The sequence below is a fragment of the Poecilia reticulata genome, linkage group LG19 (genome assembly GCF_000633615.1).
Source record: "Poecilia reticulata strain Guanapo linkage group LG19, Guppy_female_1.0+MT, whole genome shotgun sequence".
In the NCBI taxonomy this organism is placed as follows: Eukaryota; Metazoa; Chordata; class Actinopteri; order Cyprinodontiformes; family Poeciliidae; genus Poecilia; species Poecilia reticulata.
Window position 1 is genome coordinate 14,754,813 of NC_024349.1, and position 132,766 is coordinate 14,887,578.

The 132,766-nt window shown below is 38.1% G+C and overlaps 5 protein-coding genes across 6 annotated transcripts; all 5 read right to left on the reverse strand.

Moving 5' to 3' along the window:
• Positions 1-9,420: 9,420 nt before the first annotated feature.
• LOC103481638 (rap1 GTPase-GDP dissociation stimulator 1) lies at positions 9,421-14,425 on the reverse strand. Its single transcript, XM_008437259.2, has 5 exons — positions 13,960-14,425; positions 11,507-11,614; positions 10,750-10,872; positions 10,508-10,633; positions 9,421-10,148 (listed from the first exon to the last, which is right to left on the reverse strand). The coding sequence occupies exons 1-5, from the start codon at positions 14,051-14,053 to the stop codon at positions 9,676-9,678; spliced, it is 924 nt and encodes a 307-aa protein (XP_008435481.1). The 5' UTR covers positions 14,054-14,425; the 3' UTR covers positions 9,421-9,675.
• Positions 14,426-14,839: 414 nt separating this feature from the next.
• LOC103481639 (uncharacterized) lies at positions 14,840-19,945 on the reverse strand. Its single transcript, XM_008437260.2, has 5 exons — positions 19,772-19,945; positions 18,078-18,715; positions 17,730-17,930; positions 17,214-17,343; positions 14,840-17,132 (listed from the first exon to the last, which is right to left on the reverse strand). Exons 2-5 carry the CDS (start codon positions 18,472-18,474, stop codon positions 16,661-16,663), a joined length of 1,200 nt encoding a protein of 399 aa, XP_008435482.1. The 5' UTR covers positions 18,475-18,715; positions 19,772-19,945; the 3' UTR covers positions 14,840-16,660.
• Positions 19,946-20,528: 583 nt separating this feature from the next.
• Positions 20,529-57,175, reverse strand: kif19 (kinesin family member 19). The gene is made up of 21 exons (XM_008437262.2): positions 56,893-57,175; positions 56,643-56,778; positions 53,739-53,819; positions 35,098-35,208; positions 34,889-34,976; positions 33,976-34,112; positions 29,455-29,580; positions 29,179-29,373; positions 27,442-27,588; positions 26,941-27,063; positions 26,691-26,847; positions 26,394-26,568; positions 25,823-26,021; positions 25,473-25,743; positions 24,648-24,772; positions 24,386-24,549; positions 24,193-24,292; positions 23,539-23,662; positions 22,169-22,557; positions 21,629-21,800; positions 20,529-21,546 (listed from the first exon to the last, which is right to left on the reverse strand). Exons 2-21 carry the CDS (start codon positions 56,679-56,681, stop codon positions 21,419-21,421), a joined length of 3,051 nt encoding a protein of 1,016 aa, XP_008435484.1. The 5' UTR covers positions 56,682-56,778; positions 56,893-57,175; the 3' UTR covers positions 20,529-21,418.
• A 1,363-nt stretch (positions 57,176-58,538) lies between these two features.
• On the reverse strand, positions 58,539-115,150 carry ttyh2 (tweety family member 2). Of its 2 annotated transcripts, XM_008437264.2 has the most exons (15): positions 114,603-115,150; positions 94,933-95,105; positions 88,677-88,788; positions 81,553-81,773; positions 77,039-77,134; positions 70,725-70,797; positions 67,439-67,508; positions 67,281-67,336; positions 64,325-64,417; positions 64,115-64,207; positions 63,572-63,714; positions 63,192-63,377; positions 63,017-63,095; positions 61,927-61,953; positions 58,539-60,437 (listed from the first exon to the last, which is right to left on the reverse strand). In XM_008437264.2, the coding sequence occupies exons 1-15, from the start codon at positions 114,729-114,731 to the stop codon at positions 60,357-60,359; spliced, it is 1,632 nt and encodes a 543-aa protein (XP_008435486.1). In that variant the 5' UTR covers positions 114,732-115,150; the 3' UTR covers positions 58,539-60,356. The 2 variants fall into 2 exon arrangements, with proteins under 2 accessions (XP_008435486.1, XP_008435487.1); XM_008437265.2 differs by lacking the exon at positions 61,927-61,953 and having other exon boundaries at positions 114,603-115,149.
• A 1,513-nt stretch (positions 115,151-116,663) lies between these two features.
• On the reverse strand, positions 116,664-119,901 carry rpl38 (ribosomal protein L38). The gene is made up of 5 exons (XM_008437266.1): positions 119,854-119,901; positions 119,632-119,658; positions 119,045-119,105; positions 118,087-118,209; positions 116,664-116,733 (listed from the first exon to the last, which is right to left on the reverse strand). Exons 2-5 carry the CDS (start codon positions 119,632-119,634, stop codon positions 116,708-116,710), a joined length of 213 nt encoding a protein of 70 aa, XP_008435488.1. The 5' UTR covers positions 119,635-119,658; positions 119,854-119,901; the 3' UTR covers positions 116,664-116,707.
• Between the last annotated feature and the right edge of the window lie 12,865 nt (positions 119,902-132,766).

Sequence of the window (132,766 nt, forward strand, 5' to 3'; positions counted from 1 at the left end):
TACTGCAGTGTTCCAAAACTAAAGTGCCTTGGCTACAAGGTTGAGCCTTATCCCCAGCTAAGTTTGCACCTTGCTTTGTGGAAATCTGAATTCATTTACATATCCTCAGTAACAGAGCAGTCAATCATCCCAGTGCCAAGCAAAGTGCTCCTCTAGGGGGTCAAACGTGGTTTACGCTCTGAGGGTTTGCCTCTTCTCGGCAATCCAGGACAAGGAGCAGAAATGAGACGCATTAGGTTAAACCTATTACGGGTTCCTTTTTTTGCTTCCTCCTTGTGTTAAAATGAATTGGCTCATTTTAACACAAATGAGCTAAACTTGATTGTTTAAAATGTTGGTATTTATGTTTTCTTATTTTATACAAAGCACAAAGTTTAGGGGTTTTTTTCCATTAAAAAGTACTCCCATATTCTTTTACTGTGTTCATATGTTTCTTTTTCCAGGTGGAGAAATTGCAACCATTAAATTTGTGTACTCAGTTTTTTCTTCCTTTTCCATAACATGTAGTACTTGGTGTTTCTGTGCTGGCAGTGTCTCATACCTCTATTGGGGTCACTAACAGTGCCATTAATGCCAATAACCATCTGACGTAGTTGTTTACCTTTTCCATAGAAAATACTGCCTCTATTAGCAATGTGTACTTTCCCATTTTTTGTTTCCATAGAAAGTACCTCTGGTCCAGTGTGTCTTTGTTCATTTCTCTTTCCTGTAAGAAATCATGGAGTTATAATAAATTGGTGAACTTTTTGCAAACTACTTTTGCATTGTTTTGAGTGTCTCCTTCCTGCCATTTCAACTTTCAATAAGTCATAAAGATGACCAACCAAGAATGTGGCACCTTCCACTGGTGCCACATTCTTGCTCATGATAAGAGTGAAGCAAAGTCATTGCTGACATTTTCTGCCATTAGCATTTATTTCTTTTTTTTTTAGAACTAGCAAGGTTGTCTTAAATGCGTCTCGTATATTTTATGTTGCATACCATGGTATAATGAAAATTTCATTCTGGACAGCTCTGGTTTATTAAATATAATTTCCTAGGGAACCGAGTCACACTTACCTCTCCAAGCGGCTTATAAAGTCTGCATCTTGTTGCTGTCTGAAAGCATTAGCTCAACAGGTTGGGAAACTTACAAAAATGTTTAGGCATGAGAAAAGTTCCTGTCACAATTAATGGGCTTTGTGACCCAAAACTTCTCAATGGAAACTTTCAAAACCTGATAATATGGGTGTGTGTTGTCTCTTGCTTTCAAACTCCATCTCTTTCACATTTAAAACTGAGAGATGAGGTAAGAAGAGTTTTGATTGGTGCTCTGACCATCTGCGTACCGCTGTCCCCTCCTCTAATTGACTTCCTGGTGTTTCCTCCCACAGTGATAATCTCCAATCAGCCATCTGCTGTGTCATCTCAGCGCACCACTACTCTGCCCTTCCCTCCACCCCCTCTCCATCTCGCCCCTCCCAGAAATGCCAATATGCTTCATTTTCTCAAAACAGCCATTTAACAAAGTTTAAAAAAAGAAAAAAAAAATTACCCTGACCTGTCCTGCCTTAGTTTTTATGTCACAACATTAATGGGGAGGTGTGCTTTGTGGAAGGTCCTCCTGTGATGGACGTAATACACCAGGACAGATGGCGTCCCCTCCCTCCGACCCCACCACTGCACACACAAGCATAAGCATGCACAGACGCATGCCTGAAGCACAGCCTGAGCATTTGGTCCTGATTGTTATTGCCTGTTCCAGTACTAGCCTTATTCTGTCGCTCAGAGCAACAAGAGCGAGCTACATCTGTGCTGCGTTCACTTGTGATCTGGCTCTGAAAATAGAATTGTATTTTAAAAAGGACATTCTGCTCAACCTTTGAATGATAAAAAAAATAATAAAAAAAAGTCTTTTGTGTCTGGCTTTCATTTGTTTGCACTGGCATTTTGTGTCATAAGTAGGTGTGTCTTCATGTCACAATAGGGCAACAAGTGTGAATTCTTGCATGTCACTGTTCTACAAGACACAAGCCAGTCAAATCTTTTCTTTAAGTTCTAAACTTTTAATTTGAAATCCTAAGCATGTAATCAAAATACTTTCAAAAACTGTACGCCAGAATAAACAGCAGAAACTACATTTTAAAAGTGTTGGAAAACGTATGCTAATGTTGGTTTGTACATTATTAACAAAAACAAAGAACACTGTCACAACACCATGAAGAGCAGGATCAAAATGCACAGAGGAAAAAAAAGTGACAGAAAATGTAAACCACTTCATCAACAAAAATAATTAAGAAAACAAACAAAATTGAAGTTCAGGGGTATATTCACAAGGACCAAGAAGAGACATGCTGGAGTGTAACAGTCTAACAGAGTCAGACAGAGTTATATAATCTGGAGGATTCATTAAAGAATAATTAACTGGTGGCTGATTAGAAACTGGGTGCAGCTGTGAGGGAAGGCAATGATCTGAAGTTGAGGAAATTCAAGAAATGGCTAAACAGGCAATGTGGGAAACAAGAAACCGTAATGTAAATGGACCAGCCACACAATCCACCATAAGAAAAATGAAGATTCAAACCAAAATTGTGATGAGAGCACAGAAGCAACTGTGAAACAAGTAAATAGAAAATAGACACAATCTGATGTTTTGCTTGTATGGAACATGAGAGAAAGTAGTTTTTAAATTTTGTTCATCATTACCTTTGCAAATTACCAAGCTAACCCTAATCCTTGTCTGCATCGTTGGCTCCGTATCTTTTGTCTTCTTCTTGAGAAAACTTCACAGGGCTTTACTCYGTGAAGAGCCAGCTTCGTTAGCAAAGGGCTTCGGTGCTTGTCACTGAAATGAAATGTTTACATTGTACAATTTTGTGTAGAATGGATTTATTGAATATGCCAGTTTCACTTTTTTTTCTTTTTCCATCTTCCATGATGTTCCGATTTCTTGAGTTGAACGTGGATTTGAATTTTGTTTGAAATTGTTTTCCATGCCAAAGTTCTTGCAAGCCCATATTCATTTTGCATCTTAAAGACAAGTCAAAGACAGCACATGTCCATGTCAAGCCATCAACAACTCTAGCCTTTATCTAAATATCTGCAAATATCCTGCAGATATTTACGTTTGTACGAAGAAAAAACATTAATAAAAATGTGTTCATTAGTGAAAGTTATTTTGAAAACTCTGTGATCAAAATCTATCTTTTGCAAAGAGTTCATTGTGTATTATAAACATCATACCAGTGAAAATAAATTACGCCAAGTAAACATCAGCACAAGCTCGAGACATGTTAATTAAATCACAGATATTCATTTACATTTGGCTCCATGAACATCGAGCGCATCCCAGGCTAATGATGTGTAAATTGTAATTGTTGAGGATCTGACTTTGAAACTAATTCTTCACCTCCTTTTATGACTTTTTATTAAATGCCCAGAAGGCCTTCCTTTTAAAATCAGTGCTCATCTCTTTATAGTGACCTAATATTGGTTTTGTCATGTTGCAGTGCAGACAAAACTGGAGGAAGATTGTGAAATGCAGATTCTTTAACAGTAAAGAAAAAAAACTTACACTGGGAGTCACAGGATGGCAGGAATGTTTGCAGGAATGCAGGAACATTTATGGACATGGAAACTGGGATGTTGATGAGAGGAGCGAGTCAAGACCAATAAGAACCAATGACCTTACACAGCAGAAGGGACAACAGAAGAACACAAACAAAAATGACACCCAAAACTCAAAAACCAATGGATCATAACAGATTGAATAAAAATTAAAAGAAAAAGTTCATGTATTCTGTCTGTAGTGTGGTAACAAAAAAATGACTTATGGGTTCCATCGATGACATGTGTTGGATAAAAATGCTTGYTCAGTGGCTAACTGTTGACATCACGGTTCCCTCAAAGGTTAGGACTCAAAGATTAGTGCTTCAGAAGCTCTCTGGGGCACAACTGTCCTCGATACGTTACAAAACACGAGCAGTTGTGGATCTGTCTAAAATTTCACTTGTACTCGATAGAGAAATTGATTTGTTTACTCTAATTCTGAACCTCTAAGATGCCAATGACCTGTCACAGAGGCCCATAAGTGACACTTAGGCTTGCTASGAGGTTTGACAATGAACTGTTATTTTAAAAACAAGCCTTGAGCTAGAATCCATCACAGTGATGGCCTCATTTAGTTAAAMATGTAGGCCTCTGCTACATGTTCTGTAATGATTTACTTTGATACATGTCTGCAAAGGCCTTGTGGTGGTACTACTATTTCAACTACCTTTACATTTTGGGGGGGGGKTTGTATTAATTTTCAGTAGAACTGATATATTTTCCTTAAGAGTCCTGCAAATTAGGAGTAGCTAAGGCTACGGTATCAAAGTGACAAAAGCTGTAATTAGAGGCTAAATGAGATTATAATGCAATAATGCGGAGTTGCTCAAAACAAAGGGATTAAAGTTTAAATGACTCATTTGCAAAGACAAGCAATAAAACACTCTCCAGCCATGTTTTGTGGGTTTGAGGGCATAGACTACAAACTATGTCATGCATTATTAATAGGTTTAATATTAAACATAATATATGCATGCTTCCTGCATTTCCTCTCTTTAGATTACATGTGGAGCCGCTGATTAAACACTCAGAGTGTCTGGCAGGTCATATGTCTGTGCCAGGTTTAGGGGAACAAAAATCTGTTTAATCTATGCATCAAGGAGTCCGACTCATTTGGATAGAAATACAAAACCTTCATACTCCTCATCCTGCCTCACATATTTTCACTTGAGTATATATATATAAACAAACCGGATTCCAAAAAGTTGGGACACTAAACAAATTGTGATTTAATTCAATGATGTGGAGATGGCAAATGTCAATATTTTATTCGTAATAGAACATAGATGACAGATCAAAAGTTTAATCTGAGTAAATGTAATATTTTAAAGGAAAAATRTGTTGATTMAAAATTTCACAGTGTCTACAAATCCCAGAAAAGTTGGGAMAAGTAGCAATACGTGGCTGGAAAAAAGAAATTGARCATTTAATGAACAGCTGGAAGACCAATTAACACTAATTAGGTCAATYGACAACATGGTTGGGTATAAAAAGAGCTTCTCAGAGTGTCAGTGTCTCTGTGAAGCTAAGATGGTAARAGGATCACCAACTCCACTATTGTTGCGTAGAAAGATGGTGCAGCAATACCAGAATGGTGTTACCCAGTGAAAAATAGCAAAGACTTTTAAGTTATCATCATTAACCATGCATAACATCATCAAAAGATTCAGAAAATTTGGGACAATTGCTGTTGGAAAACCTCCATTTAAATCAGTGTTTCTCAACCTTTTTTGGGCCAGCGCCCCCCTAGCCTTTAACCAGGTCCCTCACCGCCCCCCACCAAAGAATTTGCAGGCTACTTTGCACTGACCAATATTTTATCATTAATATTACTATCACTATTGCAGATGTTTTGATTTTAATACTTGTTTCTGTATTATCAAAAATAATTTCCCAGAGAACAAAAAAGTAATGTGAATAGAAATTATTTTCACAAGCGTCTACAAAAAATGCAATGAACATTCAAGTTAAAATTGGGAAGGCCTAACAGCAGCCAATCAGAGTGGAAAAAATATTATTATTCTTTGCCATTTTCTAGTTGTTAAATATTCCACAAAATGACCAGATAAAAGATGAACAACATGCCAGTTTAAACTTTGAACTATTTGCAAAACGACTGAGCTCTGCAACATTAAAACATGGATAGAACTGTAACTACATTAATCATAGCTCTTCTTCTCTTCAGTGTTTGTCAGTTTCTGGTGGTGCAGCTCTGTGCTGCCTTCAGGAGAATGGGACATCAGGGTATCATCCATAAAACTTCACCCACATGGCATTTACTGTGCAAACCAGAGCTTTCAGTGGAAAAACAAGTTCCAGATCATTTTAATGCCATACAAACATGAGACAGAAACATGGATTATATCTTTATGTAGACCTGTCTATTGATTATAGATTAATAGTTTTACTGGACAGAAATTACAAAGAACAAATCTGGTTCTTAATCAAATCCTAATGAGTCAAATTGAAAGTGTCATGGAGTCATCAGCCTCATGACATTAACACTGACATGAAAAATATTGAAGAAATAAATATATCAATTCTAATTAAAAACATAAATAAGTGATCAGTTCTTTACTGTTATGGTCTGTAAGATATATTTATTCTCAGTATTAGATATGGTCTCAACAAACCCATGACACTTCAACAATATTATTTTACCTTTTATCTTGAAATAGTGTGTTTATTCTTGCCATACTGTCCTCTGTATTAATTATTGCTCGAAAGGTCTTGCCATACCAGTTTTTTCCTCTGTATTTACTTTAGTTTCTTAGTTTATTCTTGCATTTTGTTCTTCATTCATTTCCATTTAGTTTCCTTTTGATTAGTTTTATCCTTTCTTGGTTTATTGCTATGTTCACTTTAGTTTCTTTCCTGTTGCTAGATTTATTTTATCGTTTATTGACCATCAGTAATCTTCACTCATCACCTGCTGCGCCTCCTAATCGTCATGTTTCACATCATGTGTTGATTTTTTTCCACTGTTCAGCATCGGATTCTCTGTTTTTATGCCATAATTCACATCTAGTTCGTCGCTCCGTTTTATGTCCCGCTTCTCCTGTTTCAGAGTCTTGCGCAATGTGCGCGTCTTTTTTTTTTTTTTGTAAGCCCCTAAGGTGCAGGGCGGTCGGGAAGCGTATCTATGGGGAAAAGGCAGACTGACATAAACCTTTTAAAAAAACGGAAACAATTTCTGCATTCTGATTACTGAAATTTATAAGTGCTGTGTTGTTTTATCACCCCGTTTCATACCGGACCACTTACAGCACCGGTGTTAATGCTATAAAATGAACGCTCTCTATCGTGGTATCACCCATGGAGGGATTTCTTTATTTCTTTATTTAAATGGGCTCATTTTTCAGAGGGATACACAGTGAGGGTATTTTGATTTAAGCTACCAGTAGCAGGAGAACGGAGCTGCGCCAAGAAGCTACAAACACTCAAGAGAAGAAGAGCTCCCCTGTATACAGTTGCAGCCAAGCATGATTTAATGTTACACAATACAGTTTTACCAAGTTGCTCCAAGTCTAAACTGGCATTGTTGTGCATTTAAGGTGTAAAGTTTACCTTCGACCAAACGCCCCCCAAAGGCATCCCAGCGCCCCCCATTTTGTAAAAATGTCCGCCAGCGCCCCCTGCCGTCCTCTGAACGCCCCCTGGGGGGGCGGTACCGCCCATGTTGAGAACCGCTAATTTAAATCAAGAACTCACAATGAAGCCTACCGTAAGATTTCAAAGGTGGAGTACAGTTACCCTCCAGAAGCTTCCATTAGTGCCGGAGCTAAAGACTTATGTAGATAACCAAGAAGCCCACGACTCTGAACACTGGAAAGTCCAGTCAGTGACTGCACTCCCAACAGCTGGCTGTACCTACGCAGTTCTGCAGAATATCAACATGCAGCTGATTTTTCACAATCTGCTTCTTCTGCTTTGACTTTAAAGAAATTTTTAGAATCTCTTTAGAGATTTTTAGAAGAAGAGTCACTGGTCAGTGAAGAAGAGTCACTGGTCAGTGACTCTTCTTCACTGACCAGTGAATYGTTCTGCTKTTAGATATTTCTTGCAAAAATCTCTTGGTCAACAGGGACGTGTTCCTCCGACCAGGTTTTAAATGGTACCTGGTTCTTCTTATGGGACTCACTCTCAGGTGGTTGTCTGTCCCCTTTTTTATCCACAACAAGGACCAGCTGTATTGAAACGACACATACACCTCTCTACCTGTAAATAATTCCACATTCTCATTTTATCTGACATCAAATATTTAACTGGTTCCCAGAGTAATAAAGTTGGGATTGATTATAGGACGCATCCCTGTGTTTGGACGCCTGAGGCGGGATGAAACCAATAAGGGAAGTAATTAGATGAAGGCAAGTGGGAGAGACTTGAAAAGCTAAAGCTTGAAATTTGTACTTGAGACATTTATTTTGTAAAGGAATTTACTATTTATCACAAGATTTCTTTATGTTTGAATGGAAACAGTTAAGTGTTGGATGTTGTATTAGACTGGGTCAGACATCAAAACATGCTATCAGTGGTAAATCAAAGYTATATGCACAGATGCGGATAGACTTTCTATCACGTCAATTTCCGGTTCATGTGTGCCATCTAGTGGTCAATTTTAATACACAACTTGGTCCCAAGAAACCTGACAGGGCCCTGACAAATCCCTATACAGCTCTGRAAAAATTAAGAGACCACTTAAAATGATCAGTTTCTCTGATTTAACTTTTTATAGGTATATGATTGAGTAAAATGATTTTTTTCTTTTATTCTATGAACTACTGACAACATGTCTCAGAAATTCCAAGCAAAAATTTAGTATTTATTTTCAGAAAATGAGAAATTGTTMAAATAACGAAAAATAAGCAGTGCTTTCAGACCTCAAATAATGCAAAGAAAACAAGTTAATATTTATTTAGCAACAACAATACTAATGTTTTAACTTAGGAAGGGTTCATAAATCAATATTTGGTGGAATAACTATGAGGTTTTCAAATGCAGTGGTCTCTAAATAGATCATAAAAAAGCAGAACATTGCCATGCAGAAATATTACATATTTTGAGCACTTGTGAATAAATTGGTGACATGGACATAATCTTAGCACTATTTTTAAAAATGCTGTTACTGTACCATCCTCAGTTATTCAGACCTGTGGAAAATGCACAAAATAGTTAATTGAACAATGCAAAAATGCCATTGCTTAAGTTAAATGCATTTGTTCAGTTGAAGAAACAAAAATTGCATATAAAAAATTACTCTATAAAAAAAACCCATTTTTTTTGCCACAGTTACGGGCACTCTTAACATTTCCAAATACAAAAACTGAGGCATTTTCTTTGCTTATATGACTTTAAAGCTTTGAATTAGTAATCCAGGACTTCCTGTTTCTTTTCAAAAATATGAACTACATAGGAAACATGTCATTTCATTAATCCAGATGTACGTGGACATTGATAAGTCAGAATATTAAAAGTAATTAGCTACTTGTCAGGAAACCGCAATCTCCATAAGAATCATTTACWTCAGGTGCTTAAACACTTATTTWCCAGAGGTGCGTGGAGCCGATTGGTACCATTTTCCTTGCAATGTAGAATTTAAGTTATTTTTCTTGTTGCCTCATTGATATGAACCAATACRGAAGCTTATAAGAGCAACATTGAATTAAAACCTACAAGAATAGCAATACAGCACTTCAGCAGTGTCCAGGTTTATAGTTTCCAAACATAAGCCTGTTGTTTTAAACTGGAAATGTTATAAATTATGTTGAAATAAGTCTAAAGTCCCAGCTCTGGTTTAGTATATAAAAAATAATTCACACAAACACCAAAATGTAGGTGCTCCTTGTTAACATACAGAACTCATGGTTCTCCCATGGGTCATTTTATTATTATTTTTACAAAATGTTGTTCCCATCTTCCATGTTTAGTGATGAAGCTCCTTTTTTTTTTTTTCTTCTTCTCAAAGAGTACAACAGTCAACATAGTATTGATGCTGCTCTCCGCTGTGACTCATCCAGGGTAGGATAGATGGATGGAGGCTTCAGTGTTTTATAGTCCATTTTGTAAGGCCACCATATTTGCAAGCTGTCACAGGAAGGTGTGGAACACACGAGTCTTCAGACTCTTTGTCCGAGGAATGTTCCTGGTCGAGAACTTGATCACCTTAAACATATTTGAGCAGCTGCCCAATCTGAAGAACGGGAACCAGTGCACAGCCCGTTTGTTCCCATGGAGACTCCAGAAGGAGGAGGAGCAGCGCTGGAAGTCCTCGATGCTGACCATGTACTGGCCGGGCCCCCACTGAGAGACCCGGACCAGCGTCACAGAAGAGGCGAAGCCACAGGTGTGAGGAGAAACGCCATGAAACACGCACTCCCCCGGCCTCACGGGCACTCCTCTTTCCCAGATCATACCTGCCTCCTCTGGTACTGCCATGCCGCCGAGGTTACAGAGAGCCATGAGGCACACCTCCTCCAGAGCCTCCTTATCAGGGAAACGGAGCAAGATGGCAACAAGGCGTGGCACCGCACCTCGGCGTAGCAGCAATTCTTGCTGCTTAGCTTAGAATGACAAAAAAAMCCCAAAAACAATAATCACAATTCCCATTAATTCAACATAATGGCAAAGGTTTGTTGGTCATGAGGAAACAAAAAATTGTGGATGGATGGATATTCTCCATGTGCAGATTCACCTTTTCCAATAAACATTTCTGTCTTTTGGCATTCACTTTTACTGACTGAATTAKGTTAAATTTGCTATAACTGAAACATGTAGCATCTGAAYTCATGACAAATYATATAGATTATATTTTGATRGCAGCTTGAAATATTGTTAGAAATGGTCTCTTGCAKYCACRAAACTGKGATATAAAACTAAAAYCACRTAAGTGTAGGTTATTTTATTATTTCTCTTGACTTACAGCTGTCATAAGACATGCGTGAGATGGCTCTTGCTGCATAAATGAGCAGCTCTTCGTTTGTGCTGGTCAGAACTGACAGCAGGGCTGTAGCCAAGCCTGCGTCCCCAAAACCTTTACGAACCACAGCTGAGGAAACAAGAAGCCCCAGTAAATAMGATTTGTGGTAAAAGCTTCAGCGCTGGAATAACGAAGTTCAGTAATAAATCATGAAAAGTGTCTATATCTGTGTGAGTATAACCTACATTCCTTGGCAAGCTCAGCCACCAGTTTTACAGTCAACAAAGTCAGAGGCCCTCTGCTTCTCAGAGACAGAGCCAGGATTGGCAGGATCCCGCTGATCACAACCTGCTCAGCAGCGCCTTTCTCTGGACACACACACAACACACACACACACACACACGCGCATGCAAACACACACACACAACACACACACACAAAAAATGCATTCAGTACCATAACATCTGTGTCTATGATTCAACTAATCAACATGGTAGAATGAATTTTGAAAAAGAGAATAAAAAAATAACTTAATGTTTGTTTTAAAAAACAGAACACAAATTGATCTCTGGTTGCTGTATTCTTGTCTTTAAATGACATTGATTGTAATTAAGTCTCTAACTGTGAGATCTAGAAGGATATGGCCTCTGGATCCTGTTGCCCTCGAGCTGCAAAACATGAATACGGCTTAACTTCACCTACAGACCAGGATCTGACCTGAACTGATCCGCTCGAACGCTGTCAGTCTTTATTAGTGACCAGTGTTGTTTTGGTCTGGGTTTTACTCTTTCCATGGCAGCTAGATCTATTTGCCAGGATATTCTTTTTTGCACTTAGAATGAATAATATATTTAAAACTAATTGCATTGGAGGAGTCTGCACTTTGCATCTCCTAAACAAAAAAAAAAGAAACAGAAAAAAAAACAAACAAATAAAATAAAACACAATACAATTCCACTTACTATCTACTTATCTGATGTAATCTCTAAAATCTCAACTTACTTTTCTCCCTAATGTTTGCCAGCACTGTGATCAAATGAGGTTTGAGTTCATCTTCAATCAGCTCCACACCTAGAACTCTGATTGCACCCAGTGCGTTGTTCAAATTATCTGCAGAGACAGTGTGTAATACAGAAATTAGGACTCATACAAATGACCCACAAATAACAATAATAAATAAAAAAAACAAGCTGAGTGGAAGCAATCATTTAAACTATCAAGGTGCTCATTGTGACACAAATGGGGCAAAACACCAGAGCTGTCTAAAGTGGTTTAGAAGAACACTTTTAAACACTTGCAAAGGAATCCATAACACTTCAAACTTTCCACATTTTGTAGCATTAAATTCAAAAGCTTTGATATGATTACCAGGACAGGGCCATCCATCTTAACTGACAGGCCGGAAAAGAGAGTGTTAACCAGCAAACAGCCGAAATGCAGCTAAAACGCAGAGATCCAGCTTAGCCTGACAACTATTTAGCCAGTCTGACTTTGACAACCTTAGATATATATTTTAAGGTTCAAACAGTAACAATAAGTCAGATTAGCAAAATTATTATTATTATTTTTTTTATGTTTGAAAGCACAAAGAATGAATTATCTGGGATTTGTCTTCCTGTTCATTAAATGCATCGAAACAGAAACTATCACATTTTTCATCCTAACTTAACAAAACTCAAGTCCTGTAATAAATGAAACCAGATGTCAGATTTGAAGTATTAATGGGAATGTAATCCATCGATAGAAAACTAAGAGGTTGGAGAACTTAATCTTAAACCAGAATGTAACCATGAGAAGGTCCATGTTTTCACTGCTTTCCTGCCCCACTTTGCTTCTGCTGATCCTAGGAGGCCAAAGTTTACACAAGAAAAACTCTACCGGCATCAGCTGTATTTAAAATGGTATTTCTCTTTAAAGAAAAGGTTTGGTTATTTTGCTGTGTGAGTGACATTTTTCTTGGTTAAAATTGTGACTCCCCCACACGCAGTGATCTGCAAGATACTGCATTAGATCAGTCATTTGTTCACCTGTTTGTAGACCACAATGTGTGTGTGTGTGGTCTGTTCCAGAAATGCAAAGGTTGGGCTAAAAGCTCCTACATCTCAGAGATGCAGGCATGAAAATCTGGCGGTACAAACGCTTTACATTACTCTCATTGTTGCTGTACCTGAAAACATCTAATATTGGCAAAAACGGGAGAAAAACTGCTTCGTAGTTGTCGTTTCCTGTCTAGTGAGTTCTGTGTTCTACTCAGGATGCCGTGATTTAATAAAACATTAAATTATTTAAAATCTGAAGAAATGATTATATCTACACAGCTGTGCTCAAAATGTGCAGATGCAATGGAGACACTCCGCTTTCTATTCTATAGCAAAACACAAAAACAAAATAATCACATAAGCGAGGGAAATGACATTCAGTTGTTAAAATGAAAGTATCAATTCTCTTTTATGAACTCAAACATTGACAAAGGAATTGCCTTTCCTGTGAAACAGACAACTAATAGTTCTGAGGTTTACTGCGCCTTTGTTTTGCATGAAGTTGACCAACGTCCAATGCCTGTGAACCGGTATTCCAGCCCAGGACAATTGGACTACACCCCCCAATTCCTCTGGATTTCTTGTTTTGTTGCTCTTGGCATGTCTGATGTCTTCCCATGTGTTTTCCGTTAAGGTCTGGAGATCTTGCTGAATAGGAGCCAACATGAACCACACTGGTGTTTAGGGGTTTTGTCTCAATCTCATTTCAAATGACATTTTGTCTTAAGCGTAAGACAACAGGACCTCTTCAGGTATTTTTATGTATCCAAAACTGATCCACGATCTCTGATATGCAATACATAGCGCTGACACCAGTATGAGAAACACCCTGAACTAGAATACTTTGAGTTTAGTGTTTGGGGGTCATCTGTATGCAACCCCTAGATCCAAAGAGCAATCACATTGTTGTCACTTCATAAAATGTTGATTTGTTCTCAGCACAGTGTTCCATGTGAAATGGTTGCCTCTTCGCCTCATTATGTTGTTTTCAACTATGGGACTTTGCAGAGCCATTTTCTTGGCTTCCAACAGCTCTTTTCTAACTGTAACCATCCTCAGCGAGGTTATCTTTCACTATCCTGTATATTTACTCACTTTCCCTTGCTATTCTTTCAAACATCAGGGTGATAGTTTTCTGTTTTATTCCACATTTTGTTGATTTCGGTTTCCATTTCCAAAAAAAACAACCAAAAAAACATTTTAGACAACTACTCAGAACGGATGACCTCACTCATTTAACTCCACACCGTTACTTTAAACACACCCCATGCTCGTCACAGATTAAAATGCCCAGCTGTGTTCATGTGAGGCACATTATAAAGTCATATTACAGGCATATACACAAGTCGGAGCTAACGTCAAGACTCGAAAGTGAACGTAATAAAAACATTGGATTCCAGTGTGTCTTCCACTCACCGTTTGGTGTGTAGGGTTGCAGGCGGCTGGATATGTGTTTATTCCTGTGAGCCCGAGCTTGTTTATAGGAAAGCGGCACAGTAGGGTGCCCCATGTCACTCCGTCCTGCCGTCTCTGAAGTTCTGGGTGACGAAACTTTCTCACGCTGACATATTGTGACTGTCCGTCTGAGTTTCCTTCTACCACTATAACCTTGGAGTAATTACTTGTTGCTTTGAGGACGCTCACAAGAACCTAAGCTTAACTTTTATCTCACAAGTACACTCCATACTGTCTTCCAGTGTTTTCCAGCCCAAATACTTTTTTGTTGTTGTTGTTGTTGTTTGGTGCCTGCTCTGCCTCTTCCCTGCACGCTCCAGCTGGCTCTCTCTGTTCCCTGTCAGGATTAATACAGAGCAAATCCTCACTAAACCTGCGCTCTCATGCAGCCTCTGTGAGTGTGTGCACTGTTAAGGTATTAGCACTTGGCTGACTCTGCCGAGTTTATTCCTACCGCCCCGCAATCTCACATAATGCCTTTCGGCTTCTAGAACATTTGAGCCAAAACAACACGGACAGACGGGGATCTGGCATGTTTTTCTACACAGGTGGATTGTTAGGTGGAACATTTCCAGATTAGTAGTCTGTAAACTGCTAGATAAATGCTTGAACGTTAGTATCTCCTTGACCTCGTTCTCGAATTCGTCATCACAAGACGGTTTCTAAAATGTTCTAATTCAGAGGAAATGGTCAGAGGTCTAGATGGATCGATCACAATGGGATAGGAAAAAATAAATGTCAATATTTTTCTGTATTTATCTATACCTGGAAAATAGTACAAGTCCAAAGGTTGTTCAAGCACAAGCTTAGATAAAAAAAACAAACACAAAAAACATGGTAGCAAATAAAGTTGTTTGTTTTTTATTCAAAGTTGAAAAATTATATATAGTGCCACTGAGAAACTAATAATCTAGACAATAAATAAAGATGTAGAGCAAACATATACATCTTTTTATCTCTGGCAATTCTCAAGCCAGCACTCACATTCAGATGAGTCGTATTGGAATCATAACATAAAAGAAACATTTTACTCACTTAAGTTCACCAAAGAGAAAATAACTCACATGTTTGACTGCTCTGAAATTGGCTTACTGGCTTTAAATAATATGTTATTACTATGTAAAAACAGTTAAACCGAGACAACCAATCATACAACTCTAGTAGGTTTTTCCAAATCCTACCTTGCATGGTTTGAATCTTTGGATTATTTACAGAACTGTGAAAGAGTGATTTCTTCTTCTGTTTACTCTTTATATACCTGGATAATAATAATAAAAATGTGCTATTACAACCATCTTTCCCAGAGTTTTGCACAATACCCAGAGGAAATGACAGATGAAAAACAAGAGTCACTAAGACTAGGCAAATTAATTTCTATCCCAAACAAAAGTTTAGTGGTTTAACTGGTCAATCAGCCAAAGAAGGTGGAAAAAAAAAGAAAGAAAAGCCCTTGATTGTTATCTGAGCATCAGCTGCTCAGATACAATTCCTTTTTTTATTAAATGCCAATTTTTTAAATCTCTAAATGCATCAACTAACAGCATGCTAGTAAAAATCAGATAAAGGTTAAAGGTCAATGCCTGAATAAATAAATGGGGATAAGAGGCAACTTGTTTAGTTTCTTTCAGATTCAAAACTGATCTTTTAACCTTTGGACCATTTTTAGTTATTTCATAATCAGTGTTTAGTATGTACAGTTGTTGACTGAAGACAAATTAGGTGAATTTATACTAGTGAAAGTTCTTATCCCCCCACCACCCCAAAAAAAACTAAATCAACAGCTCCAACCTCACAGAAAACCATAAGTCAGTATTGGTCAGTAACAGCCTGAACAATGCTTCCCTACAAACATTCATACAATCAAAGTCTAAGAGGAAAATCTCATTAATGGTACACAAAGCCAATCAGTGACTGGATCAGCCACTTATTACCGTCTTTGACCAAGCTACTACATACCTTGGTACTAATACACAGCTTTCCACTCATGTCTCATGAGATTAATTAATCATGTAACTTTCTACTAACATTTAAGGCTGCTACTTTTCTGAAGAAGTTCAATGAAAAGTTCGTTTATTTCAGGTGGATTTTAAGTACGCATTTACGTAAATATCACAAACATTGTGGCTTTCAAGGAATGAAACTATAAAATGCAGTCTCTCAGAATTAGGTGAACGAAAATAAAAATGACTTTAAACACATAAAAGTTATGTTAAGTATCTCGCTCGACGCTTGCATGGCAGACGCAAAACAAAGTCTTTGAATGCTTGTTTTCCAAGGCGGTGTTCTAATTTTCCAGCACAAGTAATTTTGGTTTTCAGTAATCATCAAAAATAACAGAAATAAATGTTTGAAATGCACCACTGCGTGTAAAGAGTTTTACATAAGCGTCTATTTTTGAATGAATATGATGAAAGAAATGAACTTTCCAGTAATTAATGACACACCTGTACATCTATGCTTTTTACTCAACCACTGCAAACTAACTAATCCTACTATGTCAAAATCAATCTACTCTCCAGTGATTTTCAGATAGTCTGGAAACGGTAAAAGATGCATCAGGGTGTGACGGAGCACTTGGTTTTCTTCATTGGAGTTTAAGTGGCTTAGTYTAGCTGGTGTTTTGTCCTAGATCGGCTGTGTGAATTGGCGAGTTCAGCAGGTGTCAAACAGTTCCAGATACATTCATACCACTGGAGACCGTTTCATAACCCACAGAGACCAGGGTGAGGACGTTACTCTGAMCATTATCCGGCTTGCTCTGCTCTGCGTGGGACACGACGGCTTCGGAGATCCCAGACTCCGTCCTCATCTTCTTCCTGTCTCTGGCTCGTCCCTTGCTTTTTAAAACGATCTTCCCCTGCTCCTTCATCCCCCCGCAAATCTTGTGAGATCTCTCGTTGTCGGACGAACGCAGCTTGCGCTGGCGCCTGCGAATGCGACGGGACGGCAGACCCGAGTCGACGGGGTCCGACGCCGCCGCACCAGACAGGATGCGGATCTGCTGATCGATTACCATGACGATCATGTCTAACGCAACGTCCAACATTCCGAGACCGAGGCCATGAGTGACGTTGTCAAACGCGCCGCTGTTTACTGGGTCCTTGAAACATTTTCTCATGTCCTCGAGATGGTTCCTGTGGGAAAGAGGCGAAGCGTTACGCTGACACGACTCTCACAGTCACGCTAATTTTGATTGATCGTAAGCACATTCATACTTTGTTTCAATAATTTTGGACCAGTGTTGAACTGTGTTCATCTCAGGGATGAGTTGTTTGGCCATGTTACTGTAGTCAATGTAATCGTGGGAAAAATCTTTCATATCTTCACACAGAGCTCTGGTGTCACCTGAAAACAAAAACAAACAAAAAGATATTTTAACATCCAACTTGTCAAGTAAACTTTCATGTGTCATTACAACCACAGACTTCAATATAAATAACTGAAACTTTATGTAGCAAGTGCCAGGTGTGCGTTTGTATCCAGCTTTCCTGGATCGACACAGAATTAAACTGTCTTTAGCTACAGAAACAGTTTCACGCATTTTTGAAGTATGTCCTCCACTAGCTTTTCACATCCAGAGACTGGAATTTTTGCCCCTAAATCTTTGCAAAATTGCTCAAACTCACTCAGACTGGACGTAGAGGATCTCTGAACACTTTTTTTTTTTTTTTAGATTTGCTACATATCCTTAGTTTGTATACGCTGCTCTTTATTAAAAGTGCATCTGTCACCTTCAGTGAGTTTGGAGAAGGAGGAGGATACTGCGGTGGTTGTGCTGGGCGTGAGGCCAAGGACATTCAGTGACTCCAGAAGTGTTTTCTTGCTGGCTGGGCCTCTGCTGACCCGAGTGTATGCTGCCAGAGACCGCAGGGACATCTTCTCTGGGGCCTGCAGGCGTCTTTTAATTTCATCATACGAGATGAGATATTTTCCTGAGGATGAAGTCAGACAGAATGAGACAAATCAGCGCAGCGACGTTGGCAATTTGAAAACCGAATTTATGCAAACTGCAATACATAGATCCTGAATAAACTTAGCAAAGAGAAGGCAGACCAAAACCTTCACCGGTGGTCACTTACGAGCTTTGGATCCTTTCATGTTGGGATCCAGGAGAGAAGACACTTCTGCAAAGGGCATCTCGGTATTAGACTCAGAGTTTGTGCTTGAGTTTGCAGACACCTCCTGGTGTTGGGGGACCTCCTCCCCTTGGTGCTGGGCAGTAGCCTGCATCTGTGGCTGAACATGAGGCTGAGTGCTGTGCATTTCCAAATGGTTCTGATCTAACTGAGCCTGACCTTGTGCCTGCTGAGGGAGGACTAATGCATTTTCAGATAAACTTTGCATGCCCATGCCACTTTGAGATATGTTGTTGCCCTGCTCTGGGGACACCTGAAAGATGCTCATAACTGGCTTTACAACTGTGAAAACCATGTTTGCTTGGGGATCCAGACCCACCATCCTGGAAGCGGGGTCCATATTTTCACAAAAATCTTTCTTTTCAAGCAGAAGGAGTAAAATAAGAGGGTATAAGTACTAGCTCTGGTTTATATTGAAGTCCTGGATACATAATCTTATTACAGTTTTAATACTGATAACAATAGCTAAAGAAAAAAACAGTTCTGTTTTGTTTTTATCAAGAAAACACCTCTCGTTTACAATTTATATTCTTTTTATTGACACTTGGAACTACTCCTGACACCACAGCAGAAGATTTATTCTGAAAGAGAAAATAAAACCTGATTAGAAATTGAGTTAAAAAAAACTGTACTAAGGAGTGGACTGAACTGATAGTCATTGTGCAAATCTGAAGTAAATGTTTAGAAAAAAATAATGACCAGAAAAAGCACTGAGCATATTACATCTTTGCACCAGCTTTGCACATTGAGCAACGTAACATTTTTGCCAATTGTTCTTTGTACAATGGCTCATACTCAGTCTAAGAGGATGGAGTGTCTGTTAACATCCCTTTTCAGATATGTATTGTTTTATAACGGAAGTGTTTTAAACTTCTTCACAACAATATTTGTAAATACATTAACCAGGTATACATTGTAGTTTGCTAATCAAAACACATTGCAACAAGTTTTGATGTGATAAATAAGGAAATATCTGTCTCAAAATGGGAAAACCTTACAAACCCACCTAATTTATAATATGACATACTTAATAACTTAGTTTGTGACAATTTCTCTTTTTTTATTAGTACATGTGAAAGTACAGAGCTACTACAGGCGAAGCGTCACGACAAATAAATCGCACTTTCAGTGTATGCCGATTATATTAGAGCTCAGCTCCTCAATGAACAGACCGAACAAACAAAAACGGGCGAAAACTGTATTTTTCGGGCTTAAGAATGAAATTCTCTACAAATGTTTATAGACTTTTTTTCAACGTGGGTTAACTTAAAAATAACAAACTAATATAATCCATAGAATCGTATAATTTCACGTTTAAAGGTAGCTTAATTGTTTTATATGACTATTTAACGTTTAAGTAAACCATAATTTAATGATGTAGCCATGCTGACTATGCAGCAACGCTCTAAACTTTAAGCTAACCACTCTGCAAATGTTAATAAAACCGCCGCATTCAATGTTCCAAACAGCCATCATGGCTGCCAGCCGCTACTGTTGCTGTTTTCGTCTGTTTCGGTCGCTGTCAAACGTCAAAGAAAAATGACCCAAATCGGCAGAGAAAACTACGGTCTGTGTTGACTTCCAGATACGCATGCATCCTAATTTAAGTTGTGACTGATGACGATGGCGCTACTCACCGAACTGGTGTGTTTTTTTTCCCCCTAAGAGGCCACTGATCCTAGAACGGTCCGAGTTGAAGTCAGCGACATTTTCTCTTCTTCTCCACTGTTGCTTCAGCGGGTTGCAAATCAGCCATACGTGCACTATCATTCGAGACGGGAATCTAAGCTCTGATTGGTCAACTGACCGATCGATCAAGCTGTAAGCGTTTTTTATTGGACAAGAAAAACGTTGGCCGATGCGACCAGGCGGTAATTCTAAAATGCACTTTTAGACAGACAACAATTTTGGAGTCATTTTGAAAACTAAATCAGCCTTTCTAATTTTTTTATAAAACCTATCAGTCTTAAATAATGAAAATTTGTTATAGGCTAATATTGCTTTCAATTTCATTTCGTGTGTGTATTTCGTTTTTATTGTTACAGGGATACATATTTCCAACATGTATCCCTGTAACAATACGGAAAATGCTCAAGTTAAAATATACATCGGTGTGAATGCCTTAAAATTAAATGCTGCTTTTCTAATAATGCGACTCCGCCATCTAGTGGACATTTTAGAACATGGCAGTGAGATATACAAATTTAAACAATTTCATTCTTATTCTTCTTAAATGTGACTAGGTAGGTCTGCCTGTTTAATTCAGCTTTGTAATCAGAAGCTTACAAAGCTGTGACATAATCATCTCGTCTTCCCAAATTGTTAAATGGCAAAACTCACATGTCCATCATTCCTACAAAATACCAATTAAGCCAACAGGCAGTAGATCAAAAATACACAATCCAGTCAATTTTATTTAGGTACAAATAAAAAAATGTACAAAAAAAAAAAAAGAATAGAAAGGAACAAATATGAAAACTGTCAATATTGTAAAAGAAAAAGGCATTTGTTAAACAGGTAATTAAAAGCTGAACCGACTAATCTGGAAAACAAAACATCTTGTGATGCCAGGGTATGCATTTACACAAACATGATATTCAATAAGGAAATATTTGGTTTAAAAAGGCAGAGACCTCAAGTGTGGGGAAATGATATAGAATCCACAAAACACATACATTTAGTTTTTCTCCACAAATATCAGTGCTTCAGTCTGATAAGAACAAAAATGAATGCCTACATTTTACCAGTACAGCATTAGCTCAGTGTAGTAGAACACTGACATTAGGATGCATGTGTGAGTTTTCTCTGCATTGTTTTGATACATGAAGTCAGACTGTATTTACATCCTTAAGCTGAGCTTAGAGTGTCTTAGTTTAGTTTTTTTTGTTTCAGGTTTTCATAACAAAGACCAAAAATACACATACATATATTTCAAAAAAACAAAAAACAGAAACGGTCACAACAAACAACTGAGTTGCGTTCACGGTGAGCTTCACATCTTCGCAACTTCACCAAAACACAAGATATTCAGCACAGCAGCGGACTAAAGTGAAGACACCACACAGGACAGAATGGGCACTGTTAATGTACAAATCTGTGGTGTCTTCAGGTAAGTGGATCTTAGAGTGGCCTCATACATGGTGGACGCATATGACAGCACCTGTGTTAAGACATCCAGGCTTCGTCTGCTTACTGTTTGTCCTTTTCTGTCATAGTTTTTCCACTAGTCCCTAAATCTTGTCTTTCAGGCGCAGCTGGTGTGGCTGTAAGTGCTTGTGTTTAGCTCAGTGTCTGCGAGTGCGCTGGGCCCCGGTGCCTGTGGTGGTGACATAGAGAAGAGGGTGGGGCTGCCGGAGCAGAGGTCCTCTCTTCAGGTTATTAATGCTGGCTGTGGAGGACTCGCCATTTGTTCCTATGGAGACAAATGAATTAAATAAGGAGATTGAACCATAAAGAATGTCACTTTCTATCCACTAACAAGGATAACTGGTCACCTGTATGTGTGTGATTGCTGTGGTGAGGCCTGACTTTGGCGATGGGAGGGACCCCTCTGTACTGTGGACGCACCACGGGGGCCTGGGGTTGGCCGTTAACATGAAGATGAGGGTCCGATGTGCTGTCCAGAGGACGAAACCTCTGAGCTGTGATGGCTTTGGTCTGAGGCAGCTGCATGAGAGAGAAGTGAGGAAATGTTAGGACTGAAGCAACAACTTAGATACCAGAGCGCCGATGGTTCTCTCAGCCAAACAAACTGCCATGTGACAAGATCTGTCAAAGCTGTCGTAGAACCAATGACTGGTTTACGGTATGCAGTTGTATCATTTTGGTATTTCACTAAGTTCCAAATGTGACGGTCCAAGAAGTGCGTTTTGAGAGAGCAGCTTGCACTTCATGAGAATTTCAAGTAGCCAAAATCATAGCCACTTGAAATTGGCTACGAATTTGGTCAAAAATGATTTGAGACAAAGGTGGACGGAAACCTTCAAAGATATTTCACACTTCACAATATTTAATAACAAATTAAAATGACTCACTGCTTGACCAGTGACCTCAAAAGATCTTGAGCGTCTTTTCTTGCGACGGGCCTCAAAGTCCACCTCGCGAGGTGTTTGGTTCTTGTTGGCGGCGTGGTGGTTGCGAGGACGTGTCCAGGTCACGTGCAGGCCCGGTCCCTCCCCTGTGCTGCTGGACAGGTTATCATCAGAGGTGGCATGTCTCAGTTCAGGGCTCGGCTGCCTGCCACGCTGCAAGGGTATGCCTCTCGGGGGACCCTCGATTAAAGAGAGGTTGCTTTTCTGCTTTTTGTGGTCTAGGGGAGAGGGGGCAGCAGGTAACCGAAGGACATCCACCTCCAGGGCTTTGGAACGTCGACGGGCTGCTTTTACCACAATGTTCTGAACCCCTTTAAGGATCTGCTGCCGTTCTGTGCAGACATGGTAAAAGAAATATTTTAGGTGAGGGATAAAAGTCGGAATGATTCATATGAAATATCTTCTGCTTGGCTTTCGTTTAAGGTATAAAATATGATTTGTGCCGGAGACGCTATTTTCTGCATCTTCGCAAAGGAATTGCCAAACACTGAGGGCATAGTGATGCATTAACTTGTCTCTTGGTTGGATGATTGCACTGCACTGTTTCATAATTTATCACATTACAATATACCTCAATGTTTTTTATTTAGATTTTATGATAGAGCAACACAAAGAAATCCATGAATGCAGAGAAGAAGAGTCACCACAGCCTCACCGTGTTTTTATGGTGTCTTCAGGGTGTTAATTTTCCGTCACCCATACCGTTTAATATCAAGACAAAATGTGCTACTTTGGTGACCAGAGAACTTCCTTTCATACGTTTAATGGAAGCTGTCTTCTCATTATTTTTGTGAAATCCACAACTACTAGCTCACTAATGTATTAATATTTGAAGTTTTTCCTTCTGCTCAGCCCTCAAATTGTTCCTAGGTCTTCATGAAGCTGTTTGTCCTCTACTGCTCTCTACCAAACCTCCGGGGTCTTCCCAAAACAGCTGGATTCAAACCAAGATTAAAATGAAGAAAAGTAGACGCTTGTCCAGTTGTTCATTTCTGAAGGCAGTTGGTTAAGTAGGTTTGTGTTGCATTCACAATCTTCACCTTCTATATGTTCTGCATGTGATGTGAAGACATTTGCTTGCTGTTTGGGACACTAAAATAAATGAATTGACTCATGTAGCTAATTTGTCTCTCCATACTGTTATATAAGAACAGAACAGGTAGACATTTGAGGGATTGCTGGAATAAATGTTTCATGCTGTGTTTTCACAGAACAATCACCGGAAGTACTTTAATGAACACAGACAAACAAAAAGCTTCTCTGCAGGTGTTAACAAGTCCATAATGAATACCATATGTGATGAAGGATCTTACCATTTCGAGAAATGGTCATATCACCCCCCGCTTCGCTGCTCTCGGGTGATGAGTCCAGTTGGCTGCTGATGCTGTGGCTGAGGTGGCTGTAGCTTGTGAAGCTTTCAGGAGCCAGAGGCTGCAGCTGCAGACGTGAGGATCAGAGGGACTCATTGCGACCAAACATTCACTGCAGTGTTACTTTGATAATATCAGTGTCTTTCCAAAATCAAATCTTGTAGTATATTTTTACTCTGGAGATCCAAAGTTTCTTTTTAAGATTTTAAAAGAGAGAGAAAATCTAAAAGAGGTACAAATCTGTGAGAGCCTAAATGAAACAGAGGGTGGTGCTGTTTAAAAAGGAAAAGAACTGGTCAGACTGCATTCGTGTTTTGAATGTTCCAGAATTGATTTCTGATGTTAAACTCGCATATGATGTAGATGTTAATACACAAAGACGGAAATATTTTAAGTGTTTATTTCTGTAAATTAATTTTCTTAGGAACTCTTGATGTTTATATAAATTGATACAATATGAAACGTTCTCATTTTGAATTGAATCACTGAAATACATAACCTTTTGGAGATCATTTTTGATAACGTAACTGAGAGGTACCTCTCAGGATTTTTACCTGAAACAAAGCAGAGTAGCCGGTGTATAGGAATTGTCCTTACCTCTCTGTTGCCTTTCCCATTTATGTGTATCGGAGGAGGGGTCATTACAGCCGAGTTCTTTATCTGCTTGGCGTGAGGACTGCTTTTAAACACCCTGTCCCTGAGGCAGAGAAAATATGAAATCAAGTCAATGAGTAAATGCACTTTTAAATGCATGTTATGAGTAAAGAATAAGAAAATGATCTCCACTTACGGCTCAGCTTCAGGGAGAATTGGGGGTAAGGTGTGTCTGCGCATTCTGGCTTGACCTCGTCTGTTCTCTGCGAACATGTCGCGTAAGCTCTCCTGGTCGGAATCTACATCCTGTGTGTAATCGCGACCTTGACCCGGCAGAGAGATCTTTGGTAAAGATCCTTCCTGCAAATAAGAATACAGAAAACACCTTCATAATTTGTCCTGTCAGTTTAATTCATGTCTAAGCATCTTAACTAATTGATTCGACATGACACTGTCACCTTGATGGTTTGTCTGTTGGTCACCTTGTCCAAGGCTACAGCTCTCTCCAGCTTCCTCTCATCCAGCTCCCTCATGTACATCTCATATAGTTCCTGGAGGTGTGGCGGTACAAGCAGGCTGTGCTCTGAAACATGCAGAGAGAGACATGTACATGGGTGCTATAAGCTAGTTTTATGAACAGGCATTTAAAGCGTTGCACACTCAGTATGGATGAGTAGCAGAAACTCTCTCAGGATGACTTGTGAGTGCTGAAAACAAATCTTTTAACAACTAACATCCCGATAAAATTGTTTCATCACATGTCTTCTAAAGTGGACATCCACCCGAATGGGGCAGCGGGAAGAGATTGTGTTTCGAGAAACCGAGATTATTTTCTGGCCCGAGATGAAAATTTGATTACTGGCTACTTTAAGTTGTCAAGAATAATCCTGATGGAGCTGTGCTTGAGGCTGAGGCTGCCTGTACCTATACAGTGGCGGTGTGAGGCACGATCAGAAGGAACTGGAAGATTGATCAGGACTATGCCAGTCAACCTTGACTCAAGAAAAAATGTGTTTGGATCTAGGCCCCTGTGCAGTTTTAAACATCTGGGGTTTTTTCGTGTGTGGACAAGTTTTTCTATTCAAGCCATGTCGCCACTCAAGCCTTTGTGCATGAAGTCACAGGGTTGCGATTTCTTTAATTTCTTGTCAGGGTTAATAACCTGAGAAATGCACACAGCACACATGCATTTTTCAACTGACGGCTGAAAAATCTTTAGAAAAATCTTTAGACGAGTTCCACGCAAAGATCAAACGCAGCGTAATGATTTAAAAGTAAATTACCATCTATGAATTGTCTCTGTTGCTGAATGATCTCATCACACAGGTGTCTGTGCTGCTCAAAGCGCTGAACCACAAAGTTTTTCTGCCGGATGACGTTGTCTTTGATCAGAGCGTGGGACTGCATCTCCACGTTCCCGATCTCCAGCTCGTGGACCTTGCAGAGGAGGCAGAGGACTTCGCGTTGCTCCTCTGAGCTCACCCTGCGAGGAAGGAGCTCCTCCAGGCGCCGGGCTCGATCCCGGAGCTCCAGAAACCTCTGCTCCAGCAAACCCTTCAATCAGAGGTTATTTTTATTCAGCATGGGAGAACGTCAGAATGTATTCTAATCCTAGCATTTTGAAGAAGCAAACCTTCTGCTTTTGAATCTTCTTCTGCTCAGCCATGAGGGTGAGTAGGTTTTCCCGAGCCACTGCTACCTCCCGGGTCTCTGTGCTGTCTGGGGGAGACTCTGGGCAATCCGAATCCTTCTCACTTTCGTCTTTATTGACACTTTCCTTCCTTCTTTCTGCACGCCACTTTCTCCTGCGCTTACTCTGCTCCTGCTCCCAGCTAGGGCACATGATATGTGTATATTGTTATAAAGGTTTTTACCAACAGTTGCAGTTACATGTTCTAAAGCTTCCAATAATTCTTTACTTTGAATAGACTTTCTAGTCAAGGAAATTCATAATTAGATTTGCTTCACTGTTAACAGATAATAACATGAGATAGCTACAGAGAAAATACTTGCTGTACACTAATTAATTTAATTAAGCCAGACGAGAGCAAGAATAAGGGTCTATTTGATTTAAACCCCCGGAGAATTGAGAATTATAAATATTAACTGGAAGACAGCTGCTAAAAATGTGACAATCTGGATTGTTAGATTTTAAATGACAGGTGTGCTCTGCGGTGGAAAGAAACAGCAGAAATCCGACTGACTCTGCAATGGTGACGAGGTGTTTAGAGGTGTCGATCTGGATCTCCATGTTGCTGTTCTCCAGCTCAATCAGGCTCTTCCTGATCTTCATCTGCTGTCGGAAAGCATCCAAAAGCTGCTCCCTCAACTCGTCCATCTCTGCTCTGCTCTGCTGGCTGGAGTGGGCTTGGACCTCCGCTGAAAGACAGTGGAAATACAAAGAGAAAGAAAGAAAGGAAGAAAGAAACATGAATACAGTTTTCAACAGATGTTGAGCTATGTGTTTTTTACTCGTTTAAAGTAGAGACGATCAAATTTACCCTGGACGTTTCGGATGTCAGCTCGGTCGGAGCCGACCTGCCGGCTCGCCTGCTCCGCAATCTTCTTTTTGAGCCGCTGGATTTCACAGCGGAGGTCAGAGATGATGTTTGTGTACTGAGCAATGTGGTATGACACATTTATTAGGTTCTTCTTCACCTAAAGCAAACAGTGATGGGAAACAATATGTCTGGGAAAAAAAATCCAATCCACTTCAAGGTGAGCCTTTATTAGAGTGAAATAAATGTTTACCCGTGTACGAATGCTTTTGGCACGGTCAGCATACGTCAGTGTGTTTCGAGACTCCTCGAAAGCTATAGAGGCGGGGCTAATATGGGCTATCATCACCGTTCTGCTGTTCCCACCCAACGAGTCCTGTAATTGAAATATGAGACACATTTTTGTGATTATAAAAGAGTGGCTTAAACATTTTTTGTGTGTTTTACAGGTCCAGTCTTGAGATTTAATACTACTAAATAATGCATTACTGTGAAGTAGGAGAAACATTATAGTTGGTTTTAAAAAATATTTTAACTAAAAATTTGAAAAGTGTGGAAAGCATTTGCATTCTACTCGCCAGAGTCAATCCTCGTAGAAACACAAATGCGCCACACACTTTTCAGATTAGCAGCTCACAATTCTGCACTACTTTGTCTCGGTCTATCAAAGAAGCTTGTTTGAATTCTGTGCAAATGCGTGACGTCTTTTGCTAGGCACTGTATAAAGAAAGGAATCTTTTCTCAACTGCAGTACCTTCAGGAGGCGCGTCAACTTGCTGTCTCGATAGTTGACGTACTTGTTGCCATTTTTGTCACTCAGGGCGTTAATGCAGTTGCCCAAAGCCAGGAGGGAGCGATTGATGTGAGCTCCTTCTTTCAATCGCTGACCTCTATTCTGGGTCTGAAAGAGGCAGAGATCGATGGGTGAGAAAACCTCTGAACTCACAGGTTTTTTTTTTTATCACTTTGTCCCTGTGACAGGGGTCAAATGAAAGCTTTCAGTAAAAGGAGCTAGAGGGAGACTGGGAATAGCAAGCAACAAAAGGCATCCAACTAGTACCAGGGAGATTTCATTTATATGGTGAATACCGTAGAGACGAAAAGTCAAAGAGAAGTCCAAGACTGAACAATTTCACCTCACTTCAGTGAAACACATTTTTCTTACTGAGAGAAAAATAAGACACATACTTCATAAATACATTTGGATTTAGTCACATTTAGATCAAACAAGGATTGTATCATATTTTAAAGCAAGAAAAACAAAAAAGTTATTTTTGATTTTTGAAGTATATAAGTAGTTATGAAATACTTCTCTGAAACAAAACGAGGATTTTGAGTGACGTCCTCCAAAACAGGAAGGCGCTACCAAACACATTGCATCTGAAACTGCAGGGTGAGTCTGAAAAGCCCTCACTATAATCACAGAGCTTGACAGACCTTCATAACTCAAATAAACAGATGTGTGGCTGCATAATGGCAAGAAAAATAAAAAGGATTCAGTGAACCCATTTCCAATGAAAATATTCTAAGCAGGAAAATGGTAATAGATCAGTGCAAGTAAAATGGTGAAAGGAACAGATTTCTCAAATCAGCCTGAGTGACAGGCAGCAACTTTAACTATAATTTGGAGTCCTGCTTGTGGTCAAGGAAGCCTGCAGAACATATAACGAGGATCTCATGCAGGACATCGTGACCGACATCGCCTGCAGGAGAGGATCGGACTAAATGAGAGGATTTACTTCACTTTCGGGATCTAACAAATTGAGAGATTAACTTTTGTTCATAAAGTTGTTGCAAAATGTACTAGGTAATATCTGATCATGTAATTCTACATTATAGCAGTTGGCTCCTCAACTGTGATGTTGCTATGATTGAATGAGAAATTACAACAGCAAAGCAATAAAAAGAATAATTACTAGCTGTTACAGCTGCCCRATAAATTTGATGAAATGGACGCATTAAAGATTATGAAATGGAAGTCGTGTACCAATGACAGTCACTGGGAAAACTCTGAAGTATGATTCACATAAGTGTAATCAAAGTTGACACTACTGATATATGCATTTAATAATCTGAGTGGTTCATGCAGCGTTTTGCAAAAACCACCAGTAGTGCATAACTTTTTCACACAATTGGTAGAATTCATGTTTTTTTTTTTAGGGAGATTAAGGAGGAAATCTGAATAATGGGAGAATAATACAACACTCAATTTGTGAAATCCATTGACACTTGTAGGTGTAACTTCAGAAACTTTGAAGGCTATGAGTACTTTTGCAAGGCACTGTAGTCTCCGTCATAAAATGATGTTCACCTTGAAAAGTGAAATTGCAAAATAAGGCAACGTTGAGGGGAAGCTCCGGTTTAGATGTAGAAGCGTATGCTACGCAGCGCCATGTTCAATCACATGCAAAGAGTAGAAGGACCTTGAATTTTGAACTTAATGTTATCAAAAGATATCTAAACACAAGCACAAAGCGACAAATCCATCCACCTGAGCAGCTCTTTCTGAGCCGGCGAGGTCAATCATGAAAAGCCGAGCGAAGCGGACCTCCTGCAAAACGTCACGACAACGGCTCTGCTGCTTGACGGCAACCTGCAGCACAGCGTGGGAGCGAGACGATGTCTGATTAGCGGCCGTTGGCTCCTGCGTGCGCTGCTTGTTGCCCTTCATTAGCAACTCCATGATCTGAGGAGACACGAGTGAGGCAGTCAGGAGTGTTCATAGGTTTTTAACCGTGCGATAAAACTGCACAGGGTATCCTCTCACCTCCTGGGCGTTGATGGTCGACACTTCCGTGATGCCTGCAACTTGAATCACACCCTTAGAGTCTTCTCTTAGATCCAAGAAACCTGATGATGGGTTCAGCAGGTCTCTGATCATCTCATTGTAGATCTGTAAATATATAGATAGAAATATAAAACATTCTTCAGACAGCATGAATCAGTTGGAATGCGTACATGTAATAAGAATACAATAAGCATTTTTTGTTCTGCAATTCAATTAAATAACAAAACTCAAATTAATTACTGGTACACACAAAAATGGTCTACTACTGTTATTTTTTAAGCATGTGGTGTAGCTGGTTTAATACTACTATATAGAATAGTAATTTAAAAAGATTGATAGATAATCTCAAAAATCAAACAAAAAAAAAATCATCTCTGAGGGGAATGAATCCATAACACATTCAAAGAAGGGATCAAATTCTGGATATTTATCCAGCTGGAGATTTACTCCGGATCAATCAATTTTTTTACGCATTGAAAACATTTTATAATCAAATATTTCGATAAGGCCAAACTCAATAGCAAGCTGTACCAGCATTTCTGCAAACTAGAAGAACAGGATAAAATGGTTTCTTTAATATAAATGTTTAAAATATAATCCAAGTTGATTTAAGGTTTTAATATCATTAAACAATTCCTTAGTGTCTCTCTTGAGATTAAAGGCATAGTTTGAATGGCATAAAATTAGATATTTATAATTAAGTTTGAAAAGAGAGTTTGGGAAAACGAAAACAGAGAAGAGAAGTTTTCAAGTAACGTTAGACATCTAAAGATGTGAACCAGAACATCCAAAGTTAGAACAGAAAAGCATAAATTTTTTGTGACTCATTAAGTTAGAGAGAAAATGTTAACAAACTACCACTGTTGGGGGAAAAAAAAAAACATCTCCTGGATGGAACCATTTTTCCATTCAAGGCTCCAGACAAGAAAAAAGACAACCAATAAACAAGAACGACTAACAACATACTTATATATAACAATAACAACTACAAAACCACTGAAAAGGACATGGGACAGATTAAAACAAGATGAGCCAAACAAAATTTTTGGAAAAGTTTGTCATTAGCTGAAAGTCTCAAACATCAAACTTGAGAGGAATTAGTGATTTAAAAATTTTTTTTTCTAAATATAATGTATCATATCATGTCAGGGTTTTCTTTTTTCTTTTTATCAGAATGGAGTTACTGACAAAAATAAACAGTTAAAATTTATCCAGGATCCGGGTGTGATACTGTTATCACACCAGTGTAAGAACATTTTGGTCAATGATAAAATAATTTAAACCTTTCAAGACACATTCAGTTGAAAGCCGAAACAAGATCCTGAAAAGTGACCACAGGATGACAGGCTGAAATTTTAGGACAAACTTACTGCCAAACTCACTCTTAGCCAAAAGTATACTATAGCAGTATGCTGTCATTCACACTGACATCTTAATATCGGCTATGTTATTTTTTACTTCCCCAGCTCTCACTTCAGATAGAGCGTAAAAGAGCTTGGGGTATAACATGATGCTACCAGCTCTGAAAGGTGTGCTCAGTAGACAACTTAGAAGTTTAAATCAGATATCAGATATTGCATTCTGAAATAAATGAGGAAGAACTGTAGGATGTATTGGTGTGTTCCTGTACATGTGCTGTAGTGACTGCACACGTGACAAAAAGCGAGAGCCAAACAAGAGAAGCAACAGACGCGTGCACTTTGCTCAATTCATCCATAAAATGCCATTTAACCTCTTCGCTATGAGGCGGCGGCAGTAACAGATTGCTCCCTGGAAACAGCAAACACACACGCCTCACACATGCAGTCATTTGAGGATTCAAAGTCGCAAAACGAACGCAGGTCAGAGAGCTTGTTCTACATGCAGTTTCTGACATTTTGATGGAAAAGAATGTCACTCCCACCCACTCAACGAGAAACTAAAAAGCTATGCGGCAATAAATTTGTCCCTTAGTGTTCATAATGACAGCGGCTGGCAGTGAAAACAAAAGCCGCAATTTTGATGCCAAATGCAAAAACCCCTCCAATAGGCTGAAATTGTGCGAGACAAGTGCTTTATTTGTGCCACTTTGATTTTCAGTTGAAGGCTGACTGCTCTTAGTATCCAGAACTTTGTCATTAAGTTACTTTTGCTACTCCAATTTATTCTTGACAGCCAGAGAATGGAGCAAATTCTGTTGATACTCTACAGTAAACATGGCTTCGTTATAAATCCAGTTAGTATTCTATACCTGCTTCCTCAGACAGAATCAAACAGAACTCCAGACTCTGTACAAACGGATTGAAGTGATCGAGGACAAGTAGATGATGGAGAAACAAATAAAAACGCTCCAGACAACTGAAATCTCTCAGGCTTGTCAAAAGCCTGTCTAGCTAGTCGCCAGGGTCTTTCACAAGCCTTGAAAATGACATTCACTTGTGTTCAGTCAACATCTGTTATGGAGCTCTTGGATGTATTGGGTTGGATAAGCAATCAAGATGAATTTTGTACAGACCAAACAATACATTTATAGTAACTGTTACTGAAAGAAGGCAGGGTTAAAATATATGAATCCCTGTTGGGGCTAAGGTAATGTCATTATATAACTGTAAAGTTTTTTTGGGACAAGATCAGCATTATTAAAGCAATTACTTTTCATGACAAAAAGTCAAAGTTTGACAACAGGACAAACTCAGGTTTTTGATTATGTTTAGTTCCTTAAAATGCAAAAGAATAAAGCTTTCATCCGATACATGGGAAAAACCAGGATGCATTTTAAATCACAGCGGTACTATTACATTGAATATAACTATTAGTAATTAGGATTTTCTAAATGCCTGACTTAATGTTAGGGTCAAGTTTGGAAATAAAATTAAAACTTTAAAAGATAGCCCGAGATAAACTGATGACACACTTTACTCTTACCTAATTGTCAAGTTATGCTGCCTCTCAGAGCGGGACTGAACGTGCTGCTCCACAGTAAGCTTGCTTACTCGTTTGGACAGTGTTTTTGGTTTGGTAAGTGCAGGTTGTTGAATTATTGTGTTCAACATTTCTTCTTGAAAACAATTGTAGGCTGATTCAACTCTCAGAAGGACAGACGATACAGTGCTTTTGCCACATCTAGATAGGGGTTTTGTATTTTTTCTTTTTATCCTTTTCACAGAGAATGCAGGTGTTCCCAAACTAAACGGGAAGGATATCTCTGTCTGCAGCCCAGATATTCATTCAAGTTCTGAGGCCTGCACTTAGATATTCTCAACACTGGAAAAATACTGAATTTAGCCAAAAAAAAAAAAGAAAAAAAGAAAGAAACATTATTTAAAGGGAGTCTATCGAAGAGTTTTGGATTTATCTTAATGTTTTGAATATTTGTGTCATTTGGGCAAATCAGTTTTTATGTGTTTCTCAAAACTTCATCTAGATTCATTGAGAAACTTCTTTGTATTTCTTGGAAATCCATGTTGTACTAATCCTACAAACTGGTATTTGGAACTGCACTTAAGGGACTAGTATATAACTAATGTTTTTTTTTGGCATTGCTTAACAAATAAAAATCGTTTAGGAAAGGTTTTGGGAAATATTCAGAACACCAAAAAAAGCTCTTCATTGATGGAAGAGAGAAAAAAGCAAAAGAAATGCAATAAACTCTTGCATTTGAAAGGGTCTTTTTATCTTCTTCAGTGCTTATGTCTGAAAATAAGAGACCACTCACAGCATTGTAAAGTTATATTTCTATGACACAAATGAACCAGCTTCATTGTATCTGGTGCTGTTTAGGGAACTAAATGGACAAGTTGAGCTGTTCCTGCTTGTCTTTAATGAGGTGTGAAGCTGAGTCCAGCAGGCACACAGAAAAATGAGCATAATCAGACCCCAGATTCATCCACAGCTAATTACCCACAGACAAATCGAGTCAAAAAAGGGAGAAAAAATCTCTTCAAAGGCACAAGATGACAGAAACAGCAGTTCAGCAAAAGCAACACAAAGAGCGAAACACTTAAGTGTTCAAAGTTGGACATCAAGGACATTGTTTTTGATCATATTTAAGCTTGCAATGATAGCAAAACATTTACAGTTTTTCATAGCATTCATATTAATGTGGGTTAGAATGTGTCAAATCCCAGGACTAAATCCAAAACAGAATGTGTGATACAACTTGAAAAATGACCATTATGCTTTCTGTCCAACGACTTTGAGCTTATTTTCAAAGAAGAAAGGACAAAAATTTCAGTTTGTAAATGTGAACAGCTAAAAGGCACATACCCCCATAAAATTGCAGCTGTAATTCCAGGCACATCTACTTAGCTCTCGGGGGTTCGGAACAAATGGACGTGACACTTCTCAGATTTTTATGCTTAAGTGATTTTGAAAGCTATGTGTTATTCTCTTCCTACTTCCCAAATATGTAGTACTTTGTGTTACTACACATAAATAAAAATCCTAAAACAAATATATGTAAGTTGATGGTTGTAAAATGGGAGTAATGTATCTGAACTTCCTTGCAGATAAAGGACTTACCTCTAGATAGGACATTGACACGCTGTACAGCATGTCATCACTAGTCTCCTCGATGGCACGAAACAAGTCATTCAGTGTGCGAACGTAGATTCCTGGCTCTTTGTCAGTGCCTAACATGGTGTATGTCTTCCCACAACCTGGAATAAAGCATAACATTTTGTTTAAGTGCTAAGTGCAGTTCTTCCCAACTTGTTCTTGTTCTTGAAAAGAACAAGAACAAGACTCATGCACAGGCAAAGCATGAGTCTTTTTTTGTTCTTGTGAAGAACAAAAAAGGGATTTAAGCTCAAGCAATTATTGATTAGTTTTCTCCACAATATGTATATTAAAAGGGTAATATGCAGATTGTGTGCTCCAAGGAGGACAAAGAAATTAATGTTGCTTTGAAAATATCTAATAATTTTTTCCAGCATGGGAAGATTTGCAAGCTTAATGCTTAAAGGGCAGTATGTATTTTTCTAGGCACACAGTGTCATTTTATAGCACAATCAAGTAACTATGTTGGCTTCAGATGTATCTGATGCCTTGAATTTTCTCGTGTCTCTTTAAGACGTTAAAGTTTTTTAACTTTAAGTCAAGTTACAAGTTCACTGTTGCTTATTGACCTATTTTCACTAAACGGTTGCTATTTGAATATCTTCCCTAGCTCAACTAGTCTTTGCCAGCCTAAAAAGTCTTTGTAAGCCTTTTACTTCCACTACAGGCGAAGCATGACTCATTTTCTCATTATACCTTTGCTGAATACAAAAAAATAGATCTCTAAAAGGTTTCACTTCATCTTCCAGCGAGGGTGCTGACTAATTCAGGCTGATCGCATACTGAGGGTCAGCATAATAATACATGCGCTTCGAGAATGACGGCCTGGATGTCTGGCTAGGTCTTGTTGAACACACAGACAGAGTTGAACACAAACCTGTGGGTCCATAGGCAAACACCGTGGCATTGTAGCCTGATATGAGCCCTTCAATGAGCCCTTTGGTTGTAGCGCGGTAAACCTCTTCCTGCAAATGAGGAGGAAAGCAAGAAGAAACAATGATAGGAACAAAAACACATTAAAATGTTGCTCATTTATTTTAGCTTTACTCAGCTTATGATTCAGGTGAGCTCTCTTCTCTAACTAACCTGACTAGCCGAGAAGTCGAACGCCACGTCAAACATGTAAGTCTTCTCCCTGGAGCGATTGGCACGCAGGATGTCATCTGGATCTTCCATAGGGTCCATCAGAACCACCATCTAACAATAATGAGGAATGAAAAAGACTCAGTGAGTGTGGTGTCAAAGCCCACTTTGACATCTGGGTGCCTAATTATCCTTGATGGCGTGTGTCTTTGTCAGTTACACTGTAATGCTGAGCTAATGAGCAAGTTTGATCTTAATTTACTAAACTGATCATTGAAAATTATGTCACATGAATTATCATGGATGAATGACTAAAACATTTAGATGATAGGATGAATACTTATGTCTGCAACAACAACCATTGTCATACCATATTACCTTTTTCTATATTCAGTTTGACCACATTCTACACTTTCCAGATTGAATAGGAATGCTGAATAGATCTCAGTGTAAACATTGAACTTCAAAAGCACGTCTGTAGTGGCGAGTGAAAGGGCTAGTTATTTTCAATGACAGATTTTTTCTCCAAATGTTCTAGTGAATCGCTTTGTATGTGGTGTAAATATGTAAACATCAATGAGACTGCAATGAGACGCGGTACTTAACACAGTCATCAGCAACAGCTGCCTTAATGGTTCGTAACTCATTTGCTTGGAAGATTGCAAATGTGATTAGTTCCTCCAAAAGTACAAACAAGTGCATTCAATTTTCAGTAAATTCAGTCACTGTTGGTATTGTTTTTTTCAGTTTAATAGATGTACTCGACAGTCTCTAAGTAAACCCCCTGAGTATAGACATCACAAATTACTCTTTCACTAATCAAAAGTTCTCTTTCTGATCACGCTGAAAGGATGTTGAATAAAAATGAAAGAACAAATAGAATGAGAGGGCTTAAGAAACAGGACAGATTGTTATTTCTGCAGTTTCCCTTGATTAAAAAGATTTTTAAATCACAGTAAATGTCACATATGACCAAATTTTACAGAAAGAACAGAGAAATCTTATTAAACAAATAAATTGCAAATAGGCATTCCCTTTTTTTCTGATCAAATAACAAAGTTATACACATTATGACATATGGCCTTTCAAAAACAAAAGAAAACTGAATGTCAAACAAAAGTAAAAAAAAAAAAAAGCATCCTTGTGTCAGACACAGCCTTGACAGCACTGGGACACGGCATGTATGCGATTATGAAGAAACTGAAATGTCAAGTTGTTCTGATTGTGCTGCTTGACAGAGCCTTTGTCTAATACGGAACCTTTTGTTTTCTCACCTCTAAAAGCTGCGCACCAGAGAAGTACACTACATATCCAACAAATAAATAAATTAAAAGTGGTGATCAATATCTGTCAGAGTAGGTGCAAGTGAGATGGAATTATTACAGTTAATGGAAGAAACTGCCCTTCATGTGGCGTATGATAGACAACAGGGCCAATAAAAAGAAGGAAGCCTTCTGTCCTCACTTTAGATGCTGCAGAATGATGGGGCAGCTGGGACTTCACCTGGTGTGATTAGCTGGTCAGCTTTGTTCAGCAGCAGACCCTGAGAGTCCTCGGAGCCCTTCTAACACCGAAGCACACGGCCTGTTTGATATGACGCCCTAACCATCGAGCAGCTCACTTTGAAGCCTCTCAATTGAAATTCAAGAGCAGACATTTCACTTCTGATAAACTGACAACAACGCATAAAGGCGGAGGGCCAAGGAAAACTCGCACAGGCTGTAATCAGTAAAAAGGTGAACGGGAGAGGAGGATGTAGCACTTGAGAAAGAGAAAATGAGGAGGGACTGAAAAGACAAAGCAACAACGATTTCAACACAGAAGAAGCAAAGGAGAGAAGCGTGCAGCACTAAGTGGTCTCATTATGGTTTTCTTCCTATTCCTTATGCTTGGAGCTGCAGAGATGAATGAGTTCTAATTTAATGTCACAACAAAAGTTATGAGACCAAAGAGACATTTGTTTTAAAATACAAGGTCAGAAGCTTTTTGGTTTCAGCAAAACCAATATGCTTCACAAACAACAGCATGCCTTTGATAGTACTGCGGAAACTGGATAAAAATTAGACATTAAACATTGAAATTAACTAACCTATGCAACGGTTCAGTACTCAACTAACCCCTCCTGTTCTCTGCTAAAAGTCTTGATTTTATGGTCTCACAATCACAATGAACCACAAATGTGTGCAGATCTCATAGAAAAATGAAAGCTTCCTTTTTCCTTGGCGCCCATAAATTAGGAGTATTTTTTAGTGGCTGAAAAGAGCTTATGGAGAGGGGTTAGAACATTGAAAAAGGGTAAAGAAAATGAGTGTTAGTCATAATCAGTATGATTATTTCCATTTCCTTCAAAAGAATCAAATTCAATATTTGCTGAAATTGTGCAGCCCTACTTCTCAATTTCAGCATATTTTGTGTAAAGTATCAGTATCCCTGAGTTTCCTTAAGGAAGCTGATGAGTATGCAACAGCATTCTTACATAACTGCAAGTGATGCAGGTATCAAATGTCCACACACTTTTGTCTATGTGGATGCTCTGGGGAAAAAAATCACGTGCTACTCAGGGTGTTGATAACACCTCTATTCCCATCTGTCACCTGTGTTTCTTGAGTTACACTGCCTCCACAGCTCCCTCCATGAACATGCACATGTAACAGCTGGTGTATAGGAAGATATAAGATCTCTAATTTTCTTAAGTCCCTTGATAAAACTCTAAGGGGCTGGCTCTGATCACATTGCTTGGACGTCTGGGAATGTGCCCTGGGGATTTAAGGCCAGGAATGAACTGACCTCGCGGAAGTTTTCAACACATGCACATGACCTTTAAAGTACTCTGTGTTCAGTATTAAGAAGCTTCTGAGAAATAAAGTCAAGGGTGAAGTACAGGTCAGGACCTGGTGTTTGGAATTAACATAGAGTTAAGTCATGTAAAGGACAAGGTAAGCTGTGATGATAAAATTCCTACATGTCATTTGCTCATGCAGCTAAATGAAAACACGTGCTATTGGACACGGAGTAAAAATGAAGCATGTCTTCTTTAACAAGCAAATCTGAACAGGCGCAGTGGCATAATCCATGACTCAGTGGATGACAGGAGAACATCACACATTTTATGGCCTTTGGCCAAAAATTAAGTTACTTCAAGCAGTTTGGTGAAAATATGACCTGGCAAAAACAATACTGTGACAGAGTGCTGGTATCCATTTTTTATTTATTTCCTTTGCTATAGTCAGTGCCTGTGAGATGTAAACTAGTGATGAGCAAATGCTACAACCAGTATGAAACTTGGGAGTAGTTTTGTAGAAGAAACTCTTTTTTGGAACTAAATAACGACTTCAACAGAACTAAACATAACTCAAAAGTTATTACTTCCTGTTTTACTTTATAAATCAAGTAGACATCCATTAATTGGAACAAGCACTAATTTGATAATTAAACTCATCCAGGCAGAAAACATGAATGAAGTCCACTGCTGTTGCTACTCTTTCAGGAGCAGTCACTTGTTAGCTGGTTCAGGTTTCAGATCATATTCTCTCAAAGATCAGCAAGATCAAAGCTTTATGAGATAGACGTTAACGAGAATTTTTTGTTTTTGCTGCAAACCAGCTTTCAGTTTTTGTTGATTGCTGACAATCTTCTCTTTGTTGATTTTCTTTCAATTAAACAGGTCAAGTACTGAAAAATCGAATATTTTTTCCCACCCTATAACATGTGAAACAACATAAACTGCAATGCATATTTTTAGTGAATTGTATAATGATTGCATCTATGCATCAATTAAATCCTTCAAGTCCATTTTTTGTTGGATTTAAGAATTACTGCCTCAGACTAAGAACCTTGCGCAATGTTTATTTTTGATGTGCTATGTCCCCACTGCCGCTCCCCCCCCCTCCCAAAGAAAAAGCCCCATAGAAAACCGATATTTTTTTTAACATGAAAAGACAAAACAGGCAAATCTATAGTCCAGATCAGAGACCCTAAAGCATTAAGAAGTGCAACAACGTAAAAAGAGAAGGGACTTCTTGACTCAAAGCCCCAGTGCACATCATGCCTTTCATTTAGATGCAAGTCATGACCCCACTGAACTCTACCCCTGAAGCAAACAAAACAAAGTGGTCATTGCATGTATTTGCACATGGTGGCTTTGAAAAAAAAGCCACTCCTAAAATATTCATATACTTGCGAGACGCCAAAGTCAAACAACAGCTTGCTTATGCACTGACATGAAACCAATTAGTGTGATGGAGTTTTCAAAACACCATAAAAACGCATCGGGGTGCGACGATGCACCGCAGCCACGCCTTTCATGGCTGCTCAACAGTACCTGCTGGCCCGCTCATTAAAGCAGCAGGGATCACTTGGTTGGCCATCCTGCTGATTATAGCGCCGCTCTCACCCACCGTAGATCCATAATTCAAAGCCTGGATGTGGTGAGGTTTCACAAGTCACCCAGCCCTGGGTGCTTTTCTCTGACTCCCTCCAGTGTTATGTGCCAAACAGAAAGCAACAAAAGTCAGAAGATATATGGATAATTGTAAAGGTAGAGGTTCATTACATCTCAACAAAGGCTTGAGTCACTAATAACTTGGTGGTTAGCTGCTGTCACTGGTGCTGCAATGAACAAAACAAGAGACTACATTGTACGCCTGTATTTTAGATGTGCATTTGTACTTCTTTGAGATTAACCATGAAACTGGCTGGTGACTGAAAGCTCGATTTGGCCAAGCTGAAGCTAAAATATCTGATCTTTTTCTAATTTTTTTTTTACTAAATGATATCAGCAGAAGAAGAACTGAATAGTAATATGGCATTGCATAGTATATTATTTTTCTGTGCCGAAATAGTTGCATTACAGAACTTTTGTCCAATTCCATTCGAAAAGATTTCCTGTTTTCAGTACAGTCTGGGCTTTCTCCCCTTGATTGATTGTCTCCAGTAGATTTTTTTACTGGGCCAATCAGCAAACAGAAGGAGAAGTTGTAAATGATGAAGTCGATTTTCTGATCTGCTTTAGAATTGTAGTCTGCTTGTAAATTTAGCAATGGCAGCAATGGAAGTGAACAAAGATGTTCAGTATGGAGCAAAGCATACTGCTCCATACTGAACAGTATGCTTCAGGGGCAGGTTTTTACCAGGCTAGCGTGAAACCAAGACCACAATAGTGTGTTTGAAACAAAAAGTGACTTGTGTCAATAACCCCTGGTGCAAAACATTCCATTAACCCACAAGAGTGGCTGGTGAAAGTATAATTCTGATCCCTTCAGTCAACACACCATAACTTGGGGGGCTACCAAGTCACACTAACAACAGCACTTTTTAGCATAGATGTTCTTACTGCAAGAAGAAGTCTGAAAGGAATAAAGTATATACCAGAAAAGCAAAACAGCAAACTTGGTCTATTCTGAAACATGCAAGATTTGTACATATTGAAAGCATTTAGGAAATTAAAGAGTTAAGGTCATGGTCTACATCCTACTGGGCAGACATGGGTATTTTACAGCATGACCATTTAACGTTAAATGGCAGCACTAGTTTTAACAAATGGAGGATGTTTTAAACAAAACCCAGTCTGTATCAAAGCGATAGAGCCAATCTGTCAATGTACATGCACTGCTGTCAGGTTTTATTGTTTACATTTGTGCCTTGTCTTTATGGCTCTTTCTTTGACTGCCCATAATAAAGCTGTTGAGCATGAATGCGTCACAAAGATTAAAAGCTGTGTTTTGTCCACATGTCACATCTTAACTCTGAGGTCCATCTCTCAGTTCTTTTTTTTTACCAGAGGTCACGGGCCTTTTTCGATATCCAAGTACGTAAGTACGTTATTGTCTTCTTTGCAAGTACCTACCCTACAGTTAAAGGTCTGTTCTTACCAAGGACACAACAACACTGTATGGTAGCTCTCCAATTGGAACAGAATGCATTTATAATGGATACTAATAGAAGAAAATATAGTATTTTGACAGACATTAAATATGCATAAATAATAATAATTATTAATAATAAACTGTCAATATTAAGTGGAACATTTCTAAAAAATAATGGGCAACATTTTTTATCATTGATTATAAAAAGTTTAAAGTAATTAATGGTGGTTTGCCATCTCCTATTACTTTTTCAGATTTTTGTTATCATTGAAGCAAGACTGTGCACTGAAAAATAAAAACTTTTGCTCCCCTCATAAGAATATATGCTTATAAAATATTTAAAATAATAGCAGGTGACAATCTGCTTTTGAGTCATGCAGTTATTTGATTCTTTCCATTATGCCTTAGGTTTGCGGTGGACCTAAAACAAACAAAAACAAACAGGCAGGATATGGATGGAGCAACTGTCTAATCAAAAGCAAATACCATAATAAAAGAAAATGAATAAAGGAAGATGAGGAGACGGACAGATGAAGAAGATAATGGCAGGACATGAGGTTGAGGTTGAAGTGGATCACTGAGAGCTTAGAACTGGAACTCACTGAGCACCAAATAATCCATGTATTATTTTAATCCAACTGAATATTTAGAATTAAAAAAAAGTCTCAGTAATTTGGATGCAGTGATGCATAACAAAAAGTAAAATACAACCCCTACCTAACTTTTTTTGCATTACAGACCACTTGAAGACACTCAGTGTCAAATGAACCGGAAGGAAAAAATAGGTTTCGGATCAGAGACACTTAGGTAAGTCTTGAGACAGCCTGGACTATTACTCTGTACAGCTGATATCCTGTGTCAGCGGACAATGAAACAAAGTTTTCTTTTAATTTAAGGGTAATAAGGGTTGCACAAAAAATAACTATCGCCTGTCATTCTGTCAAAAATTATGGTTTGTTACTTTGGGATTACTTTTTTATTCATTCTTACCAGGGACCCCGGTTAATGCGTCTGTCACTGGCTTGCATTTCATTCACAGAAGATTTGCAACCATGCTTTTACTGTTGTGTCAAGAATATGCCAAAGAACAAACAGTCAAGATCACAAAAAAACCAAACAATCAGGTCCTAGCAGTAACCTGGCAAGGCAACCTTTTAAGCTACCCTTTCAGAAATGCAACCAAAGCTTTGGAAACTCACACTGGGCACAATTGCACTTGGTTATCTGATAGAAATGCTCAAGCCCTGCCCTCTGTGCCCTGACAATGCCACTGAATATCTTGTTTCAGAGACTTGCCAAGATTGGAGGTGTCTGTTGGACCAAAGCATACCTGATACAGTGTGCCTGATTGTAAAGTCTTGTTCTTTAGCTGAAGTGACGTAGGATGTCTGGCCGTTGCGACTGAATGCCAAACTGGTGCTGTCAGACCAGGGTTGTTGTAATTCCAACTCTGACACTTGATAACAAATGTAGAGGGAGTTTTAAACTTTTGTGTAATGCAACAGGAGAATTAGAAAATAACTAATTCTTTGTCTAAAGACTAAGAACTAGAGGAACGCGTTCTGTTCCTTTTCTTCCTACCTTCTTTGATCAGTATGCATGTGCATTACTATGTGAAACAAGAACGATTGATTAAAACAATAGGACATAACATATATCAAGCATTAATTGTAATGCCACAGTTTCTTCTTGTTTTCTTATTTCTTTTTGTGAGTACAAATTATACACAGGAGTTTTCAGAAATGACTTTCTTGTAGGTAAAGTATGTTTGGTTAATCCCTAGCTTTGTTGTTACCAACTCATTTTGTGTCATTATACACAAGCATTCAGAGACTGGAAGAAAAGCTCAGTAACTGGACGCTGGAGTGTAGGTTGGTCGTAAGGTGAGAGGTGACTTCAAGGCCAGGGGCATCGACTACCCACAAAAGACAAAGAGAGGCACTCTTCTCCATCCTAAATTGGGTACAGTTTCACCCCAAATGTGTTGTTATTCAAGAACAGCCTTTGCAGCAGCAAATCTTGCAGTAAGAAAAGTTTATTTAGGGGGGGATTTTATATTTTTGACCAAGTTTAGGTCAACCTTTGATGGTGTACGAATGATTTCGTATGTGTTGGTATTGAGGAAGAGCTGCATGGACTATTTTTAGGGCACACCCAACTTGAGGAATGAGCCATGCCAGGCAGTATCTGCTCAAGAAGCATAAGTGACATGTGCTATTATCTTTAAACACCATAAAACATAGGTACTGGAATTGACTATTGCATAGTTAATTCCAATGGAAAAAAGTTTAAGATATTATTCCCTGCTATCTAGAGTACTGTTTTAAATGAAAGCAGGGTTTTTCAAAACAGTTGATTCTGATGTTATTTAATACAAACAGATGTATATGTATCATTTTAGAGAACATAAACATACAAACTCTGCTCTTCCACTAATACAATAATTCTGATGACCAGCACTTTTTTTATTTGTCCAGTCTGACTGTCTTCTGTTTGCTATAATAGACTAAAAGGAAGAATAACACATGTTGAATCAGGTAATAATACCCTTTTCAGATGAAGGTGACAAGCTGCTCAACTATCCATTTAGTGGAGTGTCAAGTTAACATCACGCTCCTGCTCACATGTAATAACTGTAATAACAAATCGGTGCTGAACAGCATGTTATTTCAGGCCTTTTAGTCCATTTTATCCCATCAGGCATAACAGAAAGGAGGATGTCAGTGTAAAACGTAAAAGAAACCATTACCAGTTTTAAGACTTTTACTGCTGTGCAACACAACGGACTTTTCAGAGGATTTAGGTTAGAACATACAGTGTTCTCTTCAAAATCCAGAGGCATAATTTAAATGTCAGAGAAATAAAAATGAAATCATTAACAAGTAGAGAATTTTGCGAATGCTGTTCTTTGTAAAATGAACCACAGTTTGATGAAATGTCCAGGTTGATTTTTATTGGGAAAAAATGCAAATCAAATCACACTGACAGTAAGGTTAAAATGAAAATTTAGGATGTTAACAAAAGTTACAATGTCTAGAAGCGCCACACACCAAATTGGGCTTTCTACACATCAGTTGGGTACATAAAACCAAAAATTACAACTCCATTCTGGGACTAGAAGTTATTTTATGAATTAAAAAGGTTGAGAGTCACTTCTATAAAAGGTAATATATTTATTTTATTGGCCAATGCATTCTCAGAGTCTGCAGTTTCCTTCTACGGTAACAGCTTTTGTCCAAGATAAATAACCAGTAAATTTACTAATCTCTGTTCTATATGGTGTAAATGTCAGAGGTGTAAAACAGACGAGGCAGCCAATCACCAGGACCGGACATAAAAAAGATATTTATGCATTTTCATCACAAACTGAATGTTTTTCAGGTTTCTCTGGAAACTTGCTGAAAAACAGCATTCCTATTGAAGCACAGCTTCTCATGTTAGCACTACTAAACAGTGAACGATAATTGAGAAGCAGATTCAAAGAGCTTTCCCTCCACAGCTCTGAAGCTCTGGGTTCATGGGTATTAAAACCCCCAAGCACATTATTTTATAAGACTAAATACAGAATTCAACATACTTGCTTCAAGTTGCAATTTAATTTAGAGGTTATATTTGTACTGTGGCAAGAAAAAGTGCTTGCCCACTGACAGATTTTTTATTTTTCTTGATTTGTTTCACTTACATGCAACACTTTGCAGTAATACTTGTCATCAAGTGTTAAATAAACTGTAATGGGTCTTTTGTATAAATTTTGGGCCATTCACCTTGGCAAAAACAAACGATTTGTGCAGAGCCTGACTGATTAAATGCTGCACGTATTCATGCAGAAGGCAGGCCAGGGACTCTTCATTCAATGCAATTTAGATAAAAACAGTTGTAACTTTTTCTAAAAAACTTCATGACAAAACAAATGTGTCAAGAATGGGATATCATTAGTTTCACAAGTTTTATAGGCATACAGGCAAATGATCTGTACTATTGAAAGAAGTTTGGCTGCACGGTGGAACAATTAGTAGCACTGTTGTCTTGCAGTAAGAAGATCCAGGGTTCAAATCCCATGGTTCTGCATGGAATTTACAAGGTGTCTCTGTGGATACTGAGTGTACAACCATGAATTTTAGGTTAACTAGTCTATAAAATTTCTCTTGGCTTTGTCTGCACACATGGTTGCTCATTCTGTGTCTTTCTATCTTTTTCTGTTTCAGACTGGCAAACTGTCCAGGATGTACCCTGCCTCTGAGCCAATGGCTGATGGGATAAAAAGCAGGCATTGTTCAGTCCCTTTTACAAAAAGTTACAGTGCTGTTCTTCTGACATGATGAAGTGCCAGAATGATGGGAATATTGGTTAAAGGAACTGAATTCACTTGAACTAGGGGGGTGAGGAGGATAAAAGGATAAAAGTAACTCTTCAGGCTCCTAAAGATTAAATGGAAAAAAGAAAATCAGAACACTAATTAATATCCCACAAAAAATACTTTAAGTGTATAGATATTTTGTATTAATTCTTCTTCCATGTCAAGATGAGCTGATATTTGTGGTAATGAAACCTTCATACAATGATAGGAAGAAAAAAAACATGTTATTATGACTGAGACATTAAACAAACCCCTTTGGGAGTTAAATCCCTTTAGATTCATAAAACAACATGTACGTGCTCTTTTGTTTTTTTTTTAATAGAAACATTGTGCAGCAAAGAGTTGTGTTTATTTCCTTACCAAATTTCTGTCAACGCTGTTCATAAACATCACATTTTCATATGTTATTTAAAATATTGATCAAATTTAATTTCAGTTTTCACTTAAAATTTAGTTTTTTTTATTTTCAGAAAAGTATCAAGTGAGCATTTATTGACTTATTTTCTCTTTTGGTGTTTTATCAGTAACAAAGAAATCCAGGTTTTACACCATAGGGATGGGACATCTATTGCCCTGCGGCTACTGCCAAAGAGGTATTAGGTGGCAGCAGAGTCAGGGAACAATGTGCTCTTCTTCTCATAGAGAAAGAAAGAAAAAAATGGAGTAAAGGAACATAAATACATTTTTCTACATTTGACATTACCCAGTTTAATCTTTTTGTGTTATAAGTTTTATCCAACTTAAATAGAAAACCATGCCATGCTTTCATAATGTGTGACATAACACTAAGAGGATGACATTAATACCCTGAAAGGGAGTTCCTTCTGTTTCCTCACTCACTTGGGCTGAATGCTGTCAGGTTTTACACAACTTAAAAATTGGTTAAGTCTGATGTTGTATTAAAGCGTTGTATTTAGGCCAATTTCTAACATACTTTAAATTAAGGATTGTGATTTATTTAAATGCTGTTATCTCATCACACAAAATACCAGTGGGAAAAGACAGTTAGCAGTGTTTGTTGGCTGTAATTGCAAACATATTTTTCACAGATTATTGAGAAGGGTAAAATAAGTTCTAAATGACATTTTTTAAAATAAAATGTAAACAGAAAGTAGACTTCTTTTACATTGCCATTATATTTTGAGAGATGCCGGTCAGAAAAAAACACAAAAAAACAGTCTTGATTCAATTTAAATAATTTTCACTCTAAATCTGTATAATGTAGAGGAGAAGTAAAATTTTAACTTATTATGCTCCGCTGAAAGATTTACCAGCAGCATTAAAGCATCTCTATTGCGATCTATAGGAGACATTTCTACAATTGTTGCTCTTTTCCAATCATCACACTCTAGGTTTTGTTTTATAACAGAATGTCAGGTTGGTCCTTTCAAGCTCCTAGTGGAATTTGATTCATAATGTATCCATAATGGTCTGAGAGATTGCTGACCAATATTAGCTTTCCATTTATTAAAGGTGACACACCTATGGATAATCTAAGCTTCCTGCTTAGAGGTATTAAATACCCAGAAATATTGCTCATGATTCTTCTCAGAAAGGACACCCACTCAGATTTCTCTATTGCAAATAAAAGAGACAACATGCTTTGTTTAGCTAATGACAGGAATATATAAAACTTTCTGGGTTGTTTCCTCCTCTCCTCCCCCCTGTGGACTGGAACGCCTCAAAAGATGGCTAAGGGCAAAGTATGGTGGAAATGACTCAAAGCCGCTTCAGCTTGATGGCTTTATCTGCTCACTTGTTTTGTTACATTATCTTGTGGCTGCAATAAAAATCCAGCTTCATACATCAAAACTGCTGCTGTGACTCAAAAAGGTTTAAGTTGTATATCAGGAGTGACAATATGGCTACTCAAGCATCTATTGTCCTTCAGAGGCCACCGTAATAAGCTGCTACGCTTATTATGGTCTGACCTAGACCAAGCCTTTTAAAGCAGGAAGGCCACTGAGATGGACCACATATGCAAGACACACAAACAGGGACAGACATGCCCACAGTGGCTGTTTTTCCAAAAGAGACTTAAGAGGGATGTGCAGAGATCTGAGGAGTCAGGAAAGGAATGCCAAAACAAGGAGGTTGAGTACAGGACGCCAAGATTATCTGCTTTCTAGGACAGACGGGTAAGCCGGGTCAACAAATTAACCCAGTTTTTGAAGAAAGTTTAACTAAATTTGTCAATCAAAATGCACCTCTCCCTTTCTTGTCATTATTATAGCACAGTCTGTGAGTAAAGAAGTTAAGACTATAATGAGAGCAAGGCTGTTTGTATTTTTCTTTTCCTTCTCTAATTCAGTCAAACAGTCTTGTAAAAAAAACAAAAAACAAGCAAAAAAAAAAAAAAAACACTCCACACAAAAGCTCCCCCTTCTTAGTTATACTCAGATTTCTAAAAGTGTATTGTAATCAAAACTCTACCAACAGAGGTCTAAATAAACTGGGTAAATAAAATGGTGGTAATAAATTATGTTTACTAAGTGTATATTTATGCAAAAACTCTCAAAAGCTCTTTCACATAAACTGAAAAAGTTAAAACAAGGTCTTCAAAGACTCCTATTTAAACATTCTTAAAAAGTCACAATTCATCTGCTGATATCCTAACAAATTATATTGAAATGGTAAAGATGTCATGCTTGCAGATAAGGTCATATACAGCTACATAGACTCCACAGCAAAATACGGAGGTGCTGAACAGGTGGAAATGGTGCAAAATGTCTGTCTTTGCACCAGAAGTGCCTCAACATGTTTCACAATCAGACACATCGTAAGTAACTTCTAATGTGTTAATCATTTAGAATAATGTCCTAAAAATATCCCAGATTTGGAAAAGTTTGTCACTAGTAATAAAACAGTGAACCAATTTTAAAGTTTTACTTCATAGGTAAAAAAAAGTGCCTTGACCATAAATAGAAACAAAAGCACAGAGTCCTGCACAGCTTACTGTGGTCAGCCCTTCTACGTATTATTTTCTGCCTTTATTTTGTTGATGCAATTGTATGTATGGTTGTGTGTTCCACATACATTTTGAATATAATAGATTCCACTTGCATAATCAGTACAAGACTCTAGATACTGTTATTGTGGAAAGACTCAAATTTACAATAGTGCTTCCAAATGAGACAAATTGCAACACAGGTTCTAAGAAGAAGGCGGTTTGAATCTCCTTTCACCGCCAGCAATGCATTCAGACTTCCTGCAACATTGAACACAAGGTGTTTTGTGCTTCACAAAGGCAGAAAATGTGCCCTGGATGTCATAATCAATACTGCAAATTGTTGCATATTTTTTAAACCCTTGCTGTGACCCAGAATTGGTCTTGAACACTCTGCCTTTATGTGTATACCCCTGTCTATTTCAATTGACCACATGAAGGAAGATCTTACTTAAAATCTCTGTTCTTGTTGTGATAAAGCACTTAAATCCAACACCAGACAAGAGCAGTGCTGCTTTTAAATGATGCACCTGACATGCTACCATCAATACCTGCTAATAACTCACATTTCATCCTGGCAGTCCAGGTTGCACATTTAACACAGGCACACTAGCCATGTATTGATCCCAGCCCATTCATCTGTGGTTATATTATGGCAATAATTATAACTTTCTAGCAATTTGCTGGTTGTTAGAGAATGTGTAGGCAAAAATAAATAGTGTTTTGTATAAAAATACTTGTTTAGTCATAGTGTCATCATACAGCTGATCAGAGAAACTAAATAACTGGACTTGGCAGAAGGGTAACTAGTGTCAAGCTAAAGTATTCATAACCCTTTAACTTTTTCAATAATGTATTCCACTGGGATTCCATAAAAATGTGCATAACTTCAAAGTTAGTCAAACAAAAAAATGCAACTCCTGAAACTAGTGTTTGTAATTTGAGATAAATTGTTGGTGGACCATCAACAGTTCCAGGTATCTCATTCACAGAGTTGAGGGACTAGCCTTATCTCTAAGAGCCTAAGCTTTTAGCCTCTTAACTACAACCTCTCACTTCTCGTGGTGTTCTATAATAAGGTAGAAAAGAAAACACTGTCTGAGACTTCAAAGTCAAAGCTAACAATGTTCTTAAGCATAAACCAATAAGAAGGTCAATTCACACTTGTTCTCAGTGTGTCACTACGGTGAACTGATGTCCAGATATTGTTTTGAAAGAAATATGAAGGATTTAGTTTTTTACTTATAATTTCAAGAAAATACAGTCTGTCTTCAGTCTTTTTAAAGTCTCATGACCAGACACCTTGATCAGTGTATTGCTACCTCAAGTTCATTGTGTCAGACACAATGAACTTGTTTTTATCTATAAGGACAGATAAAAACAAAGCAGCGTGAGTCCTTGAGGCTGTCCGGTGGGGGAAGACGCAGAGAGAAAAAGAGCAGGTGGCAGAAGGCTTAACCTGAGATAAATCCCTTCAATGAGCTCATCTCCGCAGACTTAACCAGCTTTGAGTTGTCTGCTTTCTGCCAGTACAGCCAGATATGGCTACTCCCATTCAGGCAGCTAAGTCAGCCGCCAGCAACACGGCTAATCTGTCTGAGCGCAACCCGCAGGCCATATGGTCTTTGAGTGTCTACAGTCTCACAAACAACTTAATTACTACAAAACGTTTTATGTTTCTAAATATATAGCTTAGGTGTAATATTTAAGTGTTTCAATCTAGATATCCATCTAAAGTATGTGATAGAGGATGGTGTAAACGGATTCAGCTTTTAGTTGTACTATAATCCCAATAAATGCTTATGTTGACGCCCCCCTTCCTCCATTCAGGTGAGGACAGCTTCTGTAAGCCTGTTGGTTAAAAAAGTCCTCCTGTCACAATAACAAGTGCGCATTGTAAGCTCCGCTAATCCTCTGCTAAGAACGTGCCAAACTGGGCGTGATATAACACAACAGAGACCACTCAGCACAACTGTCAGTGTCAGACGCTCTTGAGAGGAACAGTTGAAAAAACCCATTTACATGCAGATTCATAAAAGCATACATAGAACATTTCTCACTACCTGGAATTAAATTAGACTAAACTTAGCTAATTTTAAGTCTGTCAGGATTGCTAAATTATTTTTTTTCCCCATTCTTTTAAATTACAGGCAAAATAAAAAAAAACAAAGCGTATGGCTTTATTAGCTACAGATACATAAATGATTTTTTTTTAAATTTGATTGCGCTAACTTCATTATGTCATGTCTTTTGATAAGTTAAATTGATGGCCACCTGTTCACGTTACTTAAAGCAATACCTCAGACATAATGCTTCAATGTGTGACATTTTGGGGGGAAAAAACAGCCATAGAAGAAATGAAAAAAAAAAAAAGCCAAAATATCAGAAGAATTACCGACCTCTACAAGTGGATCACCATTGGGGACAGTATGCAAACACCTTTAGGAGCCATATCTATCTGTTTAAACAATTATCCTGAAATATAAATCCTGGGAATGCCAAACCATTACACTACTCTGGAAGGGGATGGTTTCTGCCTCCTAGAGATAAACATGTCTGGGGGTGAAATGTGTGACTCGGCCCCAGAACAAGACCTTGTGAAGATGCTGACTGGCTGAAGATGGTATGAGAATATCGTTATTCACAAAGGTTATCTAGAAGATTTCTCCTCGGTTTTTCAAGCAATGTCTTGTCTGAAGAAACTAAAATGCTTAGTGAATATTTGGCCTGAAGTCTTTAAGCACCATTTCAATTGTGAAGTACGAAGAGGGCAGCATCATGTCTGCGGGCATTTAACTGAAAAGTGGACTGTTGCATTTTAAAAAGAGATGGTATCACAAGAAAAGAACATTATGCGCAAATATTGAAGCAACAACTCGAGACTTCCGTCAGGATGTTAAAGCTTTGTCAGAAAAGGGTCCTTTAAATGGACAATGATCCCAACCATTACACAAATGAGCTACAAAGCACTTTTAAGATAAGAAACTCAATTTAGTGAGGTGACAAAGTCTTAATTGCAGTCCCATTAAACATTTGTTGGGGCAGAGGAGAAAATGTGTATGTGAGGAAGGTGCCCTGCAAACCTGGTTCAGTTACACCATTCAGGAGGCAATAGCAAGAAAATACACATACATTTTATAACAAGCAAAAATTATTTAATTTAGTAATCCTAATTGACCTAACAGCAAAATATTTAGTCTTGAGTTAATATCAGACAGCAACAATAGCAACAAGGTTTGTTTATACATTGTATGCAAATGTCTCTTTATAATATGGACTGTGTTGTTTGAGAAGAGAATCAACCCTGCAGCTTGTTGCACAGGTAACAGAGGACAGCCCTTTTTTCCCCCCAAGATGTGGTTGCTTTAGCTAAAGACAATAACAAAGCCCTGTAATATGCGGTGAATGGGTGGAGGTGTGGGGGGGTGGTTGTCAGCACCATGGCTACAACCCTGTTGTTATGCTCTAATCCCCTGAGTCCAAGCCTGTTATCGTGATGTCATGGCAGGCAGAAGTGCTGATGTGGTAGGTAAGAGCAGGTATAATTGAATTACACCTAACAAACAAGTCAAATCTCAGCCAAACAGATTATCTCTTTCGAGCGTTGGTTTCCAGCCTGTCTTAAAAAGAAGAGCAAAAACTGATCATCAGACCACCGCCACCCGTCCACGCACTTTTACCAAAAAAGAGATATTATGTATTTTCCAGGCACATGGTACCATTTTATAGCACAACCAAGTAATTATGTTACATTCAGTTGCTATAAAAACGCTGCATAGAATAAACATAACCATGCAAAAATAAGTTGAGCTCCTTGACATTGACATATGTTTCTTTAATAAGCTCCTGCTCTTTCCGACACTCCAGCTTTGTGTAAATAGGGGGCACTTTGTATAAGCAACCCTTTAGGTACCCCAAATGTTTGCCACAGGTGATTCAAGAATTTCTCAGACATGCATGAAAGAGTCAAAGCAACATCCCAAGTATGTTTTTGATGAGGGAATATCATAACAACATGATATAAAGCTCATAAAGGTGAATTTTAAATAATACATCTTCCTGTAGCCAGCAGGGAGGCATTCACAATATCAGCTTTGGATTTGGCCAAGAAAAACAGCTAATAACCAGCGTTCACAGCAATGTTTTAATGAGTGAGGAAACACCTTTGCACGTTATCAGTCTAAATCTTCATTAGCATTTGCACTGCCTTCATCATCATTCCAAATGCTGCTAAAAGGTCCCCATGGGGATCTGGCTGAAGGTAAAACCTAATGGTGAACATGAGTCCTCATGGAGTCTGAACATATGGCATATTTGTCCAAGATCACAGGTAACATGCTCAGTAAGTATGCTATGTGTTCACATACATGTCAACATCATTAAATCAGTAAAAGTCCATTTATTTCAGTATTCACAATTCCAAAAGTGACATTGCATGGATTTTTAACACACGGAGAGATGTTTTTAAGTTTTTTTTTTCAGTTCATGCAAGCAAAATTTAAAAAAATCAGTTTCTGAGAAAATCTGAATATTACATGACTTTGTTGAAAAAAGGACTTGTAATACAGAAATGTTATGATCTGTGTGGTCATGGGGCAGACTGCTAACTTGAGAGCTATCAAGCAGACAATCATTTACACCTTTATAAGAAAAATGAGCAAAGAAAGCATTGTTATGATAGAAGCTGGAAAGTCATTTTGCCTGCTCACCATTTCACAATTTTGCATTTCTGTTAATTCTGCACCTGGCTTTTTAAACCACTAAAAAGAGCCATTTCAACCATGCTAGAGGACTTTTTGGACCCACTTCGTTATTAAAAGAGGATATGAATTGAAGGTTCAAACTGACACCTTTGTTGTTTTTTTTTTAAACAAATAATGTTTTATAATTTTTCTATTAAACATGTGCCCTTTAAAAAAAACTATAACTTGTAAAGGGAGAAATCAACCTTAAACTGTGTTGGAGGAAAAACAAGCACACACACAGCTGTTAGAACATTCGGCTCTGGAGTTTGATGTATTATACATTTTTTATAAGAAGCTGGCTTTTGTTTGTAATATTGATTGACTTTGCTTTTTTGCTTCTGCTGCTCTGGCTTTTTCTGTCAGATTTTGTTTTTGAAATTCTGATTCAGTATAGTGTGCAGTATTAGAAATGCTCAACAGCCTCGTCGTTACTGATATATTTTTATGGATTTTTTTCCCCTCCGTTTTTCTCCTTACGTAGAAAAAAAGCGACCTCACATGTAGCATTACACACGTGAGGTCACTCTCACGTCTGCATTCACTTACAAAACAAATGTGACATTTGAGCTTTACAAAGTTTCAAAAAGAGCTGCCTGGCTTTAGATATCTTATCTCTGTAGGCTCATGACGTGCAGGAGGGATGAGGAGGAGAAAGAGCTTTCTCCCACGTAAACGCACACCAACCCCATCAGCCGCGCAAAGAGATAAGAGATAAATGATGGCCATCTCACCTGGTCGTCCACTCTGTGGGCCACAATGGTCGCCCCCTCCTCTTGCTCAGCGTCACTCAGGGGTCGAATCCTCAAGGCAACCTGTGGCAAGCAATATGAATTCAGTCATCCTTGAATTTCATTGACACAGTGAGATCCAATTTACCAGGCTGAGACCTAATAAGCAAGTAATGAACCTGAACAATCACTCAAACACAACTGCTTGTTTCCAAAGGATGTTTTTGACTATGGCCAGGGTGGTTTTTCTTAGAAAAATAGACGAGATAAAGTACAAATTTTTTATTTCACACTAAGAGTTGCGGAGAACGTAACAATAGCCTAATTCAAAAGTCTGTTCATAGTGAAAGCATGACGAACAACATGCAAATGAAACTAAAGGTGGACATTTTTCAGTCCATCTAAAGAAACTCTATGAAATATGTACAGTATTTATCCAGATTTTTAGGAATATATCCTTAACAAAATACACAGCCTAAAGCATGGTTCATAATCAATTGCTGTCGATACTTGCTTTTTTTTCTCCTGTTTGTTAAAACKGTACCAATTTACAACTAGAAACTCCAGGTATTTTGTAAGGTTTTTTTTATAATGGATTTGTTCGGCTCCCTTAGATGATATTCCAGGGTCTTTTTCACATGTAGCATTACAAAATGGCAAAAAAAGCTCTTATCTGACCAGAGTGCCTTCTTCCACATAGTTGCCATGGCTCCAATGTGTCTTGTTGCAAACTGCCAAATTAGCTTCATATGGCTGGCTTTTAACAATGGTTTCCTCAGGGTGCTCTTCCATAAAAGCAGTTGGTGAGTCTGCAGATTCCCCCACCAGAGCTGTAGATCCTTACAGCTCTTTTGGAGTTACCATGAACCTTTAGGGCTGTAGTTCTGTCAGTTCAGGTCAATGATTGCGGTTGTGCAATTTTCTCTACATTATTGATGAACATTTGAACACTGCTCCATGAGATGTTTAAATCGTGGGATCAACCCTGTTGATCTCAAGTACTTTTTACTTAGGTGTACAGACTTTTTCTATGTTTTTAGTCAAAAACAGTCATTTCTATAATTCCACAATTGCATCCTACATGTTATCATCTAAAATCAAAATAAAAAATATTGACATTTCCAGTTGTAAGGTAGCAAAATATGAAAACAATGAATACACTTGCCGGTTATCTGTTATAATTAACCAACGGGCTTACAGCAATTCCTAATCTGGCAGATTAGGAGGTGCTGTGTTTGAGTAAGTGGATGTGGCTTAATGTGATAAGAATGTACTTTCAAATTAAACACAGCACTGTGGCTATAGATTGTAAAATATAAACACTAAAATAGGCAATTAGAATTAGTGGAGGAGATAAAATCAGACTTTTTGTCAATGGCAGGGTAAGAAATGTGCTGCATTTGTGCTGCAAGGTGTCTTATAATACTAGCAGTAAGGCTGGTATATCTCATACTGACCAAGGCACCAGATGGTCATACTATGGCTTTTTCCTCCATCAGCACATTGTGGAAGCTTTATTACATGCTGGACAAGAGAGACCAGGCAGCTGAAACAGCCACCTCAATAATTCAGGTGTGCACTGCAGAACACAGCGCAGGCAGAGCGAGTGGAAATTGAAGAAATAATAGCAACAGTGGAAGACATTGGGAGGTATAATGAGAAACAACAGGGGAAAAATAGAAAAATACACAGTGGCCACATGTACCTCACTTTCATTATGTCTGTAATGTAAATTGTTAGTTTCTGTTTTCATAGGTGGTGTTTGCTATGTTAAAAACAGCACCTCAATGTCGGTTATTGGGATTTTATGTGAGTGGCCAACTCAAAAAGGAAGAAAAATAAATAGTTTTTAAAGATTCTTGCCAATAAAAATCTGAAATTGTGATTTCCATGCAACCTTCTTGACACTCACATTCAAAAAATATTTAAAAAATTGCAACAAATTGCCTTTACAGGTTACTTGATTAGCAAATACAGTCCAGATTAACGAGAAGACCAAGGAACACATCAAGTAAGTCAGGGACAATGCTATGGAGAAGCTTAATGCAGGGTTATTTTTTTCACTTCATCAATGAGTGGCAAGTAAAATATATTTTTTTATAGAAAACCATAACCAGCCCCATTCGATATCATCCACAGCTATGCAGGGTACACAGTAAACATGTCTGGAGGTAGAAAAGACATGTGAAGCACTGCATGTGGATCACAACTAACAATGTTCATAACCTTGAATATATACGTTGCCAACAGCAAAACATGTGGTGACAGCACATGGTCTGTGGATTCATTTCTTTAGCAGAGTTGATTGGTAGATATATGGAGCTAAATATAAGACAATCAGGGGAGAAAACCCACAAGAGGCTGTAAAACATTTGCAACTGGGGCAGAAGTGTAAGCAGAACAGCAATTCTAAACATACAGCCACATCAACAGTGGAATAGTTTAGTTTAGTTTAAGCTATATTCATGTGTTAATATAGTCTAGTCAAAGCAAAATCAAAATGTTATTCTATGACAAGACTTGAATGTCTTGCAATGGTGGTTACACACAATTTTACATCAGAAAGGTGGAATAGAACTGAACGCCATACTTTTCAGAATTTATAATACATTTTGTTTATGGTTTTAATGTAATAAAAAAAGACATGGAATTCAAAAAGTATACCTACCTGTGCAATTCACCGTTTAATACAGTCAAATAAATGAGATGACCATTATATATGTATCACCCAATTTAATTATTAGTACAACAAAAGCTACACTAGAATTATTAAAAGATGTCAATAAAACAGTTAACATTTAGGCCTAATTCGTAATACATTGTTTTTTTATATTTGTTATGAACATACTTTTTAAGTAACTTGTAAAAAAAAAAACTATTTAAGTTTAAAGACATTTTTAAACTTACAGTTAGCTGTTGGTCCTTTGATTCCCCCGTGTCCTTCATGTTAGCTTCGGGTCCAGGTGAGGGGAACAGCTTCAACACCGGACGCAGCACTGGGCCATCTCGCTCTGCGGTGTGGGCACCTGCATGCCACCTTCCCCTAACACCCACAAGCACCACACGCTTAGAGACTCTCTGACTAATGGCTTCTGCTTTCTAATTATCCCTAACAATCTCCATACACTTTTTTTTTATTACACGCGTAGCCACCAACCTAACAATGCTTGGTCGTTACTTTTGTCCCCTAACACGCGCTCTATCCTCCTCTGTGTTTGTTAAAGTAAGTCGACGCTCCCACTTCTTCTCCTCGTGAATGTTGGATTTCTGCTGCAGCAGCTTGGAAACGCAGGAGAGAAAAAAAAATCATCTCCCTCCTGTGGAAAAGAAGAATGAGTCAGGTAACGATAGCAGCACTTCCACCTGCTTCTTTCCCCTCCTCTCCGCTGCCTGCCTTCTGCTGCTGGGTTTCTGTCTGTGCGCGTTTGTTTCTTTTGCGTACGTGCGTGTTGTCCCTGGAGACCTGCGGCGCAGGCGTTATCAAGGCAGCTAAGGCTACTGTAAACAATAGTAACACAACTTCCGATTGTAAAATAAAACTGTCCGATATTTTGTCAGGTCAAAGTAAAAACCAAAAAAGTTCTTCTTGTTCAATATATAAGATCAAATAACTCATAATTATAAGGTACTGAATCACATTATAATTATAATGTGAAGGTAAAAGTACTTTTTTTTATGATTAAAATGGTTGCAAACTCCTGCAATAGCCACAACTAAGACCTGAATAAAAAAAAACCATCTACGGTAAATAGAGCATGCCTGACAAATGGAAGTAGACTGACTGAAGAAAAAAACAATTATTTTCTCAAGATGGACAAAAACAAGTAGCAAATGAAGTCTGGAGAGGATTTCAAAGCCATTTCTAAGCCTGTGGGACTCCAGTGAATCACTGTAAGTGCCATTTTCCACAAATGGAGAAAACATGAGAACGTTGTTGAACTTTAAGGCTTCTAAAATCACTAATGTTGCATCAACAACAACTCATCCAGGAGGTCACACAACATCTACAGCACTGCAGGCGACATGGTGTTCATGATTCAGTAATAAGTGTTTCTGTTCCTGCTGTAATAGTGTTTAAATGGGCTGAACCTATACAACAATTTCTTAGTTTACTGACCACTCAAAGAGCTTTCACTCTTGGCTTTTATTCACATACACACACGCGTGTTCTCCTATCATACAATACGGTTCAGCAATACTTTAGCAACACTACACTGACATCTGCTGGATGGAAGAGAATACACAGATTACCTTCAACCTAACACAGATGTCCAGTTCAAATAACAAATATATGACTCATGAACAAAAAAAAAAAAAAAAACATTATTTTGGACTCCTTTTAAATTAACTTTATAAAACATAACTAGTTGTTATTCTATGTTAAATACTGAATATTCACCAGGAAAAAGCTGGAGAACAAACTCAATCAGGTGGAGAGACTGAATCGTAGCAAGGCTGCAGGTCCAGATGATGTTAGTCTCAGAGCCCTACAGGCTGTGCGGGTCATCTGCCTGGGATCCTGCCATATATATGCAACATCAGTCTGACCCAGGAGATGTTTCCAGTACAATGAGAGACATATTGCTTCGTTCTAGTATCCAATAAATCTCATTCATCAGTCTTCAGTGACTGTAGAGTTGATGTTCTGACATCCGAGACCATGAAAGTCCAGAGGGGATTTCTGTTGGTTGACCTATTCTTCTTAATTCTTTGATATTTTGTTTACACTGTAATATATTTGTGTTTCTACTTGTGTTTTGTTGTTGTTTTTATTAATCTAACAGCAAAACAAAGACTCATTACTCATTGTACTCAAACTGGTTTATTCAACTCACAATTAGACTTCATGTTTTAGGACACACAAAATTAAGCACCTCAGTGCCTTTACAGTGTAACATGCTACAAAAAATACTATTAATCAACACTGCCTGTATTAAATTCTTACAAAAAAATTAGTCAATAAAATTGTGCTGTTTGAATGACTGAATTTAAAGGGGGAAAAAAACAGCTTTTTTTTTTTTAAATAATCATAGTCAGAACAGCACAGCTTACCTGACTATGATCTGCATTGGTTGGATTAGATATGCACAATAAAAAATAATAATGACCTTTTAGACCATAGAAAAAAGGGTGATCTTGTGTGATATTGCCACAAAAACTAGAAAAAATATATAAAAATGGCACACAATTTAAAGAACTCTAAATAAAAAAAGAATAGCATGTTATTTTACACATTATGTACAAAAGCGACGGTCTCAAGGTAGTTTTTCGGTTTCTGGAACGTAAAGCTTGTTTGTGTAAGAATGTAAAACAACAAAAAAATAATATTTATGCTCTTCACCACCATTACGTCCTGCAGTGTTGCCTTCAGTGCTGGGTTTGTGCTTCACAACTTTCAACTCCGTGGCGTATCAGGAGATAAAATCTTTCGTTTTTCCAGATTTTACTTTTATGAGTTAATCTTTAAATATCCAGATGCAAGCTGTGAGAGGTCAGACACAAAGCTTCACAGAGTGACAAGCAGAATAATCTTCATTTGAAAAGTATCTAATCTGGTCTTTCAAGACGTTTCTGAACTTTTCGTTAGATATCAAGTGAACCGAAGAACAATTATAGAACGGGTAACACAATGTTAAGAAAGATCTTCAAAAATGTGAAAGGGTGTCAGTCGGGACCTTGAAATACAGTGCCTAGCAAATGTCGTCAAACTGACTGAACTTCTTCAGATTTTGCTACAACCAAAAGCTTCAATGTAACTGTTAGTTTTTTTTATGTCATAGATCAATACTGTGATGTCAAGAAGTGGAAGCAAATTGATATTTCAACTTCAAAAATTGTGTAAGATAAAAATAAATGAAGAAAGAAAAAAAAACATAAATAAGTTTGGTGTTTTTAGCACTGCTTATTTTTGATACCCCTAAATAAAACCTAGCATAATCAATTGCTTTTAAAAGTCACATACCTACAGCCATGTGAAAAGGAAAGGAATATGGCACAACTGACAAACCAATCTAGAAGAGCATCACTCCGAGTTGTAGACATCCACAGCTTAGGTTCAAGAAACTGTTAACATGTCACCTATAATTTATGAACCTCACAAAGAGGCCTTTATGAAAGAGTGGGGAGAGGAAGCCGCCATTGTTGAAGAAAGTTGTAAGTGTTTGAATCTTCTTCACAGACTAAAAACTTGCAACTATAATTGCAGGAAAAAGCTAACTCAGCGGGTTGAATGCAAGTGCAAGCCACACTTGACACATTTTGTATTTGCAAAAAAAAAAAATCCTAGCAATCTTGTATCATTTTTACTCTACTTCCCAAGGAGTCACAATTTGTGTTGGTCCTATTACAAAACAAAAAATCCCAACAAAGTACATTAAACCTTTTGTTTGTAGTGCAAAACGTACATGCAAAAGATCAAGTGGTATGATGACTTTTGAAAGGCACTGCAGTGAAGAACAGCACTGGTTTTTATTATTTTTTTTCTTTTGGCCTGAAACCTCACAGGTCGCCCGGCGTTCTGGACTGAAGAGACGTTGAAGTTTGCCCTCTCTCTGTGATGCATCCAACAGCTGCTTCCTGCTCTTTTGCGGGTTCCCTCCTCGCAGATGTCAGATAGAAGTCCTAGGCTTGGAAGTCGCTTCCAAAGTGTCTCCTCTGCTCCTCGGTCATGGAGAGATAAGTGGCCCTCATCGTAGGCGAGTACTGGGGAGGAAAGACAAACGCAGACATATACAGAAATATTTTACACGAACGCTCAGAGCAGGGTGAGTCTTCAGACAGGAACAAATAAAGAAGGAAAGAGACACGAAGAAGTGGTCCACTGAAAATCTATCTTATGCGATGCTCAGTCCTTTGCGGACACCAGCAGTGACGTTTCATAGCAATTGTATATTTGTCTCTCCTAGAACAGAACAGAACCTTTTGTTCTTCTAGACAGAAAATAGCAACTGTTTACCAGCTGCTATCCTCAACAAAGGAAACTTTATGTTCACAGAGTCAGCAGTAGATAACATTTTCAGTGGAATATGCCTTTGACTCACTCCTATTAACGTAACTTCTGCTCAATGAAAGTACTCAATAAATTAATTATGTTTTTCCAGGTGCTTCTCAATAAATTTGATTATCTTCAAAAAGTTACTCAATTTCAGTAATTAATTTAAAAAAAGTAAAACTCATAAAGATTTATGCTGTGCCTGACACAATCATGGTGACGACTGATGACTTTACAAGTTGTTTGACAGTCGTTTGATTCCCCGAACAATAAGGGGAAGCCACAAACTTTAATTGCTGATGAAGTTGGCTGTTGTCAAAGTAGTGGAACTAAACATATGAATGAAAAGTTGAGTGGGAGGAAAAAAAGGTCTTTTCAGATTAAGGTAGATTTTGCATTTCATTTGGAATACAATGCGGCAGAATTGGGAGTGAAAGCGAAGGAAGAGCCACAGAATCCAAGTTACTCGAGATACAGATTGATGCTGGTGATGATTTGTGTTGCCATCTGCTGCTGTTGGTTCACTGTGTTTTAACAACCCCAACATCAGTGCCATCGTCTACCAGGAAATATTACAATGCTTCATGCTTCCCTCTGCTGACAGGCTTTATGGAGTTGCTGGTTTCCAGCTTTCCAGTAGTATTTCACTCTAAAAGTGCCAATATCTGGTTTATTGACAACAGTGTCACTGTGTGAGAAACAAGAACAAAAAATACTTTGCATTTAGTACATTTCTTGTACAATGCAGAATCAGTTTATAGTATGCTCATTTTTATGTTTCACAAAATGTATTTTTTTAGTGTACATATTTTTTTACATCTCTCTGTGTAACAAATCTAAACGACTAAGATTTTTAATTACATTATTAAAATAAATAACCTTTTTGCCGATATAATAATTTATTGAGATGCATCTGCCTGCTTGCTCAGTTCAAGTTGCAGAGTGTAGTGACTGAATCAAGACTTCATGCACTGTTGATGCTACCACCCTCCGAACACCAGGGGGAGACATAACGCTGCTCTAGGTGAAAGGAGAAGTCATCTGGAATGAGGACAAGTGGTGATGTTTGAAAGCCATGCCAAACAGGAAAAAACTGCACAGGGAACCAAAGTGGTATGAAGTCACACAGAGGTGAAGACACTGTAACAACAAAGGAAGTGGGAAGGATTTAACCCTGAGGAGAAGTAGAAAAAGACTTACTGGATTTCTATACGGCTGAGAGTAAATCTCCAAAAGTTGATAAAAGAAAGAGGGAATATAGAAATGAAAAATACAAACACACACATATGACAAACAAACGCAGAAAAAAAAAAAAAATATATAAAAGAAGCAGTTAGCTGAAGACGACTGCATGGCTCTGCACAGTTATAGTCATGGGGGAAAATCTGAAAGCGAATTATGTACTGGCGTTAATTAGGAAACAAATGATTAGGCAGAGAACATTGCATATTCCGTTTGATGTCTTGTTGAGAACATAATGTAAAAATGCGTATCCGTAGCATGCTTGTTGTGTGAAAATGTATTTATTTTTAAAGGAAGTTGATCTAAAATGCACTTATGATTGTAGCCAAGTATACCTGGCTTCAGGATGTTTTTAAGGAGGCTGCGCCTAATGAAACTTTAATTCAAAACGTTCCTATTTTTATCCCTTTGATGTAACAGGGGAGAACTAGCCCAGCAGTGTGTGAAATAAATCGGTGAGGAGGAAAATGTTGAGAGACAAGAGTTAAAGAATTAAGTCCTGCACCACTTTCACTTGAAAAAAGGTCCTGAGATAAGTTAAATGGTGGTCTGTCCAAAATTAAATATTAACTATATTCACTCTCCTCCCTGTAAGTTAGCAAAACTGTGAGTTGTTGATGACATGGAAAGGTTCGGTATCTCACCACATACAATTAACGCTGGATGTAAAAGATCTACACACTGCAGTTAAACTACCAGGTTGTTGGGATGCAAAAAAATACATAAATACATAATAAACTAAGATAAATAATAAATCACAGAATTTCTTTACACCTTTAATTATCTTGTACAACTCAATTAAAAAGTAAACCAGCAAAAATAATAGCTTCTCTTGCTGCAAAATGAGATTCATTTAAATGAAGATTTTTTTTTTTTACGCATTTTAACCAGGGATAAAATAAATGCGGAGGGGTTAAACGTTACGTGAAGAAATTTAATTATATGTTTTTTGTCATTTTAATGTCCTGAAAGACAATTTTACAAATAAAGTCTGAGTCAGTGAGTGATAACATTATATAAAAGACTTTTTCTCTGGGACTCAACATACCGAGGGAGGTGGGGAGCCTCGTCCAATCAGAGGCACGTTCTCGTAACGCGGGTTTCCACCGAAGAGAGCTGTCTGGTTCCTGCAGAAACAACAAGGAAAGATTGAATAAAACAACTGAGATGACTAAAGAAGTGAACTCCTTGAGACAAACAAAGCTAAATTTTCTCCCACTCACATGTATTCAGACATGGGGGGGTTGGAGACGGCCGGTGCGGGGGGTTGCAGGCTATTCTGACTGCCCATGCTGCTGCTATAGCTGCAGAAGCTGTGCATGTTAGCGTGGTTGGGGTTCTGAGAGCCTATCCTCCTGGCCCGTGGATTGAAAGGGTCCTCCTCGTCTATGTCATCATAATCTCGTTCTCTACGCATCAAAACAAAACAAAAAGGGAAAAACGGAGAAACAAACCATCCAGCTTAACAATAACAGAATTTGCAACTGCTGTAAAATATCTTCTTTTCTGAGCAAAAGTAAATGTTCAATGCCACAGAAATACACGCTGAACGTTCAAAGAAGGGGCATTCATGGCAGTGAGGTGAGCCCGAGAACAAACTGACCTGCTGGCGATTTGCCTCAGTGCCCTGGGAATGGCGCAAAGCATGACAGTAAAGGCGCAGGCAGCAAGGATGGAGAAGAGGCAGAGATATAGCACACCCTCCACGCCATCGTAGCACACCCCCACCATAGCATCCAGGTAGTCCTAAAGAGGTCAGATGGAGAGCAGGAAGGTCAGCCAATGGCGAGCAGTTTCCCATGAGCATGTTTGAATTCCCAACAGAGAAGCAATCCCAGTACATGTGCTTGCTGGGAAAATATATCTCTGCATAACATAGTAATGACAAATCTCCTCTTTATGGGTGTAAACCACAGTCCTAAACCATAGTTTTTAAATAAAAACAGACGGAAACAAAAGGAACTTTAAAAAGTTTCAAGAACATTATCAGGGAAAAAAGTAGAAGAAATCTTTTTTTTTGTCTTCCTCTGTGCTATTCTGGATCCACATTCATCCTATGTTCTGCCACAAATCCTGTTTTACCACTTATTTCTAAGCTGGCCTACTTTGTAATACTGTGTTGCCAATTAGGCTGTGGTGGACAAACCTTGTTGAGCCCCCTGCAGTCCAGCAGAGCCGTCAGCTGGTGCAGGCTCGCCTCAGAGGAGTTGAGCAAATGCTGGATACCTAGTAAATCCCTCTGTGTGGAGAGACAATGTTGTTGAAAATGCCAACGCAATTATTTGAACAGGAACAATTCTCTGATTTAAAAAAAACAAAACAAAAAAAATGGATCAAGCAATTTAACAGCAGTAACCTCAGCGGTGGGAAACAGGGGCACCGCAAACTGTAGAAGACCCTGGATCTGGATCTGCATGGTGGTGAGGGATCGCTGGAAGATGGTCAGAGGCTGCAAAGGATAAAAGACATTTAACTGCAAGTGAAGAGCGTGTAAATGAGGTGTAGCACAGTCAGAGAGGCAGTCTGATTACCCCAGCAGAAAGGAAAAAAGAGATAAGCTGTACGACGCTGTCACTATTGATTAGAACTGATAACATGTTGCACAAAGTCAAATATGTTTACACTTCAGTAATTGCAGACACTAGCAATTTATGAGCTCATTATTTCGTGACCTCATGTGCGCTAATGTGTTAAAAATGAATCATCCAAACAGGTTAAGAGCATTAACACAAACCCCAGCAGTCAAATCGAAATTAAGCTGGGAGCAATAACCTAGACAATTTAGCTTTCAGCTGCTGGTTTGGAAAAATGTACCATTTATGCTGAGCTGAAGTATCAACTGTCTTTTTAAGTGGGGAAACCAAAACTATGTAAATAGCTTAGCATTATTATTTCTTTTTTTTACAAAAAAAACCCTAACATTTTTTATTTGAAAATAAACTTTAAATTACACCGAGCAAACCTGAGGTTAATGTTACCTACCAAAAACACATGGCCAGAGATGCAATAGAATGGGTCCAGTCAAAGTTCGGACTTACGTCCAACAACAAATTAGTGGGGCAAACTTAGGAATTGCTAATCGCAGATGTTCCTCATTCAGTTTGACTGAACCCGTTTTATTTTTCTAAGAAACAAGGGAAAAAAGTAAAGTTCCCATTTATGCTACTTTGTGTAGCCTAATTGTAATAAAAATATGTATGAAAATATGGGTGCTGAGTGTAAAAATGTTTAAAACTTGGGCATATTTGGGTGTTCTTTATGATAAGGCAAATATATAAAGTGCGCATGAGTTATGACCAATTTATGGAGCAGATTATATGGCTTCAGTTTACTACAGTAGATCGGTAAACCTTTGACTGTGAATGAATAATTTGCTCTCTGAGCTACTGTAAGATGCCTGTGAGAAAGGCAACATGACGACCTCAACAGCAGGAATGTGGATTTATATTTTTACCAACAGAGGGCAGAACAATCCTCCACATTAAGCACAAAACCCTACAGTTCTCATCTTTCTACAAATACACCACCCWTACTTCTCTCTTTTTAAATTAATATCTAAGCATAACCATAAATTAGTGATATATTTTCTTTCTTTAAAACATTGTCTCTACAATCAGCCAAACTACACAGGAAGCCTGGAAACCCCCAGGCAGGATGCACAATGTTAAATTTAAACAGGATGCGGTCATTTACCAAAGGTATTAATAAATGTAATTGCTTTTGTCTGACTTTTTTTCTTTTTTTTTCTTTTGCCTTTAGTTTACATGTGGTTCAACTTCCCCTAGCTGAAAATGACATTCGGTGAAATGGATTTGTCTTTATTTTAGGTGATATGAAACTGATCTGAGAACCCCCCCCCCCCCCAAAAAAAAAAAAACAGGATGATGAAAGTTTAGAGACGGAGGGACGAAACCTAAAATAAAATAAAAAAAAAGATATGAGCACAGGAGTGATGCCCAAAGCAAAGATGTATCAGGACGAATAGATTCATGGAGTAATTCTGACTGGGGTTATAAAAAAGGGGAATAAAAACAACACAAATCAGGGAATGCTTGTGTTACGGCCAATCCGCTGCCAGCTTGCTTATGAGCTCCATGCGTGGTTGCGATCTGTGTGGCAGCGAAGAGAGCTTGTTTACCAGGTGTGCAACGCTTGTCTGCCCTCTACTGCTACTCTGAGGGGCACGTCAAGAGCCAGATAATAAGCTCTGAGCTACGCTGGGCCAGATTTTGCAGAAATAGGCTTGGGAAGTTAAGTGATATGCCCTGGAATCATGACTCCACTCAATCAAATTGTTTCATCAAGTAAGCAATTTCAGACTCATTTTAGGCCTGCTTTGGCAAACAGGGAAACACAAGAGAAAAAAGAAAGAGGGACAATCTAGGAGAAAAGAGATGGATGTCTTGCGATTGTGAGCTGAGGTCAGGATGTGATTCAGGCAGACAGGACGGAACGGGGGAAAAAAGAGGCTGACAAAGATGAGGCTTGAGGGGCAGAGAAATGAAGTCCGAAGAGAGCGGCGAACTAAAAGAACAAAACTGAATGAGTATGTACATTTTATTTTAATAGAACTGTCATTGTTGTTTGCGTGTAGCTAGTGTTTGTGGCATAATGAATTGCTTTTAATGCATATTTTTGTCTACTGCCATGAAAAAGTGCCTCTCTGCGGGTTTCTTGTAGCTTTATTCCCACATTTATATGTAAAACAAACAATTAAACTCTAACGTCTGAGATAACTGTTTTCCTAATTACAGAAAACTGCTTTTAAATGTAGAATTAATTTATTTATTCAAACCAATATAGAATTATGTGACAGAGGAACCGTCCCCTTAACTAAACAACAGCCTATGTCACCCTAACTTTAAACGTCTCTGAGGGATAATTTCTCTCCATGCTCTTGGTTTACTTTTGTAGGTCAGCCTTCCGGAGCCCATCACTGTTCTATATTTTCTGATTTATAGATAATGGTACTCAAAAATTCTTAGGGTTTGTAATTGTTTATAGATTGATAGATATCAGAGACTTTGTTTCTCATCTGCTTTTCAGTTCTTTTTCTACTTTTTCCAGATCTTTTAGCCTAGTTTATTTTCTCTGGCAGGTTCTGCTTAAGTTATAACTTAATTATACAAGTCTGGGTGTAATCAGACTCAGGAAATCGGCTATAAAAGTTCAACCAACGAATCTCCAGTCTGAGGTGGAAAACATTTAACTGCCATTGTTCCTAGGAGGAGGTGTCCCAACAAATTTTCTCTAGTTCTCAGAAAAAAAAACACCTTGTTTTTTTCACAGACTCCACAGGGCATATTTCCTACCTGCTGGAAAGGGTTGGAAAGAGTCTGGTTGCAGTAAATATAGTAATGGACGATATCTGTAAAAAACATTAACATTTGTTATCCTGGTAAACACAACTCAATTATAATTACATTTTTCACAATATCATTATTATTAATTTATTTATACGGAGCCTGACCTGCAGTGATGAGCCCCTTTGTCTGACCCATGACGTACTTGTCGGGTGACACACAGAAATCGCTTGTGCCCTAAAAAAGGAGGACAAAAACAGACAAAAACATGTTTGACAGATGTGAACAGCAAACAAAACCACAAATTTAAAGCAAGTAATTGTTTTTTTTATTGATTTGCCAACACATGGTGTTTTTTTTTTTTTGAAGAATCACCACAAGAATAAAGCAATGTTGTTGAATACTAGGCAATCTACCTGACACCAACAAGAAAATAATCATGCTACAGTTCAAACTGCAACATTTTGACAGCACCATTTTTTAGTTCTGTCAGTCACAACAACTATTACTACGCAGAGTTTGAAACAAGAAACCTGCACTGGCAAAAATAATAAAAGTGATGAGCGGCAGTCTCATCTCAACTCTGCTATCTGAATGCTAAATGTCCCAAGGGCTCAGGACAAACATGCTGCGAATAGCTTAACCTTCTCTGGTGGTTATACTAATGAGCCCCAAACACTCAGATGAGATAAAGCAAGCTGAATCTCTGGAAAAAAAAAAAAAAAAAACGCAGCCCATTTGCTGGAACCAAGGGATACCAAGGAGCTTTCCAACAGCGGGGCAAGAGTGTGAGAATTCCCAAGAAGACAAACAGGAAACTCTGAGAATGCAAAGTTCTGTCTACCCACAGCCTATAATAAGACATTCTCTAAAGGGGTTTATTCCTTGTGCATACATTTATAATCCTTTCAAGCAATAATCCAACTGTAGACTACACAAGGCCTACGATCTGAATATCCCCAAACCAGATATACATGCATCTGTCAGTAGGTGATACGGAAATGTGTGTCAAACAGCATGCGACCACCCGCAAAGATCCTCAGAAATGCAAACGAAGGCAGAGTCTCCACAATGAACACAGCAGGATTTTACTTCTCCTCAACGTAGAGGAGGTGGTGTGGGATAATCAAAGTGACGCAACAAAAGTCATTCTTATTTGAGTGACAGAAGACTCAAATAAATGCATGATAGATGGCAGAGTGTAAAAATTCAGCTTGCTTTTGGTTAGATACTCTTCAGATGTGCATAATATTGTTTTAAAGGTGGCAAAGAAGAATGTTTTCCTCAACAGAAGCAGGTTTCTCTGTTCGTTTTATAAGTGTAAGACCATCTGAGATGCACAGTTTGAGGTATTTGAAGCATTATTTTTGCCTAAGGTATGGTCAGTCAGCAGGAGATAGACACATAAGAAATTAAGAAATTTGACTTTGAATAAAACACAGATAGAAAGACAAGTTGTCTGATCACCATCATTTTCAGATTTTTAGATTGATCAGTCCTGGCCAATAGCAGGTTGATCAGAAATGAAAAATCTGATCCTTCTATTATCAGTATTAAATGCCAACTCATTACACTGACCGGAACAATCTTGTGCTTCTTACCGCTGAATACATCAATCAGTCTTAGTCATTATTTACCATCCTTATTTTTTACAGCATCATTCTCATGGTAATACCTCCATTTTTTTCTCTGTATTTTTGTGCTCTGTTTCATTTGCTTTGCTATGATATGTTTTAATGTTACATTTGCAGTCTGGCCTTCTTTGTTTAACTCTAGGTTGTTCTCTAGGTTTTATAAAACTAAAAGTTTGGTCCTGCATTTAAATTCAACAGCTGCAAGTTTTTCAGGGTATGTCTCTCTGCACATGAGTTAAACTACTGCCCATTCTTCTAAAATACCTCAAGCTCTGTGAGATTGGAAGGAGTGCACCTGTGACCTGCAATTTTAAGGCCTTGTCACAGATTCTCAATTGGACTCAGTCGGCACCTCTAATCATTCCTGAACGATTCTTTCTGTGTGGAAAACTATCCTTCTGAAAGAGCCGACTGTTACCAAAGAATGAGCTTTTTGTGACAAAGGAGTTGAGTCACTATTAACATTAAGTTGGATGGTAGAGCAGAGCCTGATGATTTTACCATAATCTTGCAAAAGCATTCATAACCCATAGCTGTGTGTGAACATGTACTCATTTTGGTGGATTTGACATTAGCAGATTAAAGAACTGTCATTTTAAAAATAGCCATGCCAAAGTTCTGTGTTGTTTTGTTTAACAGGCTCAGCTGCTTAAATGTTTGCTAATTGCTGCTGGCTAGTCTGAAGGAGCTGAGTGGGAGTCGCTCGGACTGTAGCTGCAGGCGAGGTTCCTCCTGCAGCTACAGGAGGAACCTCGCCTTAAAGGCAGCTGAAGGTCCAAACAGGCGTTTTTCATAGATGACTAGTTGGGAGATTAAAGGATTTCACAAACATACATGAAAAAAGGCAACACTCCATGTATGTTTTTGATAAAGCAATAACATTATAACATGATGTAAACATCAAAAATGTCAATTTTACATAATACGGCTTTTAAATCAGCTTATTCATACTAGTGTGATGATGCTGATAGACTGTCTGTTTGGGCCTTTGTTCTTTAATCGCTCTATATTTAGCAAAGTGGAGTTTTATGAAAGGCCTTAAAACAAATTGATGCCACAAAAAGGCAACTGTGATCACTAGACTTGGAGACTGATCAGTGAAGCGGCACTCTTCAGCGGTGTGTGTGTGTGTGTGTATGTCTTCATTGCTTTGAGAGGTGTTTTAAATGAAAAGTAGAGGTTGTTGAGGTTGCAGACTGGCAATTAAACAGCTTAAGCATACGATACATGGATGATGCTAATACTACAAATAGTAGATACTGTATGCTTAAGCAAGAAATTGTACAAAAGTCAACAGTTTAAGAAATAACAAAAACAAAGACATCTTTTGTCATGTTTTGTTGGACGATTTTCTTTACATTGAAGCCACTGAAGTATATAAAGGGAAAGGTTGAACGGTAATTTGGACACTAATAGAAGCATAGGTATCAATTTGAATTGTTTTTGTTGTTTTTAAGAAAAAAGATTGAGTGAATGAATCAGGAGAAGTTCACCCAATTGTAAACAATAGCGGCATATGTTCAGACCATGTTCTAGGTGCTTGCTGCGTCTCCTACATGATTTGTGGTGAGCTGTAAATTGACAATTATTTTATTCTTTTATCTTCACAGATTTTGATTTTTGCGTAAACACAACATATGTTGCATTCGCAATTTATTTAGGCAGATCAGACCATTTGTGAAAAAAGGAAAACCATTTATCATTTTCCCCAAATGCAAATAGATAACACCATTCATTATGCTTGTCTTTGGTATCGGAAGTAATGACCAGTTCATTGTACGGCTTGTGAGTCAGAGAGGAAGGAAGTGAATCATCTTACCACAGCAGCAGCGAGGTCAGCGCCCAGAGAAGTCCAGCTCAGGATCAGTGTCAGCACGCCAAACACCATCATCCTGCAGGGTCACAGAGCAGCAGCATGACGCGGAGCAACGCCACAGATGAACTGATGTTTATGTTAAATCAAAGGCAGATGAGCCAACAACCGAGTGGTTTTTAACATGTATTTCTATATGCAGTATGCTCAATCCTGACCATTCCATTCTTAGTTTACACCACAGAGGAATCTACAGCTGTGATTTAAACTAGCAGTGGCAATATTTTTAACAATAACGAGGGGTGAACTGAGATTTTTCAACTTATTATTAATAATATGGTAACTCATTAGGTCACGGTAACATTTAAATTCATAGTAACCAATGTAAGTCCTGTTCCATGTTAGTCTCTAGTGAATAGTTTTGAACCACCACTTTAACTTTGTTAGACTGCTAGACTCCTGTGAAGTGGAGGTGATTTGATGAAACAAACATGTTAATGAAATGCAATCTTGCTAATTTTTTTTTTATAGCAAAGCAGCAAATCATTAATTTCAGTGAGGGTTAAATCTCAAGCAAATTCTTTACCAAGTCATGTTTCCTCAACTTTAGGAGATAACACTGACATGGTGCAGACAGATCCAGATGAATATTACAAAAAAAAAAAAAAAAATAGACAAACTAGATTAGTACAGCTATTCTACTGAATGAGTGTAGAAAATATTGCTGTCAAAGCAGCAGATGCACTGACTCTATTAGATCAACGAGGGTGTGATGTAGAACCAAGATGTTAGCTACACAACCTTTTCGTTCTGTATGCACTCTACATGGATTACACTTGTTTGTTAGTTGAACTGAGGTCTGGGAAGTTTTGATGTCAAGTCAACTCCAATGATATGTCGTCTACTGAATGCTGTGTACAGTATTCTGATTTATTATTTCAGAAGACATTTAACAACTCATTTAACAGGTAATAGTGACTAACTTTAAGCTTGTTATCACCAGTCTCCATTAGATAGTAATAGTTTGGGCCATGAAGAAAAGAAAAGAAAAGAAGTGTGATAACGATCCTGCACATTGGAAAACACATTGGAGTCCACATGAATGTCTCTGAAGTTGTAACTGCAGTATCACTAAGCTGTCAGTAGTCCTTCTCCGCTCCGTTGACCTGCATCTGATTATGGCCCTGCAAATGGATGGGACTTTCGTCACCCGTGCGGATGCTCAGATTTTGTTTCATTTCAGTGAACTAAAACCCTGATGATATCTCCAAACAACTGAATTTATTCTTTCTTGTAAGTGAGGAAAAGTCAGCTGACTGAAATTCACAACTATGTTCCAATGAGCTGGAGATTATAATAATAATAATAATAACAACAGCACTTTATCTGGCATTTCACAAAAAGATATTTAAATTATTGATTTGTTTTAATGCCTTTTGCAAATTATTTTAAGGGGTGCCAATAAATCTGTGGGGTGCCACTTCTAAGACATCCTAAATTTACATAAAATGGTTATTTTGTTTCATCAACTAAAAGATAAACAGTGCACAAAAATTACTGCAGCTTTGTTTTCAAAAGTTCTAGGCACAAATGGTCAGGATTTACTGATATAACCACGAACGTCTGACTTTACAGAAGCATGCGACCGGCTTTGAACAAGTGTTACACTGAATGACTGGGTGGACGAGAGGAAAAATGTCCTCAGATTGCCCTTCCAGTGCCAGCAGGTCGAGTTCTGGCCGAGCGACGGAGCGATGCTATGTAACTGAATCCTGCGCTCTGGTAGTCAAACAGCTTCCCTGAATTCAACAGAAAAGCATTAAGTGGGGTATAAACCTCAAGCAAAGCAGATTCAGTGAAATAGTCACAGAGGCCCACGGAGCAAGGCAGATGATGCAATGGCGGATGCACACCAGTCACTATGAATTAAATCACATTAGAAAATAGGTTTTCCTCTCTCCTAAAAAGAAAAAGAAACACTTTACAACTGTTCATACCAGAAAATGAATAAACCTTTATCATTAATGAATAAATAGTTATTTTGGTTTGATATTAGCAGGGTGAATTAAGAACAAAGTCCTTCAAAGCAGAAACACAGGACTATGGAAGGTCATTATCACATGTAATAAGACCACGTTCCAATCTCCAATTAAATCTTTTTTTCATTATTATTATTTTACTACTCTAATAACAAGGAATTATTATTGGAATTAAAATTGGAGATCACTACAAACGTGTACCTGAGGTAGTTTCAAGGAAAATAAGTTCAAATTTCTATTTCAAATAGACTTGATAAATGTTTTTGATTTAATTCTTCCAAGTCAAACAGAGCCCCAAAGTAGTCCACATATTTTTCTTCGTGAAAACTTCTCAATAGATATCCAAAAAAGACACTTTTAGATATTTATAATCAGTGTTGCTTGTAGCCCCTCCACATACCGATGTCTGAAATTGCTATTCAGTGAGTCGTGAAATAAATAGTTGATACCCCTAAATAAAATGTCTCATTGTATTTCTTCTTTTGTCTTTTTCTACGTAAACTTATATTTAAGAACTCCAGAGATGCTTTTAATTTTTGGTATTAAAAAAATGAAACTGCTGAAAAGCGTCAATTGGGTTGTAGAGGTCTGAAAAGTCTGTTTACGCTGGTAGTAATCATGATTTTACTGAGTTAATTCTGTTTGGTAAGAAAGTACTTTTAGACTCCTCAACCTCCCCAGCAAAGTTCACTCTAGACTCTAGATGCTAGAAAGGAAACCCATACCAGATGTTGAGCCTCTTGTTCTACCACAGCATCACCGTTCACAACAACTCTGGAGATTCTTGATCTTGACTTGACTTACAGCAACACTTAATTTCCAGTTGAGATAAAAAAAAAGTATTATTAAACTGAACTGAATGGAAGTTTTGAAATGAGCTTCTACTGTTTTTCCTGAGGAAAAGAAAGAGAAACTCAGTCATCTGTAAGGGAACATGCACTAAAGCTCAACATGAAATTTTGGTTCGGGCATCTGAACAGAAAGCCTCTAGGGGACTTTCCTATGGATGTTTTCCAGGCACATTCCACTGAGAGGAAACCCTGGGGCAGACCCAAAAGTTGCTGGAAGGACATATTTTCATTCTGACCTGGGAATATCTTGGGATCTCCCTGAATGAGCTACAGCATCGCTTGGGAGAGGAATGTCAGAGTTTCGCTTCTCAAGCTGCAATCCCTGTGAAGATGGAATGGGATTGGCATCTGATGCTTTTAATATTACATAAACCAATAGGTATTTTAAGCATCCAAAATCTGCCTTTCGGTGAGAAAAACTTACAATCTTGAAATGTGCTTTAAAGGTTGATGTCTTGGTATTCTCTGATTAACCAATATTCCAAAGCTGCATGGCATCTTTCTCGCTCTTTGTCCTTCTGAGCACCATCTCAAAACCTGTGACCTGATTTTTATTTTTTTATTTTTTTGCTGTTAGAACACAGCTGAACCTTTGGGTGACTCGTTGAATATTAAAGAACTGCCGTTCCTCCGTTCTGCACTTAGACACACGAGTTAGAAAAGGTCATTATTATTGTATACAATAGGCACAGAAGTCCAAAATCACATCTCTGTGAAGCATCACGGACATGCACTGGTGGAAGTGACAACTGGAAAGGATGAAAAATGCAAGCACATGCATGAGAGGCAAATATATATTTTTTTTTTCTCTGGAATGGCCTATGCATGTTGTCTCTAAAAGAAAAGTCCATTTATGTTTCAAAAGTTGCATTTTTTAACATCACCAATTCCAAATGTGTGAATATTTACAGTTGTTGCAAAATGAAGACTATCTTAGCTTTCATGTAGCTAAAAGAAAAGTTTTTTCTTAACAGTTGTGCTTTGAACATGTAGAGATACAGTAGCATATGGAAGCTCAAACCTTTCAACCAAAACTTCAGCTGGATGGCTAGTAACTTAATGAAAAAGTAACTCTGGACATTTTTCTCCATCAGTTTAACCCTTAAAAGCTGTGGAGAAGTTCAAAGTAGGGCTAAATTAGAAAAAAAAAAAGATAAGCTTTGGATCTGCGCTTAAAGTGCAATGAAAAATAAGTGTTTTCAGCACATATTCAGCAGATACTTTCTTTAGAAGCATCTTGATAAGTGCAATTTGTGTTTGGTTTTACAAGTACTATAGTTTATACTAAACAAAGAGGTTTTAATGAGACATTCGGGACTAAAAGGGTGAGTCACAGGAACAGAGATATGGACTTAAAATGGTCTGTCTGCTTTGCTTTAGTTCTTGTTGCTTTTAATCAAACTTATAAAGTGCAAGATGGCTCACGGAATGGACACTCAAGGTTACTGACACAGCGCTCGCTTCCCCTGTAAAGCTGTTTATTACTCTTCCCAAAAAGCCTTCCTGCATGTCGTTGATCATAACCGGTCTAACGATTTTCTTCTGTTCAGGGATGCACTTCCGATCCATAAAGTTCAGTTTATAAAATGGGTAAGATATAATTTTACCAACAGATTTCTTATGCTCACATTGTTGACATGTCAGTTTTATGTCAGCATTTAATCATCACTACACCTCCAAGAACAGGGCTCGACCTTAAAAAAAAAAAAAAAAAAGATAAAGATAAAGTTTACAGCAAAGTTTATGGTTGTCCCTCCCTGTTTCACATGTGAGTTTAAAGTCTTGTCAAAGCTGTTATTCTCTATGTCTCAGCAACACCCAGTCAGGCGGTTCAAAGCACCACAAGGAGCTGGTAGCCCTCTAGAGTGTAATTTGCCTCCAACCACTTCCACTCCACTGGAGGAGAGCCTCCGCTGGGACGGCAGCCACCCTTGACACTAACTCGCCTTGTGTTTGTGTTGGGGTTAAAGGGTAAAGTGGGAGGAGGGGATAGGGGTCCTTGTGGTTAGCAGGGCAAGTTTACTTCAGCCCACTTTGACTAAAAAAAGACAGAGGAACAGTCAGCCAAATCACTTTAGACCACAATGGATTTACTGTCTTCTTGAAAACGCTTCCTTGACAACAGCCTTAACATGCACAGAGAAGCAATGTGTGTCAGAAATCTATTTGTTTTCCTGTCACTTCTACATGATCAAATCCATTAAATATTCATGCGAAAAACATTCTAAAAGACCAAGCTAAATAATTAATCGTCTACCATATGACATTCCAAACATCTGCCATGTTTGCTCGAGTTAGACATTTTCTAATTCATGTCTAAAGCAGGTCAAGTGTTTAAGTGGAATAACAATTCTCAGGAAGTTATTTTGTAGATAGCATCTAATGGCCCAGCTACCCATCTCCTCACAGCTCTCCGGTTCAATTTGTAGAGCAAAAGCCACTGAGACGGCAACACTCTGAGATAGTTCAGCCTCCTGCTGGCAGCACTGAAAGGCAAACGGTCAAATAAGACGGGGCAAGCAGAGCCGTGTTTGTACATGGATATGATCCAGGGCTTAGCTGCCTTGTACACAGAATATTTCCCATGGGAAGATATGGAAACCCCACACCCGCTCCTGTGATCTTCCCCAGTTTAAAATGAATCATTGCATACCTCTTTTTATCTCTTCTTCCTCTGCTGCATATTATATGTAATTAAGCAACTTTATCACGATAGGAGTGTGTTTAACTACTACAAAAGATACGTTTCTTTCTGCCTTTCCGTCTTTCTTTCCATCTAGAGTTGCACTGAATATCCTGTCCAAGATCCAGCTACATTAAATGCATTTTCATTAGATTTTTTTTTTCTGCACTATTCACTACGTTATAAACATGCAAACTCAATGCAGAAAGACCTGACCCCAGGCCCTTGTTGCTGCGAGGCCACAGTGCTAACAGCTCCGCAGCCCAGCAGCCCTTAGGTCTTATTTCAATTTTTACAGGAAAAACTCTTTTCAAATCATCATTTGTGAAAAAGGAAATGCCCCAAAAAGACAACAACTGTTTCGGTATGTTGACCATCGACTCCCTCAACATAAAATAACAGTAGTTTTCAATCAGGTTGATTTTTTACCGATTATGAAATGTACGTTAAATATAACTATAGAATCTAAAATCTGTAATAAATTGTTTTCAAAGAAGTTAACTTTGCGTACTGACATTCTAACACTTCAGCAAGTTAAACTTGCATTTCAATTACAGCTGAGAACAATTTTCCCTTTTATTTTGTCTTTTGTTTAACTAGTTAGCTAGTCTCACATTTTGCTATGTAGCTTATATAGTGAGCTTTTCATACTGTCCTACTGATTGTGCTTTATTAAAACAGAGAACAATATGCATGACCAGAACGGACCATGTAAAAGTAGCAGTTTCTCAGTGCATGTAGACTTACGTGGTGAGTAGCCAGCGGGACTGCTTGGCCAGGCCCAGACAGGCTAGCAGGCAGATGACCAGGTCCAGGATGAGGAGCAACAGGTAGGTTAGCCATCTTGAGACACAAGCGGAAGAACAAAAATTAAACTGCTGCCAGTGAATGGATGTCAGTAGGAATATACAATGGGAATTTCTTAAAGAGACACTCCAGGTCTTTAAAGGTTATTGTTTCTCCATCCCCCCTCCAAAAAAGTGGTATGTGTGGCTCAAAATAAAAGCACATTTACAAGAAATAGGTAGTTAATATGCTAAAACAACAAATAATAAATTGGATAAAATACAATAACAACCTCAAGTTTACGTTTCAGTCATTTCAGGTTTCCATAAAGAGAGCAGCAGGAACAGTTATTTGAGCAAATGGATTTCAATTCTTCTTCAGCAGATGTAAAAACCAAAATGTTTTCAAACCACGCAGTCACCCAAGTCTGATTAAACTTTCAAACACAATCTCCCAGAATAATTACAAAGATACAAAAAGAAAGTTTAAACTGGAAAAAAAACTGACATTTTCTATTGAGTCTGTTAGATAAGAAGATGTGGAAGATAAAACAAAGAGGTCATGTGATGTGAATGTGAACATTCACATTAATAGACATGTATAGCATAGTAGGGATTTGTGAATGTGTGTGTTTGAGAACCGGCTTTGTCTTCCTTAGTAACAACCATCTGTTCTGTGAATAGTAATCAAGTTGCAGATGAACACAACAGAATCTGTCCAGCTGGTTAATTATGAATCCCTTTGAATCCATATGGCTGAATGTTCTGATGAGAAAAAAAAAAACACTTTTCACTCCTACACTAAGATCTATCAATCTCTCCTACCTGTCAGTCGCTGTTGTCTATTTATTCCCATCAGGGTTTATTTTGCTCCACTGCTCTGATCCTTCTTCAGCATTGTGTTGATATTCTCTTCCATTTTTGACTTACTTCCCACCACCCCTTATTCTCATTACTCAACAAAACCTCAGATTTTCTCATGTACGTCTGTTTTTATTTATTCCTCCCCCTCTTCGTTTAATCTTTTGCCCCATCTCCATGTTTTGCCAGCCTCCCCTTTCTTTCTCAGCCTTTCATTTCTCCCTCACCTCCACCTTTCCACTGCTTTTCCCTTGTCTAATCTTTTCCTTCACTGACAGCGTGAAGCATGAGAAGCTGATGCGTCGACATGGGAGGCACTGTGGTGCCACCGTGTTTGCCTCTGTCATCCTTAATCCAATTAGTCAGACTGGGGAAAGTGCAGATACACGAGGGGGTGGAGAGAGTTCATGTAAGCATCACAAAAAAGTGTTTTCTAAGGAACTTTTGGTTAGAGGGAGGAAAATGTGAAAGCTTTATTATAAAAAGTTGCAAACAAAAAATGTTTTGTCCTGTTACAACCAAAATGTTTATGCATTTTCAAGGGTTTTTATTGATAGGTAGCCCTAAACACGTAGAATCCAGTCCAGCCAAATGCCTTAAGGCATTGGTCACAAACTGCAGTTCTCAATCCTGGAACTTTTAGATGTTTGCCTGGTCCTGGACACTTGAATTAAATGGCTAAACTGCCTCAAGAGCATCCACTCAGGTTCTACAGAGCTCTGCTAATGAGCTAATATTGGAGCCAGGTTTGCTGAAGCAGAGTGAAATCTAAAAGTTGCAAGACACCGACCCTTGAGGACTGGAGTTTGAGACCATTCTTTAAATATTTAGCGCAAGGAGAGACAAACTCCCATAGGTTGCACAAAGTATTGATTAAGGAGGGCTTAACACAAATGAAAACCACACTTTAAGATCTTTATTTGCATCAACCCCCTTTTACTTTATGAATATGAGCAGCTTTACATTGGTCCAACATATAAAGTCCCAATAAAATACATAAAAGTTTATGATTGTAACATCATAAAACGTGAACAAGTTCAGTGGATTCGAATAATTTTACACCAGCGCTGTAAGTCAATCTAAATTCTTTCGAAGCATTATGAATCGATTTCTGGAAATGCTGCTGCTCGGTACCAGTGCGTCCAGCTACACATTCCTGTAAACACACAAAACCTTCCAGGAACTATTTATCCGGATGAAGTGTTAAAAACAAGCCTAATGAAAGCTGTAGTATCAGCCCGCCAATATAGCCCACTCTAATAGCATGGGACTACTTTATCTGCAAAGCAGAGGAGTCACCTTACAGATCAATACAAACATACAGCATGTCTGCAAATGCTGAAAGGCCACTGGGCCGGTGACTGAAAATGCTCTAACCTGACCCGGCATTAAAATATGACTGGGAGGAAATTGGGATCTCTATCCCAGACATGTACAGTACTGCCAAGTATCCAGATATGAAAGCAGTGCTGCTGTGTGTACAACAAACAAAACTGAGCTGAAAAGTTAATGCTGGGCTTGCACTCAATGAATGAATGAATGGATGAACGAACAACAAACAAACGGACGGTCGGACAGACGGACGAACAATGGACGGACCAACTGATGATTGTTTCTAATTACTGACCCTACAGGTTAAAAGTGGGGTTGCAAAGTATTCTACCACGCTGATGACAGCACACTTATTTCATTGTGATTTGACAAGTATGTTCTCAAAACCACTAAAATCACAAAGTTTTTTGCAAGTAAAACGACCTGTCATGATGGAGCTGATGGAACACAATAGAAGAATGAAGAGAATCAGAGCAGACAGAATATTTAAGAACTACAGGTCCATGACCTGTAGAGATAACGAAAAGGTAATAGCAGCTGCTCTCCTCAGTGTATACAACAAACCTTCTTTTTAAGCTACTTCTTAAAATTCTTCAGCCTACATCATGCCGTCACATAGTTCCTGTTTGAGTTATTTTATGATTCTTTTTTTGGCTCTAGTGAACGTTTTTATTTGAAAGTGCTCAGACAATAAAGCAAGGTATTGAGAGAGAGGGAATGCGGCAAAGGCCATCAGGCCGGGAATCGAACCTGTGACAGCCACGTTGAGGACTAAGGTTTCCTTATGTGGGTTGTGCTCATCCCCTGCGCCACCACCTATTAAGTTCTGGCAGAATTCAAGCCTGCACGCAATTAGTTAGGATGCCTGTTTTTTTTTTACCTGAAAAAATAATTTTAAAACTGCTTTTTAAATTTACTCAAACTTTTGTCATATGATATTAAAATTAGATGGTCTAAAATGTGTAAGTGTGACAAAAAGCAATAACACAAGATATGTGCAAGGGTCTGAGTAATATTTAACTATTTTAAGATAGTCACTTCCTATGACGAGGGTCAAATATTCTGAAAACTGAAAAACAAAAAAAAAACAAATTGACACTTATGTTACTATTGGTTCATTTTTGGAATTTATTGAGCTTTTTTTTAAAGGCTGAATGACTCATAGGAGTAAAGTGCACTTACACAGGTAAACAATCTTTTGACAGTTTCAAGAAATGGGCTGATATTCAGTGAAAAATTGCCACAAAAACCTAAAATAAAATAAAGAAACATTGAAAGATGTTCGGAAATCCTGAAAAAAGATCCCAACAAAGATCTTAATTAATATATTTGACTGATGTCAGAATGGCCAATAATCTCAAATAATTGAAAGAGTTCCACACATTGCGCTTGGTAAGTTAGTTTCCATGTTAGAGCCACTTTTTAAATAAGTGGGTGATGCATGCATGTAAAATCATGTATTATGCATTACAAAGTGATATATCCGGGTCGTGACTTGCTGGATTTCACTCCCAACCCATAAATTAGGTATATCATTGTGTGGTTGAATTGCTCAGGGACTGCATCTATAAAAAGAAACCTGATATCATACGGTAGAGCATATTTGCTTCTCTAAGAACCAAAGGACTATATCTAGATATAATGTTCATAAACACGTAATGCTTCATTCCTCGTCTGCGGGGAGTTTGACTCATGCTTGGAAGTCTCCTCACATAAATTCCTCACAGCTCACCTAGCGTGGACATCAGAGTATGAAGATGCAGCTCACTCCCTGGACACAAAATAGCTGCATCCTGAAACCGTTCTGTAATGGGCCTGCATTTTCAAAATGCATGCTCAACTTTTGCCCTCTGCATAAATTTGCCTGTACAACAACTTTGTGCAATATTCATGGATAGAGTCAGAATTTTAAATCTGACGGAAGAAACACTTTCTCTCAGGTGTGAAAAGGTGACATTTTATCATATACAGCACCTTACCATGATAAACATAAACAGGGTTTTTGCATTTTATCTTAGAACCAGCAAATGTTAATGTATCTCATTAGGATTTTATGTGATAAAGCAACACAAAGCAAAGAAGAACTGAAAAGCAAGTGTTGAAAATCACGCATCACTTTCCCTCCAGTTTACAATTATTCCACTGCTTAGTTCTAGTAAATTGCATAAGATTCCAAGAAAATACCTAAATGTAGAAAATGTCACGGGGTATGAAAACAATTGCAAGCCACTGTAACACCCTCCACCTAACGAGTCAGACATGTATTTCTGGCTTCGTCTTCACCTGTAGTACTCTATATTTGCAGTCTGATCAGCGACGGCCGCCAGGTCCACTGTGGCCTCGTCCCAGTCGGGCAGCCCCAGCAGCTGTTTGATCACGTTGTCCGCCATCTGCTGCATGAACTGCAGGGTCTGCACGTAGTCGCCCCTTGTGGCAAAGATCTCATCCAGCCTTGCGAGGTGCTGGTGGAGGCCAGTCCTCATGTTGCCCATTGTGCCTGTCACCTGGAGAAAAGAGGAGCAAAAAAAAAATTAAATAAAAAATGCTGAATAAAATAGATTTAGGAAGATTCAATCCTAAACCATAATAAGTCAAAGTAATAGTTTTATTTCTTGCTCTTGCTGAACTGATCTGATGTTCATTGCTCCCTTGCAGAGAGGACAAAAGTCTAAATATAGATTTTTCTGTTGCTTGTAGCAGTGCACTCAGCCACCCGATGAATAGCTGTTCCTGTGGGGTCATTCCCTAGTTACACATGGAAGACCCTTCAGGATAAAACTATCTGTGTTTGAGCAGGGCATTTTTTTTTCCAGGCCACTGTCATGCCTCAGAGCATATTTTTAATTTCAATAGCCACAATAAAAAATTAACATCAAAGTAAATTGTTATTAATGTGCTCTTTGGCATATGTACACTTCTGCAAAATTTTACAGCACCTCAGAGAACATCAAGTGGAAACATAATTTTGCCACATCTAATGTATTTTTAAGCTGTGGAAAAACATTTCTTGAAGTTTATAAGAGATGCTGGGGGCGCAGGCTGTCATTTATTATTGACTACTTCCTTCAGCCTTAGAAATATTGAAAAAGGATAAAAGCAGAGCGATCTTAAAAATGAGATGGTTCTGTGTTAAAGCGTGGACGAGACCAAAGGCACACTGTGGGAGAGATGCAACACCAAGCGTAGGTGTCTATTTTAAATAAACACCTTTTAGAGAGTTTAGAGGTGAAATAGTGGTTTTGATGTTTTTGCAATCAAACATAAAAAAAAGAAATAAATTATTGTTAAACAAAACAAATGGCTTTGTTTATTTATTTAAGCCTGTAATCATACAGCATCCGATTCATTCGATGAGGTGAAAGTATGATCTTCTAAGTCAACCGACAACAAAAGCTCAGGCATTTAATGTGATGAATTACACCACTCTAATCCGTTGCCAAGGACATCATTATCCCACATATGGGTGTAAACATATTCTCTGCGAACGCTACCCATCAATTTGGTATTTAATTGCTATATGTTTTTGCTCAGGGGGAGAAGCTGTTTGTAGAGAAGTAGCAGTCACTGAGACATCTTGCTATTTGATAATTAAAAAGGGTAATGCATGCCCCCATTCAGCTCGAGGTGCCAACATATATTGTTTTTGTGTTTGTCGGGGATATTGTTTGCTGAAGCTGAAACGAGGACAGGTTGGTCGGAAGTAATTAACTGGGTTTGTCTTCGACAGGAACCACACTTTATAAAAAAGAAACAGATAAACAAAAAGAAAAACTGAAGCTTAAAATAAAGAGGAAGGAAATGAGCTGGCTGGCTTCACAAATACTTATTGGTGAATGTCATTTTAGAAGAGACCAAAAGAACAATGTCAGAGATGTTTGGTCAGGGGTGAAGAAGATCACAGCCTTCAAGCAAAAGGAGCATCAGATACGTGGGATTCTGGACAGAGCTGATGAACTGAACAGTCTTTTACAGTTTAGTTCAGGTACAAACTAATCGCCCTCCTCTCCCGCTGCCCCCCAGCCAAACCGATGTCCCACCCTCCTCTGACCCTCAGCTTTCCTGTCAAGATGTTTCATCTTCCACCTCAGACTTATCTGCTTTGACAAATTGATCTTCAATGCAATCAGGAGATGTTGTTGCTCCCTTTGCGTCCCCTTCCCACTTTTCTGTATCTATAAGTGAGGTGAAGAGGCAGCAGGGGAGACTGAACCTTGAATACGGCTCCAGGTCCAGACGGTGTCAGTCCTAGGGTCCTGAAGGCCTGTGAGATTCTGCAGCACCTCCTCAACTTTAGCTTGACCCAAGAGAAGGTTCCATTGTCATTGTTGTGGAGGGCATCCTGCCTTGTTCCGATATCAAGAAAACTCATCCTTCATTCAACGATGACAACAGCCCTCAAATCCCACATCACAAAGGCCATGGAGAGACTCCTATTGGCTCACCTTGTGCAAGCAAGTAGATATCAGGACCCACCGCAGTTTGCTTATCGCTGTGATAAGCAAGATCATGGATATAAGAAGTTGACATGTTTTTTCCACAGGATATCTGGGTTCTCAAGAGGGTGAGAAGCTCGGTCACGCCCCACTGAGAGGAAGCCTAGAGAAAGACCCAGGACACGTTGGAGGGACTATGTTTCTCAGCCCAAGTGGCTGGAACCAGCATAAGCATAACTACTGCTTATGCTGGTTCCCCCCACAACCCAACCCCAAATCTTCTTTTCCTTTCGGCTTTTTCCCTTTAGGGGTCGCCACAGCGAGTCATCCGTCTCCATGTAACCCTATTGAGATATAAACCCAACCCCAAATAAACCAGATGAATGGATGGATGAAGAAAATTTGCTCAAATAAAACAGTGGTGTGACTGATGGCTATGCCACTGTGACACAGTTTCTAATTCTTCCCTCCATGTAGGCTAATGTTAAGCCGCGAAGTGATGCAGTTCAACAGGAAATAAATTTTCGTATCAAACATTACTTTTCCGTTTCCATTTCATCCTTTGACCACTGAACGAATAAATAACAAGACAATCCAAAGTACAGCTGCTATATTCAAGGTTGTAGTGTTTTGTAGTTTATTTGATCATTCCCAGATACTTTTCCCCCTGCAGACCGGGGAGATGAAAATTGCAGATGCAGAAATGTAGGAATGTATCTGATCCTTGCTGCTTGTGTGAGAATGAGAATTTTATCTGAAACCCTTAGGGAACTAGCCAATCCGACTAATCTCTACTCTCTGTCTGGGTCTAATCCTCACTGTGTAAGTGATGTGCACCGATCTTAAAGATAGGATTCTTAGCCGCGTTTTTATCTCACTCCGATGTTTATAGGCCACAGAGAAGCCCTCTTTTCCTGTCATATTTTTTTTCTACGCAAACATTTTGCAGTTTTAGTTAAAGGCTTTTTGTTTATTTTTTTACTGGAGGAAGCTCATTTGCCAAAGGCAGAAAAAGATCAAGATGACAAAACTTGGATAAATGACATATTACCTCAGGCTGAAAAAAAAGTGTATTTCAACATTATGAATTCAGATATTGGCTTAAGGTCATTTGAGAAAGATGGATAAATGGGTTTTATTTAAAGTTTTGCTTTTCACATGGAGTCATTGTGTCACATTTATTCCTATTTTGTTACCTAATATGTGATAAAATGTTTTGTGTAAAAACAGTAATACCTTAAGTATGTACTTCCTCTGTCATATTATAAATCAGACAGACAAATGTGGACACAAAGGATTTTTCGACTCTATGTATAAGGCTAAAATCACATTTCTACATAAGGTCAAATGTTGGACAAACTAATGATGAACAAACTCTTGTTACTAAAGCCAAAGAAAAGACATGAAGTGTAATGAGCAATACAATTTAATGAGACATTTGAACTGAAACTAGATTTTTTTTTTATATTTCTCTTTCCTCTCAGCGTCACCGAATCTGAAATCGAGAAGCAGCTTGATACTTCTCTTCAGCTTTAATTTATTGTGTTGGCTTTACTGCCAAGCTCCCTCGTTTAATATTGAATGTGGGAGTTGGAGCATGAAATGGAACATGGGTTGGAAGTGCTTGGGCAGCTTAGTCCCATATGAAGATGGACCAGTCTCAATGGCTTGCAGTACATCTTTCTAAAAATCTACGTTTTTATTTTTGCCCGAAACTTAATGGTGAGAGAGTTTTAGAAGTCGTTTCTCAATAAGCATAACAGGTGGTTAGGGCTTGTTGAGGAAAAACTAACATGCTTTAAGTCAATTGTTTTTGAGATTTCCCAAGTGACGTTTCTGTGTAAAAAAAATTACCAGAATTTAATGTACGTGATTTATGAGCTTGATAACACCATTGCCCACTGTAAAACAATTTTCTTACACCATTTCATGTAATAACACATAGTTCATAAATGGACATCTATCATATATTATGCATTTCTGCAGAAGACACTGGGACACATTTATAAAAAAAATTATTCAGGTGTCCATACCTCTTAGGTGTGTTTAATGAAAGAGTGTATCCACTACACAGAATCGGGTGTTTAAAATAAACATCTGAAAACAATTATTTTAAATCCATCCCACTATTTATGTACTTAAAGTGTACAAAATAGAAAGAGGATGCAGTTACAATTATTGAAAATAAGTTCAGGGAAATATATGAGTGGCTCAGTTAAGCTTTACTCTAGGTTTTGAACATAGGTATGTCCAAGATGACCCTCAGCTTAGAAAAAAAGCTTAGATTCACTAGTTCGGAAATTCTGTTTTATCAAGATCTATTTATATGAAACATACAGAAAGCAAAGCCTCTCCTGATCATGATCCCTCCTTTTACTCAAAGCTGAAAACCCAATATGAATACAATTTTAGTCCTGTATTCAAAAAGAGGAGTTATCCTCCCACTATGGGTCACACATAAAGAAGCTGCACCCTGTGGTACAGTTCAGTTAGCTAGAGTAAAGGTGGTGACATAAGCAGGAAAAATACATTGCAGGCTGAGCTGTATATCAAAGCCAAGGCTGTAGGTAATTATAGCAGGCCTCCAGTTAGCACCTTGAAAATGCAGTTTCGCCCTCCTTTCTATTCTGATTGGCTCTGTCTTTACTTTGTTAATGGTCGATCGTCCACGATGGACAAGGGTAAGTTTGATCTCTTGAGCAAGCCATGTCTTTTAATCCTAACAAATATATATACTCTATTTTATGCAGTTGCTAAAAACAAAAAAAAAACAAAACAAAAAACAGTGTGAAGTAATGCACATTCAGAATTGTGCAGAAGGCGAACATCTAGTTCGTGTTTGCATTCCGGCTAAATGCTCAGTGAATGACCCAGACGTCAACCCGGTCCTCTGGGCGATTACTTACACCCATCTTCGAACAAAAGAGTTATTATGAACTCCTTTAATGTCACATCAATCCTGTAACAGTGAATGGAAAGCATCCTGACTTTTTCCAGATCTAACATTCCTGTTTAAGATGATGTAAGCCGGGGATTTCTTTAAATCACACTCTCAGCTAGACACATGATAAGCATATATTCCAGACCGTAACTAATCGCCGTCTCAACTCAAACAGTCAACAGTCTTTCTTCCTTATTCTGTCCTTCTCTGAGCGAACTCTCTTCTAAACTCTCTTGGAGTTGGGCTAAAAGGCATTTGTGTGGGCCAGAAAGGAGTTTGGAACTCATTGTCGAAAGATTTCAATACCGATTTCAGTTCCCGACTCTGCCAATCAGGCATCCCAGCATTGCTTCTTGTTCTTCCAAATCAAAGGGCTTTGTCTCCTGGGATCATGGTTGATTAGGTGGGGGGAGACCGGGAGCTGTGTGCGGCACACTGGGCTCTTTGTCCGGCTCAAGAATTAGACTCCTTAACAGTCTATAGCTGCATGCAACAAACTCACTCATGCACACACACACACAGGACTAAGCTCTTATGTGTGCATGTGAAAAATAAAGGCCTCCGTGGCCTTTAATGTGTTTGCACAAGTCCACAAATCCCAAATAGTCTATGTGGTAATGATTATCGTGTCTCGATTAAGTGGCACTGAGGTTAAAATGGGGGAAGAGTCTAGAAATTTCAATGGCGATATTCACTATCAATGGATGCAATTCGGAGATGCAAAGAGATCCATGCCTCTGTCTAATGCAAGCTTAGGATGCAGTCATATGAAGAAAAAAAAAAGAAGTGGGGTAAATCAGTGGCTTCTGCTGGTTAAAGCCCATTAAGTGGGAACTAATCCCAAAGGCCTCAGCTCAACTTGTCAAACATGTTTTCAGTTTTAATTTTTTATGAATAGCCAGGAAGATGGGGATGAAACTCTAATAAAAATCTCGGTTCACTTTCCCTCGCCAGTGCAGTTAAATGTCCTAACATGACACAAAATAGCTACAAAGTAAGAGTGCTGTGGGCTCCTCACTCTCGCTGCAAAGTGTTTACTACCAAGGCCGCTTTGAGTCGTAGCACTGAGTAGCTCTCACAGAAGCACATTAATCTCCATTAACACAGATGGAGACTTGATCCCTGCTCTTCGACAGCTAGAGGGCCCAGGGTCAATGCCTGGGAAGACACTTTTGCAGAATAGTTGCAAAGGAAAGCACGATTAAAGTTACTTTCCCCGACCTGCTAAACAGAATAAACAGCAAAAGTATTCAGACCCTCAATGCAAAACTTCCATTTGTTTTGATGGTATTCTCTGTGACAAATCAGTGTCTAATTCTTAGGTGGATTAAAAAAAATCCATGGTTCTGTGTATGTGTGTGTGTACCAACTGTAGAATGCATTTCAGATTGTGATCCCAAAGTATTTGGACTGGATTCATATATTTAACATAAAAACAAACAAAAAATCATACTTCCTCTTTATGTTTTTTTACCACGTTATACTTTACTCTCCAGACAATAGAAGACAGTTCTAAGAGCTCTGTTTAGTCACAGCTCAGAAGACCTTGTATTACAAATATAGATTTTAGCCATATTTTGTGAGAAAACATTTCTTAGTCAAAAGCTGATTCAACTGTGATAGGAAATTTTGAAGCTGTAACCTTCATTTAGACATCTGAGTGATGGCTGGGTAAAAATAGCATCATGTGCACACAAGACAAACAGGAGTGAGTGCAACGCTTTGTTTTCCGCTGAGGCTACAGTGGCCGGAGGACAGCTTTTTGTGTGTTGACAGGCTGTCAATTTTCGCACAGTAGATCAAAGCTATAAAAAAACACACCAGAAAACATTTAAATACATAGTACATTGAGTCTTTTGAGATTTCATCCTTGCTCAGGCGTTTGTGCTGAAAGTGTGTCTGAGCGATTCAAAACTACCTCCACTGCAGTTTAAACCTACTCAAGCGTTTTCTGTCTATTCTGGCTCCGTTGTGAGGCAATTTAAGCTATTCGTTGTGTGGCATCAGTACAAGCGATTCGGTGTCAAACTTACCAGGCTGTCTACACCACCCAGGGTGTGGTTAGCATTGTACAGGGAGTAGGTCAGCTGATAAACGCCATCATTGGTCTCACTGTTGCCATAGAAACCCACACCCACAGAGATGCTGCAGTGAAAAGAGGGGGAGGATAGGTAAGTATTTGATGAGTTAATGAGTTGAGCAGAGTTCTACAGTTGCTGATGTCTTCTATATCCACAGGGCTGTTGCCTTAAAGTCAGAAGGTTATGGTTGCAATTCCTGGTCTGGGGTCTTCTGCAAGGACTTTGATGTCCAGTTAGTCCATCTTCCACCCAGTACCATGCATGTTATGTTAACTGGCCTGTCTAAATTCCCTTGGGTGTATGTGTGGGTGTGTGCAACACCTGTAGACAGCACAGATATTGCCCAGTGATGGAATTTAAGAATATTTTTGATTTGTTCTGCCTACAAAGATCTACTCATTTACTGACAGTTTTCAAGAAAATATCATACAAGTGTAAACTATTATGTAATGCATTTCATTTAATAAGACCTACAGAAATGTGAAAGCTGTTAACAATACCCCTCTAATCCCAAAATGACACAATTTGTTTGCATGATTTTAAGCCACGTCAGCAGGCGCAACAATCCATAGATCGGATTTGTTCAGCCGGAGCGCAGGAAAAGATCATTCTTAGTGGGGAAAAAAAAAAAAAAAACACTCCCAGGACGTTGATATTCTTTTATGTGTGACAGACGTTTTGGATCTACTACCTTACCTTGTCACATGACACAAACAGAACTCATCTTGTAGAAATCCATAATTGTCCCATGTGGGAACATGCTCCAGATAGAGGCCAAGATTGGGTCAGGTCAGCACTAAAGGGAGAACCTTAGGTAAGCCCTCTGAACACTTAGACTCGGTGTCAAAATCACCTGACGCCACCAATCCTGCAGAATTGATAATAATGGTACTGGAAGCTACGTTTGGATTAAGCTGAGAAACAGCAGCTATTTTCCTAATTACTGCAGCAGAGACATTGTCTCATTAACTGACCCCCTGCAGATAAACCACCCAATTTGAAGGTTTTGTCCAAACTATTAGGGAAATAAGTATGAAAAACAACAAACCGACAAAGTGCAGATTGTAGGGATTATTGACACACACAAGAAGGTGTCTTACTGCAATTAACTTGTGATTGTGATAAAATAATCCTATTCATTACGACAAATGCACAGTCAGTGCTTTGAGGTGTGGACTTTACTAATAATAATCATTAAAAAAAATATTAATGAACAATCTTGTCATGTAAAGGTTTAGAAAATTTGAGAGAGCTTTGTAAAAGTCTGCTTAATTCCAGCACAAGCTCACTAGGTCACACTGATCAGGTGATCACTGGAGCCCAACAGCAGTCATGGAGTGGTGGAGAGTACGCCAAGACACATGAAAGGCCGGACTGAAAATCAGGCCTTTTGCGCTCAGTATTACTTTATGAACTCTTCCACAGTAAAAACATCAATACAGTGATGTTTCAAAATGAAAATATTTTTTTTTTGCATTATTTGAAAATGTTTAAATATAGGTTAGAATAGAATAGAATGTACTTTATAGATCCTCAAGGGGAAATTGCTTATTTGTTGACAAGCTACTCCATTCAAGGTGTTCACTATGAGTAAATATTAGGGGTGCAAGCGATTGTAGTTTTCTGGCCGATTGTTTGAATATGAAAAGTTGCTGAGTCATACAAGAAATATAAACTACAATAAATATAACTTTTATCTTCTGCCAACAATAAACACTACTGCAACTGAACATGAAAATCAGACCCACCAAGTGAAGCTCACGCAACATTATGCATTTTATGTGTTATTTTATGACATAAAATGACAGGAAAATGCACTGAAGTCTGTACTGCAATGTGATAAAGTACTTTAGTAAGGCACACTACAGACCTCTCTCTGCCCTTGTCAACCGTCAGCCAAACTCATGTAGTAGCACGAGGAATTAGGGGTGTGTGAGGCGCCAAAGGACACACTGTGAGTACTTAGGTTTTTTTTTTTTAACTATAAAAGAACAAATGTGAAAGCTGCATTTGGACGAGTCTTCAATGTGATCTGTCTTCAAATGTGCCCTTGAAGGATGCTGCTATTGAAGTGACACATTTTTATAACTGAATGGGAAATAAAATACCAGTAATTGTTTATATTTACCAAAGGTAAAATTTCAGAGGTGAATAGATACCGATATCCAGATACTGTTTATCTCAACATATCATTAGAAAATAGCTGTCAAGAAGTAAATAAAGGCTAAAAGGAGAGGAACCATCTGGACTAATAGGATTTACATGACAATTTCTGTCAAGCTTGGTGTCCAGTGCAGTTGGCAGCAACATCCAACAGGGGCTGCCTCTAATTGAGAGAGTGGGGATTCAGATGAAGGACTGTCGATTTCCAACATCCTTGGTCTCAGACTTTAATTACTGTTATTTGTAAAATTAAGTCTTGCCAAGAAAACGCCTTTTAAATAACAATAAATAGTAACCGAAGTGTCTAACTGTAAAAGAAGAGCGAGGGCAACTTTTTACAGCCACATTGTGTAATAGTTGTGAAACAAATAAAGATTTCTAACTGAAACCAGATTTAAAATATCTTACTGGTGCAACCTCAATCACGAGGTTGTTCACTGGTTCTTGATACCAACAAGCGGCGATTAGATTCAAACATCAACATTTACACGTTTCTGTACGTACAGATTAGCAAGGCCACCTCAAACACAATGAAAGTTGCATTCTTTCAGTAAAATCCTCAAAAATATTCCGTCTGCGGCGAGGACATGGTGATTAAGGTGGAGACCTATGCGGTTTTTAATAATGATTGCACACACAAGGTCCCTCAACCAAGACAGATGAGGCATTCCCGTTTTAATCAAGTTACCGAGATCTGCATCAGATTCCAGTGTGTTCGTTTTTAATTATGCTGACACTGTGATCAATCAAATTCAGGTTTGGAGGTGCAGAGACATGCATTCATTTTCACCACAAGACAAACGCGCCATTAGAAACTATACTAAATCTCATGAGGAAAAGCAATACGTCCATTTGAATAAGAGCTACGAGGAGTTGTTGCTAAAATGTGGAGCTTATCTCGGCTCCACAGAGCTTCACGGTGAGCTTTGCCTCTTTGTTTTAGCTACCGCATCTTGGTTTAATGTTTTTGGTGTATTGTTTTATTGTCTATTTATTTTTAGCTGCCTTAGACTGTGGTTTTTCATAAAAAGTGCTTAAATTCTTCAGCAAGAAATCTGATCAGCATGACATAGCACCCATTAAGGGAAAGATGCTACAAAACAGTGGAGGATGTGTTGCTTATACCTTTTTTGCCATGAGCATTATGATTAATAACTTTGATCAGTAGAGGTTGAATTTAACTATGGTGGGCAATATTACCCAATCAGGTGAGTTCTGACATATTTGTGTTTTACAATGGATTTGATCCATTTTCAGATTTTTATAAGTGATTTTTTTTTTATCAAAACATAAAAAAATTATTTTCTTGAAATTCCCAAAATGCACCATTTTCTTTAGTTCTGTAATATAAAATCCCAAAGAACGACATTAAAATATTATGTAGTAACACAAGAACACGGGAAAACATTCATAGTTTGACAAACAACCCGGTTCTTTCAACACAATCTGACAACATGGGGCAATGAATTAAGACTACAAGTCAATAACATGAATTTTGGCTCCAAACAACTTGTCTTGTCCTGATTTACTCTGGGATTTGATTTTACTCATCTAATTTAGATTTTTAGAATACGCATCTCTGAAGAGTCGGAGAGTGACACATTTAGGACACTTTAAGTAACAAACAGAAATAAATAAAATGCACATGTTGAAAGCTTGTTTACTAGGCATGAGCTGCAGCCGCTATGAAATTGTTAAAGGCAGAAATCACTGAAAAAAAATGTGCATCACTCAAGTAAGTGTATTAATACTGTTTTTATACAAATATATATCAAACAATTATGTCTGGGTGGTCTGGATTCTTCATATTCAGTTTGCAAAATATTAAAGAGCATTTTTTTAATACAAACATTCAACTTTACATCGGTAAATATATAAACAAAAAAAAAGCATAATTCCCCAATGTTTTTCTCTTTAGCCAGCACTGATGAGAGTTTTAGTATATTTTGCACAGTCACACACCACTGTGTTTGTCAATGAGCTTAAAACCACAGTGCTTGTAATTCTTGGGTTTTAATTTAATATTTCCAACAAGAGCGTGGCTGTCACATGGTTCAGCCCTGGTAATAAATTCAATTATCTACTTTGAGCACTCCCATCTTACCAACATAGCCGGTCTGCTGATGCTGGTGCTGAATCAGTCCACGTGTTCCTGAAACTTTATTAACAGCGTTAAGAGAAACCTAAACACTAATCTATGCTGCAAATATGAGAACAAAAATCTGAAGTTGGATCCAGTGACCTACTGAACAACGATGTTGGCCATCCTGATTTCCTTTTACTTATTGGGGAAAGTCCAGCTAAGCTTATAGCTCTTTTCATTAAGCCCACATTTTTTATTTTAAATGTCATTTTTCCTTTGAAGTGGAAAATCATCATAATTAACACAAAGGCTTTCAAACATTCATCTCCATGTAATTAATCAGTATAACGTGTTTCTCTCAGGGACAAAGTTCCTAAAATAAATGGGTTTTTTAATAACATTCAAATTTATTGAATAGGTCTGTATGCATGCGTGTGTACCTGCATTGCATTATGTACATTAGGCCTTATGCGGGTCAGATGTTTTTAGGTGACATATTTGTGTAGGTCAGAAAGTGACCGTCAGGTGAGTGGTGCAGTGTTGTTGTTTCTAAGTGCCTTGTGTATAGCGCGCATGTGGAATGGATTTGCAAAGGGGTCAGGTGCATTGTGCTGGTTTAGACCATTGATGCACATTGGGGACGTGGTTGTGTTCGTGTGGGTCAGGTGCGGTGATGGTTTTTGTTCGAATCCTCTGAAAACATCCTGCAGGCATCCCTGGCCTCACACACACACACACACGCACACACACACACRCACACACACACACGCACACACACTTCCTCAGTCTCTCTTTCGCCATCGCTCACAATAACACCGTCGTCTCGCTTGTACTATCCTCTTCATCACATGGAAATACAGCATTTCGAAACCCACATCACAGTGTTCAAACTGTGTGAAAGGATAGCGGCTTATAGTTGGGGAAATTGTGGTGTTTGGAAGAATAAGTATTATTCTGAACTATTTTCATTTTTCATCCCTTTCCAGATCTTGAAAGTAGTTTAAATCTCATACTTTCTCAGACAAGATTATCCTTGGTTTCTACATTATAGATTCATTGAACGTATTGAAATATTTCACTGGCAGCTTAGAGAGACTAAAAAGGAGTCATTACCAGTGTCCATCCATGCATGACAAAGAAAGAATAGTTTATTGTTGTCTTTATGTTGCCATATGAAATGTGTGTTACTCTTATTGTGTTATGCTCTAGACAATATCTTTAAAAAAAAACTCAAAGCCTTTTTCTAGACATATTTTACTTGTAGTCTGCACTTTTTATTCCATATAATTTAGAAAATAGGTGAAGATTGTTGTTTTGCTGGTGAGAAGTACAAACGTCTCACCAGCAAAACATCCCCACACTACAAACAGTACATCGGTTTCTTCTCCAACTTTTATTAAAATAAATGGTGAGCAAGCCTGTGGGATGTGTTTCATGCCAAGGAATCACAATGTTTGATAAAAGATGAATGGGGCCATACTGGAGCCCTAATTCCAGAGTCTGTTAATCTATAAACGCCATGAAAAACAAGCACATTCTCCCATTCTTTTGTGTATCCTGTGTGACCTTCTTAAAACCAAGTCCTATGAAAATGTTCAAAGAGTAAGGGTTATCAGAGAAATGTTATCTCTCCATTTCTTACAGTTCAAAGAGAACTTGCAGAGGCAGATCAAAGCCTGAATTCATCAAAAGAAAAAAAAAGGATGCTGACTGCCTTATTGTAGACCTAAATTTTGAGTTTTTTGCACAATTAAAAACTGAAAATTAAGCATAGGAATAAAATAAACCTGACCTAAATAGAAAAACTAGAAATAATACATTTATGGTGTTTCAGTTAAGCCCACACACTCACACAGTGTTTCTTGATGGCGGCACAAAAGTTCATGGTGACTGACAGATAATCGAGAAATGCAAACACATTAAATACAGTTTGTCAAAGCAGTTCAACTCAGATTTTCTCACCATGTGATAAGACCTGCAGTCACAGCTGACCAGGTGACGCAGCAGGAATTGGGCTTCTTCGTCTCCTCTTCTTCGTCTTTGCGACAGCAGCACAGAAAGCTCAGGTAGACGGCTAAACACAGGAGGTTAAGGCCAAGTCCTGCCGCTGCCACACAGCCCAGGAATATGAGGGACTATAGGGGACAGAAAGGGAGGATATTGTTTGCTTTTCAATCAAACATAAACAGAGAGAGTCATTATGCAATTCAGGGAACCTTTCATGTATTTTTTTGAGCAATTTTGCCCAGAGAAATCATACTTTATGTGTGAAATGTCATGATGGAACAACATTATACAGCCATCATATGTACTTATTGCTCACAAAGTCCCAAATATGCGTCTAGATATTTCTATACTTAGAGCATTTATGTCTGATTTGAAGCTTACAATGTTTTAGGCGTCAAAAAAGAAGTTTAGCAAAACAGTTCAGTCGTTAATTGTTCTTTAGAATTTAAAATTGTAAATTTGCTTGTTTGTATAGAACAGCAAGTCATCCGCCAACTAAAATACAAACAAAACTTCACCCTTTTACTTAAAAAACAAATTTTGTTTCGAGAAGAGCGCATGAGGATTAAAAGAAGAAGAGGCGTGTTCAAGATCATACTTTAGAAAATAGCACTGTGCTGTTCAACAGCTTAAAAAAAAAGAAAAGAAAAAAGGTTAACACTGTTTATTTGAACCAGTGCTCTAGGGCTTCAAATGAAACTCTCTCTCTGCAGAGTTACTGTCATTATTTAACAATAAACCACATGAAAGCAATAAATTGTGATTATGTCAGTGGCAGTGCTGGCGACAAAGCCACAAGCATTCTGGTTGCCTGTCTCTAGCTGGAAAACAGAGGCCTCCCCTTACTTTCTCTTCTCTCCTCGTGTCACCATTAACCCCCATCCCACCTTCTGCTAAACAGTGTAACGACAAAAATAGCAACAAGACTGTAACAGCCTCAAATGAATTCACCATCCATCTGTGAGCAGATGGGCTTCTTCAGGCTCAGGCTCCTGTATTATTTTTTTTAATGCTTCCTCTTCCTTTTTAGCTCGTCTGAAATCCTTGTGATGCTGAGCCATCTGCTCTTTGTCTGTGATGTCATGTCTCCAGCATCCCAAGTGGTGTGATTAGAACACATGAATAAAAGAGTCTGCTGGATTATTTCAGATTCTGCAAAGTGGCAGGTAACCCCCCCCCCCTCCACACCCCAAGCCACACTTAGAAATACCCTCTAAATGCTAAACCATAAACAGCACGGAAATTAGCTTATTAGCTTGAGACAAAGCTGAATAGAGCAATATTATGAAATTCTGTATTTACGAGAGGGTTGTTCAGGTCCTGTTTATACAACAGCGCTAGGACAGTAAAACATAAGCGCAACGTTGTGTTTTTGGTCTCATTTTTACATGACGACATAATTTTGACCGGACAATAAAGCAAAGCTCTGATTAACAGCCTCCAGAGTGAAACATTTCAGAAATGCAATGCGAATCACGTCTAAATAAATGCACACCAAACTCATGTTCAGGCCGGGTTTTTTTTCACCCAAACACAGCGGCAGACCTCGGTGTTCTTTCTATCTGTGCTTCTGTGCCTCTTCAGATTTGTTTTAGCACGTTAAAGCAAATTATGTTCATTGTGGAACATTTATGCTGCTAAAATGCGTGGATTACATGCGTCAGATCACATGGGCACCTCTGTACAAGCTCATAGCCTGGTAAAAACCAGCATCTTATTCTAAGCTATTTGCTTTGTACCGAGAAACTGGGCTCTCAGCTACTGAGAAACAATTGCTTCCTGGAGGTGTGGACTCTGTCGAAGTTTTAAATTTGATCCAGTTGCTAACATTTGCAAAGCGAGAAGTAGCAAGTGGAACGAGACGGCCGTTAATCTTAATCCAATATTTTGGAAGTGTGGCCAGCATGGACTGAATGGCTTTGTTCACTTCATCTGCTTCCATTGTTAAAACCACAGGCAGACTGTAAAAGAAAAGAAAGCAGAAAATTCAATGTCATCGTTCACAACTTCTCCTTCTGGTTGCCCATTGATCTGGTAGAAAATTTCAGTTCAGAGAATCGGAGAATCAGAGTTAAGAGGAAAAAACCCAGGCTGTGCTGGAAGCAAGAATTTTTTCGAGCAGAGTTGCACGAAGGCAATGGCCAGGCTAGTAAGCTCACAAAGTTTCATCTCCTCCTTTAGACACAACATAATTTAATTTTCATCTTCACACGGAGCGTTCTCTTTACACATTTCCATAAACACTTTTTTTTTTTTTGGGATACACAACCGAAAACGCTTTTGGAAATGTTCTGTAAACAGGGTGTGTGACGGTCCGACCAGTAAAACAAAAGGACAAAGGCATATATAAAAAAATATTTTCTATTTATTTTTTCCAAAGAATATCTTAACAAAAAGGTTCAACAACAAATCTAAAAAAATGTAACAAAATGGGCCCAAAAGAAATCAACTGAGGCAACATAACTCAAGATAACAAACCAAAAGACTCACTTAACAATGAACACACAGAGGGATTTATACAAACAGGCTAGCCTACACAAACGAGGAGGGGTAGGGAAGGAGACAAAGACAAATAATGTATAAACATAAATGACTAATTTAAACTAAACATTTTAACTTTATCACAACTATAAAAACCAAAATAAMCTAATACCAAAAAGGTTTTAGCAATTATGCCATTAGTGGAGAGAGGCTATGCTATTAGTGGAGAGAGGCAGATTGATGTGAAACAAGTCCCCTGCTTCCAGCAGCCTGATGGATTGTTCCACTTCCTGGTTTTCTTTTGAGCCAACCCCCTTCTGCCAGCCAGTCCTTAAACTCAGCAAAACAAAATATTAATGATCTTAAATAAACATAAGGCGTTTACTAACTGTGTGCACCCAAATTAGTAAACAACCTAATGCAATAACCACCACCAAAGAAAAAGTGAAATTCTAAATATATTATCTGAAACACTTAAATACTAACACTTAGGAAAAGATGGAGGATCCTCCACAGGGTGCTATATCTTTAATATGGTAATAAACGCAAAAGTGGGGATGACTTTTCTGATCAACTTTTAGTGTTGCTAGTTGATTCTTTAGTAACTTAGAGAATAAAGGGTTTAGAAGATTTTAACAGTTTCCATGCACCATGCAGAATCCCATTAAAAAAACACTATACAAATTACCTTCAGTTGAGTCCCTTTATTAAGCAGTTAGAGAGTGAATGAAGTACTATTCTCAGACAGAGAGGCGGATGACGCAGTCTACCAAGGTGAGAGAGAAAAAAACCTGAAGCTCTCTGTCTCATCATCTGTCTCGGTCTGGATTCGGCTTGGAATGATGAAAGATTAAAGTTTTGAATGATGAAATTTGAAAGCACAACCTGAGTGTGAGCGAAATGAGCACAGCAAAGTGAGAAAAAGATTTCGGTCTCATGTGGATAATATGATTTTCAGGGAGAGGGAGTTGGGTCGCAGACACTCAGATTATTTGAATAGGGAGAAGAAGTAGGGGGGGAGGCTCAAAGGTGTCCCTGGTTTTATTACATGCAGGTCTCACATTGAGGAGGAATGACGAGTGAAATGGTGAATTACCCCAGTTTGTTTCTATTAGGCACCACGTGACTGGCTTGTTTAAATTACCTTGCTTTTGCTTGTGATTTGTCTGCAGCCACACAGTGCAAAGAGCAGAGGGCAATAGAATAGGAAAAAGGTTCATAATTGAGATGCCAGATTGAAATATAAAACATAAGATAAACTATAGGACAAAAACCCTGTTTGTGAGTCATGGGTCTTTCTGTCTTGTGAAGTTTGGAGATATAAATCAATTCAAAAATCTGTTGGATACAAAAGGGTTCTGGGAAAAAAACTCAACCAAGTCCAGCTTATTCCCTCTAAAGGAGTTATAAAACACACAAAAAGATATATTTTTCTCATCACTCTGCTCTTTCTTCTCTGTAGTCCACWGTTAAAATAATAGCTTCTGAATTATGGAGAGCCCATTTAGGATGCACACAGTGACTACACATGGTCAAACACATGCACTTACACAGAAAAGCACCGGAAAACACAAATGTGTTTTCATAGCTTCAAACCAGTACTCCATCGTTCCATTAAGTACAAAAAAAACAACAAAAAAAACACCATTTATCTTTTCCAGAGCAGAGAGCAAACAAGGATCCTGCACAATCTCAAAAGTTTTGGAAAAGAAGAGAATTCTGATAGAGACAGGATAAGATTTGAAAGATAAAAGTATTTATAAAGAGAACACATTTGTATTTTCTAGTGCTATTCTCTTTTCCATTGTCTAAATGTTGCATCCGTCCACGATTTTGACACAAATATGGAAATATCCAACAATAAACGTTAGAATTTGCTCACAAAAAGGTAACAACATGAATAGAGACCTCTGTTAATTTGAGACAAGAGAAAGTAAGGAATTTGTTTATGAAAATTAGAAATTTGCATTAATTTCCTCTATGGTTAGATGAAGCTTGCAGGTCAGACCATTAACTGCTACCTCAGGTTGGATTGAGCGGTGTCCCATTATCACCTCTGCCTTTATTGTTTACGCCGTTAATTTAAGAGGCTCTACTCTACTGTCCTCTTCCTCTTTGTTTCCTCTTTGCAGTCTCAGCAGATAAGAGGGGGGGATGTGGGGGGGTGTGGTATGCAAAAGGCTGGAGGCAACAACACAGGAAAGACAGGAAGGAAGACCTAGCCGAGCGGTTTCTGAGATCTGGGCAGCCTCAGTAGAAGGGACAGATGAGCACAAAGGCAGTGGTGACATAATTACTGGGGGAGGGATTATGTGTGTAACTCATGCTAAAAATGAGGTTGAATGGTGAGGCAGAAGATAGAACGAAGAAAAGATAAAGACAGCGATGCAAGTTAGACAAAGACACGGCAGGGTGCATGGGGGATGTGTATTTATGACGCAAAGGGACGTAGCTAAATCATCCAAATAGCTACCTCAAACACACTGATTCTTCTAGTGCTTGGCCCAGTTTCTCTATCATCTCAATCCTGTTGTAGAGACTTTGCCCGGAGGATGAAACGTTGCATAATACTACAATTTTCTTAAAATACTGAGGAAAATCATGCTGAAAACATGAAATTAAAAGCACATGACAAGACATGGTCACCATGTTACCTTACCCAATGCCAACTAACAGACTCATTTTGAAAAATAGCACTTGACATATAGTTATCAAAAGTTTTTTTTTTTTTTTTTTTTTTTTATCCATCCTATACTAACTCATGTGGCCGACGCATGACCTTTATTTGGCATTGGTGCACGTTTCCAACTCAATCGAGTAATTGAAATGGAAACAAATTGAAAAATGGYTTCCAAAACCCACAAATCTGAAGTGCGCCATCCCTTACGATGCTTTCCCTCACTAAAATATTCAGAAGTCTCCTAATTAGTGAACAAAGTCGACTCTTTCCAAAAATAGAAAGAGAATGGCAAAACTGCAAACCTACCAATGCATGGCCGTCCAGATAAACGTCCAGGCCAGGAGAGAACTAATCAAAGAAGCCAAGTATGGATAAGAAGCAGTTCAGCTGGGACAACATGTTGTTGTCCRRTCAACATGTTGATCAGACAAGGATTAGTCATACGCTTCACGAATCTTGACTCAACGGAAGAGTGGTTTTTGGAATTAATRTGTCAGGAAGCACTCAAAATAACTGTATTTATATACCAAAAACATGTGGGGACATCATATTTTGTTTTCAGCAGGAACAAAGAAGTTGATCAGAGTGGATGAAACGGATCCTACTGCACGACACAGTTCTCAGCCCTTTTTTGAATAATTYTGAAGATCATGTGTGCTTTCACTTCCACTTCACAACTATGTATTTTGTGGTGTTTTGTCACATAGAACCAAAGTAAAAAATAAAATGGAAAAAGCTCAAGTAATGTTAAGTTTTTTGAAAGGAAAATGAGGGGAAAAAAAATCCATATCAAAAATATGTGAGTTTAGTATGATTTGTTAAAATAGCTGTTATTAGAAGCRGAACAGAAGCTAGTCGCTGACACTGGGCTGTCTCTCAAAGTGAATGGAAAATCAGTGCTTGTATGAACTGATGTGTGTGACGCGAAACTAACTAGTGTGCAAAATACTCTGTGAACAAAGGGGGGAAAAAAACTAGAAACACATACAAACTAACACACAGACACACACACACACCGACAAGACAAAAGCTGATGCATAAATGAGGCAACACTGACCCGGGTCAGGAAAGAACCCAGAGGACATTTATAATCCCCAAAGGCACATCAGAGGTATGATGAAAGCCAGAGGGAGAGTGATGGCACAGATGGGACGGTGAGATAAATGGAGAGTGATCCTATAATGGCCTAATACAATGACATCTTTAAAATATGGCAAACACTAACGCATTCATAGACACACATCTGAAGCGCTTAACCAAGAGAGCATCTATTTTCTCCTAAAGTACCAGAACCACCAAGAATTACTGAAACGGCCGACATGCATATGCTAAAAGAAAAATCTGGGTAACAATAAAGCAGAAATTAAAGTAATTCATGTGTTTGATAAATATTCTGAACTAAGTTTCCTTAATATCTATTCATCTAACATTTATTTAATGTAATATTTATTTCATATTTATTTTCYTTTATATTTGTATTATAGTTTCTATCTTGATGTTTTCAACTTGACCATTAAACCAGTTAGGCACTTAAGAACAAAGCTAAGTGGTAAATTTGCACTAGCATCTGCACATCAGACATTTTAACATTAAGATGGATGTGAATCCAGAGGATGAATAAAACATCTAAGAGGATTCAAAAAGAAAAAAAAAAAATAGGAAACAATATTTTCTCCGGAATTATGTCTGATGTTAAAGCAGGCTACCACTTAAATCACGTAACATCATAAATTCAGCTTTGGGAACGAGTGAAACTAGCCAAGTTAAAAGAAAATCTCCCAGTTTTATCTTTTTTGAGTGTTCAACTCGAATTGAAAAGTGTAGGATTTCTGTCTTCCTTTCTTATAGAAAATACTCTGGTCCCACTCCTTGTGTTCAGTTGCGCTTCTTTCCAGGATCAGGTTATCCTGATCCTGGAAAGATCAGGATAACCTGATCTTTCCAGGTATCAGTGCTGCCACTGATACCGTGTTCCCTTTGTTTTTCTCTTTACCAGTGATTCCTCTCTTATACACAGACACACATCAGACACACAGATGAAATGTCACCGCTGCATCCGACATGAATAATGCATGACCTTTAGCGGCAGAGAAAAGCTAATTGTATTACGCTGCAATGATCCAAGAAAATTAACAGAGGATTAAACAATTCAGCACATAAAGGAAGACATTAGTGTTGCTTCATACAAATATTACTTTACAGATGTAATTTACCATGAATGGAAGTCATGGGGAAGGGAGTCAGTATGTGTGAATCGCAAACCCCCACCCCTAAAAAAAACCCAAACTGGTTAGCAAGAAGCTATGAATAGTTTTGAAGATTTTGTGKCACGAGTGTCCTTTATTGACAACAATCAGACAGGAAATAGGCAAAAAGATAAAAAGGAGAACACATTCAGGAAGGTTGAGAATCAAACCACYGCAGGATCCATCAAGACCTAAGTGCCTTTGTATTATTGGTCCATGCTGTTCTGCTACACCATGTACTGCCCTGAAAACACAATGCTTTTTTTAGTTGGAGTTTTCTTTTTTTTCCCACTCAGATATAATGTGTATTATTTATAGAATTCCAGAACCTGACTTGCAGGTACATCTGATCTCAGTAAATTGGAAAATGCAGTCTAATGAGGCTCATCTTTGAGATTATATAATTACCTTCTGAAAAAAAAGCAAAAAAAAAAAAAGCTTTAAGCTGGTTTTAAGCATACTTTTCATTAAGCAAACATTTCAATGTCATGATCTTTGGGTGCCTTGGTTTTCATTAGTTTTGGTTTTTTGGTCCTCTTTTTGTTGTTTATGTTTGGAAGAGCTCTCCTTACTGGGACTGTTTTTACTTAAGTCACTGTATAGCACTTTAAAAGCACTTTATTAAGAAGCCCTTTATTTAGCACTGCACTTTAAGCAGAGATTTGCACATAAATATCAATTTGCACACGAGAAGTTTTAATTGTATTTATTGAGTATTTTAGTAATTAGCATGTAGCCTTTTGTTTTGGGCTCTGCACAGCTGCTCCTCATTGACAAGAGAGGTGGTTGCCTGTGAAGGGAGGATAATTGTTACTCAGAGCAATGAGCTACTGGTGGGTCAAACTGAGCAAATGTTTGTGCATAATCTGTTAGGTGTGGAGTGCTGATATTGAGTGACTCACCTGTCTTTTCTGTGTCCTCTCCAGGGTGTTTGGACAAATACTACCCAGGGGGGTCCAGACACCATTTATAGGTTCCTATATAAAATATTTATAAAAAGTAAATTTTAATGTTCATATTTAATCAAATGTATTTAATTTAAATAGGAGGAGATTTGTGAAGTGAGAATCCCCTGTGAATTGGAGGTGGTTGGGTCCAACACAGCTGAGACTATTTAAGCCTGCCGTTTCACCTGTGAAATGATAGAGAGTTGTGTGTGTTGATGCTGTRAGAAGAATACACCCACTGCTGTTTCCACCTGACTCTGCCTCAAGTAGTCTTCCTCACCGTAAAATCCAACCGCAAAAGGTTGCCTTGTTACATGGTTATAGTGAAATGTCAAACTGGGGTTCTGTATCATCAAAGCCTGATTCTTCAATTACTCTGACTATTAAGACAAAAACTCCTGATTCGGACATGCCTCAAAATTAAATCAGTATAAAAAGTGTAAATCATTACTGGTCAAGAAAACGGTTGTGCTCATTTTACAGATTAAATTTTTTTTTTTTTTTTTTTCCTGTGGCACTCTTATTATTCAATAACAGAGCATATGAGAATGGACTAAGACATAATCTTCTGGTTACCTTTAAGACTTAGAAAAATGCTAAATTCAGTGCTGAGTAGAATATGAGCAGCTCCAAGACAAGTTATTGTGCCTCATTGTCGATTCCAGAAAGCAACCAGGGAATGCATTCAGGGGTGAGATGTGAAAGTCAGAACAACCTGGACTGGCTTTATAAAAGGACTGTGAATTTAGTGGAGACATATTTTAAAATGCTTCATCTCTGTGCATTACAGACTAAAAGCTTGACCTCAATAAGTGTTTTTTTTTTTTTTTTTTTATGAAGACTGCATCGCTGTGCCACTGTGAAGAGTAGAAAAATCAGTTGGTGACTGAAATTGGCCAATTTTACTTAAATGGTCAGAAACAAAAAATGTAACTTTTTTTTTCCAAAATCAGTGAACAMACCGACCTAAAAATAACAGAAGAAAACATTCTTCGGAATAAGTTGTAAAAAGAAAGAATCGAATGGATTAATGTAACTATGGGGAGTCAGTAAATAAGAGGAAGCTGAATATTTTAAAGCAAAGTTGCTTTGTTTCAACCTTTTGACAATATCATGTCTATCATGAAACTTGCYGGAAAAAGAAATGTTGGCATTTAAAAGACTATTAACAGGAAATAGACACATAGTTAATAATGCTAACCACTCTAATCAGGCTAATCAATAGCAGAATATACTACAGATGATTAAAAATATCATCTCTGTAATCATGTTTATTTTTCAAAAATTACAGTTAAATTGTGTTYAATCACWTATGTGTGTAATATACCCTTTCTGTTGTGGCTCACACACACAATATGATTTGGGSTCTAGTTATGATATAAATACATAATTACTGATCAGAGAAAAGTTTCTTATGGCTCATACAAAGCTACAAGAAGAAAATATGAAAAGAAATAATTTAACAACCTAACATCTGACAGTGAACAGCTTTTGAATCTTTAATATTATGCTGAACTCAGACGCTGATTATTTTTTAAATGATTTGGCAGAAAATATATTTTTTGTGATGTGGGGAAACTCTACATTTTGAACAATGCAAAAAATTAAAGTTGGTAAGCTATAAAATGTACTCCTAGGAACTAAATAACATGCTGTAATTGTTTTTGTTCATACATCAGTCAGATAACAGGAGGATTTTACTTTTAACAAAGGAGACAGTTCTTTCTGAAAAAAAAGTAACTTTTCTATAATTATTTCATAGATAAGGGTTACATACACACATGGCTGTTATGTACAGAAAAGAGAAATTAAAGTATTTTAAAATCTCAATTGAAAGATCAGAAGTTAGCCAAAATCTCTCATCAGTACATCTCTACAARAAACTGAGTGGATGGAGAATGTTTTCGGTGTCAAGCTGATACAGTAAATGCCTAAGCCTCTATTGAGAATCAATTTTAAACACACGACTCAGAAACACAATTAATAGTGAGTGAGTGTACATTCATGTGTTGCTGTACATCTCCAATGCAGGAGTAAGTTGTCTATGCGAGGAAGTCCAAAAACTTAAAGATGTGCTAAATGGAAACTAAGTGACACAAAATGTCTTCCCCCAACAGCAGGTGGCAGACAGCTGTGCGTAGGTGGGAAGGTCTCCAGGCGCTTTATGCATAAATATCGTGTGTGCGTGTGACTATGTGTAGCTGGAATGGACAGTGACATTTCTTCAACATGAAGGGGGTTAAATGGGTGTCAGGTCAGTTACTGAGCGAAGACGACATGGAGGAATGAGGCAACCCCACCTTAAAATGTCAGAGTCAGTGGGCTGCAGAAACTTTCATTTCGCTCTGTGAGGAATACGTCCCCGTGAGGTTTCACAAACATTCTTCGTTCTTTAATGCCGTGCAAAAAGTTTGTATAATCAACTTCCCTCCACAGGCTCTGGCTTAATTAGGATWTCTGATGGCTTTTTCAAATAATACTCTCAAGGCAACCTCCTCTGCCTACATTTCAACAAAGCCACCTGTGCCGACTGTTTTGCTTCCCCACTTTTGGTCTCACTGCTGCACTTGATTGAACGCCCCAGGGACCGGGACCCTTTCCAGAATAGTGCACTCCACTGGGCCGGCACACAGAAGACGCTATGAAGACTTCCTTTGAATTTGTCGCACAATCTTAGGGGTGAATGGACGCCAGGTCATTCAAAAACCAGCATAACGCAGAGTTCCAGGAATGGCCAAGTCGTAACAGGGATGGATGGAAACAAATTCAACCCGACAGTTTTGTTGGGAGTTTAACAGTCGTGTTAAATGGCCATTACCCGGCATGCTAGGGCTTTAGTTTCTGTCACAGATTTAAAACATTATCTTCTTTGGCAAGTGGATGACTGCTCAGACCTTAAAATACAGAAAAGGCGGAAGCCTGGTACTCTCCTTTGAATACTTTTAAATTAATAAGCTATACTTTTGGCCAATATAAGAAAAACCTTCCATTTTATTTTCTGATGTCCTGAAGCAGCATTTATCCCTACTACGTCTAAGAAAAATGTTTATGCATTCCTTAGTAATGCAGATTTCATTCTGACAGACTTCAAGCTTGAAACCCACCACTGTATTCAACACTTAACCAGGCACCTAATTAGGTACTTTGCTAGGTACAATTGCTTGTGAATGTAAACGGTGACTCACCCTTTCCCACAGGAGCTTCTCAAGGATGAGAACCGGCATAAGGAATAATTGGGATTCACATGACTTTGAATGTGGCGTCGTTTGAATGTGGCGTTGTTTTTGTGCCAAACAAACCGGATCTTTAGATTTTAGGGTCAGAAGTTGATGTAAAAAAAATATGGATCCATCCTGTTTTGTGTAAATGGTTCATGCAGGCGTTTGTGGTTTGTTTGTTGGGGATATTTTCTTGACACACTTTCTCGTTTTCTTTCTTTTTCAGAGCTTTGTGTAGAACAAGATTTTAGAATCTGAACAGCTTCAAGCTAATTCAGAAGAACATCAACACTTTGTCAGCTAGCAAGCAGAATGTACTGAAAACAGCTGTCAAGAACTTACAACGTGACTAAAATGATACATTTTAAAAAAGGGACTGAAATGGAATCTCATAAGTCAACTAAAAATATATCAGTTTTAAAGGTGAATATTTACACAGTTTTGCAAGTCACACTTTAAAACTCATGGTGTGCTGTCAGTAAAACCTCACACCGCAATTGCTTGAGTTGCTCTTGCATAATTGCAAGAGCAACTCAAGATGTTTCTTTGAGACATTGTAAGAAAGTCTCAAAGAAACATCTGGAGCACAAGTTTATAAAGATTGTTTTCTGACAAAACAGTGAAACAGTGATTTGGCTGAGTTGCAAAAAAGTAAGCTGTTTATTAGAAGGTTGGCAAGTTAAGTAAGCTTCTTGCAGGCTTTAGGTTGTGCCCTTTTTGCATTATTGTAAAAATATTGTTACTCAAAGTTGGAACTTGGGAATGAGAATCCAATCCTATATACTGTAAGAAACATAATTTAACTACTTTTTAGATTGGCTCTTCTTGCTTGTTTTAATTAAATCCGTTAAATGCTGTAGAACGTCTGTTAGTCAATTATAGTCAGAATTCAGTCATACCGTTGAAGCTGTGCATGGCTGTTTGCAACCTGTCCAGAGTGTATCCCACCTCTCGCCCAATGACCACTGGAGATGGGCACCAGCACCCCCACATCCCTGTACTGATAAGCGGATATGTTTGTTCTAGACAGCAATAGTCTAGAACAAACAGTCAGCTTAGGTTTAAAGTAAAAGAATGGCTTGGTATAACAGATACAGTGTGATGTTAGGTGGTAAAATATATATGAAAAACTAAACAGCAAGAGAGTAACTTGCCACTTTACCTTATGAAGGTATTATTTCAATTTCTTCAAATATAACTGCAATTTCTTTTTTTTATTATTCCAAAAAACCTTGTTGACCCTTGCCCCCTTTCTGCTTCTCCTTGAAGGCCATGCTTACGTTGACATTTCAGGAGTGCCACAAAGCCCATTAATTTGCTTTCCTTGACACCCTCCCTATCGCTGAAGCCCGAGACCCTTCCCTCAGGGAAGTCAAGGGGTCATGATTCTGACGCTACACCCCCACAACAAAGGAAACCCAACCCCCCTAAGTTTCCAGGGACGAGCATATTTCATTGTTGTTTACACTGAAGGGGAATGCGATTGCTTGAATCCACTTGTCCTAATTTGCGAAGCTTTGAGAAATGGGTGAATGTTGTTGATCTGACCTGCTTTCATTTCTAAATGACCTGAGCCATTACAAAGTACCAAACAAGTTAAATGAGAAGCCCCATTATTGTTGACAATCAAACAATGGAAGTGGTGTTAACATTGTCCAACTGAATGTTGTCAGATCAGCACGAGGGTTGCACAACCCTTTATTAGTATTGAGCTATCCAATCTAGCCAATCGCGGTGCTAGCTGGCTTCAAGTACTATCGAGACAGATAGGAGTTAATGACCTTCTGGAAAGCCAGGGGGAAAACCATGAATGCGTTCTGTATGCATGTACGACTGGGACAGGAAGCAGAGACAGAAAAAAAAAAATTCCGATCTGGAGAAGCTCAGCAAAAGTGAATCACTGATTTAACAAAGAGTTACATAGTCATCAATGCACGCAGAGGGAGGCTGAGGTGGGACAAGGAGCATGGGAATCAGAAGTGACAGATTTAAGATTGATTTTCTTGTGGAGGAGGCTATAAGAGTTGGTAAATTTCCAATGCAATTAGGGAGGCTCTGATAGCTGGAAAGATAATAGATTTTTAGCTGTTGGCACAAATATTTTTCCATTTGCCGTCACAAGCTCAAGAAAAATACCGCCGACCAGACGGTTAGCGCATTTAGTTGCTAAATCAAAATATAATCTTGAGGATTACATTTTGTCGATAAAGATAATGATTTAAAATAATAACTTAAAAGAAAATACCCTCCTAAATTCATGCCTGTTTTCTTATAGCCTACAATGGCTCTGATGAAACCATTTGAATTGGCAGAGGAAGGAAAGAGTGAAGGGAATGATGATCTGGATATATATATATAAAAAAAAAAACATAAAAGTGAAGGAAAAGGGACAAAAGGCCTGGAATCCAGACTGTCTGGATGCACTCAACTGGGCTGCTTTCTTCAGAAAATTACTGCAGAAAAATCTCATGAGGTAGAATAATCAAGTAAAGAGAGTGTTTGCTCCTGTAATTGAATAGTACTTTATGTCTGTGGGGTTTTCATGTATTTCACATCCTCATAAACTGCATTAACTAACAAGAGAGACATTTTCTGCAGAGACATGTCAGAGGTGAACATTACACAATTCAAAATTGCCATGTTACATCCACAAATCACAACCCTTTGTAATCACACAAAATTGCAGGAAACTCATTTTAAATACAGTCCTGAGTGACCCATCAGCAGTTCTTCCGAGTTTTATGTACACACTTAATTTCTTTCTCCTAGRCTCCAAATTTTAGCTATACGTTATGATCACAAATTATGTTTGTTTTACAAAGTACTACAAAGGAGACTCATGATGGAATGGCTGTGTTGGCCGTTGTCATTAGCAAGAAGTGCATGTCAGATTCACAAAGCAGGAAGTGGAGAGAAAAAAAGAGCAGTCAGATGGACACAAACCTTCTGACCTACACATGACATCTGCCTCAACACACACAATAAATCCAGAATAAACTAGGCCTCTGTTCTATTTTGGACAAGCTTTTTTCAGTTTTTGTCCTCTTTCTTTATTTTTGGACAAGCTTTTTTCAGTTTTTGTCCTCTATCTATTCTCAAGGCTTCAGCACTAGGAGTGATGGAGCAGAAACATATATTTCTACCTCTGACTGATCTGGTGGAGGACTGAAAGAAACATGGTATTTTCACTAAACGATTACCGTCAGGGAACAGGATCTAGGTTTTAAGTAATCAAGCTTACAACATGGAGAACAATAAGTAAGCCCTTAACACAGCAGTTCCTGTGTGATGGTATGAGAGTGGTTTGGTTACAAAGCTGCTTTTTATTCAGACGTGGCTTTTTATTCAGAAGTCAGCAGGATGAAATCCCCCCACATATATAACTACTAGATAAAAAGGGAATACCCTAATTATTGTCAGAAGACATAAATTAGAGAAAATTTTCAGGCAGACGTTACTGACATCACTGCTACCACACACACACACGCACACACAATGCACACAGAAATTCAGACAAAGAACAGTAGAGGACCCCAACCTCTGAAATTCCTTCAAATTTCATGGAAAGAAGCCAAGACAGGACTTTTTGCCAACGTCACAATTGGCCAATTACAATTCCTCTGACAGAGCATGTGTCCTGGGTTGTAGCCATCGCCAAGTTTCTCAATACGATCCGCAGAGGCAGCCAAACAAACCTCCACTCAGCAGTTTTTGTACAATAGAATGAGCTCAACATTAGACRAGTCAGTTGAGGCTCACATGTGGCTCCATTACACTGAATTCTTTACCAATAAACAATGCGGAAACTCATCTGGGCTACAGTCAGTCACTTCAGGGAAAAACGGAAAAGTGCTATGAACACCATAAAAACAAGATACAAGTCAGATCATGAAAACAAAACAGTTTGACAGGTATGGCACAGGAATTYTTCGTGATCAAACAACAGAGAAAAGGTTTTAACTGTGGGGCAGAAGGTATTTATGCATGGGTTTCAACATTTTTTTTCAAATAACGATCTGGAAGCTGTGGCATGTGTTTGTATTCAGTTCCAACTGAGTAAATACTTTGCAGAACAACCTTTTGTTTCACTTACAGCTATACGTGTTACAGAGTTTGTCTCTATTACCTCTTTGCAAAAAGCTGAAAYTAAATCACATTTAAAGAGCAGCTCATATGTCCACTGATCCCCTGTGAGCTGTGGGTTTYTAACTTTACTGAAATGTATATAAACCTCAGCCTTCTATCTAGCACCATTGCAAAATTACAAGCCSATCTCTAACCTTCCATTCATCAGCAAAGTGTTATAAAAAAAAAATGTGTGTTTTAAATAGCTTTCCGACAGTGATCAACCGCTTTGATGTCTTTTGGTTTCTGGCTTCTGTGCTCATCAGAGTACGTAGACTGCCCTTGTCAAAGTGTTCAATGACAATCACATAAATACAGACTGTGAAAGAACCCCAACGTTGCTTCTGCATGACATTTAGCACGGCATTCGACACTTTYGTCCATGATATATTATTGAAGTGACTGKKGTTCCATTTATTCAATATCTACATGCTCCTGCTAGCTCAGATTGCTACGACTAAGATAAGTTACCATGCAGGTGGTACACAGCGCTAGACTTCAATTTCACCAGGTGAATATGAACACATTAAAATTCGGAGCAGATGCATAGAACAAATCCGTGAGAGGACGTGCAATAGCTTCCTTCACCTGAACAGAAARAAATTGTGTATAGTGATTTACAAAGACCTGAACTTTCAGAGGCACATAAAGACAATAACAAAGTCAGCCTTCTGTCACCTTATGAACATTGCAAGTATTAAAGAACTAATGTCCCAGCAAGATCTAGAGAAACTCATCCATAAGTTTGTCTTCAGGCAAACTGATCACTGCAACAGTGTCTTCACAGGTCAGACAGTGGCAGCTGATCCAGRGCGCTGCTACTTGTGTTCTCACGAAAACTAGGAAAGTAGAGCACATAATGCCAGTTTTAAASTYCGTACACTGGCTCCCTGTGATTCAGAGAATAGACTTTGAAAGTTGCCTTTTATTAATAACAACTGTAACGTCACAGACGGTAGAGTGCCTCTCAACCTGTAATCATTTTCTTTTGCTTTGAAACTGCAATATTGTTTTGTCTCATTTGCTTTTTTWAATTTTGTTTTWATCATAAAAAACACTTTGGATTGCCCTTTTGCTGAAAATGTGCCATGCACACATAAATTTCAGGGTAACCCTAAGGAGGTTGAAAGTTGAAACTACAGTTACGATGTAGATGAGTAAATGGATAGAGGAAGCCAGATTGTTTTGATGGGAAGGAAAGTGAAATAGACTTTGAAAAGACAGTAGTTGGGGGTTTCCCACCAACCAAGYGACTGACTGCACTCGGATGGCTTTTTTTTTTCACAAAGAAGTAATTTTCACCTGCTGAGAAACACCATCCTTCCCACCGACACCCCATGGCCATGAGTGCAAGTCTCAGAGGATCCGAGAATTGAAACTAGCAGCAAGAGAAGATAAAAAAAAAAAAAAACATGTTTCCTTTCTCTGTCTCATTCTGCAAACACCAAAAGAGACAAAAATTCGATTTGGATGAGCTTATATGAGAAGAACAGAAAATAAATYATTGCGATTCCTAATAAGACCRAATAAATATTAGGTTCCCKACTGATGRTAAAACATTACTTTAGTGCTTTAAATCGAAGATACTGAGTAACAGACTCTAAACCCAATGAGTTTGTGGGAAAACACAAATTTAGCGTGCAAACATTTGGGAATTCTTCAACACTAAAGTAACATAGCTGTGACAACTTTAAAGTCTTTATTCTAAAATGAACTATACTGCAGCCAAATACAAGAAACAATACAATTATGTTTGCTATTCAGAACTCAATGTGCAGTTTAAGAGAAAAGATTCCAAACAGCAGCCATCAAAGTTAAACAGGTTCACCTCAAAGTTATCARTGACAAAGTTCATTTATGTAGTAAGTCAATTCWAAAAGGGAAAYTTCTTTACTGTATAGCGCCTGAAAATTCCATTTTATTTTAGGTATAGATTTTGTTAAATAAGAAAGAAGTACATATTACTCAAAAGTAAATGTCTACTTTACAAAYCATATGCAGTCTGTCCTACCCTTACTCAACACAGSGTTGTGAGTCCATRAAAAGAATTTGAGTTTTATAGTTAAAAAAAAGTAAATAAACAAATTAAAAAATCCAAGACATAATGTCCAACGCTGAGTTAAGAGTAAGAGATTCATTGCAGCGTGTGATACTGGAATGTCCAGTGAAGGCTTGCTTTGAACTGACCATCAAACAAACAATTTATTTCCTGGCTGGTGGAGTCTGCCTGGGTTGTCTTCTATTCAAGACCATAGTTCATACATTATAAGCAGAAACTAGAAGMATGACCAGTCGGGTTTCCAATTCACCTCACTCAGCTCTGAAAGTTAGGATTATAACATTTTGTTCATTAAAGCAAACTYACTTCCTGAATGACAAAGTCCTCTTTCACTCTACTCTTTGGTCTAGTCTAGTGCAACATGTAAGGCACATATTTATTTCCCACACCACAAAGGGCTTAGCTATATTCACCTTACATCACCAGCGACTAAATATAAGCGGTCTGTTCTGCCTTGATAGTGTCAGAATATGTGGGTTTAGGAAGCTGATGAGTAAGGAGCTGATTTCCTGTGGCTTTGTCATGCAGACTATGATTAAGTTGGTGCAGTTTATTTTTTGATTCCTGTGAAAATACATTTTAATGGCAAATGTGGAACCTTGAACCTATCTGAGAAAAGAACACGTCTGAACATYGGAAGGGCCACAAAACCCGAGTTCTGGAGACTCCTGAGCCAACGTTCTGCAGAAATCAACTTAAATGTCACTTATTCTCAGCGGGAYGAAACTACTCGCACTAAAGGAAGCTGGGCTGTAACCTTAAGAAAATTAAAGAGAGATATATTTAAATATTCATGGGACTAAAAATGTTCATGGTTTGAGCTTTACTCATCCAAAAATCAATCCCAGTCCACATAAAGGGCGTGTGAAATATTCCTGCTACAGCATGTGGAGATGGGAATCAGTTTAACTCCCCTGGCAGCATTTCCCACAAGTATGGCTTAATGCTCTTTAGTGGTGAAATGCCATAAGAAGGTCTTTAAGAGAGATCACAAAGCTTGCAGCTCATAATTTATGACTAGTTTTTAGGTCTAGATCACAAAATAAATGATTCACTCTCTTTGATGATTTCCTCATGTGAATACTGGTAGTTCAGAGACTTTGTGGGGAATTTTACAGTTATTAATGGTAAGTTTAATTTCTACTTGCATACTCAAAAAGGAACAGTAGGGAGCTACAGGAGCGCAATAGGATTCTCATTCAAACTGGTTCAGTTAATCATCCAATTATCGGGTGGGAGAATTTGTCCACATGGCAACTGTTAATTGATTACTCCATAAACAACCAAATAGCTACAATAAATGTTTGCGGTTTTGCAATAAGTTATGGGACCCAGGAAAGGTGAAACAGTCATCTGGACAGAGTAGACCAAGACAAGGTAGTAACATCATGTCATGGGAATACTGACACTGACATGCTTGTGTGTCCCTGCTTGTGTGTCAACAGGGACACACAAGCAGGGCAGGGTTAAAACAGAATGCTTTAAATCAAAGCCACTTCAAGTGTTAAAATGGTCCAGTCAAAGTTCAGACCTTAATCAGGTTGAAAATCTGAGGTAAGACTTGAAAATTATGTCTTACAGGCAATGGATGGAAATGTCACAACTTTCAGACTGACAACCAGGTGTCAACTGCTTCCCATTTTAAAATTAAACACTCTTTTGTCTTAGACTGTCATGTTAAATACCTGTAAAACACTAAGGAGTTTGTAATTAACCATTGTGAAAAAGTTAGAGGTATGAAAAATCTATACATTTTCTGTATCTAATGACAATCTCCTATAAACTCAAGCGTTGTGTACCCCACTCACAAGGATATGCCCACAACCTATATTTTGAGTCCCACTTGTATCTCGTCTTTGCTCTACTGACCTGCTGGTAGTTCTCATCTTCCGGCTGGAAGCTCTTGTCAGTGGGCTGAAATCTAAGGTTGATGTGGGGGAAATTGTGAAGCCAGTAAGTCCACCAGGGCGCAATGTAATCCACTCGAGTCAAAGACATCCCTGACCGGACTGGGAATATAAAAAAAAAAAAAAAAAAAAAAAAAAGTTGGGCTGCAGCCTGGATGATTAGCCTCTCTCTCAATCCTTGAAGCGGGCGGTCTGGTCTGCAGCCCCGAGATCTTAATCAAGTCTCACATGAAACAAAGACAACGATATAAGCATGCTCAGTTTAACCAGCAACTCCAGCCTGAAGAGAGGGGAATAAAGAAAACATGGGCTAAAACACAAATCCAGCTCAGGCGGCAGGGGTGACGTAAACTGAAGCCCGGGGAGGATTTTCTTAAAAATTTCCTTTCAAAAGAATCCAGTCACTCTGCACTCATGTCTCCTTGTCCGAGGATCTTCACACACTATCCGACCGACAGCTGCTCCAAACAGCACTGTCAGCAACGGGAGCGCGCACTGATAGTGAGGGACAAGAAGCGACACGGGAGCGCGTTTACTTCGGTCTCTGCAAGGAGTTATTGACCTGATCTCTAGAAAATAACTATATATTAAACCCACGGCTAAACGGTTATCAGACTATCATGGATTTGTTTTGTGCCATTATACGGTCGCTTTATTTGTTTATGTGGATTTAGTAGCTGCACTGCCATCTAGCGGTGAAATGAGATACTTACAAGGAGAGGCGCCTCCAGAAAGCTATGGCAAAGGAGGTCAGATGGGGTGTCTTGAAAGTTTCGTGGTGGTATACCAAAACCAACATAAAATATTTTTTTTCAATTTATTGTGATCCTGCTGAGCCAGAAGTAAATGATGGATTAAAAAGTAACATGGAATAAAAAACTCATTCGTGTTAGCTTTTCTTTTGGGGTAGATTCATAAAGACAGATGTTCACTAAATACTTGGTAAGGGTGAATTTTGGGGTGGTGCGGCATGGTGAAAAGAATCAGAAACCCATGATTTTCCAATGCTATTGTTCAGATACCAAAAATTTTCAGTTTATGAAAATCAAGTGTAGAAAAAGATTGAATGGATTAACTTATTTCTAAAGTTGTGCAATGTTTACACAGAAAAAAACAAGCTGCTATTAGAACCCCAAAAACCAGACTAACTATACATCAGGGAACAGGCTTTTTACCGAAATGTTGTTCAACAGAAATTTTGGTAAATAGAAATTGTTCTTAGTTTGTGCATTACCTCTGACAACACACAATGCACATTTTAGTGCTTTGATATTTGTAAAGGCATCAAGACCCCAACAAGTCAATACCAACATGGCAAAAATATTTCCATCGCATCATCCCACAGTTTAAAGTTTTCTAAAAAGGTGCAAAGGGCCAGAGAATATCCCTTTTGACTGTATGGAACATTTATCCTAAGGACCCTGTGGCTATGCACCAGCTTGCTGAAAAAGTGAACAGTGCTTCACATAAGCTGGAAGCATCAAGCTGCAAAAACCTGTTTCACAAGTTTGCAATCTTCCACCAGCATGTATGTTCAGCGGTCAACTGCAGGTTGAGCAGCCAGCCAAACCAATGCACCAGTTAATAACTTATCACAAGCCCATTTATGATCAGAAAAGTAGATTTAGTCCGGAATTGATCACATTTACTTTAAACATAGGGGGTCTACTCTGTATTTTTGGCAGTCTTTATCAAAATGTAAGAAACCTTAAAACTCAAATTCAGCAGCAGTAATAAATGTATCATCTCAGACCATGGAGTACTTTGAGATACATTTGTAAATACTGTGATTTTAGTTCAAGTCTGAAAACAATAAGGATGTCTTTTGCATACATCTTGCACCTTCTTTTAAGGAATATAAACTTTTAAATGCAAATATTTACTCTACAAGTCTAACAAAAACACCAATAGTAAAATGTTGAAAATGTTTCCTACTCAAYACCTTAATCTTGTTAGCATGACTGTGACTGGAAATATTTAACATAAAAGTATGGCAGAAAAGTTTAAAAAACACACAAAGTAATCTTTTTTTTCCATTTTTATTACAATTATCTGTACATCTTGGATTTACTTCAGCTCCTTGACAGCCAGACCTGTAAAAGAAAAAAAAAAAAAGGTTAGAAAATATTTAACTATAGACCATGTCAAGATGGCGGCTAATTTCTGCAGTAGAAAATTAGATTTTGTTTGTCCGAATAAAATAAGGTTCTGCTAGGCCTTCTGATGAATACTTAACTGGGGTTTCAAATAAGGATTAAAAAATATAACCCTATTAAAACCTGATTAATCCAACATATTGGTTTACACGTGTTGTGAATCTTTCATGTACTTTCTATCTTCAGGCAAGACCTTGGGTATAATTTGAATTGAATTGCAGACATCAAATCCCTTCAAGATGATGATTGGAAAACATGTTTTTAATAAAAATAAACATTAAATGTTTAATTTGTATCTGTTGTAAGCACAGTAAGAACCTGCAAGAAACCTGCACTTTCACAGATTTATTTTTAATCCACATATATTTGCACTCTTAAACCCACTATTTAGTAGTTTGGTAAAAGTAAAGACTTTCAAACTCAAACGGTATAGAATCTTCCAGTCTTCTTACACAAATCATGTTTTTGTACTAGTGGATGACAAAAACATTACAGCTCACTAAATATTTAATCCAGACATCCCTTTGTAATTGAAAACATTGCATACACAGCCACCACAGCGATGACTGATTCTTGATGTATGGCTCTGTTTAAAATCCAATACTAAAATCAATGTCAAAGTTTTGTCCTTTTTGGAATGTAAATGTCAAAAGGACGACAATAAATATTAATGATAGAAAAAAATACTATTTTTACGACAAAAATGGTATTCCTTAAAATAATTAATGTTAGTCGCAGAGGTTATTCAGATTCGCTTTTATTCTGAAAACTGGTTGTTTTGCTTTGACTTTCAGCTGACTCAAACTACAGGGTTCCACTGAATTATATTGTAACATGTCTACTGCACCAGTTACCCCAATTGAATCTGTCACTAGTTTTACGACACCGAACCATTAAAGCATTTTTAGTGAAGAAAAAAAAAAAAAAACACTAACTTGACTTAAGGTACAAATTGTGCCACACTTACTTTGGGTTATTTTCCTGCCCAGTGAACATAATGAGTTTTTCCATAAACTCAATGAATTTTTGTTTGTGTTCTGAAACTCATTACTTAGTTGGGTATTAAGAGAATTTGTAAGAAAGCATATGTTTATTTCTTGAATTGTTTCTCAACAAGCTGGTGGGGAAAAACGTTTGACTGAACACGTCCTCTTTAAAGAAGTCAGTTACATTTTCCAAAGCTTTCTACAAATAAATCGCAATACTGCCAGAGTTAATTTTTTTATTCTAACTGGGATTTCTTTGTGAAAAGACAAGGACATGCTGCCAAATACCTTCATTATTACTGACCTGGGGGCAGGGACTGTTTGAGCTTCTCTGCCTTCTCCTTATCTGTGATGACCAATGTGTACAGGTATCTGCTGCAGCGCACCTTGAACTTCACGTTGTCCTTGTTCTTCTTGATCTTGACGGCTGAGCGGCACAAATGGAAATACTTTTCAATTAATCTTGCAGTTAAAGTTGCAAAAAGGTCTTGCGAACTTGATATTCAAGGTTTCAATCCTTAATCCTTTACCAGTTTCATTACATGCTACTGGCTCTCACCAAAAGGTGAAACGCTTGGAATATTTTAGAAATAAAAACCTGGAAATTATCAGTTTTGGCCCAAAACCTTCATAAGTCAATTATATAAAGCTGAAAAAGAATTTAATTTTTCAGCATCACAAGAACAGTAATATATACAAATAAGCAAAAGAATGCAAACTTCTGCAGCCAAGTGATTAACGGAATGGCGCTTTGCTAATCATAACTTTCTCTCAGCACTTTTACATTAGAGCCATATTCAAACATGCATGTACTGACAACCAGACCAAAAGACAACATGAGGCTTCTACAGAACCATCAAAACCCTTGGTGAAGAAAAAAAAAAAAAAGCCCTTTCTTTAATAAGACATGTTTTTGGGATGCTGCAGAAACCCACTTTGAAATAAGAGGCATTTTTAGAGGCAAAATGACAAGGCAGCAGACCTGATCAAAAATATTTAATTTCTTTCACTTGCTACCTTTTTTGGGTTGGAGTGAATGTCTGTGTTGCCAGTCTCTTGATTCAATGAAGAGGCTGCATCAGTGACGAATTACATTTTTACAAATTTAACTAAAAGCAGCAGCAACAGGGAACATCTTGACTTGACATTTAGCTTGCAGTCTTGCCAGCCTTAAATTATGACATGGAACTATTGCAGTGTTTTTGTCATACAAAAACATAATAAGCTCGATCTACTGCAAGTTGCTGGCAGTGTTAACTTACACTTAGCATCCTTCCTCCTGGCTGTCAGCAGGAAATCTTTGATTTCTTCGATCTTGCGAGGCTACAAACAAATGGTACAAAGAAATTAGCAACAACAAAACATCTGGAAGCACCGACTCGAACTGATTGAGTTCATTTGTGAGTGGACCGGTGGAACTGAAGTTTCTGTTTAAATCCAAAACCCAGCACTTGGTCCATCCTTTATTCTTGCAAGTTTGTGAAATGCATCACCGACACTTCAGCCTGTGATGTTTGGACTTCTTGCTGCGTTCAAATAGCATATTTAACTGATGTTTCTAGCTTTGACCAAACCTCTAACTTCTAGCTACTAAATAAATATTATAATTAACATCAATACGAAGCGCTTAAAAGCGCGAAAACGTGACTAAAATGCTGCACGGCCCATTGGTGGATCCAAGAGCTACGTCTTGCTAATGCTAACTTCCAATGCTAATGTCATTTACGCCCAAATAATTTTCTCACCAAACCAAAACTTAAGCATCCCAAGAACCCACAGGTAACAAAATATAGCTAACAACCTTATAAGCAATACTATTTATGCGTTTAAATAGGATAAATATCCTCACCATGTTGCCGTGTGAGCGGACTGAAGCCTGTGGAAGGAAAGATAAATCCAACAATCAGATTACAGAGAAAAATAGCCTTAAGAATAAAATGTGTACACCACGATTATAATAAAAGACTATATAATTCAATTCCGTAAGTTAGAAATTGGAGGGTATGATTGAAAAAGAGGATGGATGAAGATTTATTCGGTAAATTTGTCCGTGTGTGAACGTAAAACTCACTCAGTCAGCCAGTGAGGGGACGAAAAGGGGCGGGACTTCCGGTTCAACAACATTTTATATCTCCGTATGGCAAGCGCCAGACACCAAAAATATTCAAAAGCGAACTAACAATTTCGTTGTATCGTTTCTGTTAACAATAAAACGCAGTGTTTTATTTTTATTCAAGCTGACTACCACGGTACAACAAACTACAGCATTTCTGTTGAGCACTTTATTTATTTATTTACTCAAAAAATTCAAGTGACAATTTGTGTTTTTTTTGTCCAGAAGCCTGAAAAAGACGAACATAGAGCTCAAACACCCTTTCAATCAATAAGTTTAAAACGGAAATGAATTTTTGTGACAGATTGTTACTATGCAAGAACTAAAGCACTTTTTCTGGCTACACTGATGACTAAAATTGGGTAGCATTGTTTTAAAATATCACCCTGAAGAGTTAATATTTTCAATTATCAAACTAGTGCAATTCCATTTATAGATTTTTTTAGCAAGGCACTCCTCATATACCAATCATCTGGAAATGTATGCAAATTTTTGTATATGTAAAGAATGTAGTTCATAAGGCCATTTTAAGAAGGATAGTGTTTCTTTATTCTTCATTCCATTCATTACTTTTCAATTCTTTGAACAGAAATATAGGACATAGCCTAGCAATAGTATTTCCTTATGTGTATTTCCTTACACTTATCTGTAATTTTATCTCAACAAAAAAGCAGCTCCAGAAGTTCATTAAAGAACAAACAGCATCAGAAAGTCAAAACACAGCAGGCAAGTCAGGGGTAAAAAATTACAGCAGAGTTCAGGGTTTAAATTTAACATCAAGAACAAATTTATAGAACACATTCCATGCTGTCAATATTTAACTAGTAAAAAAACCCACTTGTAAAACTTTAAGTACATCTCATGATTCAACTGTTTGTTTTGTCAATAGTCTGATTTATCCGTCTAGCATCGCACATTAAATGTGAAGGCATTCTGGCCCACTATTCTCACCACTTTGTTTGATTCCATATAACTTAGCAGACATTTGTTTCCATGCTGATGTAGACTTACTACTGATCAATTAAAAAAATATTGTGCTGTTAGTTAGTTCAAACTTTATTTCACCAGGTAAAACATTAGGAGCAATTTCTCATTTAGAAGATGTTGATGACGAGGCAGTCTGGGCCAACCTTCAGTTGCCAAACATATAGTCTCACCTTTGGCTGTCTTCAAACACAGAAACATTTTGTTAAAAATGCCGCTGCATTAGTTGATATTTTTTCTCTTCTAGTTTCTATAGAAGCAGCAAGGATGTACACTAGTTTTGTCCCCACACACACCGTTTCCTCTCTCTTTAATAAAAATGGAAGTTGCTGTATAGTTCAATTTGAAATAGTTTACAACTTGATAAATATCAAATAATTTATTATTATATGTTTCGCACATGTAAAATAAAAAAAAAACTGACATAGGATGTACTTTCTTTTAATAGGTGTTAAAATAGTCTTTCCAGACTAATCTTGCAGTAGCAAGAGAACCACAACAACACTAAAGTTTGCAGAAAAGTCACCGTCAAGATTAAAAAATGATCGAACGTGTACATGAACGTTTTTTCTGTGATTTATTATTTGAATTGTATATTTTAAGATAAYGATGAACAGCAAATCAGCTTTTGGAAAGAGAGAGAGAGAGAAAAAAATAAATCCAACATCTACCTCCTACACTGAGCACATTATCATGGTCTTGTTGACTTATGAGTTCAATTACACCTTCCGGTCCAAATAGATAAATCTAAATGCTGCTCCAGTAAAAAGCCTTTGGGTATATACATTTTCACTCCAAGGGTACTCTCATTTATTATCTCCAAAAACTGAAAGGAAAAAGTGCATTTCTCTAGCAGTATCTTGTAGTTAATGAGCCAGTTCTGCGATATTGTCTGGTAAGCTCAATGGAGCTAAATTTATTATATTGTGTCTTGTTTAGGGGGATGTTTGGCTTTGTAATTTTGTGCACATAGATTTTATTTTAGAGGATTTTTGTGACTCAGAAGATAGCAATATAAAAAAGGGACCCATTGCTGTTTTTCCCTGTCCTGTTTTTCTTTTCAGTTAGTTTTTTATGATGTTTAACACTCAAAGAACATGGAATTTGAGAAACATGTCTGATACCATTTAGACATGGTATCAGACATGTGTTCTAATAATCCCAGGTGTTCTAATTAACGGATACTTAGTGCCTGTCTGTCGGTGCTCACAGACCAAACCTCTCTATGCTCGTCCTCCTGGACATGTTTTGCTCAATCTTTTAAAATTTCACAAGCTTCGTGTCAATCAAGGCTGAAGATGAGGCAACTCTTTCACATTCACTTTATGCTGTGTGAATCTCAACTACCTTACGACATATTAGTATACAAAGCTTCTTTTCATTTCAGTCTCATAACTTGTCAGTTAATTGAATGTGGAGAGTGAATTAGATGGACAGATGGATCAACATTTTAGGAATCTTATTAACTGAGAGGATAAACAGAAAAAGTTTTGAGAACTGTAAAGGGAAGGAATGCCTCTGAGGTGGATCAATGCTACAACATAAGCTCTTTTCTGTAAGAGTTAAAGGGAAACAGGGGCGCTGCTTGGTGTAGAGGCAGAGCAAGTGCCCCATATGCAGAGGCTTGTCCTCAATGTTGCCCTGTGTTTGATTCCCAACTATGAATACATACATAGTTTTAATTGTATAAATGGTATAAATTGTATAAATAGTGCTGTCTGGCGACCTGTCCTGGGTGTACCCCGCCTCTCGTCCATTGACTGCTGGAGATTGACTCCAGCTGGAGAGATGAATGATATCCAGTGTATATTTTCAATCATAAAGTATGCATAGTGATCAGATACATTTTTTACAAAATATGATTTAAAAAAACATACACCATTTATTTATGAACATCTGCATGTTTCCTTTATTTCCTTCTATTGGGACTAGCGTTATGCTCCTTTGCTCCTTTGTTGAAGCCCAGCCTGACCTGAAATGTGTTCGCTTTGTTGCAGTTCTTATTTTCCTACAGTAGAGGGCAGCAAAATGCCGCCAATTTGGCCACTCGTTCTCACTTGCAACGTTGGGAGACGCTGTGTGCAAAGGAATCAGAGCTATCGGTATCATTATCCGTTGTGAAAGCAGGGTGTTCGCAGAGCTGATTTCTTTTTTGGGTGCTCACAGGAATGCCTTGGAATTTGCATTTTGTCATAAATATCAATAACCATTATACAATTTAGCACCAGACTCTGTCAAAGTCACTCAGACAAGCAGAGATTTACAAAGGAATGTACATTTCTTCTACTTTATTTTAAATTCCCCACTAAAGTAAACTTTCTGTTGCCTGCTAACATGTGTAATTTCACATTACACTCTCACCTCTGAAGAGAGCTGGATTCAATGAGCGCTGCCCCAGGCAGCGTTGATTCATTTATGCAGCTTCAGACTGTTGGTAAATTCATACAGCCCCAAAATCTCATTTGAGGTCCTCTTTTTTGGGGGGGGAACGCACCTGGTGTTAAAATAGTTCCCTAAAACCATGATTCCCTTTTTTTGTGTGAAAGAAGTAATTGGAATAAAAATGCATCGCCTCGGGCTGAAGGATGATCGTACTTTGTAGCTGTGCTCGGGCTTATTAAAAAGGCATACAGGGAACAAAAATCATGTTAACTTGGGGATCCTTTTTGAGTTTTAGTGGATGCATGAAGTGAAGTTGATGGAATTTCAGTAGCTATCTGAGGTCTAGTGATTAATTCAGGAGGTGGCCCAATTATTAATCATCCTTTTATCCATCATATGGGTGAGAATTGGTCAAAGATCACTTAAAATGTCTTACCTTTCCATCCATATCTTTTTAAAATCCACATTTAACATCAATTAACAGAAATAGAGAATATGAGTTGGTGGTTTTTTTTGTTTTTTTTTTCATTTAAGGCATATAGAAAAGTTGTTGCTCACTGCAGAAAGCCTCTTACTGCGATAATGAGCAATGAAATTAATGTGAGATTTGTGTAATTGAAGCCATGTCTAAGTTTCATTAGAAAAGCAATAGGAAGGTACTTCAAAATCCTCTCCGCTGCGTTGCTTACCCTTATCTCTCCCTGGTTATTGAGCAGATTGATCAGTCAAATATTGATTCCTTTTTCAGCTGCCTTATCAGAGGCAAACCTCAAGTACATGTGCGGATGAGGGGAGATTATTAGAAAGCCTGCAAGTTTACACTGACTGAATGTCAATTGCGAACGTACTCGGATTTGTCAGTGTGGCCAAGCAAACTGTTGAGGAAATTTACTGTGAGGTTCCCGTTTAGCACATTCAAAGACTTGTGCAGAGCCGCAAACGGCTCGTCTGAGAAATCAGAGGTGTTTTTTGTCACAACTCCCCCACTGGTCAGACCTGCTCAATCAGAAAACAAGGACACTGAAGGGAGGAAAAAAACCGAGGAGAAAGAAGAGCTTTCCACACATTGCAAATGTTGTCTTTAAAACATTCCACCTCTGTGGCAGAGATTTGTGGCGTAACTGTGAATAGTAATTGTCATACTTTGAGCAATTTTGCATTGTGCTTTTGTTGTCTGACATGCTACTGCCAACAAAAACTCATTGTATTTCCTTGGCAGACAAATGACAATAAATGTCTATCTTTCTATTTATCTAATTGCCTTTAATGGACCGCATTCAGGAGGATTTCAGTTCGGAAAGATGAAGAGAAACTGCTACGGGAGAGTCGAGCCAACTTATTTTGAGCAGGGCTTATGTTTGCTCTCTTTTACGCGTCACTTTTGTCTCTTTTACAAAGCACTTTCAAGCTGCTTCTGCTCGAGAAAGGGATATGTTCAGCAGCCACCATGCGTATACATTTAGTGCAGCAGCAACACACACATAAGTATGCCTCATGCAAAAACTGAAGACAATTTTGTATTAAAATAATGAAAAGTGAAAATGAAAATAATGGAACGTAATTGAATTTAAAACTGCTTGAATCAGCCCCTGCTCTAAATAAAGATGTCTACCTGATATTCCCCGAAACCAAGATTGCTCTGAGTGCTGTTTACTGCAGGGTGGATACTCAGTACTCATTAAAGCTCCAGACACTATGACACCTGTTCTACTCTGACCATGCTGTCATTTGTTCTACTTGTTGTCCCCAGGTGTTTCTTTCACCTTTCCCACCAATCTCAGCCTAAAGGCTTCTGGACAGGACCATCCATCCCGTATTCTGACTTTGTGACAGTTAATCTCTGTGCCGTAGAATGAAGATCTACTGAAGGCTTCGGAGAAGCAACAGAGGATTTCATAAGAGACAAAAAGTTAAGGAAGAGAGAAAGAAAGACTTTTTGGAAAGATAACTTTATGGATAAATTTTTTTCTTTTAGTGCGTCTTAATAATGAGATTAATTAAAACCCCTCATTTTGAGACGCTGCTACAAAATGAGACAGCAAATGAATGCAAAAATTTTAAATTTAATTTAGTGTTTCTTAAACCAAATCCCTGCAGAAGTAATACTTTATCAATTTACTCTTCTAAAAGGAAGAAAGGTGAGAAGAAAACAAAAAAGAGCAATAAAATACCCCCGAAAAGGAAGCTGACTTTTATATCCCTATATTCTTTTGTTTTTTAAGTTTCTTAAAGTTTATGAATTTTTGTAAAAAAAAGTTTAGTTTTTGTTACTAAAATACAACAAAAATAAAGAAAAACCAAGATAAAAAAAACAAAACATTCCAAATAAGTTAAAATTTATTCAGATATCACCTTTCGAAATAGGAAGTTGAATTGGTTAACAATTAGCATATCACATTATCCAACTATATTTATATATATTAAAAAAGGCAGCATTTATTGCAGTAGACATTTTTTTCTTTTTTACAAATTTTACAATTCATTTTGGTGCATTAATAACAATCTGGTCCATCTCTTACTTAGAGTAACACTTCCATTAGGGAGTTCAGTTCTTATTTAAGTCTGTCTCTCCACAGTAAACCATTCTCATCATGTCCTCTGTACCACGTCATAGTGCTGTCCTCACTTGCTGTCAGTTGGGGCCTGCGTAGTCATCAGTTTCCACCTGCTCTTTTATAATCAGCACGTACTTCCCATCACACACAGACAAGTGTGTATTCCCGCCCATACTAGGACTGTGCATTGACTTCCACTCACTTTAGTAACTGCATTTATACCTAACCTAGACATGTTCTCTAACTGTAACAATTACTGGTTTATTCCTATCCACAATCTTAACCAAAACCTAATTCACACCATACCTCTGGACCTAACTCCTAGACATAAACAAGGTGGTCCATTGTATTATGATTGGATTTTGGACCATAAACATTAGTAAATATGCCAGTAATGGTCCTAAATAGGATAGCTATACTGAGGACATTGTGTTGACTTCTATTCATAGAAACTGCATTTATGTCTAAGCCTGGGCTTTGGGCCCCATAAGGAGCAGTGTGTCGTCACAAAGTAGAGTTTGTTAGAAAAAGGGGGCTTACAAGGTGAGAAATGTTAAAACACACACACATATACACCTGGCAGCAAGCAGTGGCAATGTCAGCATGTCTGCTGTCTCTCATCCGCTCTACCTTATTGCTCTAGCCGGATCTACTCGGCACACACAGCGTAAGCCTTGGCCAGCAGCAAGTCCTGATAAGCCAGTTATTATTTCCTGGCCTCTGTTGGCTCAGCGTGGGCCATGTGCATGTACTCATCTCTTCATACAAATTCAACCCACAGGTAGAGTCATTAAGATCATAATTGCACCTAATTGGAAACTGATCTTACATTTGCACCCTAAAACAATTGTTCAGCTTTTTTTTGGATGTGTGGGTTACAGTTAGGGTGCTGAAGAAACAATTTTTTTGGGGGGAGGGGGGGGGGGGAATTATAAGATAAGAAAAAAATAGTGTCAAGCAGTCGGCAATTCTGTGTTGGTCATCTATGCTCTTCATTTTTAGCTTGAGATGTTTAGGGCACAATAATGTTCATAACACTGAGCACACAGAGAGCGTGCTCAGTGCTTTGCCAACTGCCATAAATGTGGAAGCTAATGGTGGAGCATATCTTACGATTTTTAAGTTGCTGGCAGACCGCAGCCAGCAGATTATCACCTTAATTCTCATTATGGTCCGCCATGAATGTTGTTTTTCTTGCCCGTATCAGAATGCATTGATACCTGAACGCATCAATAACGTTCAGGTCGGATGAAAGCGACCGAGTCATTCAAATTCAGGTCACATTTGAAAAGATCAGACATTGGATATCCACAAATGCATTATTTTTAATATTTATTATGGTTAGGTTCTACCTTTAGGGAGAGATGAAGATGCTTATTTAAAAAAAAAAAAAAAAAAAACTTGCAGAGATGTTGTTTTTTGTTGGTTTCTGCCTGATTCTTCATGCATTGCTTCACTATATATTTGTCACTAGATATCAAAACTGAGGTCTAAAAGAGGAATACAAGACAGAATTTGTCATTAAAAAGTTGTCATTTATCTCTCAGATATTTCAGATGAACTGATTGGACACCAAAGATATCAATAGCCAAAATAGTAMATTTTTAAAAATAAAATTATTCTCTAACTCATCCATTTTAAGTAGACATACTGTAAACCTTCCACTCTGAACAGAAGTTCACAATCAGGAACTATTCGAGATCAAAGGTTTATTTGATTTAATAACTGTCAAATGCCAAATAAGCTTCGAGTAAGCCTGAATAATTAAATGGATAAGGGGATTAGAGCTGGAATATCTAATTATAGTACATAACTTTAATCTAAATGTAAATGTTACCACATTGAACCTAATGTTAACCTGTAACTTTAATCTTATTGTCGGGATTCAGAAACATTTGGATCATTTCCACAAAGTTAGAACAGTGGAATTGTATGACTGAAAAATGGAGATAAAAATAGAAAGGTGGCTACTCTGAGGTAAAACAAAAAACAAAACAAAACAAAACAAAAAAATAACCCCCCCCCCCAAAAACAATAGCTTCCAGTTCAGGGCGGGCACATTTGATCCCCCCAATGCCCGCCCATGCCGCTGGGCCTGGTCTGCAGCAGTAAAAATCAAAGCTGATCAAAAGATATTCCACCTAATGCATCTCAAGTAGTTATATTTTTCAGCAGACTTTAAGACAATGTGCTGATTCTTTCCTGGATGAGTTTAATGAAGATTAACATTCAACTAAAACTTCCTTGGCAACCACTAAATGATAAATAAAATATTTATTTATCATTTAAACTGTGGCAATAGAACTGTGATTATGTTGTCATAATAAGAAAAGCCACTCAGGACTAGGAAGAAGATTTTAAGGAGTTTGTTTATTCTCAAGCTGTTCAGACTGTAGATGGCTGGGATGTGTGTGGTTTCACTGCAACTTGCTAAGTGAAAAAAAAAATGTTTGTACATATACATTTAAAACAACACATTGTAGAATTGTTTCATTTCTTTAATTGTTCCACGTTTTTCTTTCTTTTTTTTCGGGGGACAGACAGTCAAATAGGACTGATTCTATTAGGCTAATAAGGAATATCCTATGTCTGCATGATGTCTATATCTTACTCAGTGCTTTTATTACCATTGGCTCATTAGCTCTTCTAATGGATGTACCTTCCAGCTGTTCTTTGCTACTGGTAATTAGATGATGATCTGTGCCCAAAAAAATATTAATGTGAATTCTGAGGGCAATGGGAGTTGTTACAGAATGAGATAAGGCCATCTTCAAACACCCCGATTAAACTATAAAATAGCTAGAGGGCACTTTGGGAAGATGGGGCTCAAAATCTATGTTCAAATGCCAAAATCACTTCAGCAGCACGGTACCTTTTGTGCCGCCATTACTGTTGCATTTCTATTGCTATATGATGGTATTTTGAAATCTCTCACTTTCCACTTCCTCCTGTTGCATCTCTGAATATTCATCGAGTCTCTCCGTCGCCATATTGATATAGTGAGTTGAGATATTTATAATCTAAAAATGGGTCTATTTATCCTTTCTGCAACTGTGCTGCACTGACTGTGGGCATGTAAGCACATTTCTTTTTTGGTGAAACGTCTGAGAAAGGGAGCCCAAAATGATACCACTGCAGTAATTTCTGACACCCTCACATGTGCATATTTCTTGCATTTATAACCAGCCTTATTATAAAGTACAAAGAAATCACTGTTTCTTTTTTCATGTTTCTTGTACATGTACATAGCACCTGTAAGAAATTACATCATTTTCTCCACCAATCCAGATAAGGTGCAAACACCATGTGTTAATAATGCCAACTGCACCAGAGAAAATTCATTAGAAAAAACCCTCAGATATATTTATATCCTATACTATTTTGATGTGCTCTCCCTGCATGAAACAGTCACCATGTTGATTTAATTAATCTCTTCCACTAAGCACTTCAGTAAGTAATATTTCTCAGCCTGCTAGTTATTAAACACTAACTGATATTCAATACCCATTGAAAATGTTTACATTTTCTCACATTGCAATGTTGAGATTTCATGTAGTGATTTTATGGAGGGCAATGGGGACAGTAAATGGGCTTTTAATTTAATATAAATACATAAGCAAACATTTAGCTTTCAAATAAAAATATCCATGTTATGTGTCAATACCAAAAAAATAGTAATAATGACATAAACTTTGAATAAAATGGTTGCGAAAAATAAAACGGTTGCAAAAAACTAACTCAAGCAACAGTATCAATAGTTCCTATATTACTAAAACAACAGTAAAATGTGCAGTGCAGTAAAACTAGTCCTAGAAAATGCTTTCCCCAAAAACGTTACTCAACTAAATGTAACCAGTACCACCCATCTCCGAACACAGATAGCAACAAAATGAGGAGTCTAATTAGAGCACGTTTCCTCAGCTGTCTATGGCTTCTGGTAAAGTGCAATACTTTTTTTTATGGTCAATTTAACAATCTTCTTTTTTTCCACTCTTTTAAAAATCCCAGATTGGTAAAGTGAATGGCAAATAATTGTCCTGTGAAGAATTTTGCCCATCTGACCTGTGATTCCCTGCAACTCTTCCAGAGTTACCACCTGGCATTCTTCTTCTTGGTCTCCTTGTCTTGTCTACATCTTCAAATTCTGATTAATTACCATTTATTTAGAAGTCACTGAATGAAAGTGCCGTACCAAAAACTGAAGGCAGAATCTGTCTACACTAACGCATTCTGCAGGGAAATATGAGGCCAAACAATGATGCCAAACACAGCAGCTAATCTACAGCACAATAGCCAAAAAAAGAAATGAATCAAGCTGTTTTAACTGGCCATTCAAAATCCAAACATGATTGAAATATTGGGGGGGGGAGGGCATTGAGTGAGCTCTGCAGAAGCAGATGACTGCAACAGTCAATGAACAATAATAAGATCAGAGGACAAAAATTCAATGATTCAATTCATCCCTCTATTGCGTAGTCCCACAAACAAGTAAATCCCGATATACAAATAATGAAGTTACCTGAATAAATCACCTGAATGAGCAGACTAAAGATTTTAGTATAACCTTTTCTTTAAAAAAAAAAAAATTGTCATCATTTCAGCTCACCACCACAGAAAAAAAATAAAAAATTGTATTCAGTTCCTTAAAAACTGTTCTCTGAAATCCAGTTTTGTGCACCTGGAGATCACAAATTTAAAAACCTAGAGTTAAATTTTAGTCTGCGAATTCCACGAAGGTCACGGACACATTAAAACCTTTCGCAGGACCTTCTCTAAAGTGCAAAACAGCGATAACAATAATTTTGTCCCGGAGAGGAGTGAAGCTGTGTAAAAATAGCTGCTCGGGTAGAGATCAAAGAGAATATTAATGAAAAGAAATATTAAGGGTCTCTGAGGGAAAATTAGGTCATTTCGTACCAACATGTTTCATGGAATCTGATAAGAAAAAGCAGCCCCCAAATTTTGCTTTTAATTTTTCAGTGCTTTAGTTCCAAAAAAGGAAAATAATTACTAATGTCTTCTTGATGTTTAAGTTCACAGAAAATCTCATTTATTATGACAGTGATGCTGAGAAATTGTTTTATCCATCAAAGGACGGTATTTCTTTTTCTGCAAGAACTTAAATATTCTAACAAGACTGTTCTTAAACATGAACATGAGAATTACGTTCTGCCTCTCTGGCTCATACGGACTAGTTTGAATTGATGGTTGGAGCTGCAGGCTGTGCCTGTGATTAGTCCAGGCGTGAGACCCTGATTGGACATCATTTGTCAGTCGGTGGCAAAGAAGCCAGTTAATGATTCGCTGATACCCATTCAGCGCTACACAGTGGTTATGAATTTAGAAGAAATTGAACAAAATCGTTTTCTCACACGCTAATCAAACTTATTTATACAGTATGTTCAACCAAGGCCCTTCTTTGCTAACTTTTCTTTTTGTGCAACACTTTTTGTTTTTATATTTTGATTTGACTTTATATGCACAAAGATTTTAGGTTGGGCTGGACAGTGGCACATTTAGCAGCCTGAAAGACCTGGGTTTGAATCCCGGCCCGCCGTCTTTTTACATAGAGTTTAGATGTTCTTCCTGTGCATGCGTGGGTTCTTTGCCAGGTAGCACAATTTCAGACATTTGGGTCTTAATGTTCTTATGTTATCCAGTTTTATAGAAAAAAAAGCTTCCATGCTTCCATGAATGCTGTTAGAGCAGTGGTTCTTAACCTTTTTTGAGGTACCGTTTTATATGCGCATTCACTGAACCCTTCTTTAGTGATAAATTAAATATGTTTTTTTTTTTTCAAAATTCAAGACTTAGGGGTGACCCAACTAGAGTTTAGTTGGGTCACTCTAGTTGGTGACCCAACTAGAGTTTAGTTGGGTCACTCCAAAGATCACTAAGTCTTCTTAAAAGGTAGAGTCTCTGAGAAAAGTTCTTCAAAATATAGTCAGTGTTTTCAGCAAAGTTGAGCTGACTGTCTAGGAACAACCCAAATTTGCCACAGTTTCAACAGGTTGGCCATCGAGAGAAACTGGAACCACTTTAAGGTCTTTTAATTAGCTCTACATTCTGAAGAGAATGAAAAATTAATAATAAATAGCAAAGATTTTGCGGTATTCTGATTTAGTAATGTAATTATATTAGCTGTGTTACCACCCCCACGCCACTAGAGGCAGTAGCAAGTCCGAAAAGATCAGACTAAGGAGCAGATTTAGAAGTGCACCGAAAGCTACAGAATTTGGTAAAAACTGTGAGCTTTGCTGAAGTAAATAAAGACACAAGTTCAAATCCATGCTGAGAGTGGAGCTCCTTCAATCAGGGCTCCTCCGCAGCACTGATTGGCTAAGCAATGTAACGTGATCTTCTGCAGCAAGTGATGGTAAAGCGGGGCGTCATCACGACTTTACACAAGTGTGTCTTTACCTCCGCGGCAGAGGCTCCGCCGAACCCCTGAGACCGACTCATCGAACCCCTGGGGTTCGATCGAACCCAGGTTAAGAAACACTGTTTTAGAGTCATTTTGAAAACTTAACCATCTTAATGGCAATAAGTTGAAGAGGCTCTTTATACCAGTGGCCCCTGAAGTTAAGAACCCCACAGGGTATCTTGAAATAGTTTGTGTAAGATCAATGTCAATATATTTGGAAAACATTATGCTTTACCATCATAAAGATACAAGCAGATAAAAACAGTACATTGACGAATAATGTGGTTTGTTTCGTTTCTACACTTTTGTTTGCCTGACTACTGACTTTTACACTCAGCCTGTAGTCAGGGTCACAAGTCTCTTCTACTGTTAAGTTGTGTATTGAAAATATGTTATTTTTAGGCCCGAGCAGCTAAGCGCTGCGAAGGCCTATTGTAATCGTGCTGTTTATTATTATGATTCTAACGTAAAATAAATTGGCTTTTTGGGGGCTTTATCATATTCAAAAACTCACCAAACTTGGCGG

What these genes read in the sequence shown, in the direction of transcription:
- LOC103481638 (XM_008437259.2), bottom strand. Translation starts at nt 14,053, where the DNA reads ATGGGGCACCCTACTGTGCCGCTTTCCTATAAACAAGCTCGGGCTCAC. An exon ending in GCAACCCTACACACCAAACG is followed by an intron (nt 11,615 to 13,959) that starts GTGAGTGGAAGA and finishes CTGTCTCTGCAG; the next exon opens with ATAATTTGAACAACGCACTG. An exon ending in ACGCATGTCTTATGACAGCT is followed by an intron (nt 10,149 to 10,507) that starts GTAAGTCAAGAG and finishes TGTCATTCTAAG; the next exon opens with CTAAGCAGCAAGAATTGCTG.
- kif19 (XM_008437262.2), bottom strand. Translation starts at nt 56,681, where the DNA reads ATGAAGGACACGGGGGAATCAAAGGACCAACAGCTAACT. An exon ending in AGTTGACGCGCCTCCTGAAG is followed by an intron (nt 27,064 to 27,441) that starts GTACTGCAGTTG and finishes TTTCAATTACAG; the next exon opens with GACTCGTTGGGTGGGAACAG. An exon ending in CCAACAGACAAACCATCAAG is followed by an intron (nt 24,550 to 24,647) that starts GTGACAGTGTCA and finishes TCTTATTTGCAG; the next exon opens with GAAGGATCTTTACCAAAGAT.
- ttyh2 (XM_008437264.2), bottom strand. Translation starts at nt 114,731, where the DNA reads ATGTCTTTGACTCGAGTGGATTACATTGCGCCCTGGTGGACTTACTGG. An exon ending in TCCCGCTGGCTACTCACCAC is followed by an intron (nt 70,798 to 77,038) that starts GTAAGTCTACAT and finishes GTGACCCTGCAG; the next exon opens with GATGATGGTGTTTGGCGTGC. An exon ending in CCCTGTTTCCCACCGCTGAG is followed by an intron (nt 64,208 to 64,324) that starts GTTACTGCTGTT and finishes CTCTCCACACAG; the next exon opens with AGGGATTTACTAGGTATCCA.
- rpl38 (XM_008437266.1), bottom strand. An exon ending in CAGGAGGAAGGATGCTAAGT is followed by an intron (nt 118,210 to 119,044) that starts GTAAGTTAACAC and finishes TGTGCCGCTCAG; the next exon opens with CCGTCAAGATCAAGAAGAAC. An exon ending in CAAACAGTCCCTGCCCCCAG is followed by an intron (nt 116,734 to 118,086) that starts GTCAGTAATAAT and finishes TTTCTTTTACAG; the next exon opens with GTCTGGCTGTCAAGGAGCTG.